Raw genomic sequence first — 144,179 nt, forward strand, 5'->3', positions numbered from 1 at the left:
GGGGCACTGTCTACGCCACCCCGAGCTACCTGCCAGCCTAGTCATCATATGGGAGCCCAAGCATGGGAGGATGAACCCTGGGTGCCCTCCCAAGACTATGGTCAACACACTCCTAGAAGACAGCAGCATGGCTAATGTAGATGAACTGAACACACTGATGAGGGAGAGGGAGAAGTGGAGAGTCTGTCATCGTGCCCGACGCCGGCTCTCTAGGCCTGAGTCTACGTAGCAGCAGCAGCCAAATCTGTGTCAAGATGGGCTTTATGGTCAAACTTGATATGATAAAGGTTCCCCCACCAACCTATGGCAGGATGTGTCTATGGTCAATATCCATGTGACAAGGGTCCCCCACCAGCATCAGAATTAGAATCAGGTTTATTATCACCAGCATGTGATGTGAAATTTGTTAACTGAACAGCAACAGTTCAATGAAATACATAATCTAGAAGAGAAAAAAACCAAGTAAATCAATTGCAGTATACATATTCTGAATAGATTTAAAGAAGTGCCATAAACAGAAATACTGTATATTAAAAAAAGTGAGGTAGTGTCCAAGGGTTCAATGTCCGTTTAGGAATCGGATGGCAGAGGTGAAGAAGCTGTTCCTGAATCGCTGAGTGTGTGTCTTCGGGCTTCTGTATCTCCTACCTGATGGTAACAGTGAGAAAAGTGCATGCCCTGGGTGCTGGAGGTCCTTAATAATAGACGCTGCCTTTTTGAGACACTGCTCCCTGAAGATGTCCTGAGTACTTTGTAGGCTAGTACCCAAGATGGAGCTGACTAAATTTACGACCCTCTGCAGCTTCTTTCAGTCCTGTGCAGTAGCCCCTCCATACCAGACAGTGATGCAGCCTGTCAGAATGCTCTCCACGGTACAACTATAGAAGTTTTTGAGGGTATTTGTTGACATGCCAAATCGTTTCAAACTCTTGATGAAGTATAGCCACTGTCTTGCCTCCTTCATAACTGCATCGATATGTTCGTACCAGGTTAGATCCTCAGAGACTTTGACACCCAGGAACACGAAACTGCTCACTCTCTCCACTTCTGATCCATCTATGAGGATTGGTATGTGTTCCTTCATCTTATCCTTCCTGAAGTCCACAGTCAGCTCTTTCATCTTACTGAAGTTTAGTGCCAGTTTGTTGCTGTGGCACCACTCCACTAGTTGGCATATCTCACTCCTGCATGCCCTCTTGTCACCACCTGAGATTCTACCAACAATCAACACACATCAAAGTTACTGGTGGATGCAGCAGACCAGGCAGCATCTCTAGGAAGAAGTATAGTCGACATTTCGGGCCGAGACCCTTCTTCAGGACTGATGAAGGGTCTCGGCCTGAAACATCGACTGTACCTCTTCCTAGAGATGCTGCCTGGCCTGCTGCATTCACCAGCCAACTTTGATGTGTGTTGCTTGAATTTCCAGCATCTGCAGAATTCCTCATGTTTGCGTTCTACCAACAATGGTTGTATCATCAGGAAATGTATAGATGATATTTGAGCTATGCCTAGCCACACAGTCATGTGAGAGTAGAGCAGTGTGCAAAGTACATACCCTTGAAGTGCACCAGTGTTGATTGTCAGCGAGGAGGAGATATCAGCACCAATCTGCACAGATTGTGGTCTTCCAGTTAGGAAGTCTAGGATCCAATTGCAGAGGGAGGTACAGAGGACCTGGTTCTGCAACTTCTCAATCAGGCTCCTGGGAATGATGGTATTAGATGCTGAGCTACAGTCCATGAACAGCATCCTGACATAGGTGTTTGTACTGTCCAGGTGGTCTAAAGCCGTGTGGAAAGCCATTGAGATCGTGTCTGCCGTTGACTTATTGTGGCAATAGGCAAATTGTCACCAACCTGTGACAAGATGGGTTTTATGGTCAATATCCATGTGATAAGGGTCCCCCACCAACCTGTCCTTATCTACTGTACTTACTAACAACAAACATCCATATACGTTCTTTGGAAACCTCTTGGTTAAAGCAGACATCAGTAATGAAGTTTACCATTGCCTGCCTCCAAAAAAATTCTATGAATATTGGCTCTCCCTTTTATTGAGTAACATAAATCAAGATCTTAAATCAAGCACACAGCTAACAAATTACAAGGCATCTGTAATCTCGGACCTTCCCTATGCTTTGCAGAACCAAACCATTTGCAGCAGGCATCTCAAAACTTCGGCAAGATGCCACCAGTACAGTAACTGTGACATTCTCCAAATCTACCCGGAATGCCTGAAATGAAACAGTAAGTATCATTCACTCCCACAGTGTTTCTGGTGGTTTGTTTATTTTTTTTACTTCAAGTTCCCATCAACTGCAACAGCATATTTCATTAGCTTGGTGGTGGCGGGGGCACAAATCAACTGACCTTTTTGATGGTCGCATCACGGGAATCTGGCTTTAATTAAACCCATTTCAATTACCCAGGCCCTGAGTGAAGATTTATACTCATCACTGATGAATGGCCAATCAACCTGAGAATCGGAATCTGAAGCAGATATATTATCACTGACATACAGAATTTGTTACTTTGTGGCAGCAATACAAAGTCATAAAAAAGATCCTTCCATTGTGAGACCATAAGACATAAGAGAAGAATTAGGCCCATCGAGTCTGTTCCATCATTCAATCATGGCTGATCTTTCTTTCTCCTCCTCAGCCCCAGTCTCAGCTTTCCCCTGGTAACCTTTGATGCCATGTCCAATCAAGAACCTATCAAGCTCTGCCTTCAATTCACTGAAAGACCTGACCTCCACAGCTGTTTGTGGTAATAAATTCCACAAATTCACCACTCCTGGCTGCACATGATCCTCACTGGGGCTAAGCAGGTGCTGCACCTTGCCCAAGGGTGACTTGCAAACCAGCAGAGTGAAGGAGTGCTTTACTCCTTTGGTGGAGACATATAGTGAAGAGGTGCTTGTGGATACATCGACCCTTCAGAAGGGAAGAAACTGTGTAGGTCTTCCGGTTCCTGTACCCCCTCCTGACTGTATTACAGTAATGAGAATATAGCATTTTATTTATTTAATGAGCCTCATCAATCCCTTGATTTAATCCCAGCCACAGGACAATATACAATGGCCAATTAACCTACCAAACAGTAAGTCTTTGTAATGTGGGAGGAAACCATTGCACTTCGAGGAAACCCCGTTAGTCACGGGGTACAAAGTCATTGGATACAAACTCCTTACAGGCAGCACCGGGAATTGTACCTGGGTCACCTGTACTGTAGAGAGTGTGCTACCCAATACGCTATTGTGTTATCCAGTCATGTCCTGTATTGTGAAAGTCCTTAATGCTACCATTTCTTATTTGTTGATACTTGCCATTATCACTTTCCTTAATGTGGTAAATTGGATCAGCAAATTTGCTGATGTACAAAGATTGGAGGTGTAGTAGACAGTGAGGAAGGTTTTCAGAGCCTGCAGAGGGACTTGGACCAGCTGGAAAAATGGGCTGAAAAATGGCAGATGGAGTTTAATACAGACAAGTGTGAGGTATTGCACATTGGAAGGACAAACCAAGGTAGAACATACAGGGTTAATGGTAAGGCACTGAGGAGTGCAGTAGAACAGAGGGATCTGGGAATACAGATACAAAATTCCCTAAAAGTGGCATCACAAGTAGATAGGGTCGTAAAGAGAGTTTTTGGTACATTGGCCTTTATTAATCAAAGTATTGAGTATAAGAGCTGGAATGTTATGATGAGGTTGTACAAGGCATTGGTGAGGCCGAATCTGGAGTATTGTGTTCAGTTTTGGTCTCCAAATTACAGGAAGGATATAAATAAGGTTGAAAGAGTGCAGAGAAGGTTTACAAGGATGTTGCCAGGACTTGAGGAACTCAGTTACAGAGAAAGGTTGAATAGGTTAGGACTTTATTCTCTGGAGCGTAGAAGAATGAGGGGAGATTTGATAGAGGTATATAAAATTATGATGGGTATAGATAGAGTGAATGCAAGCAGGCTTTTTCCACTGAGGCAAGGGGAGAAAAAAACAGAGGACATAGGTTAAGGATGAGGGGGGAAAAGTTTAAAGGGAACATTAGTGGGGGGTTTCTTCACACAGAGAGTGGTGGGAGTATGGAATGAGCTGCCAGATGAGGTGGTAAATGCGGGTTCTTTTTTAACATTTAAGAATAAATTGGACAGATACATGGATGGGAGGTGTATGGAGGGATATGGTCCGTGTGCAGGTCAGTGGGACTAGGCAGAAAATGGTTCTGCACAGCCAAGAAGGGCCTAAAGGCCTGTTTCTGTGCTGTAGTTTTCTATGGTTCTATATCAAATTTCCAGCAATGGCTTCTTTTGTGTTTTCTCTTAACACGCTGCAAGCAGATGTCTCCACCTTTACCCTACTTTCCTCCACCCCTGCAGGTCTCCATTTGACTCTTCTTTTTCCTTGACTATTTTCACATATCATTCATCTGCCTGTGTCTTCCAACACCACCCCACCCCCTCCCTCTCTCACACCCATCCCACACACCCTACCAAACACTTGGCTCCACCTACCTATCATCCCTCAGCTTTCCACCTATCACCTACCAGCCCGTGTCTCAGCAACCCCTCACCTCTATATCAACTCCATTTCCCTCTTATTTTAATATGTGCAAATTTGATTCAATGACTACAATATTACAGCAAAACAAAATACAGTATTCAAAAAGGTGGTGTCCAGCTTTAAGGAACCTGTCACGCACGACATGCCCTCCTCTCATTGCTATCATCAGGGATGAGATACAGGAGCCTGAAGACACACACTCAATGCTTTAAGAGCAGCTTCTTCTCTTCCACCATCAAATTTCTGAATGGACGATGTGCCTCGCTATTTTTTTTCTTTCTTTGCTCTAGTTTTGTATTTATTATTTAATATGTATAGATATTTATATATTTAAATTATAAAATTAAAAGTAAAAGATGTTTTTCTTATTGTAATTTTTAGTTTTTAATTATGTACTGCAATATATTGCTGCTGCAAAATAACAAATTTAACGGCATATGCCAGTGATGTTAAACCTGATTCTGCGATTACATACATATTAACAGTTTCAAATTAATTTCAACAATCAAGTCCAGGCCCTGTGGAGCCACGATTCTTGGAAGTCCCCCCATTACACCTGCCTCCTTCCCTCTCTGCATTCAGTCCTGCTCCAGAGTATCAACCTGGTACGCTGACAGTTCCTTTGTCTCGCTCCCCCCCCCCACAATGTCTGCCCAAGCTGCTGAGTTCCTCCCGCAGTTCATTTCTCACTACCATTTCCTGTACATGGCCCCTCTTGCATCTACTCAGTTCAGCAAGTTTGCCTGCAACGTTAAAAAAAAACTGACAAAAAGATTTTATGTTGTAAGTTTTACATTGACCTGATTTATTTTGCACTAATCAGAAACCATTATAGAATTAACGAGTATAAAACAGACATAGGGATGTGATGGAAATTCATGCTTAACTTTGCAGTGAAATTTTATACATCTTCAGTGCATGGGCATTGTCCATGAGAAGCTGTTGGCTCACCTTAAACTTGACTATCAAAATCCTGAAAATGCACATTACCAGGCTCATGAACAGCTTCTACTTTGCTGTTAGAAATCTAATCAATCTATTGCATGACAAAATGGACTCGATTTTACCATCTACTTTATCATACGCTTGTACGTTGGCTGCCTGCGCTGCACGCTCTGTAATATCATTGCACACTCTGCATTTAGTTATTACTTTTCTGAATAATTCCTGAGAGGACACAGGAGCCCTGGTTTACCAGCACACTTCAAAGACAATGCCGATATCTTTTGGCAAGACTCTCTCAGTACTTCGACAAGGTGTCTGTCTAGATAGTCCTATTGCCTATTATGTATTTTTACTCAAGGCTTTGGGCAGCCCATCCCTAAGTGCCCTTGGTGAATTGTGGTGAGATGTCTTCCTGAACAGCTGCAAATGATTGGGAAAGAATTCCGGGGTTTTGACCCAGCAAAGGTGAAGGAAAAGCAATATTTTTCCCGCAAGTCAGGATGCTGTGTGGCTTGGAGGGCAAATTCGAGGGGGTGGTACTGCCCGTACTTCTGCTGTCCTTGCCCTTCTAGCCAGTAGGGGGCGTGGTCTTGGAAGGTTACTGCCCGAGGAGTCCATGCGAATGGGATTTCGATCCGATTTAAACTTGTGCTTTTGTGATTTTAAAGGGGAGGGACTAAATCGAGCTAGAAAAAAGTCGAACCAAAACTGGCTCGTGTTCTGCCTCGCTGCCTCCAAGGACCTTGGCTTCACAGATTAAGGCATATCAGATGATCAGGAAGTTTTGTTTATTGGAGCAGTGACCACAACAGAAGAGCAGAGAGGGACTTTCCAATATATTAGCAGTCTTCACATACTGAGCCGCAAAAGCAGAACACACTAAGCGACCCAACAAGTCGGTGCCGACGAAGAAGCATCTGCCTTGTACTTGGAGACAATCTCAAGAAAGGAAGGTAAGGTTCGATTCCATCTTACAACTCAAGCTTTTTCATCGGGTATTTCAATTCAAATAACTATTTGTTTTAAAGAAACAAGCACGTGATCGTTAAGACAACTTTTCAACTAACTGCTCTGGCACTCTAGTTCCCATCGCCCTGCAACTCTAGTTTAAACCCCACCGTGCAGCATTAACAAACCTTCCCACTGGGATAATAGTCCCCGTCCAGTTCAAATGCAAACCGATCCTCCTATACAGTCCCCACCTTCCCTGGAAGAGAGATCAATGATCCAACAATCTTACGCTCTTCCTCCTACACCAATCCTTGGCACGTATTGAACTGTATAATCTTCCTAGTTCCGTCCTCATTAGCACGTGGCATGGGTAGCAATCCTGACAGCGCACTCCTGGAGGTCCTGCCCATTAATTTAGCACCCAATTCCGTACGCAGAACCTCGTCACTCGTACCACCCATTGATACCTACATGGACCACAACTTCTGGCTGTTCACCCTCCCACTTAAGAATGCTGAGGATTCGATCCGATATATATATCCGGGAGGCAACATACCTCCTGGGAATCTCGTTCTCGCTCACAGAACCTCCTGTCCGTTCCCCTAACTAACGATTCCCCTATCACTATAGCATGCCCCTTCTCCCCCATTCCCTTCTGATTCACAGAGGCAGACTCGGTGCCCGAGACCCGACCAATGTGACTTTCCTCTTTTAGGTCATCTTCCCGCCCCCCACCCCCGAACCCCGACAGTATCTAAAGCCTGTTGTTGAGGGGGATGGCCGCAGGGGTAGTCTGCACTGGCCCCTTATCCTCCTTACCGTGTCCTGCACCTCAGGCGCAACTACCTCTCTATGTCCTATCACCCCCTCAAGCTTCCCGAATGATCCAGATTTCATCCAGTTCCAGCTCCAACTCCTTGATGCAGATTTGTTAGAAGCTGGAAGCGCTTCTCACAGTCGTAGTTGTCAGGGATACTGGAGGTTTCCCTTCCTTCCCACATCCCGCAAGAGGAGCATTTCACTATCCTACCTGGCATCTCTACTATTCTAGCTGACCAGAAGGGAGAGGGAGAGGGAAAAAAAACTTAACCTAGGGCTTTTCTCTTTTTTTTTTGCCTTCTCTGGATGAAGTCTCTGGCTGAAACCTCGAAGAGCTAAAGCCTGAAGATCACTACTCAGACGACAGCCGCTGTGCTTGTGTTTGCTTTAATTTGCTCTTGCTAATCAATCCCAAATGTCGAATGGGCGCTGGTCAAAGCTCTTTTTCACTGACCCGACTCGCTGCTGCCTTGTACTCGGGCAGTGGAGCTGACTGTAGTCCCCTTCTCTTAGACTTCTGATGTTCGGATTGGCCTCTGGTCAAAGCTCTTTTTCGTTCTAGGGACTCGTTGCGAAGTTACAGGAAGCCAATGGCAGAGTAACTGGGCTCTCATCCTGGTTTTAATTAAAATCCATCAGCGGTGTTCTGAATGAGTTGAGTTTGTCAATAGATTGCTTTGGAAGGCCAGTAAAAAGTGTCTTGCTGGAATCTAGTCTATTCGATATAAAGGCATACGTTAGTTTTGTAGCATCATCACGTGACTGACACGAGTGCACATTTGCGATGCTTCTTAAGTGTCGACATGCTCCCTGGTCACTTTCTTTACGTGGGAGTTAAACTTCAGATCCAAATCAGGGGTTACACCCTGATTTTTACAAGGGGAGCCAAGATTGCATGTTTCTTAAGAACTTTATTTCTTTTGGCTTTGGGGCCCTGCCAAAATCATTCCATTTTCATCTTCATTTAGTTGTTGGAAATTGTTGTTCATCCACTTGTTTATTGTTGCCAAGCCAGAAGGAGAGAGAGTATTACAGACATCGCACCCTGCAAACACTCATTTCAGGGAGGTCTCAACCTCATAGCAGTCTGTGTCAATGAATTTGTTAATTTTGCAAGACGTCAGATTCACAAGTGTTTTGTGAGACAGCTGACTTCTGAATTCTGTCTTAATGTGACGCACCATGCTGAATGCCCTTTCTACATCACAATTAGAATTTGGCGGCACCAAAAGCAGCTTCATCAACTGGCAGAGCTCTTTGAATCTCAACTGCCCTGTGCTCACAGATTTTACTTTGGACAGCTTCCCCCAGAACTCATCAACTGGCAAACTTTTGTAGTTTGGCATCAGTCCTTCAAGGTTAGTTGAGACATAATCTAGGACTCACCTCAACATGTCTTTTACAGTCATTTAACCCACCATGGGCAATAGAAAAGTCATTGTTGCAAACAGTGCAGTGAGCAACACTGTCATTATTTTTGACCCTTATTAGGCAGGGGTACACTTTAGTGTAGTCTGGGGTGACGTACGTTTTATATTTTTTTTGGAACACTCTGCCATGGTGCTGTAGGACACTAAACTGAACTGATGGACAATGAAAGAGAGAGAGAGGTCGACTGTAAAACCCGCCCACAGAGAAAACTGATAGGTCTTCTTAGCACAAAGAGAGACCAATCAGGATGCTCTCCCCTCTCCCCTCTGGGAGCCACTATCAATATGTGGGAGACTCCCGGAACTTCCAGGAGAGGTGGGATGTCTGGTATTATCATCATCAGACTCAAGCTAGATATGCAATTGTGTTATCTGCATAACTGTGGACATCAAGTTTATGCTGTCAGATTATGTCTCCTAAGGGGAGCAGGTATAAGGAGAAGAGTTTGGTAACAAGACAACTTTCCTGAGGAACACCAGAAGGTCTAACTCTGCTCCTATGCTCTCTCAGTGCCAGTTGACAAATGGAGTGCAATCATATACAAATACTTCTTCTTGTCATTGGTATAGTGGAAGAGTATCCGCAATCTTGTACCCATTAACACCAAGAATACAATACAGGGAAGCCCAACCCTGTCTCTAGTTGCTTGTTCATTCACAGAATGTTTGAGCTGTTTTCTTTTTTGCTTCTTGCCCTGGTCCAGTGCATTTCAGTTTAGAGACAAAGACTCAGGAAACAAGTGCCCGGTCAAATATATACCAGGATGGGTAAAGATGGTAGATATCCATCCCTGCAAGACATTCATGTGCCATTTTTAAATGAACAGTACAGCACAGTAACAAGCTCTTTGGCCCATGAAGTTGCTCTGAACATTTTAACCTACACCGCAATCAATCTCCTCCTGCCTTCCCACATAGTCCTCCATTTTTCTTCCATCCATGTGCTTATCTAAAAGCTTTTTAAAGTCCCTAATGTATCTGTCTCTGCCACCACCCCTGGCAGGATGACCTATGCTATCACTACTCACTTTGTAAAAACCCTACCTCTGACATTATATATTATTCGAATCAATTTAAAATGATCTCCTTCCATACTAGCCATTTCCACCCCGGGGGTAAAAGCTCTTCAGCATGAGGGTAAACTTCACTTAGAGGGTCATGATAATGTGGAACGAGTTGCCGGTGCAAGTGGTGCATGTGAGCTTGATTTGAACGTTTAAGAGAAGTTTGGACAGGTACATGGATGGTGGGGTATGGAGGCATATGGTCTGGGTGCAGCTGATGGGACTAGGCAGTTTAAATGGTTCAGCATGGACTAGATGGGCCGAAGCACCTGTTTCTGTGTTGTACTTCCCCAAGACTCTAGTTGTGTACTTGATCTATACCTCTTACTGTCTTGTACACCTCTATCAAGACACCTCTCATCCTCCTTCACTCTAAGAAAAGCCCTAACTTGCTCAAACTTTCTTCATGCTCTCTAATCCAGGCAGAATCCTGGTAAACCTCTTCTGCACCCTCATTCCTGTTGGTTGGAGACACAAGAGAGACTGCAGATGCTGGAAATCCATTTTAAAAGACAATTTAAGAAATTCATTTTTATTTTGTTGAGTTGAATTTGACTTACCAATGATAATGGTTCAAGCCCTGACAAAATGATTCTACAACACTATGAAAAGCTCTTGTGTCTCTGGAGCGTAAGTCCAAATTTCCACATGCCAGTAACAGTCACAACAATACCATAATTAGCCAAACTTACTGAGCCGTTGATAGCTTAGAATTAAGGTTAAGTGTCCTTCAGTACTTTTCTGGTCAGAGGGTGCAAACCTGGTTCTGCATTGCTTGTAGATTCAAGGCTACTGGTATCAATGTGCTTTGAATCTATTTTACAATTGGGATGTCACAAAAAAGAGAAAGTAGAAATATGTTAAATGTCCCTCAAGCCCTGTTATGCTACCCAACAGGAACACTGCTGGGTCAGTGCCTTAGGACAGTATTGGAATTCAAATGGAAAGAAGCCTTAATAATACTTAACAGAAATTTTACAACAGTGGGGCCTTATTCACTGAATCACTATTCAGACATTTTGCCAGGTTAAGAATAAGCAATTTACTGATTTCAGTTGGGATCCTGAGGCTAAATATCAAGCAATACAGTGTCTCTTAAAAAGTATTCACCCCCCCCGCCCCCCAGAAGTTTTCATGTTTTATTGTTTTACAACATTGAGTCACAGTGGATTTAATTTGGCTTTTTTGACACTGATCAACAGGAAATACTCTTTTGTGTCAAAGTGAAAACAAGTTTCTACAAATTGGTCTAAATTTATTACAATTATTGAACAAAAACAATTGACTTCATAATTACTCACCCTTTCAAGTCAGTACATAGTAGATGTACCTTTGGCAGCAATTATAGCCTTGAGTCTGTGTGGATAGGTCTCTCCAGGCTTTGCATATCTGGACACTGCAATATTTCCCCATTCTTCGTTACAAAACTGCTCAAGCTCTGTCAGATTGTACAGGGATTGTGAGTAAACAGCTCTTTTCAAGTCCAGCCATAAATTCTCAATTAGATTGAGGTCTAGACTCTGACTTGGCCTCTCCAGAGCATTAACTTTGCTGTTTTTAAGCCATTCCTGTGTAGTTTTGGCTGTATGCTTGGAGTCATTGTCTTGATGGAAAACAATCTCCCAAGTCGCAGTTCTCTTGCAGACTGCATCTTACGGACTCCCTGTATTTTGCTGCATTCATTTTACTTTCTACCTTCACAAGCCTTCTGGGGCCTGCTGCAGTGAAGCATCCTCACAGCATGATGCAGCCACCACCATGCTTCATGGTAGGGATCACACAAGAAATTCTGGAGGAACTCAGCAGACCAGGCAGCATCTATGGAAAAAAGTACAGTCAACATTTCGGGCCAAAAAGAGATACAGGGCTGGAGAAGATGGAGTCCAATAGGACAGAACAGAAGGCCATGGTAGGAAGAAAAGGGAGATGGGTACCAGAGGGAGGCGATGGGCAAGCAAGGAGATAAGATGAGAAAGGGGATGGGGAGAAGGCATTACCAGAATTTTGAGAAATCAGTGTTCATGCCATCAGGTTGGAGACTACCCAGATGGAATATAAGGTATTGTTCCTCCAACGTGAATGTGGCCTCATTGCAACAGTAGAGGAGGCCGTGGATCCTCATCTTTTTTTTTTCTCCAGTCTGGCTGAAGGGTCTCAGTTTGAAGCATCGACTGTACTCTTTCCATAGATGCTGCCTGGCCTGCTGAGTTCCTCCTGCATTTTGAGTGTGTTGCTTGGATTTCCAGCATCTGCACATTTTCTCCTTTTCACGGTAGGGATGGTGTGTGTGTGTGTGATGATATTGCGGTGTTTGGCTTACACCAAACATAGTGTTTAGTCAGATGGCCAAAATTTCAATTTCAGTTTTATCAGACCATAGAACCTCCTTCCAGCTGATTTCAGAGTCTCCCATATGCCTTCTGGCAAACTCTAGCTGAGATTTCATGTGAGATTTTTTTTACAACAGTGGTTTTCTCTTTGCCACTCTCCTATAAGTCTGTGACAGGTGAAGCACCCAGGCAGCAGTTGTTCTCTGCCTTTTTTGCCACTGAAGTTTGTAACTTCTCCAGAGTTGTCATCGGTCACTTGGTGACTTCCCTCACTAGTCCCCTTCTTGCACAGTCACTCTATTTTTGAGGACAGCCTGCTCTAGGCAGATATACAGCTATTCTTTCCATTTCTTGATGGTTGACTTTATGTATGTGGTCTCCGTCGGTTGTGGTCGACCATGGGTACTGTGCCTCTGGTAGTCACTGGTTAACTGATATTCAGTGACGGAGATTTTCTTATATCCATCTCCTGACTTGTGCTTTTCAATAACCTTCTCATGGAGTTGCTTGGAGTGTTCTTTTGTCTTCATGGCAATGGGCAGGAAAGGAGATAAGGTGAGAGAGGGAAAAGGGGATGGGGAATGGTGAAGGGGTGGGGGACATTACCGATGTAGTTTTTGCCAGGATACTGACTCGCCAGCAGTTGGACCTTCCAGGTACAGGTGTATTTGTACTATAATCAATTGAAACACCTTTACTGATCTCCATTTCACTAATTATGTGACTTCTAAAACCAATTGGCTGCATCAGTCATTATATATCAGTGTGTCATATTAAAAGGGGTGAATACCAATACAATCAATTATTTTGTGTTTTATATTTGTAATTAATTTAGATCACTGTGGAGTTCTGTTTTCAGTTTGTGATGAAAGACTCTTTTTTTCTGTTAAGCAGTATCAAACAAAGCCAAATTAACTCCACTGTGATTCAATGTTGTGAAACAATAAAACATGAAAATTTCCAAGGGGTGGGGGTGAATACCTTTTGTAGGCACTATATAACCAGAGAGCTGAGTTACTTCCAGAAATTATTTTGATTTTGTTTATTGTATACAACTACTTTTGTGTTTTGAATTAATTTGATGTTTTATTCATAAGGTCTGAATAATTTTAAATTTCTTCAGTGACTTGTGGTAAAGACTTGGATAGGGAAGGATGGATTTAAATATGAGGGGAGATCTAAATTTATGGCATTGAAACAATGGAAGCTAATGTAGTTCACTGACAACATGAGCAAGTCTTTGTAGATGACAGACTTCTGGAAAAGTAAGTTTGCAGTGGGAGACAGGCAATTTTAAAATTTGAGATATAGCGTGGAATAAGCCATTCTGGCCCTTCGAGTCGTGCCGCCCAGCAATCCTATGTCTTTGGACTGTGAGAGAAAACCAGAGCACCCGGAGGAAACCCACAGTCACGGGGAGAACGTATAAACTACTTGCAGGCAGTGGCGGAAATTGAGCCCTGGTCGCCTGTACTGTAAAGCATTGTGCTAACCACTACGCTAAATGGTGAAGAATATATGATATGTGTCAGAGCATGATAGGAAGATGTGAATACTAAGATAGAGTCCAAGCCAAAGATTAAATGGTATTTATAATAGAGGTACTAAGAGTTTGAGGAAAAGCTTGGGGTGGATGGGAGAACAGTAGTCAAATAAATGATTACAAATGAATACATATTTGAAAGCCAAACAACTTAGAAACTGGGACGTGAGCCAAGAAAAGAAAGAAAGCTTTTCTATGAAGTGTGTAGTTAACATTTGGAAAATCTTCAACCGTTCCCAGAATGTGAATTACATTTCAGATGATTCAGTCTGATTCGTAAGTCATCAGGGACCCCCACCATACAGGTCTCTACTCGCTCTCACCATCAGAAAAGAGGTACAGGAGCCTCAGGGCTCTCACCACCAGGTTCAGGAACAGTTACTACCCTTCAACCATTTTGCTCTTGAACCAAAGCGGTTAACTTCACTCAGCTTCACTTGAACTGTTCCCACAACCAAGGACTCTTCACCTCATGTTCTCAATACTTACTACTTATTTATTTATCATTATTAATACTTCTTTCTTTTTCTATTTTCAGTTTTTTGCGTTTTGCACATTGCTTGTCCACCTTGTTGGTGCAGTCCTTCACTGAGTTTATTATGGTTAATAGATTTATAGGGTATGCCCAGAAGAAAAAGAATCTTGGGATAGTATATGGTGACATATACTATGTCACCATAAAGTCATAGTCATACTTTATTGATCCCGAGGGAAATTGGGTTTCATTACAGTTGCACCAACCAAGAATAGAGTATAAATATAACAATATAAAACCATAAATAATTAAATAATATTATGTAAATTATGCCAGGAAATAAGTCCAGGACCAGCCTATTGGCTCAGGGTGTCTGACCCTCCAAGGGAGGAGTTGTAAAGTTTGATGGCCACAGGCAGGAATGACTTCCTATGACGCTCTGTGTTGCTTCAAAGTTCAAAGCAAATATAATAATACATTTGCTTTGAACTTTTATTTGTTCGTGATTTGAACATATGCAAGGGGAATTTGATTAGCAAAAGTAATTTACATTTTCATTTGCCCACTATCAGTGTAAACCCAGACTAGAGAAACACAATAACTTCTGAAGTTCTAAGGGATGAGGTGAGCTAAACAAATTAAATGTGAGGTACGAAACAAAGGTCAACTGAGGCAAATTTCTCTCATTTCTTCAAATGCTGTCCTCTCACTTTCCCTTTTCAAACCTTGTCAAACTTCTATAGATCACAGTGCAAAGGGACTTGGAAGTCCTTGTGCAGGATTCCCTAAAGTTTCATTTTCAGGTTGAGTCGGTGGTGAGGGAGGCAAATGCAATGTTAGTATTCATTTCGGAAGGACTGTAAAATCAAAACAAGAGAGTAATACTGAGGCTGTATAAAGTACTAATGAGGCCTCACATGGAGTATTGTGAGTAGTTTAGAGCCCCTTATCTAAGAATAGATGTCCTGATGTTAGAAAGAGTTGAAAGGAAGTTTATGAAAATGATTGCAGGAATGAAAAGCTTATTAGATAAGAAATGTTTGATGGCTCTGGGCCTGTATTCACTGAAATTCAGAAGAATGAGTTGATATCTTATTGAAACCTATTGAATGTTAAAGGTCTTGATAGAGTGGATGTAGAGTGGATGTGGAGAGGATGTTTCCTGTGGTTGGGGAGTCTAAGACCAGAGGACATTGAGGGATATCCATATAGACAGAGATGAGGAGGAATTTCTTTAGTCAGAGAGTGATGAGGTCTATGGAAGGCAGAAGTTGATGGATTCTTGATCAGTAAGGGGTTCTGGAAAAGGCAGAAGACTGGGGATGAGAGGGAAATAGATCAGTTATGCTGAAATGGCAGAGCAAGCTTGAGGGCCATATAGCCTAATTCTGCTCCTACATAGTTTTCTACTTGTGCTATCCTGACTGGTTGTTGTTAGGCTTGTCTGGACGTGAACCCAGGTCTCTAGTGTGGCAGTCCGGAGCTCTACCACTGTTCGGAAGGGACCGACTGAGAAATGATCCAAGGTGCAGATGAATATTTAGACAGGTAATTTATTGGATATTTTGCCTTTCCAGCACAGGTCCAAAACAAAGGCAATAATCCAAATCAGAAACACAGGCTGTGGTTCAATATAACAAAAACAGGAGTCCAAAAGGAGCAGACAAGCAATTCCAAAAAAGAACACACCAGACTGAATACACAGTTCTAAAGTAAAACAGGTCCAAAATGCAAAGTGCAAAAATAGCAAGGCAAGAACAAAAAAAAACACCCAAAGGGAATACTGCAGCGGAGTTACAAGACTATCAAGTGTTGGATCAAAGACTGAGCAAAGACTCAGCCCATTTCACACAGCTTAAGTACTCAAAACAAGTATTCACGGGTGTGGTCAATTATTATACAAAATAAAAATGATTTTTTTAAAATCTTACATCCGTCCCACAACATAAGGGAGTAAAAATATTTCGATATGAGGTGTCACAATGTGCAAACATGTGAATTTATAAGTTTAGTGGCTTGTAGAAAGAGTCTGTCCTGTAGCCTGTTGGTGCTGGCATTAATGCTGTGGTACCGTTTGCAGGCAGAAGCAGCTGAAACTGTTTATGATTGGGGTGATTGGTTTTTCTAATGATCTCCCAGGCCTTCTTTCTGCACCTGCTGCTATAAATGTCCCCAGTGGAGGGGAGTTCACATCCACAGATGCGCTGGGCTGTCCATACCACTCTCTGCAGCGCCCAGCAATCAAGGTTGGTGCAGTTCCCATACCAGGTGGTGATGCAGCCAGTCAGGATGCTCTCAATGGTGCCCCTGTAGAAGGTCTTGAGGATTTGGGGGCTCATGCTGAACTTCTTCAGTTGCCTGAGGTAGAAGAGGTGCTGTTGTGCTTTTCTTGTCACACAGCCGGTGTGTACAGTCCAGGTGAGATTATCGGTCATGAGTGTACTGAGGAACTTGAAACTACTCACCCTTTCAACTGCTGACCCGTTGGTGTTGATTGGGGTGAGCCCTTTTCCATTCCTCCTGCAATCCACAATCAGCTCTTTTGTTTTTTGGACATTGAGGGACAGGTTGTTATCCTAGCACCACTTTGTCAGGGTGTCAACCTCTCCTCTGTAGGCTGTCTCATTACCACTAGAAATAAGGCCCATCAGAGTCATGTCATCTGCAAACTTGAGCAGAAGATTGGAGCTGTGTGTGGCAGCACAGTGATGGGTGTAACGGGAGTAGAGAAGGGGGCTTGGGACACAACCCTGGGGGGGCACCTGTGTTGAGGGTCAGAGGGGCAGAGGTCAGGAAGCCCATCCTTACCACCTGTTGGCTATCTGATAGGAAGTCCAGGATCCAGCTGCACAAGGCAGGGTGCAGGCTGAGGTCTCTGAGCTTCCTGTCAAGTCTGGATTGAATTATGGTGTTGAATGCTGAACTGTAGTCCAGAAACAGCATTCTAACATTGGCATTCCTCTTCTCCAGGTGAGTGAGGATGGTGTGTAGTGCCGTGGCTATGGCATCATCAGTAGACTGGTTCCTTCGGTAGGCGGATTGTAGGGGTCCAGTGTGGGTGGTAGCAAGCTGCAGATGTAGTCCTTAACCAGCCTCTCAAAGCATTTGCTTATTATTGAGGTGAGAGGGTGCCAATCATTCAGGCATGGAAGCTTGATTTTCTTAGGTACAGGGACAATGATGGACAATTTGAAACAGGAGAGCACTACACACCAGAAAAGGAAGAGATTAAAAATATCCATAAACACGCCAGCTAGCTGTTCTGCACACACATTGAGGACCCGCCCTGGGATGCCATCCCAAACGAGTAACACTGAAAGGCTAGAATGCTCAGAAACCAGACACCCACTAAGAGCTTCTGGTGCAAACACAAGGAATTCTGCAGATGCTGGAAATTCAAGCAACATACGTCAACGTTGCTGGTGAACGCAGCAGGCCAGGCAGCATCTCTAGGAAGAGGTACAGTCGACGTGTCGGGCCGAGACCCTTCGTTAGGACGGCCTGAATTGTCAACTGTACCTCTTCCTAGAGATGCTGCCTGGCCTGCTGCGTTCACCAGCAACTTTGATGTGTGTTGCAAGAGCTTCTGGTGGACAACTGTGGGATGGACCCAAAAGTCCTGACAGTTGGATCATGGCATGGGATAGAACCATTAATGCCCACAAATGGAAAAGCTGGTCAAAAGTAGTGAATACAGCCCAGTCCATCTCAGGCAAAGCCCTCCCCTCCATTGAGCACATCTACACGAGAGAATAGAGCAGTGGGCTAAGCATGTATACTTGAGTTGCATCATTGTTGATCGTCCGTGAGGAAGAGATGCTACTTCCGTTCCACAGAGACTATCGTTTCCTGGTGAAGAAGACATTTGCAGAGGGAGGCACAGGGGCCCAGGTTTTAGAGCTTGTTGGTTAGAACTAATGGTATGATTGTGTTGAACACTGAGTTGTAGTCAATAAACAGCAGCTTGACATATTGTCCAGATGATTCAAGGCCGAGCGGAGAGTTATTGAGATTGCACCCACTGCAGACAGATTGTGGTGATGGGCAAATTGTTCCAGGCCCAGATCCTTGCCTAGGCAGACTGCAGCTGTGCCTAGCCACAAGATTGCCGATAAGACAACCATTGTTGGCAGATTATCAGATGGTGATGAGGAGGCATACAGAAGTGAGACAGATCAACTGGTTGAGTGGTGTTGCGACAACAATCTCGCATCCAACGTCATTTACACCAAGGAATTGATTGTGGACTTCAGGAATAGGAAGTTGAAGTAACACAAATCAATCCTCATTGAGGGATCAGAGTGGAAAGGGTGAGCAGTTTCAAGTTCCTGGGTGCCAGAATCTCTGAAGATCTTTCCTGGGCCCAACCTATTGATGCAATTACAAGGAAGGCTATATTTCATTAGGCATTTGAGGAGAATTGGTATATCATAAAGATACCTGCAAATTTCTACACACATACCATGGACAGCAATCAAACTGGTTGCGCCACCATCTGGCATGGAGTGGCCACTGCACAGGATCAGAAAGAAGGGCAGCATCCAGAATGCCTTTAAAAGGGGCAGAGGTCCTCAAAAAGATGGCATACATCAACAAGGAACCTATCACCAGGTCTTGCCTTCTTCTCATTGTTACTATCAAAGAGATACAGGATACACACGCCACTGGTATTAACCTGGTTCTGATTCTGATACAAGGAGTGTGGTCACAACATCCATCGTCAAGGACCTCCAGCATCCATTTTCTCTTCTCACTGCTGACATCAAAAAGGAGGTATAGGAGCCTTCACTCCCACGCCAGCGGGTTCAGAAACAGTTATTACTCCTGGATAAGTTCACTCATTACAACACTGAACTGATTGCACAACCTATGGACTCACTTTGAAGGACTCTACAACTCCTGTTCTCACTATTATTTATTTACTTACTTATTGTTTGATTAATTGTATTTGCAGAGTTGAGTCCTTTTGCATGTTGATTGTTTGTCACACCTTGTGTGTAGGTTTTCGTTAATTCTGTTGTATTTCTTCAAAGTAAATTTATTATCAAAGTACATATACGTCTTCATATACTACCCTGAGATTGATTTGCTTGTGGGCATTCACAGAAAACAAAAAGAAACACAATGAAAACTGCACACGAAGACATAGACACCAAAATCCTAATGGAAAGACAAGCAATCTGAAGGGCTAACTCTGCTTCTGTTTTATAATTGCTGCCAGACTGGCTGTTTCCAGCACTTCCTGACTTTAATTTCAGATTTTCAGGATCCACAGCTCTTTTTCCTGTTGTGTAAGAATCTTACCCTGACCGACTTTTTAGTAATGCCAGTAAAGCAAAAATCTATCTGAAACCTTCCAAAATTCCAGATGAGCAATTGCTTTGCAGAACCTTTTAGGAAAGATTGAATTCTTGTAATAGACCAGAATAGCCTTTGTGATTGAGTTAGAATGTACTGGTGTTTTGCTGTAAAGGGGGGAACTTCCGAAATGATCTACTAATTCGTGGAAGATGCTCTATATATTTGCAACACTTCATTTTTTTTGCTTATTCTGGTTTGATCAGTTGGATCCCAACAGAAAATGGAACTAGAATGTTTTACTAATATGCCTTTAGCTTTAACATTTCTTCATAACACCTTTATAATTCTTCCCGTCTTGTGTTTAAGGCATGTTTTACACCCAGCAGCCACTTTTTTTTGGTCCCTTCTGGTACTTGTGTGTCAGTGACCAGAATATTTCTTTCCAGTTTGCTTATCACTCAAATCGATCCACGAACTGTGCAATAGCCTCTGCCCTCCACTTTCTCCCATCCCACCTGGAAAATCAAGTCTTACACGCCAGACTACTGTTTATAGACTTCAGTTCAGCGATCAACACCATCTTACCCTAGAAACCGGTGAGGAAACTGCCCTCGCTGGGTCTCAACACCTCTCTCCGCAATTGAGTATGGGACTTCTTAACAGTAAGGCCGCAATCAGTCCGTGTGGGCAGCAACATTTCTCGTCCCATTACGCTGAGCACTGATGCTCCCCTAGGCTGTGTGCTCAGCCCGCGACTATAACTGTTTCACAGGACCAACCTCAAGTTTGCAGATGACACAACAGTTGTTGGCCTTTTCAAGAATGCTGACGAGATGGAGTATAGAGAGGAAGTGGAGCAACCAGTAGATTGGTGTGAGAAGAACAACCTAAGCCTGAATGTGAAGACAAAGGAAATCATTGTGGACTTCAGGAAGGTTCAGACAAACCATTCCCCTCTGCGAATACATACCTGTTCCATAGAGAGAGTTAAGTGCACCAAGTTCTTGGGAGATCACATCATGGATGACCTCACCTGGTTCCTTAATATTATCTCCCTGAACTAGAAGGCACAGCAGTGCCTCAACTTCCTAAGACAGTTGAAGCAAGCAAGGCTCCCACCCCTCTTCTTAACTGCATTTTACAGGAGCACCATTGAAAGCGTCCTGACCAGTTGCATCTCCATCTGGTATGGGAGCAGTCAAGCTTCGTACCTGAAGTCCCTACAGAGGACTGTGAGAACAGCTGAGAGGATCATAGGGGTCTCCTTACCATTCTTTGGGTCAGTTATCAGGAACATTTAGTATTATTAAGGATCCCACCCACCCATCCATCCAGCATCCTCTGACTTTCTACCATCAGACAAGAGACTACGATGCATAAAAACAAGAATGGTTAGAGTGAGGAACAGTTTCTTACCTCAGGCCATTAGGCTTCTGAATTCCTTGCCGCATCGTATTCAAAGCGTCACTGGTTAATCTGTTCTGTACCTGACAATATTTAATATTAATCCACTTCAATTTGTTATTTATGTGTGATTCATCTGTAGATTTTCCTTACCTTCGTAAGTTATCATGTGCTGTGTCTGTAATGTGTACTACTTTGCTTGACGCCCTGGTTTGAAGAAACATCTTGTTTCTATATATGTTATATGGTTATATATGTTCTGTACATATATAGTTAAATGACAATAGACTTGACTTCTGTACCTAATAAGGAGGCTGTTGAGTGTATGCTTGTGGCCTTCTGATACTGTAACTCATCCTCTTCAAGGTTCAACATATTGTGCATTCAGAGATGCTGTTCTGCACACCACTGTTGTAATGCGTGGTTATTTCAGTTATTGCGGCCTTCCTGTCAGCTTGAAACAGTCTGGCTTTTCTTCTCTGACCTCTGAAGATCTATCGTGGGCCGAACATATTGATGCAAATACAAAGAATTTCATTAGGAATTATAGAAAACTCTCAGATTTCTATAGATGTTAGAATGCTGTCCAAAGTACATTTTGCATCAACGTCTGGTATGGAGTGACCAGTGTACAGGATTGGAAAAAGCTGCAAAAAGCTGTAAACTCAGTCAGCTCTATCACGCGCCTCCCCAGCATCCAGGACATCTTCAAAAGGCGATGCCTCAAAAAGGCAGAATTAAGAACCTTGATTCCGCAATGGTGCCAGTGAACCATGTTGATGATCTGCAGACTACGTGCAATACTTCTAAATTTATCTCTTTTGAATTACTCTCACCATAACCTGCAGCATGGAATTTCCCTTTAAGCAATTCACTTTTAAATTGACTTAATGCAGTACACCAATGCCCTTGAATGGAAAATCCTACAAAAAGTAATGGATATGGTGTAGACTATCATGGGTAAAGTCCTCCCCACCATTGAGCACATCTACATGGAGCATTGTTACTGGAAACAGCATCCTTCATCAGGGAACCCCTCCACCCAAGTTATGTTCTCTTTTCACTGCTGCAATCAGGAAGAAGATGCAATAGCCTTGGAACTCACTCCGAGGTCAAGAACAGTCAACCATCAGGCTTTGAAACCAAAGGGGTAACTTAACATGCCCCTCACTGAACTGTTCCCACAACTTATGGACTCACTTTCAAGGACTCTTCATCTCATGTTCTCAATATTTATTGTTTATTTATCTACCTATCTCTTTGAAGGTTCAAAGTTTTATTTTATTATCAAAGTACACAACTCTGAAATTCTTCTATTCTCCAGGTAGCCATGAGAGCAAGAAAGAAAAGAAAGGCAAAACAATGGTCAACCCTCAATCCCACCACCCTGCCAAAAAAAAACTCACAAAAGCAGATCAGGAACATCAACCCCCAAATCTGTCCTCCTGCATAAAACCGAGCAAAAACGATCAAGGCACATTGACCCCCAGATTCCTCTTCCCGTACAAAATAAATGAACAAATCTGATCAGGCACATCGAACCCCTCCCAAATCTCTCCCCCACATAAAAACCGTGGAATAGATCAGGGACTTCGGCCCCCAAATCCTTCCCCCGCAAACGGAAATTCTCTTTATCTATCTCTTTCTTTCTTCTTATTTGCATAGTTTGTCGTCTTTTACACACTGGTTGCCCTGTCGGGTGTGGTCTTTCATTAATTCTATTCTGGCCATTGGATTTCATATATGTGCTTCGACTGGATTTTATATATTGGTCACATATATACACCGATAATAAATTTATGTTGAACTTTAAGGACCTGCATTACCAGGACATGACCTCTTCTTATTGCTACTGTACCATCAAGGAGGAGACAAAGGAACCTGAAGACACACTCAATGACTCAGGAATAGTTTCTTCCTCTTCATCAGATTTCTGAATGGACAATGTACCCATGAACACTACCTCACTAGCTTTTCCCTCTCTTTTTGCACTGCTTGTTTAACTTAATTTTAAATCTATACTTGTTGGAATTTATAGTTTTCATTATTATGTTTTGCATTGTGCTACTGCTGCAAAGCAACAAATTTCACCACATATGCTGGTGATAGTATATCTGATTCTGAACTGTAAATGATATGACAACCAAAATTTGCCCTTATATCTTGAATCTTATTTAATTTTGAATCTAGAACATTTGAGTCGAAGTGCTATATAACTCCGTAAGGCAAGGTCACTTAACCCATGTAAATAAGAAAGGCACTTATGAAAAGTTTTTGCTGGCAAAATTATGCAGCATCATTATTAATTAAATGTCGTGGTTTAGTGCTGGAAATCTGACCTATTCGTTACAGTAAATATTAAAAGAAAATCTGAGTTTGAAATATTTACAGCCAGTGTTTTTGCAAGCTTTGGAATTGTACTTCCTTAAAATTATTGCTTTTTCAGCAAGATTCTTACATCTGAAAGCGAGATAGGCTTAAAAGGAAATTGCACTTCATTACAGAGTTGGCATGAGGGCATCACTTCTCAACCTTCACCGTTCCTTACTCTGAGTCAGATTAATTCTTCCCATTAAAATTCTGCATTTGTTAGAGGCAAAAATTGTCATTTTAAATACTTGAATTAGTTCCCCCAAACATTAGCTTGGTCTTTACTGACTGACTTTCCAAACGCTCTCATGAAAATGGCTTCCAGCTCCCACCCTGCTTTTAAATTAGAAGTTTGTTTTTTGAGCAAACAGTTAATTTGGAAGTCAGTAGCTCGAGGCCCATTGGCGGGAGCCCTGGGTCTGCGAATTTCCACACGTCTGCTAGGGCAGTTCAAGGCCCAATGCCTGCAAGTCTGAGTCTGAGACCGTTGGAGGCTGGAAGCTGAATAAGATGGACTATCCTGGGTTTAGAGGACTGTGTATGTATGCGGGTGGGAGGGAAGGTGCTTGTTTTACTGTTGTTTTGTTACCTGTGTTCTGTGTCATTATGCTGAGCACTGTGGGTATGCTATGTTGGCCTTCAAGTGTGAGGCAACGTTCACGGGCTGCACCCAGCATACCCTTGGGTGTACTAGTTGTTAATGTAAACAATGCATTTCACTGTAGTTTCTGATATATATGTGATAAATAAACTTGTGCCTTGAATTCCCCTTTTTTTGGTTACTGGCATTGAGAATCTTGTTATTGTTACGTCAGCTAAGAGAAATATTTTAACACGCACTGCGTTAGCATCAGCTTGTTGCTTTCGAACCTTCAAGATTGGAATATACTTCTAAACAAAATAAATATTCCAGCGAAGAGGCTGACGCAATGTGCTGAAAGACATTCCTTTTGTCATGGGATCAGCAAAAATGCAGGCTCTTCAGCCCATTGTGTATCTGCTAACCACTTATACTCATCCAATCTATGCATCTGGCCTTTATCCTGCCTGTTATTCAGCTTCTACTGTTCATTCTTCCCAAATCTTGTGATGGTCGGGAACATTTAGAATCAATTAAAAAACATAGAATTTTTTTTAAAAATTGCTTTTATTTAAAAACATGAACCTATTACTAGTTAATTTGTTAATTAACAGTATAGGCATGCATAGAAACAAATTATTTTTTTCTAAAAAGAGCTTACTCTTAAATGAATGGGTCACTCTAGAGGCATCAGCTAAAGCTAATATTGTGTTGTCATTGGGAAGGGTCTAGAGGGGGTTCACAAGAATGATCTAAAGAATGAAAGGGTTAACAAATGAGGAGCTTTTGATGGCTCTGGGCCTGTACTCACTGGAGTTTAGGAGCATGAGGGGGGATCCCATTGAAACCTATCGAATATTTAAAAAGCTAGAGTGGGCAACTCTAGGACCAGAGGGCACAGCCTCCGTGTACAAGGATGTCACTTTAGAACAGAGATTAGGCTAATTTATTTAGTCAAAGGGTGGTGAATCTGTGGAATTCATTGCCACAAATGGCTGTGGAGGTCAAGGCATTTTTTTTAAAGTGGAGGCTGATAGGTTCATGATTAGTAGGAGTGTTAAAGATTATGGGGAGAAGCCAGGAGAATAGGGTTGAGAGAGATAGTAAATCAGTCATGACAGGATGGCAGCAAAGACTTGATCGGCCAAATGGCCCAATTTTGCCCCTATGTCTTATGGTTTTATGGTCTAACAAATAGGAGAGCTGTAAGTATGAAGTATATCCAGGTTCTTAGATTAGCAAATTATCGAATGCCCCAGGACTCAGTGACTCATCTGAAGCAGTAAGACATTGGAAATGTACACCTGACCTCCAATTTATTCCCAATTTCAGACAATAGCAGAAAGCTATTGTAGATTCCTTCAGCTGATCTCAGAGGGTGGTTTCAATACTTCCAGAAACAATGTACTTGGGGAGAGTCAACATGGTTATTGTTTGACAAATCTGGTAGATCTTTTAGAAGATGGAACTGCTGGGTGGCTAAGTGGGAATTAGTAAATGTATTGTGCATTCAGTGACCACTTTATTAGGTACCTCCTGTACTTAATAAATTGACCACTGAGCATATGTTCATGGTCTTCTGCTGCTGTAGCCCATCCACTTCAAGGTTCAATGTGTTCAGAGATGCTCTTTTGTACACCACCGTTACAACACATTATTTGAGTTACTCTCGCCTTCTTGTCAGCTTGAACCAGTCTGGCCATTCTCTTCTGACCTCTCTCATTAACAAGACATTTTCACCCACAGAAATGCTGCTCACTAGGTGTTTTTTTTTTGTTTTTTGCACCATTCTCTGTAAACTCAAGACTGTTGTGTGTGAAAATCATATGAGATTGGCAGTTTCTGAGATACTCAAGCCACTTAGATCACATTTATTCCTCATTCTGATGTTAGGTCTGAACAACAACTGAACCTCTTGACCAGGTCTGGATTTTTTTTAATGGATTAAGATGATGCCACATGATTGGCTGATTAGATATTTGCATAAACGAGCAGGAGTACAAGTGAACCTAATAAAGTGGCCACATCAATGAGTGTATTTGTAGTTTCAAACAGCAGTTTATATTTGGCGTTTCAAAAGGGTGTAATGTAAAATAAGAGCTAAGGTAATTGTTGGCTGTACATACTTGGAGGGGTTGTTATAGCGCAGATATACGTCGTGAACCTGTTGGAATGAGGTAGCGGTACATTTGAATATGTAATAACTATAAATTACAGTAAGAAAGCAGGCATGTGGCCAAGTGATTAAGGCATTCGACTAGCGCTCTGAAGGTCGTGAGTTCGAGCCCCAGCCAAGGCAGCGTGTTGTGTCCTTGAGCAAGGCACTTAACCACACATTGCTCTGCGACGACACCGGTGCCAAGCTGTATGGGTCCTAATGCCCTTCACTTGGACAACATCGGTGTCGTGGAGAGGGGAGACTTGCAGCATGGGCAACTGCCGGTCTTCCATACAACCTTGCCCAGGCCTGCACCCTGGAGAGTGAAGACTTTCCAGGTGCAGATCCATGGTCTCATGCGTTTACTTTACTTTACAGTAAGAAATCAAGTTTATTTTCACCGGTACGTGATGTGAAATTTGTTAACTTAGCAGCGGTTCAATGCAATACATAGTATAGAGGAAATCAATCAATCAATCAATTATAGTATATGTATATTGAATACATCAAAAATCATACAAAAACAAATAATATATATTTAAAAAAGTGAAGTAGTCTTCAAGGGTTGAATGTCCATTTAGGAATTGGATGGCAGAGGGGAAGAAGCTGTTTAATAATATTTTTAACATAAAAACAGAACTTATTTTGGAAGGTTCCTATCCGTGGATTCCATAAGGAGTAGTGCTGGGTTTTCACATTCACAGCCCTAAATGTTGGTTCCAAGTGATCTGTGAAAATGTCCCCAGAGGAGACGCAAAGAGACATAGCCGGGTTTAGATGAGTGGCAAGAATAGAGTGGATGGAATACCGTGAGAAAATGTTAGGTTATCAAGTTTAATTATCATTGGACTGTTCATGAACGCAGCCAAACAGAACAGTGTTCCTCTGGGGCCAAGGTACAAAACACAGTACCAGCACTCATACGCAGATCAAGGTGCATATAAGATAGCTGTAAACGTACAGTCGCATGAAAGAAATACATACTTTATAGCCCAAGTTCCTGGGTGGCATGGTGCACAGGTGTTGACAGCAAGAACGATAAAATAAAAGGGTGATGATTGTGCAGAATATTGAACAGCAGATACTTGTACAATAACTTGGACTGTTTTTATGCTCCCTGGGAGAAGATGGCTGTTGCCTGGCCAGTATACAATTCAGATGCCATTATCCCCTAAACAAGGTTTCTTGAGCCAACGGACACTGGGACTTGGAGCTGCCAATGATCAAGCTTGGCAGAAGGCCACTAAAAGATAAGAATAATTTAAGTAATTGGTTTATTATTGTCACATGTTGCTGAGATGTAGGAAAATATCTGGCAAATGGAGTATGACGTGGGAAAATGTGAAATTGAGCAAAAAAATGGATCTCATGCTTTCCCTGGGTATCTGGCAAATAAACTCTTTTCTCGGGCTTCCAGTCAGGTAACGATTATAACGACATTTCAATGACAAACTCAGCCACCGTCATCAGGGACGATGCCTAGGCATGTCTATTTCACTGGTATATATACCCCTGTCACCCATCCCTCCTGATTGATTGATCTTCATCCAGTCAGGTTTCTGCTGTCACAATATGCTTACAATAAAATTCCAGTGCTTACTTGGAGGGAGACTTTCGACTTTGTTAAAATCCGATTGTAAACAAGGTGTGACAGCGGAAACCTGATTGGTTGAGGACTAACCAATCAGGAGGGATGGACGATGGGGTTGTAAATACCACCGAACTAGCCATGCCTGTGTATCATTCCTGATGGAGCTGGCAGAGTGTGTCATCGAAACATCGGTTAAAATCAATGACTGTACTCCGATGTGTGAACACGTGACCAAGTGGTTAAGGCATTGGACTAGCTACCTGAAGGTTGTGAGTTCGAGTCCCAGCCGAGGGAACGTGTTGTGTCCTTGAGCAAGGCACTTAATCACACATTGCTCTGCGACGACACTGGTGCCAAGCTGTGTGGATCCTAATGCCCTTCCCTTGGACAGCATTGGTGTCATGGAGAGAGGAGACTTGCAGCATGGGCAACTTCTGGTCTTCCATACAACCTTGGCCAGGCCTGCGCCCTGGAGAATGAATGCCTTAAAACCCCGATGGAAGCCTGAGAAGAGTTTACTCATGAAATTGAGCATTTTGGCAAGCAAAATGTGAGTAAGGATGAGAGATTGCAGAGATCTGGGACACGTAACTCTGCGGTCTCTGGTGCATTGTAGATAAATTAGATAAGTGGATAGTTATAATTAAATAAGTAGAATGAAAAGAGAGTAAAGATAACCATATAAACAGGATTTATTGCAGGTTACCATTTTTTGATATATTGAATTGCACTACTGCCTCAAAACACCAAACTTCATGACACATGTCAGTGATATTAAACCTGATTCTGATTTAGTTCATTGCACAGAGCACTGAGATAAGACAAGGTAGAACAGCTGCAGGGAAAGTGCAGTGCAGGTAGACTATAAGGAGAGAAGAGAATAGAGAATTTCTGGTGTAGGTGGGATCTTTGATTATACTTTACTGAAGTAGTGAAAATATGGACTAGTCTAAGGACAGGGAGACGGTTTTCATGCTGTGCTGAGCTATGTACTCAACTCTCTGCAGTTTGTTGAAGTGGGCAGAACAGCTGCCATACCAAGCTGTGGTGCATCTAGGTAGCAAGCTTTCTATGTCACAATAGGGGCGCTGGGAGCAAGGGTGGACCCAAATGCAAGACACAAAAACACTATGCTCGTTGCAAGGAGAGCAAAGCAGAAGCAGGAATAGCGTACTGGACAAGGACTCAGGCCTTGAACTAAACTGGGTCTAAGGGTCTGGGCTAGGATTCGGAATCATGAGCCGCCAGGGACAGGACTTGAGACTTGGAGCCTCCGGAGCCAGGACTTGAGAGTTGGAGCCTCCGGAGCCAGGACTTGAGACTTGGAGCCTCTGGAGCCAGGAACTCTTCTTATTCACGGGACGGACTCAGACACAGGACATAAAACACTGAGCCGGGAGTCCTCCTTAGACACAGGATGGAGACGGCACTCTTCTTGACACAGGGTCAGGACCCTTCCAGGGTACAGGGCCGGGACCCCTTTTAGACGCACGCCATGGATACGGAGACCACACAACAATGGACAGAACTATAACTGGGCTCAAGTACGCTCCAAGCCACGGTGAGCTCTTGACTCACCACAGCGGGTTAACTTTGACTGACCGGTACTGACAAGGGAAGGCGGCTTGCTGGCACTTGCTTCGGGAGGAGACTAGGCTTGCTCCGGCCAGATGACATTGGCTCGCAGTACCTTCGGTGACTTCGTTAACACTCTCCCACCGAATGGCTGAAAGCCAGAGACTTATAAACTGCCAGTTCAGCCGAGAGTAAATTGCCTCCAATCACCAAGCTCGAGGGATATGGGAAAACAGGGAACCAAAGGGAAGCAGGGAGTCAACGGTCTGGATCGTAGCACAAACAAAGTAAATTTAAAGGGAACCCAATCCGGACCATGACATCCTGTGGTGTAGTGATTGGTGGATGGGATATGAAGGGTAACCAGGACACAAGTGAATTTTCAGTCGTTTTTCAATTAGTGAGATGGAATCAATCTTGACAAATCCTTCCAACAGATATGGCTGGTTTAATTTAAGTCTCCAAATATTGTGCCTCTGACATTGCCACGCTCCTGTAGTGCTGTACAGAAAATAACAATGTAGGTATACTGATGAAGGTCAAATTTCGAAGTAAATTTGTTATCAAAGTCACCATATACTACTCTGGAATTCATTTTGTTGCAGACATACAAAGAAATACAATAGAATCAATGAAAGTTCTTCAAAAATAAATAGTTTTAAAATTAGTGGTTTAGTGTGGACTAGATGGGCTGAGCTGCACTCTTCTGTGACTCTAAAAATTACACACAAACAAAACAAACCAAAAGTACAAAACCAAAGTACAAAAGAAGATGTACTGTGCAAATATAATAAACAAGTAAATGATATCAATAACATGAGTTGTAGAGTTCTGAAAAGTGAGTCTGTAGGTTGTGGAGTTAGTTCAGAGCTGGGGTGAGTGAAGTTATCCACACTGGTTCAGGAGCCTGATGATTGAAGAGTAATAACTGTATCTGAACCTGGTGGTGTGGGACCCAAAGCTCCTTTAGCTCCTTCCCAGAGGAAGCAGAGATCTGATTGCAGATTTGGGAATATAAACAGTGATCAATGTTCTTGAAACATAAACTTTATCAGTCAGTCCTCTTGATTTGAGAATAACTTCTGTTGGTTTCAATTCACGTTCTGACTACATGTACTCCTTTCATCAAAGACAATGTCAGAGAATCGCTGTCTTTGTTTCAGGCACATTGCTTGTTTAAAGAATGCAAAAGTGCAACTTCCAGCAGCATTTTGGTGGGTTGTTTAAGCAGGCTGTTTCCTTTAATTGTTTCATCAAACATGCTCTGGTGGGGATTACAACTACTGCGGAAACGAAGGGTCGGTCAAGCTCAGGCTGGATGTAAAGGGTCCAGCAAGGAACTAAGACTGGCCGCCTCTCGTGTACATCTTGTGATTGGAGAGATTTATTATGACTGGGCAAGGCTCACAGACAGGACCAAGAAAAAGAATTTTCATAGTGAATCTTGATCTGGTCTTCACAGCTTATTCGATTAGTGGAAGTAAGTTCAATTGTCACTTCACAAAGGATTGAATAAATCTTTGAGGGGGAAATTGCTGGAAACAGATGAAAAATGAGATCAATTATGTTGGTTTTCCAGAAGTTTGGAATGGGCTGGTCAAGCCTCCTTCCACTTTGTGACAGTTTTGTGATTTTGCTATCTTATATGCATGGCAAAATAGTGATAAAGAAGCATTGATCTTTATCAATATCAAATTCTTAAATTTAGTCAGGTGCTAATGCAAGCACTCTGCAGTTATGAGACAAACTCCCCAAAGAACAGTTTGAATTATTAAACTTCAATAAATACCTCATATTTTGTCTCATCAGTATTTTACATGGTGGTCACAATATCGGAAATGGACACATAGTGATACTTCTGGAAACAGCTATTAAACTAAACAGTTTTGATTAGATGCACCAGAAGTTGTTAAAGCATAGAATTGTTAAGCAAAGAAGTAGGACCTTCAACCCACTGAGAATATGACAACCATCATGCCTTTCTATATCATTATCATCAACAGCATCATGTACCATGTCCTATCCCAGGCAATCATGGTCCCGCAACCATGATTGTTTTTGGCAGATTTTTCTCCAGAAGTACTTTGCCATTGCTTTCTTCTGGGCAGTGTCTTTACAAGACACATGACCTCAGCCATTATCAATACTCTTCAGAGATTGTCTGCTGGCATCACTAGTATGTCGTTCACCATTCAGCTAGGTCTTCTAATATACAGTAGCAAACTACAACAAATTTAGAGTGGGTCAAATTATAAGTATGTTTATTACTTGTAAGAAAAGGTCTAGCGCCATTCATTAAGTTGGTTGTGAGTTTCAATCTTACAACCCAAAATAAACTATTTTTCTACATTTACAAAGTCTAGTAATTAATCAATTTCACGCCTTCGAGGTTATCCACCCCATTATGCAATTCTTTCCTTATCTGCATCTATGGCATGTGTGTTTAATCAGGCCATTGTCTTTAATGGCTTCTTCCCCACCCATGGCACAAGCTGTGTCCTGTTTTTCTGTGATATCAAAACATTCCTTATCGTAAACACACTCCTCACTATCAAACACACACAGACTTCTTGTAAGCCTCCCATCCAAACAAACCAGCAAAGCACCCTGGGATCACACAGGTTCCATTTTGTCACATTAAATTTTACAAAACTTATATATTCATAAAGACTTAGGGTTGCAGATGTATTTCCACAGGTCACATAACCAGCACTTGTGATGTGCACCAGCTGCTCATATGACCATCCCCCACCTGCTCCCATGGCTTTATGTGACGCAGATCAGGGGGTTAAGCAGGCACTACACCTTGCCTAAGGGCAACCTGCAGGCTAGCGGACGGAAGGAGAAGTGCCTTTGGGAGAGACATATCTCCACTCTGCCACCCAAAAAACCCTCCTTTACCACTCTTTGCCTTTTCCTACCAAGCCAATTGACTAGCTCACTTTGGATCACCTGTGTTCTAACCTTCTGGACTAACCCTTCATGTGGGATTTTATCAAAGGCCCTGCTAACGTCAAGTAAACCAGAATTTGGCAACTCTTCAAATTTTTAATATATTTCCCATGAACAAAGTCATGCTGACTTTTCCTGGTTAGTCGTTGCCATTAAACAGCCGGTTCCAACAATTTTCCAACCACTGGTATGTACTGTAACTGATTCATTGCAAGAATGTGACAAGTGTGTGTGCAGCTGTTTGATAGCAAGGTGATCAATGGGTTGTCCTACATGCGGAAGCCCCCTCTCTTTCAGTGTGGGCTTTCGAATGTGCATGTTTTTTGTCTGGGCAGTACGACTGCATTGTTCCCGCACTGCAAGTTTCCTGGCATGTATCATGACTAATATGAGTCATTAAAACATTTAATCTTACTTTTCTCATTGTAGTTCTTTCTCCCCACATGCATAACGCTGCCCTTAAATCCACGCTTACCCTCCAGTCTTCCAGTCCCTCACATTCAAACAAGAGGACATGAGTTGAGAGTTAAAGGACAAAAGTTCAGGGGTAACATGAGGGGGAACTTCTTTACTCAGAGAGTGGTATCTGTGTGGAACGAGCTTCCAGCAGAAGTGGTTGAGGCAGGTTCGATGTTGTCGTTTAAAGTTAAATTGGATAGATATATGGACAGGAAAGGAATGGAGAGTTATGGGCTGAGTGCAGGTCGGTGGGACTAGGTGAGAGTAAGAGTTCGGCACAGACTAGAAGGGCCGAGATGGCCTGTTCCTGTGCTGTACTTGTTATATGGTTATATGTGGCTAATGAAGATACCAATCTCTCTGAAGGCAACTTGGTGCTATTTGTAATTAAACTTTACCTTTTAAACAGTTTTGGATAATTTAACTGAGATGTTTCAAATAATCAAGGATAGTTTAGTAAAAAAAATTTGAATTCATCCAGTTTTGGCCATGACCTGCTCAGCTACCTTGACAAAGAGCTTCACAAAATTGTTACCAGATAAAAATTTGATACTGGGCCACCCAAAGAGGAGCCTGGACAAAGTGTATGAGATTTAAGTAGTGTCTTAAACGAGCAGGCAGGGCCAAAGAAGCCGAAAGAGTTAGGCATTGACTAACAAGGGTAAAAATTGGGATGTGTGAGACCCCAAAATTGGAAGGAATTCAGTTGCATGCTCCCTTTATTTAGTCGCAGAATACGATATCACTGGCAATGGCAGCACTATTCCTAATTACCCTGAACTAAGTGTTTGTTGGGCCATTTTAAAGTTAATCTCTCTGGTGTGCATCTGGTTTCTTGAATCTCATCGAGTCTTAGAATTATATGGCATGGAATCAGGCTTTTAGACAGTTGAGTCTGTACTGACCATCAAACACCACGTTATTCAGAATCAGATTTAATATCACTGACATTAGTAATCAAATTTGTTGTTTTGCTGTAGCAGTACAGTGCAATACATGAAATAAATATAAATTACAAACCATAAATTTCATATACTTGAAATAAGTCGCACAGAAAGAGAGTAAAAGTAGTGAGGTCGTGTTCATAGGTTGTTGGATTGTCCGTTCAAAATCTGGTGGCAGAGGGAAAGAAACTGTTCCTAAAATGTTGAGTGTGTGCCTTCAGACTCCTGTACCTCCTCCTTGATGGTAGCAATGAGAATAGGGCAGGAGGGTCCTTAACGATAGATGCTACCTTTTTGAGGTACGAAATGTCCTGGATGCTGGGGAGGCTAGTGGCCAAAATGGAGCTGGCCAAGTTTGCAACTCTCTGCAGCTTTTTACGATCCTGTGCGGTGGCCTCTCCATACCAGACAGTGATGCAACCAGTTGGAATGTTTATATTTATTGAGATACAGCGTGGAATAGGCCTTTCCGGCCTTTCAAGCTGCGCTGCACAGCAATCTCCAGATTTAATCCTAGCCTAATCACAGGAAAACTTACAGCAACTAATTAACCTACCAACCGGAACATCTTTGGACTATGGGAGGAAACAGGAGCACCTGGAGGAAAACCACGTGGTCACAGGAAGAACATATATACATCTTACAGGCAGTGGTGGGACCAGTTATTCAAATTTGCTTTTAATTCTCCACATTCCTATAAATTCCACACAGATTTCACCATTCATTACATATCAAGTCAAGTGAAGTTTATTATCATTTCATTACATAGAACATAGAATAGTACAGCACATCACAGGCCCTTCGGCCCACAATGTTGTGCCGACCCTCAAACCCTGCCTCCCATATAACCCCCCACCTTAAATTCCTCCATATACCTGTCTAGTAGTCTCTTAAACTTCACTAGTGTATCTGCCTCCACCACTGACTCAGGCAGTGCATTCCACGCACCAACCACTCTCTGAGTAAAAAACCTTCCTATAATATCCCCCTAGAACTTCCCACCCCTTACCTTAAAGCCATGTCCCCTTGTATTGAGCAGTGGTGCCCTGGGGAAGAGGTGCTAGCTATCCACTCTATCTATTCCTCTTTATATCTTGTACAGCTCTATCATGTCTCCTCTCATCCTCCTTCTCTCCGAAGAGTAAAGCCCTAGCTCCCTTAATCTCTGATCATAATCCCACGAGGATCAGTTCTGGGACCTCTGCTTTTCCTGATTTTTATTAACGACCTGGATGTGGGGGTAGAAGAGTGGGTTGGCAAGTTTGCAGACGACACAAAGGTTGGTGGTGTTGTGGATAGTGTAGAGGATTGTCAAAGATTGCAGAGAGACATTGATAGGATGCAGAAGTGGGCTGAGAAGTGGCAGATGGAGTTCAACCTGGAGAAGTGTGAGGTGGTACACTTTGGAATGACAAACTCCAAGGCAGAGTACAAAGTAAATGGCAGTAAATGGTTGGAAAATGTATGTATTACATACATGTATATAATATATATAACCATATAGTGTACATAGAAACATGTCGTTTCTCCAAACCAGGGCGTAAAGCGTAGTATTGCACATAACACACATCGCATGTAATAACTTATGAAGGTAATGATGAAATGTTCAGATGAATCACAGATAAATAACAAACTAAAGTGCATTATTATTAAATACTGTAAGGTACAGAACTTATTAACCAGAGGCACTTTGAATGCAAAGCAGCAGGGCATTCAGAAGCCTAATGGTCTGGGAAAGAAACAGTTGTCCATCCTGACCATTCTTGTTTTACGCATCAGAGTCTCCTGCCTGATGGTAGGAAGTCAAAGAGGATGCTGGATAGATGGGTGGGTTCCTTGATAATACTAAAGGCCCTGCGTTTACAGCACGCCTGATAAATGTCCCCAGTGGATGGCAGGGAGACCCCTATGATCCTCTCAGCTGTTCTCACAGTCCGTTGTAGGAGCTTCTGGTCCAATGCTTGGCTGCACCCAGACCGGGTGGAAATGCAACCTGCCAGGACGCTGGCAATGGTGCTCCTGTTATTAGGGGAAATTTGCGTTGGCCAACTAACTTACTTACTTGCATGTCGCTGTGATGTGGGAGGAAATTAGAGCAACCGGGGTGGGATTGGGGTGGAACCACATGCTCAAAGGGAGGGTGTGCAGACTCCACCCAGACAGTACTTGAGGTCAGGATTGAAGCACTGTGGTGCCGGGAGGCAATGCTGCTACTAGTTTCACCTCTGTTCTGGATAACATTATTGAGATAGAGAGACAATAGAGGGATAGTATCAGAGGCTCGTACAAATCAAATACAGTGCAGGTGTAGCAGCGAACGAGGCAAATTTTAGGCTGAATGCTTCTGCCTGCTGCAAAAGGTTCTTAAAAGGAAGGTTCTCTTTTGATATCCAATGCCATTTCAAAGGTGTGAAACAATATAAACTGGGAATTTCAAAGCCAAATTTGCAATGACTGTGTTAGCACACAGTTGGATTACTAACAAAAGTACAGTTCACATGGCACTGAAGAGCCACACATTATTTGCCCTTAACAGCTTCACTGTCAATCTTGTGGGTTTTCTAAATTCTTAACACTATTTTTTTCCAACAACTACAAGACCATAAGGCATAGGAGCAGAATTAGGCTATTTAGCCCATTGAGTCTGCACCCCTATTATCCATCTCAACCCTATTCTCCTGTCACCTCCCTGTAACCTTTGACGCTCTTACTAATCAAGAACTTATCTACCTCTGCTTTAAATACAAGCAATAATTTGGCTTCCACAGTCATCACTGGCAATGAATTCTATAGATTCACCACCCTCTGGTTAAAGAAATTCCTCCTCATCTCTGATCTAAAGGGATATCCTTCTATTCTGAACTTGTGCCCTCTGATCGTAGACTCTCTCCAATAAAGAAAACATCCTCTCTACATCCACTCTGTCTAGGACTTTCAATACTTGAGAGGTTTCAGTGGGATCGCCCCTCATTCTTCTGAACTCTAGCCATTACAGTCCCAGAGCCACCAAACACTCCTCATACTCTGTGCCAACCCTTTCATTCCTGGGATCATTCTCATGAACCTCCTCTAAACCCTCTCCAATGCCAACACATCCTTTCTTAGATAAGGAGTCTAAAACTGTTCACAATACTCAATGTGAGGCCTCACCAGTTCTTTATAAAGCCTCAGCATCACATCCTCGCTCTTGTATTCCAGACCTCTTAAAATGAATACTAACATTGCATTTGCCTTCCTCACCACCGAATCTACCTACAAGTTAACTTTTAGGGTGTTCTGCACAAGGACTCCCAAGTCTCTTTGCATCTCAGATTTTTGGATTTTCTCCCTGTTTAGAAAATTATCCGCACATTTATTTCTACTACAAAAGTGCATGAACATGCACTTTCTAACATTGTATTTCATTTGCCACTTTCTTGCCCATTCTCCTAATCTGCCTGAGTCCTTCTGCATCTTACCTGTTTCCTCGACACTACCTACCCCTCCACCATTGCGACATATCTCCTCCATTTTTTCAAGCATCGACATTCGCCCCATCTTCCTGCCACCTTAATAGTGATAGAGGTCCTCATGTCGTTAACTACCGCTCCATGAGCCTCCAGTCCAAAACATCATCCTCTATACTAACCCTTTCATTCCTGCGATCATTCTCGTAAAACTCCAATGGTAGCACATCTTTTCTTAGGTAACGGGCCCCATCTCCAAGTGTGGTCTGACCAATGCCTTATAAAGCCTCAGCACTGCATCTTTACTCTTACATTCTAGAGACAACGCAGTATCAAAGAACAGGATCTTGATCTTAATGTCACCAGCTGAAAGTTAGTTATCTGAGTCATGATCAGAATTGGACAATTCTGCTATTGGTCATCCATTTGTACTGTTGGCTTCTGTTTTTTTTTAGCTCCATTCGCATGACTTGATCTGAGGCCTGGGGTCATATTGTACAACTCTTCATTACTCAGACATAAAGCTCTTTTATTCATTAAATTCTACAGAGCTTTTTTTTCAGAATTGGGTTTTTTTTTGCCACTGACTTAAATAGTGAAATTTGTTCTCTTGTGGGTTGGAGGTTCTATTCTTCAGTTGAGGTGGTGAACAGCTAATCAACTTTTTCTCTCAGGAGGATGGAATAGATCCCACCTCAGTATTTGAAAGAAGAGCAGATGAGATATTTCAGGAGTTCAGGCCACCCCAGTGTCAAGTCACATCAGATCATCCAATTATCATTGCTTAGAGTCACAGTCAAATCAGAATCAGGTTTAATATCACTGACGTGTTGTGGAATGTGTTGTTTTGTGGCAGCAGTACAGTGCAATACATTAAAAATTACTTTAAGTTGCAATAAGAATATGTGTTTTCATAATCTAAATTATATAGCGTCAGTTGTCGGTGTCTATGTTCAAAAAGCACATTGATTTTTGTCACTGATTACTGGTGAGTAATAAACAGTAAGACAATTCAGAGCTGTTTCGCTCACTGCGGTTTCAAGCATTCAGGCTTGGAGATGCCAGAAACAGTCGGGGGTGGAAATGAAATGATTTCATTACTTCAACAAAGTTAAGAACTAGGAACAATTTGAAGATATTGACAAGCATCTTGAATGTTACAGTTAGTCTGAAGATTTGGAGGATGCAATTGTTGAAAGCACTGTTTGAAGGCAGTCCACTTTTTGCACTAGGGGTCTGTCCTGATTTTGTTCATTTAGTCAATCAAAAGAACACAGCAGTGTTTAGTGAATGAATTCCTCCCTCGATAAGCTGTTAGGTTTTAGAGTAATGTAGCAGTTTTGCTAGTGTCCTACTTTATTCAGTTAAACAGTAGTTAGTCTTTTTCATATCTTTTTAACTATTTCCATGAAACTTTGGCTAATTGGGCCAAAATATATGGGTCCCAGTTAATAGGAATCCATTGTATTTACATGTAAAAATAATTAGTGCAAAAAGAGAGCATAACAGTGAGGTACTGTTCTTGAGGTCATAGCCCGTTCAGGAACCTGATAACAGAGGGGAACAAGTTGTTCCAAAAATAATTGAGTCTGCACCTCCAAGTTCCTGTAACTCCTGCCTGAAGGTGTTAATGAGAAGAGGGTATGTCTAGGTTGGTGAGGGTCCTTAATATGCAAATTGCCATCTTGAGGAACTGGCTGAGTCGACAGCCTCTTTCCATCCTGTGCATTGGAGTCTCCACACCAGGCAATGATGCAACTAGTCAGAATGCTCTCCATGATACATGTATTGAAATTTATACCAAATCTCCTCTAACTCTTAATGAATTATAGCCACTGGCATGCATATTTTTGTGATTACATCAATGTGTTGGGCCCAGGATAGATCCTCTTCGTGTTTGCAGGATCTTGCTGCACCACACTATCCCCGTAAGTGACCGCACTTTCTCACAGACCATGAAGCAGCTTGCATTTACGTAAAGTTGTAAAGGCTGCAGCACATATTGGAGTATTTCCTTCCTCAGGGACCGGTGGGAAGTGTAGGACAGGACTAAATAAGCATCAAGGAAAGGACCAGTTACATGAATAATAATACTAGCTTGGCCATATCATGCAATCTTTTGTCTGTTTTTACAGGATGCAGGCATCGCTGGCAATTCCTGATTGCATTGGGACAGGAGAAGTGGCTCAGGTTAACCAGGATCACATTTAATCAGACCAGAAGAGTACAACAGATTTTGTTCCTGAAGGACTTCAGTGAACCATGTAAGTGATTACGCAGGCCAGTAAGTATATGGCTTGTTGTAGAACAGTGGTTTTATGCTCTATCTTCTGTTGCAAGCCATTTTCCATAAATATCTCTGAATAAAAGGTCCAACATTCTTCTAGTTGTCTCAGTTTCTCTGAGGATCATCACCTTGTCAGAGCAGAGAAACTTGTGAGTTCCTGAGATTTCAAGAACAATGCTCTGTGGAGTTTAACCATCTAGTGCTTAGCTCCTGATAACAGTTAAGGTCAGTGGGGAGTTCTACACAAAGAGCAACCCAACCAAAACCCCACCACTGGAGGTGGTGGAAGGTGATGACTCTTCACAAAAGCATTGAATGAGGAGGAAGGCTACAACAGTGAAGGGCCCCCCGGTCAACTTGTATTCCATACCACTGGACCCTGATACCTGATCTGTCAAGGGTCGTGTGGTGGCTGTCCAGGTTAAACAAAGTCCTGCACAGGTGTTCTCCATTAAGAGAATCCAGAGACAGCCCTTTAGGAGAAGATCGTACTCGACTTGAGTGATCACACTCGTGGTTGTCTAATGCAATGCATACGAAATGCTGGGGACTTTAGTTGGTCAGGCTGCGTCTATGGGGGGTACTGAACAGTCAATGTTTTGGGTCAAGACCCTTCATCAGGAAATCTAACTCTCTTAAATCAGTGGTCCAACACTCTGACTGCTAACTTAATCACTAAAGATCATCAGTACATGGTGGCTCCCTCGCTGATCAGACACGCAGGGTTCAGTCCTTGCTGCTGTCTATGCGGAGCTTGCATGCTCTCACATCGACCGCACGAGTTTCCTCTGGGCACTCGTTTCCCTCCACATCCCAGCAACTTATGGGTTGATGGGCCACTAGTATGTAGGTGAGTAGCAGTTTTTTACAGGGTTGTTGATGGGAATGTGGAGAGACCATGATGAGTTAGGGTAGCATTGGTATATCATACTGTCATGCAGCAGGCAGTGTGCTCTCAGTTACATATCTGTGAACGTTTACCAGCAGCTTTTGGGGCAGATTTGCTCTGTTTAAACTCCTGAGCCTTCCCTACTCTCAAGGAGGTGTTGGTGGTCCAAGCGAGCTCCCCTGTGATGTTCACTCCCAAGAACTTAAAGCTGGAGACCCTTTCCACTGTTTAACCATTTGAGTACTGGAGCCTGTTCATAGCTTCTTGATTTCCTGAAGTCAATAATCATTTCTTCATTCTTTTTGAAGTTGAGTGAAAAATTATGGTTGCCGCACCATTCAGACAGTTTCTGCACCTCCCCTCTGTATGCTGTCTTGATGTTATTTGTAATTAATCCAGTCACTGTGGTGTCATCTGCAAGTTTGATTATGGAGCTGGTGACAGAGACAGAGGCAGAGTCATGGGTGAAAAGAGTGTAAATGAGTGGGCTCAGTTTTCATCCCTTCAGTGCACTGGTGTTAAGGGTCAGGGAGGTTGTTGTGCAAACAACAGGAATTCTGCAATGCTGGAAGTTCAAGCAACACACATCAAAGTTGCTGGTGAACACAGCAGGCCAGGCAGCATCTCTGGGAAGGGGTACAGTCGACGTTTCAGGCCGGCAAACAACAGGAATTCTGCAGGTGCTGGAAGGGTCTCGGCCTGAAACGTCGACTGTACCTCTTCCTAGAGATGCTGCCTGGCCTGCTGTGTTCACCAGCAACTTCGATGGAGGTTGTTGTGTACTTGGGTACAATTGGTAAGAAAGTTCAGAATCCAGTTGCAAATTGAAGGAGTGAGTCCCAGACTGTGTTGTTTAACAGTCAACTGTTTGGGGAGTATGATCCTTAAGACTGACCAAAAAACACTTCAACGAGTGATCAGGACTGTATAAAATGTCATTGGGACACAACTACCAGATATGGAAGTCATCGACAACTATAAATGTCTACATGGGTTCATTAGATCGTGATGGGCTCGTCCCACCCCAGTAATCACCTGTTCAATCTACTACCATTGGCAGGAGATACAGAAACATCTCTGTGTGCATTTCCAGAGTGAAAAACAGCTTTTTCCTCAGTGCTGTCATACAACTGAACAATGCCCCCTCCCCACCCACCCATGGTTCATAGGCACAATGGGAAATCTCTAACTGCAATACATGGGTATAATTCTTGATGCAGTTTTAGATTTAAGTATTGTATTTTATTGCATGGACATGTGTAACACATGAATGGGATAGCTGCCGTTTCTTTGAATTTTGGAATTCGGTTTTAACTTGGATGTCATTCTAAACTCAGACATTATTTTTAAATTTATTTATTGTGTTTTTAGTAATTGAATTGCCAGTATGCTGGTTGGCCCTGCAATCTTGTTGTCCTCAGCAATGACAATAAGACTCTAACTTAGTGTAATAATATGGTCAGAGAAGACTTGATGGGCTGAAGCTCCTATCTCTAGGCAGGACCTTCTATGACTTTATGTCTAGAGAAGGCAACTGACATATACAGTGCATTTCTAAGTTCATTGTTTGGAGATATTTGGTGATCACTCCTCACTGTAGGTGTGAAATTATTTTTTATAAATACTTAGTGGCTTCTTTGCTTTCTGAAACATACCAAACTACCCCATCAATATCAAGTTAGTAGATACCCCAGAAGTCAATACTGAGAATTCACACACAGTTTTCACAGCAACCACTTGTGAAGATAAGAAAGATGGTAAGAAATCTACTACAACTGGTGCTTTCTGCGGAATATGTTCTAGGGCCGTTCCACAAACTGTCAGAAACAACAAGAAACCGCTCTAAACTTCAACCATGGTCTTCGCTCCTTCACTAGACCTTCCCACTCCTGTGGCTGCTAAGCGATTTTCACAGTTAGTCCAACATCGTTAGTTTTCCCTGTGGACTTTTACATGCATGACATGCAGATAGAATTAGATATCTACACCATGAGAGGCACAGCAGGGTGAGTGTTCAAGATCTTTATACCCCAGGAAAAGGGAATCGAAAAGTGGAAGGCATTGTTTTAAGGTGAATTAGAAAAGATTTAAAGGAACTTGTGGGGCAACTTGTATCACATAGAGGAAGGAGATTGAAAGTCTAGCTGAGTGGTGCCATAACAATAACTGCTTACTCAAAGTCAGCAAGAGCAAGGAGCTGATTATTGACCTGAGGAGGAGAAAACCAGAGGTCCATGAGCCAGTCCTCGTTGGAAGATCCGAAGCGAAGAGGGTCCGCAACTTTAAATTCCATAGTACGGTTATTTTCAAGGACTTGTCCATGGCCCAGCACGTAATTGCAATTATGAAGAGAACACAGCAACACCTCTATTTTCGTAGGAGTTTGCGGAGATTCAGCATGATATCTAAAACATTGGCAAACTTCGATAGATGTGTAGTGGAGAGTACATTAACTGGCTGCATTACAGGCTGGTATGGAAACACCAATGCCCTTGAACAGAAAATTGAATTGAATTGACTTTATTACTTACATCTTTCATATACACGAGGAATCAAAATCTTTACGTTACGTCTGTCTAAATGTGCGATGTGCAATTTATAGTAATTTATAATAAAAAGTGTGTATAACAGGATAGTCAATATAACATAGAAATTCAGTTGTATCAGCATGAATTAATCAGTCTGATGGCCTGGTGGAAGAAGCTGTCCCGGAGCTTGTTGGTCCTGGCTTTTATGCTGCGGTACCATTTCCCAGATGGTAGCAGCTGGAACAGTTTCTGATTGGGGTGACTTGGGTCCCTAATGATCTTTCAGGCCATTTATACATACCTGTCTTTGTAAATGTCCTGAATAGTGGGAAGTTGACATCTACAGATGTGCTGGGCTGTCCGCACCACTCTCTGCAGAGTCCTGTGATTGAGGGAAGTACAGTTCCCATACCAGGCAGTGATGCAGCCAGTCAGGATGCTCTCAATTATGCTATGGTAGAAAGTTCTTACAATTTGGGGGCCCATACCAAACTTCTTCAACCGCCTGAGGTGAAAGAGGCACTATTGTGCTTTTTTCATCACGCAGACCACGTGAGACCCGCAGTGATGCATATCCTGAGGAACTTAAAGCTGTTCACCCTCTCAACCACAGATCCATTGTTGTCAATAGGGGTTAGTCTGTCTCCATTCCTCCTGTAGTCCACAACCAGCTCCTTTGTTTTTGCAACATTGAGGGAGAGATTGTTTTCTTGACACCACTGTGTCAGGGTGATGACTTCTTCTCTGTAGACTGCCTCGTTATTATTTGAGATTAGGCCAATGAATGTAGTATCGTCAGCAAATTTAATTAGCAGATTGGAGCTGTGGGTGGCGACACAGTCATGGGTATACAGAGAGTAAAGGAGGGGGCTTAGTACACAGCCCTGAGGGGCATCTGTGTTGAGGGTCACAGGGGCAGAGATGAGGGAGTCCACTCTTAACACCTGCCAGCGATCTGACAGGAAGTCCAGGATCCAGCTACGCAAGGCAGGATGAAGGCTGTGGTCTCTGAGCTTCTTGTCGAGCCTGGAGGGAATTATGGTGTTAAGTGCTGAATTGTCGTCCAAGAACAGCATTCTCACATAATTACTCATCTTCTCCAGATGTGTAGAGCTGTGATTATTGCGTCATCTGTCAATTGGTTGTGTCAGAAGGCGATTTGTAGGGGGTCCAGTGTGGGTGGTAGCAAGCTGCAGATGTAGTCCTTGACCAGCCTCTCAAAGCATTTGCTTATTGTGGCAATGAGTGCGACAGGATGCCAGTCATTTAGACATGTTACCTTGGTCTTTTTAGGTACAGGAACAATGGTGGATGTTTTGAAACAGGAGGGCACTCTGCACTGGGAGAGGAAGAGGTTAAAAATGTCTGTAAACACACTTGCCAGTTGTACTGCACACACTCTGAATACCCGCCCTGGGATGCTGTCCGGTCCCGCAGCCTTGAGCCTGTCCACTCTTTGGAAACACCTCCGTACTTCAGCTCCAGAGATGACCAAGGTGACCAAGGTGCAAAATCCTACAAAAAGTCATAAAGATGACCAATCCATCATGGGTAAAGCCTTCCCCACCATTGAGCAGAATATCAGCATCCAGCATCAGGGACCCCACTACCCAGATCATGTTCTCTTCTCACTTCTGCCATCAGGAAGAAGGTACAGGAGCCTCAAGACTTACACCACCATGTCAGGAACAGTTATTAGCCCACAACCATCAGGCTGTTGAATTAAAAGGGATAACTTCCCTCGCCCGATCAGTGATCTGTTCCCACAACCTATGGACTCTCTTTCAAGGATTCTTCATCTCATGTTCTCAGTATTTGTTGCTTATTTATTTACCATTATTTCTTTCTTTTCATATTTTCATATTGTATTTTCTTCTCCATGCTGGTTGAACGCCAAAGTTGGTGCCATATTTTATTATGGATTTATTGAGTATATCAGCAAGAAAATGAATCTCAGGGTTGTATATGGTGACATATATGTACTTTGAAAATAAATTTACTTTGAACTTTGAGCCTGAACTTCTTCACACAGAGGGTGACGCATAGGTGGAATGTGCTGTTGGAGGAAGTGGTTGAGGCAGGTGTAATGACAAACACAGGTACATGGTTAGGAAGGGTTTTAGAGGGATATGGGCCAAATACAGGCAACTGCTTCAATGGTCATGGACTAGTTTGGACTGAAGGGCCTTTTTCTGTGTTACAGTGTCAATTATTGTCACACCTGTGCTATGGTATCACTGTAATTTCCTTTGGGATCAATGAAGTATCTATCTATTTCTATCTTTAGAATATTCAACATTTCACAAGGTAAATTCCCATTGAGGTCAAGTATTTTCTATTGGTAATGTCGGATGCTGTACCCATTTAATTGAAATCTTCCATCAGCTGAAGTCACTATAAGCAGTCAGTGAAAACTCTTTCAGAGTAAGCATTGGCCATTCATGAAATGTATAGTATTTACTTTCTGCCCATTACACCACTGGAGTTCAGGTTAGCAATGAAGGTACCACATCTTTGCACACAGATACAAAGGTTTCTTCCTTGCTGCATTGCTTCTTACTGTTTACTTGCCCCATTTCTGAGCACAAAGTAGTTTCTTTACTCAGAAGTCATTTGTCTTACAGCTCTACCACAGAAATAGTTAAAAATACTCTAGAAACAGGAAATGATCAACACAGTCATTAGAACAAAAAAACAGATCACTGGAAAAACTCAGCAGGTCAAGCAGCATATTGTAGCAAGAGGTGTAAGCCAAAGTTTTATATTGAGACCCATGACATGGGGAACAGAGAATGTTGTCATAAATATAGATGGTCGGGTAGAAACTGGTACATGTTAGGTGGAACCGGATGGGGAGGAGATGATGGGTAAATGGATCTGGGTGAGGGTAGAAGATGGGACGGAAGAGCAAAGGGAGAAGAAATCTAGAGAAATGCACACAAAATACTCAAGTAAGTCAGTGTCTGTAGAGAGTGGTCAACATTATGGACCAAGACCTTCATCATGACCAGAAAGGAGTGGGGGGAAAGGGGGAAGAAACCAGGATAAGAAGCTGGTGGTGGCGGGGGAGGGGAAGGAGTACAAGCTGGCGCGTAATAGGTGAGACAACGAGGGGGAAGGTAGATGAGATAGTGGGGACGAAGTAAACTGGCAGGCGATATGTGAAAGAGGTAAAAGGCTGAAGTAGGAGGAAGCTGACAGGAAAGGAAAGTGGACCATGGGAGAAAGGGAAGAAAGGAGGGTGATAGGCTAGTAAGAAGAGAAGAGTAAGGCAGGAGCCAAAATGAGGAATATAAAAAGACAGAAGGAAGAGAAATTATTGGAGGTTAGAGAAACTGATCTAAGTAGACAGGTGAGATGTCAGAGAAGAGCACCTGGAATTGGAATATTCATTATTCATCGTGTTGGGGTGTCAGCTACCCAAGGAAAACATGAAATATCCTTCTACTTTGTGTTTGGCCTCTCTGTAGGAATGAAAAAGGCCAGGAACAGACAGGTTGGTGTGCAAGTGGGAAGAAGAGCTAAAATAACATGAAACCAGAACCCCAAGATTGTGGTTATGGACAGAGTAGAGGTGCTCTGCAAAATGGTCACCTAGTTTATATGTATTTGGTTTTACCAATATAAAGGAGCCTACATCATAAGCACTACATACATTAGGTCAGGTTTGTGATGAACCTTTGCCTTACCTCAAAGTAGTCTTTGGAAGCTTGGATGGTGAGGAAGAGAAGGTGAAAGAAAAGTATCTTCCATCGCTGGTTAAAGAACCCTCAACACACAGCAGGACAGGTGGAAAGGAAGAGTGTGTTAACAATCCCAAGCTCTGCGGAAGCAAACCATGAACAGGGAACTGCTTAATACTTCACAGTTCAAAGGTCAAAGTAAATTTATTATCAAAGTACATACAGATATGTTACCATATACTACCTTGATATTTAGTTCCTTGCAAGCATTTATGAGAAGATAAGAAATACAATAGCGTTTATGAAAATCTGCAAAGACTGACAGACAGCCAGTGTCCAAAAGACGATAAACTGTGCAAATAAAACTAATATTGAAAGCATGAGTTGTAAAGAGTCTTTGAAAGTTAATCTGTAGGTTGTAGGATCAGTTCAAGAATAGTTGTGACTGACATTATCCATGCTGATTCAGGTGCCTGATGGTTGTAGGGTAATGTCTGTTCAGAAACCTAGTGATGTGGAACATACGACTTCTGTACCTTCTGCCCGATGGGAGTGGTGAGAAGGGTGCATGGCCTGGTTTGTGGATTTATTTGTCTTTCGCAGAAAAGATGATAGGTTTTTAAAAAAAAATAACTCTCTCCAGTTTCAGCACATCCTTTCTAAGATAAGGGCACAAACCTGCTCACAATACTCTAAGTGCCTGATAAGGTTTCAAAATTACATTGTTGCTTTTGTATTCTAGTTCTCCTGGAATGAATGCTAATATTGCATTTGACTTCCCCACCATAGATTAGGGAATCCTCAAAAGCACTCCCAAGTCCCTTTCCACCGGCTTTTTGTATTTTCTTTCCATTTAGAAAATGGTCAACCCTTTCATTTCTTCTACCAAAGTGCATGACCATACACTTCCCGACACTGTATCCTATCTACCATTTCTTTGCTCATTCTCCTAATCTTTCGAAGTCCTTCTGTAGCCTCTCTACTTCCTCAAAGCAACCTGACCCTCCACCTGTCTTCATATTGTCTGCAAACTTTGCAACAAAGCCATCAATTCCATCATCCAAATCATTGACATATAACATAAAAAGAATCTGTTCCAACACAGACCCATGTGGAACACCACCAGTCACCAGCAGCCAACTAAAAAATGCTCCCTTTATTCCCACTCTTTGCCTCTTGCCAATCAGACACTGCTTTATCCAAGCTAGAATCCTTCTTGTAATACCATGAGTTCATAACTTGTTAAGCAGCCTCATGTGTGGCAACTTGTCAAAGGCCTCCTGAAAATCCAAGTACACAACATCAACTGATTCTCCTTTGTCCATCCTGCTTGTTATTCCTTCAAAGCATTCCAACAGATTTGTCAGGCAAGAATTTTCCTTAAGAAACCATGTTGACTGCGGCCTATTTTATTATGTGCCTCCAAATACCCTGAGACCTCATCCTTAATAATCGACCCCAACATCTTCACACCTCCGAGAACAGACTAACTGGCCTATAATTTCCATTTTCTGCCTCTCTCTCTCTTCTTGAAGAATGGACTGACATTTGCAAATATCCAGTCTTCTGGAACTATTCCGGAATATAGTGATTCTTGAAAGATCATTATTAATACCTCCACAATCTCTTCAGCCACCTCTTTCAGAACTTTGGAGTCTACTCATCTAATGCAGGTGACATTTTCTACCTTATGACTTTTCAGTTTCTCAAGAACTTTCTCTTTAGTTATTGTAACTGCACACATTTCATGCCCCCTGATATTTGGAACTTCCACCATTTTGCTAGTGTCTTCCACAATGAAGACTGATGCAATATACTTATTCAGTTCATCTGCTATTTTGTAGTCCCTCATTACTACCTCTCCAGCATTGTTTTCCAGCTGCCCAATATCCATTCTCACCTCTGTCTTACACTTTATGTACCTGAAGAAACTCTCGTTATTCTCTTTAATATTATCGGCTAGCTTACTTTTGTATTCCATCTTTATCTTAATGACTTCTTAGTTGTCTTCTGTTGATTTTTAAAAGCTTCCCAATCCTCCAACTTCCTACTAATTTTTGCTCTATTATATGCCCTCTCTTTGGCTTCTCTTGTTAGCCAACATTGTGTCATCTTTCCTTTAGAATACTTCTTCCTCTTTGAGATGTGTATGTATATCCCAAGCCATCTAAATGGCTTCCATAAATTCTAACAATTGTTGCTGTTCCATCATCCCTGCCAGCTTCTCTCTCATGCCTCTGTAATTCCCTTTACTCCACTGTAATACTGATATAACTGACTTTAGCTTCTCCTTCTCAAATTTCAGAGTGAATTCGATCATATTGTTAACACTCTCCCCTAAGGGTTCTTTTACCTTAAGCTCTCTAATCAATTCTGGTTCCTTACACAACACCCAATGAAGAATAAGTTCCCACACCTTGCACTTCCCGTTTCTACCTCCTACCCAAGATCCACAAACCTGCCTGTCCCGGCCGACCTATTGTCTCAGCTTGCTCCTGCCCCACCGAACTTGTTTCTGCATACCTCGACACGGTTTTATCCCCCCTTGTTCAATCCCTTCCTACCTATGTTCGTGACACTTCTCACGCTCTTAAACTTTTCGATAATTTTAAGTTCCCTGGCCCCCACCGCTTTATTTTCACCATGGATATCCAGTCCCTATATACTTCCATCCCCCATCAGGAAGGTCTCAAAGCTCTACGCTTCTTTTTGGATTCGGACCTAATCAGTTCCCCTTTACCACCACTCTGCTCCGACTAGCGGAATTAGTCCTTACTCTTAATAATTTCTCCTTTGGCTCATCCCACTTCCTCCAAACTAAAGGTGTAGCTATGGGCACCCGTATGGGTCCTAGCTATGCCTGCCTTTTTGTTGGCTTTGTGGAACAATCTATGTTCCGTGCCTATTCTGGTATCTGTCCCCCACTTTTCCTTCACTACATCGACAACTGCATTGGTGCTGCTTCCTGCACACATGCAGAGCTCGTTGACTTTATTAACTTTGTCTCCAACTTTCACCCTGCCCTCAAGTTTACCTGGTCCATTTCCGACACCTCCCTCCCCTTTCTAGATCTTTCTGTCTCTGTCTCTGGAGACAGCTTATCCACTGATGTCTACTATAAGCCTACTGACTCTCACAGCTACCTGGACTATTCCTCTTCTCACCCTGTCTCTTGCAAAAACGCCATCCCCTTCTCGTAATTCCTCCGTCTCTGCCGCATCTGCTCTCAGGATGAGGCTTTTCATTCTAGGACGAGGGAGATATCTTCCTTTTTTAAAGAAAGGGGCTTCCCTTCCTCCACTATCAACTCTGCTCTTAAACACATCTCCCCCATTTCACATACATCTGCTCTCACTCCATCCTTCCACCACCCCACTAGGAATAGGGTTACCCTGGTCCTCACCTACCACCCCACCAGCCTCCGGGTCCAACATATTATTCTCCGTAACTTCCGCCACCTCCAACGGGATCCCACCACTAAGCACATCTTTCCCTCCCCCCCTCTCTCTGCATTCCACAGAGATCGCTCCCTACGCGACTCCCTTGTCCATTCGTCCCCCCCGTCCCTCCCCACTGATCTCCCTCCTGGCACTTATCTGTGTAAGCAGAACAAGTGCTACACATGCCCTTACACTTCCTCCCCTACCACCATTCAGGGCCCCAAACAGTCCTTCCAGGTGAGGCAACACTTCACCTGTGAGTCGGCTGGGGTGATATACTGCGTCCGGTGCTCCCGATGTGGCCTTTTATATATTGGCGAGACCCGACACAGACTGAGAGACCGCTTTGCTGAACACCTACGCTCTGTCCACCAGAGAAAGCAGGATCTCCCAGTGGCACACATTTTAATTCCACATCCCATTCCCATTCTGACATGTCTATCCACGACCTCCTCTACTGTAAAGATGAAGCCACACTCAGGTTGGAGGAACAACACCTTATATTCTGTCTGGGTAGCCTCCAACCTGATGGCATGAACATCGACTTCTCTAACTTCTGCTAGGCCCCACCTCCCCCTCGTACCCCATCTGTTACTTATTTTTATACACACATTCTTTCTCTCACTCTCCTTTTTCTCCCTCTGTTCCTTTGAATATACCCCTTGCCCATCCTCTGGGTCCCCTCCCCCCCTTGTCTTTCTTCCCGGACCTCCTGTCCCATGATCCTCTGGTATCCCTTTTGCCAATCACCTGTCCAGCTCTTGGCTCCATCCCTCCCCCTCCTGTCTTCTCCTATCATTTTGGATCTCCCCCTCCCCCTCCAACTTTCAAATCCCGTACTCACTCTTCCTTCAGTTAGTCCTGACGAAGGGTCTGGGCCTGAAACGTCGACTGCACCTCTTCCTACAGATGCTGCCTGGCCTGCTGCGTTCACCAGCAACTTTCATGTGTGTTGCTTGAATTTCCAGCATCTGCAGAGTTCCTGTTGTTCAAGAATAGCTCATCGTCTGTGGGCTCAACTACAAGCTGCTCTAAAAAGCCATTTTATAAGCCCTCAGGAAATTTCCCTTCCTGTAATCCAGCACCAAACTGAATTTCCCAATCTACCTGCACATTGAAGTCCCCCACGACTGTAGTAACACTGCCCTATTGGAATGCATTTTCTATGTTCCATTGTGATTTGTAGCCCACATCCTTACTACTGTATTTAGAACGGGGATGAGGAGGAATTTCTTTAGGCAGAGGGTGGTGAATCTGTGGAATTCATTGCCACGGGCAGCAGTAGAGGCCGAGTCTTTGGGTATCTTTAAGATAGATTCTTGATTAGTCAGGACATGGAGGGATATGGGGAGAAGGCAGGAGACTGGGGTGTAGGGTCAGCCATGATGATAAGCCATGATGGAGCAGATTCAATAAGCAAAATGGCCTAATTCTGCTCCTACATCTCAGCCTTGAACCATTTGAAACCTGCATCTGAAAAGGAGCACAATATGAATTGTAACCACCCATGCATGTCTAGAAATTTTCTAATGACATATAGCAGATTTTGTTATGAGTGAGGAGATTCAGTATCTAGAAATGATACACTATCATTGAAAGTCATAACAATACCCTTCTTCTTAGGCACAGCGTCATCGAGTCATACAATACAGAAACGAGCCCTTCAGACCAACTGATTCTGTGACAACTAAGCTGTCTATCTAAGTCAGTCCCATTTGTCAACATTTAGCATGAACTTCTAAACCGTTCCAATGCATGCTCTTGCCTGAAGCTCTGGAAACACACTTTTGGAAAGATATAAAGACTCAGAGAGGATGTAGAAGATACCCCTAAAATTATTGCAAGAACAGGGGAACTGAGTTCTGCCAAAAGACTAGAGGAGCTGCGACCATTCTGCCAAGGATAGAGAAGCTTTTAGAGAGATCTGGTGGAATCACAGACACAGTTTATGACAAAAGGGCTAAGAGCTAGGAAACAAAAGCAGAAGTGATATGAGGAAAGCCCCTTTCACTCTGCAAATGCAAGCGCCGGAAATGCACTGCTTGGGGTAAATTAAGTTGTATTGTTCAAAGGAGAGCAGGAAATGTGTCTGAAAGGAAACAGGTTGCAGAATTGAGGGTGTAGAGTTGGACTTGTTGAATTATTTTTCTAAAGACCTTTTAACTAAGGAGCCAAAAAGACATTATTTAGTGTTTCTTTTTTCCATTTGCTGCTCATATTTTCCCTGTTTTTCTGCATATTCACCTCATTATGTTTCTATCATTATCTTGTCACTTTTAATCCCCACATTTTCTAATTTTGGATATAGAAAACTCCAATGAACAATGGCCATGTAATCTGTTTTGGATTGACTATCGAAGTATTGACTAGTGTACATGATTTAATGCTTCTGCTCTTCTGCAGGAACTGTTAAATCCATCCATAGGATTAGGTAAAGATTCAGTTTAATATTTGATTAAGATTCTAACAGAGAACCTCTCAATCACACCCCCTCAACTGAATCTAGATTTTCCAAAGGAAAATTACTGCACACATCGGGCATTTGCAATAAAATGGAACTTATAAAAATACATACTCGAAATTCTATGGAGAATAGAAGGTTCAAGGTTCAAGGTACATTTATTATCAATGTAAGTACGCAGTATACAACTCTGAGATTTGTCTTCTCCAGACAGCCATGAAACAAAAAGAGCCATGGAACCTGTTCAAAGGAAAGCAGCAACCCCCCACAAGCGAAAAAGAAAGTGCAAATGACAACAAGAAAATCAAACTTGTTTGATTCTGTGTTTGGTGCCTTTTGCTGAGCAAGATATTTTCAGAATTTCTTGGCCTACAATCTTTATTATTTGTCAGCAAACAAAAGGGGCTTGTTTTGCTATTTTTGTTTTTGTTTTGTGGCAGTTGTGTAGTTGTTGTTGCTTGTGTTGTTCTGCAATATGTTGTCCTGGCTGCAGCACTTTTGGGTTCTACCCAGCACATTCTTGGGTGGTTACTAGGGTGATGCATTTCACTAAATGGTTTGATGTATGTGCGATAAATAAGTTAATCTGAATCTAAATCAAGTGACTATATTCTACTATGAGCTAGTGTGCGTATTGGTAAGAAAGTGTCTGATATAATCAGTACAGTACAATCTGTAATGTTCGCGATACAACCATCCCAGTAAGAAATGTGAGTCACTTTCACCTCTGTGTGCAGAAAATACCTTTGGATTCCATTCTGATTTAATTGATAGTGTCATAACATGAGTAGAAAGTCTAGTTTTTTTTTGCATGTCTGTCTTGTAGAACTGGTGATTATCACACAATCAGAACAGTCATACCTTGAAAAACGCTTTTTGACCCATTGCGTTCATTCTAGCTCCATGTCAAAATAATTCAGCTAGCTCATCTCGAATATCTGTAATCTGTGAATTATTTCCTCAAGCAATGGATGCTGCAGTTATTTACGACATTGGCAGAAAACTGCTGGTCTAGAGTTTTTGCTTCATGTTGGTAAATTGGCTTATTATTGTCACATCTAATGAAGCTCGGTGAGGAAATACTTTTTTTTGGAATGCCATCCATATAGATCATTTCATTAGAACAGTGCATTGAGATAGTACAAGGCCAAATTAAGAGTTACAGTTACAGAGAAAGTGTAGTGCAGACAGACAACAATGTGCAAGGCTACAGCAAGGTAGATTGTGAGGTCAGGAGTCCATCTTGTCAGTCTTTGTAGTTTTTCATCAGTTTTATTGCAGTTCTTTGTTCTATTGTGAATGCCTGCAAGAAAATGAATCTCAGGCTAGTATTTGGTGACATATATGTACATTGAAAATAAATTTACTTTGAACTTTGATCTTTAGACCATTAGATATAGGAGCAAAATTAGGCCATTTGGCCCATTGAATCTGCTCTGCCATTTCATAATGGCTAATCCAATTTTCCACAATCTCATGCCTTCTCTCTGTATCCCTTGATGCCCTGACCAGTCAAGAATCTATCAACCTTTGCCTTAAATATACATAAAGACTTGGTTCCCACAGCAGTCCGTGGCAAAGAATTTTGCAGATTCACCACCCTCTGGCTAAAGAAAGTCCTCCTCATCTCCATTCTAAAAAGATGCCTCTCTATTCTGAGGCTGTGTCTTCTGGTCTTAGACTCTCCCACCATAGGAAATATCCTTTCCATATCCACTCTATCAAGGCCTTTCACTATTCAATAGGTTTCAATGAGGTCATCCCTCATTCTTCTGAATTCTAGTGAATACAGGCCCAGGGCCATTAAACGCCCTTCATATAATCGTATTGTTCTAGGGGACAGTTCAAGAGTATAGAAGGGCAGTACAGTACATAGCGGTTAGCGTATAAATATTACAGCGCTAGTGATCGACAATTGGGACTCAATTCTTACTGCTGTCTGTAAGGAGATTGTATGTTTTCCCTGTGACCGTGTGGGTTTCCTCCATGCATTCCAACTTCCTGCCATGTTTTAAAGCTGTGCAGTTAGGCTTAGTGAGTCGTGGGCATGTTATCTTGGCATCACAAGTGTGTTGACCCTTGTGGGCTGCCTCCTGCACAATCCTCGCTGATTTGATTTGAGACAAATAATGCATTGCAGTGTATGTTGCACTGTTCACGTGACAGATAAAGCTAATATTTACCTTTACTCTGCAAGAGTCCTATAACTGCAAGATAGTGGCTAACCTTGACCCTGGTGATAATGGAGAAGGATTCACTGGTGAAATAAGGCCCAAGTTTTAATTTTTCACCCCAAAGAAAAAAACTGATAATAAAAACTACACATTTTAATCAACACACATAAAAGTTGCTGATGAACACAGCAGGCCAGGCAGCATCTCTAGGAAGAGGTGCAGTTGACGTTTCAGGCCGAGACCCTTCGTCAGGACACATTTTAATGTTTTTTATGATGGCAGGACTTACAAGGATGCCTTCAGTAACTGTAAAGATCACCTTTAAAGTCAAAATATAGTTTCCATTTCAAAGTTTCAAGGAAAGAATCAAGGATCAACTTTATCCACCATATATATTTACATTTATTAGGAATTTACTGTGGTGTGTTGGTCAGGGTGCAACATGCAACAAAGTACAACAACTTTGATCAATTATAAAGAATCAAGAATTATATAAAAATAAAGTTGGAGATTAAAGAATGGATCTGGAATAAAATGTGCATAAATACATAAATTCCAGTATGTATTTACATTGTAAGCATTATAAAAAGTGGTTTAAAATGTTCATAGTCCAGTGACAAGGGTAAGAGAGGAAGTGGGGGAGTGCTAACTACAGTGGTTGATCATATTAGCTGTCTGAAGAAATAAACTTTTAAGATGGTGTGAGATTTTTTGTTTTCATAACCCTGTTGCACTTTCCAAGAGGTAGCTTTCGGAGTAGTGAATTTGTAGGGTGGGTAATGTTTGCAAAGAGCAATTGAAAACTTCCTTTTCCTTTTATTTGAAAAGTCACTTGCTTATCTGATTCAGTGAATGGCATTCTTAACTATTGAGCCAGGTACCTAAGTACAGAAACAACCTCACACTCTGGTGTAGCACAACCAGAAATATCACCTTTCAGGTAAGATTTTATAGTAAGTGTCCCATATACTAATTAAGAATGAGGTTAACAAGTCCATTCTTTCAAAATTATGCTTACAACTTCATAATATAATATTACTTTCCTTCATTTTCAGAATTTTTTATTACCTGAATTGGCATTTTAGAGCTGGTAAACTTGCAATCGAAGATCTCCATCATGTTCCTTCTACCTGCTTATCTTGCAATCCATCTTGCGTTATCATTTGGATCGAGTAGTAAGATCCTAGACCTCCAGGTAAATCTGAGTAAGTATTGAACATTCATTTAATACAATGCTTGAAAGACTTGCTGAGAGCATTCATCCAAATGTGTTTTGAAGGATGGTTGAAGGGATATACAAATCCATTCTGTGACATCCAAAACTGAGAACCATTCTTGCTTGTAAAATAAAAATTGGCTGTACTGTATAAACCCTGAAAATCTGAACTATACTGAAATATACCTTTTCTGTTTTATATTCTGTATTTTTCGATGTTTTTTTTGTTGCTGTTTGCATGTTCTTTTAGTGCTGGGTTATGTTTTTATTCGAACGGGTTGTTTCCATGGTTCATCTTTGTTTTGTGACTGTCTGTCAGGAAGACAAATTTCAGCATTGTATACTGTATACATACTCAGATAATGTTTGCTTTGAACCTTGAATCCAACAGCCCTCAATTCCTTGATCAATCAAAAGTGTAACGGCTGCCTCCTTAGCTACCACATAACACTCTGGGGTAGAAAATTCTAGTGATTCACCGCCCTCCATAAAATGAATTTCCCAAGCATAGATTCATTGAATAGTGAAAATTTACAGCACAGAAGCAGAGCTTGATGTCCCACTTCACCCATGCCAACCATGATACGTGTCTCACAGTTCCCCCTCATGTTACCCCTAAACTTTTGCCCTTTAACTCTCAAGTCATGTCCTCTTGTTTGAATCTTACCAATTCTCAATGGAAAAAGCCTATCCATGTCAACTCTATCAATCCCCCTTATAATTTTAAACAACTCTATCAAGTCCCCCCTCAACCTTCTATACTCCAAAGAATAAAGACCTAACTTATTCAACCTTTCTTTGTAACTCAGGAGATGAAACCCATGCAACATTTTAGTAAATCTCCTCTGTACTCTCTCAATTTTATTGACATCTTTCCTATAATTTGGTGACCAGAACTGTACACAATACTCCAAATTTGGCCTTACCAATGCCTTATACAATTTCAACATTACATCCCAACTTCTATACTCAGTGCTCTGATTAATAAAGGCCAACATACCAAAAGCTTTCTTCACCACCCTATCCGCATGAGATTCCACCTTCAGGGAACTATGCACCATTATTCCTAGATCCCTCTGCTCTATTGCATTCTTCAATGCCCTACCATTTACCATGTATGTCCTATTTTGATTAGTCCTACCAAAATGTAGCACCTCACATTTTTCAGCATTGAACTCCATCTGCCATCTTTCAGCCCACTCTTCTAACTGGCCTAAATTTCTCTGCAAGCTTTGAAAACCTACTTCATTATCCACGTCTCCTACCTTAGTATCATCTGCAACATGACATCCCATCTCTTGCACTTGAATCTCTACAAAAACCTCAGTCCTGTTCTAAAGCAAACTTAGTGTATTTTCTTGTCAAAAGTAGTGTATGATTTGTTTCACTTGTTTTTCAATGCTTGTATGATACCATGTTCCTGAGATGCTGCTGGAAGATAAGTTTTTCAGTGCACCTGTGCATACATGTACTTGTGCAAATGACAATAAACTTGATGGATGGATGATGAGCTTGTTATTGTGTGCTCATGGATATGTGCCATGTCCCCTTCAGATAAAGATTATAAGGATACATGATTGGAATCTATATGGTAAAGAGTATTTGGAGGTGTTGGGTGGAAACCAGTTGTTAATAGAACCATTGAACCATTCATTTGTTGGTGTTGATGTTATGGTTGACTACATTAGTTTGCAAGCAAAACCAACTTGGCTGCAGTAGTTAATGCCAAAGCCTAAAAGGGAGTAAACAATACAAACGGGTAATCGAATAAAAGACAAATAAATTCAACAACAATGTATAACATTTACAGGATAGAGAAAGATTGTCAGTGTGTTATTTCCTGTTGTGCTTGATATAATCAGAAAGACTATTTTAAGAAAAATGAAGCAGAATGGCTCTCCAACCATTCAGTCAGGTCACATCAGATCCTGTGCCAGTCAATCACTTTTTCAACAAATTCCTACATCTCCTAATACCTTTACTGACCAAAAATTTAGTTCTGTCTTCATCATACTGAAATGTTTGGGACTTCGTTTCAATGCTTTATTCTTGTTTCTATATTAAAGAAAAGAAATATAATTACTAAAAAGAGTGCAGAACACTGGTATGAGTAATTTTCCTTGAGAGGATGAATTCAGAAGCTGGCTTGTACTCTTTACTGGAAATGAACAGAGAGAGGGGCATGAAAGGACTTCAGAGATATTCAGATCTCAGAAAAGTTAGATTGTGACCACAGAATTTACATATCAGCTTGAAGTGAAGTAAAGAATAAAATACACTTCTCTTCTTTGGAATATCAAGTCAAGTCAAGTCAATTTTCATTTAACTATATACATGTCATGCGAGACAACTTTTCTCTAAACCAGGGTTTAAAGCACCTTAGCATGCATAACACAAAATAACTTATGAAATTAAGGATAAAATCTACAGATGGATTACATATAAATAAATGAACCAAAGTGCATAAATTAAATATTGTAAGGTACAGAACAGATTAACCAGTGAAGCTTTGAATGCGATGCAGCAGGGAGTTGGGAAGCCTGATGGCCTGGAGGAAGAAACTGTTTCCCATCCTGACCATTCTTGTCTACGGATCGGAGTCTCCTGCCTGATTTCATAAAGTCAAAAATGGTACTGGATGGATCGGTGGGATCCTTAATACTACTAAGGCAATGCATACGCAGAGCTCCCGATAAGTGACCCTGACAGATGGTGAGGAAGCCCCAAAATCCTCGCGATGTTCTCACAGTCCTTTGTAGAGACTTCCGATCCAATGCTTGGCTGCTCCCATACCAGATGGGGATACAACTTGACAGGATGCTCTTGGTGGTGCTCCTATAAGATGCAGTTAAGAAGGGCGTGGGGGGAAGCCCTCATTTGGAATATGGAAGAAAGATGTAGTAAAATAAAGAAAGGACTTGAAATATAAGTAGAAAATACTGGAGACACTCAGGACATCGGGCAACATCAGTAGAAAGAAAAACAGTTTTAGTCAGGTCTGAGATTATTGATTCTATGATGAGAGCTACCGAAAGAACCTTACCCAACATATCACTTCTAGATCCCACGTCATCAAATATCAAGAGTTAATCTATGGGCTACTTCTGAGACAAACATCATTTGCTGCTGTATAACCATCAGTTTGGTGAAGGACGCTCTTTGGTCTGCCTCAAACTTGTTTGTCTTCTGGTGTCTGTCAGCAAATGCTGCTAATGGCACAATCTAGAGCGCAGGAGGATGCACTGAGACTTGGAGCAGCCGACACAAAAGCTGCACGTGGAAGGAACACAGTCTAGGATTGTGGCAGTTCTTGTCACTGTATGGCATGTAACAGCCTCTCTAACATGAGAGGCACTGTAAAAGAATATATAGATTTGATGGCACCATGAATGTAAAGAAATGCATACCAATATTATTTCTGTATATACCTTTATAAATGTGTATTTTTTAAGAAAAATTCCACCTTTTAAAACTTTCTGTTACACTCTTTACTGAAGTCTAAAAATAATCTTGTATATCCCCTTGCCTTATGGGAATTCATCTATCCCCATTTTCAAAGTTGCTAGTATTTTACATTCCTAAATGTCTTTTGGTAGGAAATTCAGAATGAATCAGATTTAATTTGCTTATTTGGTTCTTGTTTCTGTATTACAGAAAAGAAATATAATTACTAGGAAGAGTGTGGGAGGAATGGTGTGAGTCAATTTCCTTGACGGGATGAATTTAGTAGTCAGTTTGTACTCTTTACTGGAAATGGACAGAAGGAAGGTCATGAGAGAGATTTTGAGACCTTCAGACTTCAGAAAGGTTAAATCTTGACCACAGAATTTACTAAACTGCTTGAAGTGAAGGGAAGTAAAGGACAAAAGCCACTTATTGTCCTTGGCATGTGAATGAAAGACATAGCAAAATAAAGACTTGAAATACAAACAGAACTCTCAGCACGTCAGTGGAAAGTAAAACAGATTCTGTTTCGGGTCTGGGACCTTCCTCAAAATGGACTTTGAAATCTGCCAAACGACTTAGTAGGAATCAGGTTCAAGTTTATCATCATCTGACTGTACACAAGTATAACCTTTGGACCACAGTGCACCCACACTACATATATCACACACAACACGCAAGACAAAATATTACCACAAATAAGTTAATAAATATAGTTCAAAATACATGTAGTGTGCTGCACAGATAAGCAGTAAACAGTTCACTATCTTCATGATGAGACCTTGATGGTAGCAGGATTTTCATTAGTCTCACAGCCCGAGAAAATGCTGTTACTGAGACTGGCAGTCCTAATCCTAGTCTTATTTCTGATAATGTAAAACTGTAACAATTTTGAAAATGGGGATAGATGAATTCCCTTAAGGCAAGGGGATATACAAGATTAGTATTACAGACTTCATTTATGAGTGCAACAGAAAGTTTAGAAAGGTGGAATTTTTGTAAAACTTATACACATTTTTTACACTCTATACAGGAATACATTTGGTATACGTTTCTCTACAATAATTGTGCCATCAAATCTATATATTTTACAACGCTTTGCATGTTGGAGAGCTTGTTACTTGACATCTCGTCAAGATGGCATCAGTTTACAATGCTCCCATGGTCGACATCTTCCACATAGCTCACAAAAATATCTTTTTTTTACTTCTCTTACATCAGTTTTTAACCCTAGATGTGTTTCTGGGCCTGTTGGAGCTTGTGATTTATGTTTTGAAGATCATTTGAATGACCCAGCGCTTTGCTGTCTCCCAGAAGATTCCGGGAAGTGAGCGCATTCTTAGACGGTCTTGATGCGAAGAAACTTTGAGATGGGGCGCAAGCCGATGTTCAACTCCATTTTGTCGATTAGTGTGTCCGGGTAGATTGACACTTCGTGGCGAATGAGGAAGGCAAGCGAGAATTCAGCACCAACTCCCTGCCTTTTGATGGCTGCCGGAGAAGGACTCTGTGAGCAACCTGTTGCTGTGTGGCTTGCTGTGGCAGGCGGGTAGGCCTTTCTACCGTGTGTGGTGTCCCTCTGTTTTGATGAATATCAGTGATAGCAGGGGACGGTATCATGATTCTGCACTTATGGATGTTGGACTATTGCGTTTATGGACTGTGGACTTTTTCAAACTCATGGCTTTAATATTCAGTGTTTTTTTAATCACCTGTTCCTTTTCCAGTTTGTTGTGCAAGGGGAGGGTGATGGAGGTGTGATGTTCTGTTGTGTTCTGTTGGGTTTTTTTGCACAGGGGAGCAGTTGTTTTTGGGGGGTCAATGTTCTTGTTGAGTTTTGTGCAGGGGAGGAGGATTTGGTGATTGGTGATAGCGATGCGTGTTTTTTTGTGCACAGGGATTAGGTTTGATGTTTCTCTCTGAATGACTTTCATATTCTCCCTTTGTTTCGTGGCTAACTGGAGAAGACAAATTTCAGAGTTGTATGTGGATACGCCCTTTGATAACAAATGAATCTTCGAACATGCCCCTCATGACGAGAGCTGGCATAATACTAGATCATACTCCTTCCATATGCAGCTTTTGTGTTGGCTACTCCAAGTCTCAGTGCACCCTCAGCACATTCTCCTGCATCTTAGATTGTGCCATTGTGCCACTTAGCAGCATTCCCTAACACTGGAAGGCCGACAAGTTTCAGACAGACCAAAGCGCGCCCTTCACCAAACTGATGGTCATACGGCAGCAGCCGATCCTTGTCTCAGGTTTTCCAATGCTGCACCATTGAGCTCATCTTCAAAAAGCACAGCCAGAAGAAAGCAGCATCCATCATCAAGGACCCCTGCCATCCAGACCATGCTCCCTTCTCACTGCTGCCATGTGGCGGGAGGTATAGGAGCCTTAGGTCCCACACCGCCAGGTTCAGGAACAGTTACTACCCTTCAACCATCAGGCTTCTGAACCAGTGTGGTAACTTCATTCATCTCAACTCTGAGCTGACTCCACAATTTATGGTCTCACTTTAAAGGACACTACAACTCATGTTCTCAATGTTATTAATATCTTATTTATTTATTAATTATTATTTTTTAATATATTTGCACAGTTTACCTTCTTTTCCACCTTGGTTGTTTGTTCGTCTTTGTCTGCATTCTTTCCATTGATTCTATAGAACCAAGAAATCTACAGCACATTACAGCTCTTCAGCCCAGGATGTTGTGCTGACCATGTAACCTACTCTAGAAATGCCTAAAGTTTCCCTACTGCGCAGCCCTCTATTTTTCTAAGCTCAAAGTACCTATCTAACAGTCTCTTAAAAGACCCTATTGTATCTGCCTCTACCACTGTCACTGGCAGTGCATTCCACACACCCACCACTGTCTTTGTGAAAAACTTACCTCTGACATCCCCCTTGTACTTACTTCCAAGCATCTTAAAACTATGCCCTCTCGTGTTAGCTATTTCAGCCCTGGGAGAAAGCCTCTGGCTATCCACACGATCAATGACTCTCATCAACTTGTACACCTCTATCAGGTCACATCTCATTATCCTTTGCTCCAAGGAGAAAAGGCCAACTTGACTCAACCTATTCTCCAATCCAGGCAACATCCTTGTAAATCTCTTCTGCACTCTCTCTTTCATATCCATATCCTTCCTGTATTGAAGTGGGATCTAACTAAGGTCTTTTATAGCTGTAACATTACCTCACGGCTCTTGAGCTCAATCCCATGGTTGATGAATGCCGTTACTCCATACGCCTTCTTAACACTGTCAACCTGCGCATCAGCTTTGAGTATCCTATGGACACGGATCCCAAGATCTCTCATATCCTCCACACTGCCAAGAGTCTTAGCGTTAATATTATATTCTGTCTTCAAATTTGACCTACCAAAGCGAACCATTTCATGCTTATCTGGGTTGAACTCCATCTGCCACTTCTCAGCCCAGTCTATCGCTATCCCACCGTAACCTATGACAACCTGCCAGACTTTCCACAATACCACCAACTTTTCTATTGTGTTTCTTTGTGTCTACTATGAATACCCACAAGAAAATGAATCTCAGGGAAGTACATGGTGACAAAGATGTACTTTGATAATAAATTTACATTGAACTTTCCCTATAAACAGCCAAGAGACCAACTCTTGTTATAAAGTGATACTGTGCCTTTAAGTGATGTTTTTGTGAAGGACCATTTGGTACCTTCCTTGTCATACAATCAGAAGGTTGTGGATTCAACTCTAAAATATTCCAGTGAAGCTCTTTCCAGTGGTGCATTGCTGGATGTAATTTCCAATTCAGGGCCTATTTAAAAAAAATAAGATTCAAGATTGTTTATTGTCATACTTCAGTAACCAAGTGCAGAAGAGAACTAAATAAATGTAAATTTGGATCTGATATTGGGGGGAAAAAAAAAACAAAATAAGTATAAAAATCACAAGAAGTATAAAGCAACACAGACAAAGTGCTGCAGGATCTCATCAGTTTGGGCAACATCAATGGAAATGAATGAACAGTCGACATTTTGGGCCAAGACACGTCTTCGAGACTGGAAAGGAAGGGGGAAGACACCAGAATAAAATGGTGGTGGAAAGGAGAGGAGAACAGCCAGGTGAGATGTGAAGCCAAGTGGGTTGGAAAGATAAAAGGATGGAGAGGAGAATGGATCATAGGAAACAAGTGAAGGACGACAGAGGGAGGTGCTATGCAGGTGAGGAGAAGTAAGAGGGCGGAGTGTGGAATAGAAGAAGAGGGAAGGGGAAGTGGAAAATTTTCTACCGGAAGGAGAAATCTATATTCATGCCATCAAATTGGAGGCTACCCAGTTGGAATATGAGGCGTTGCTCCTCCACCCTGAGGGTGGCTTCATCGTGGCAAAAGAGGAGGTCATGGATCAACATATCGAAATGGGAATTGGAATAGGAATTAAAATGGATAGCCACCAGGGATTTCCACTTTTGGCAGATGGAGCAGAGGTGCTCTGTTGAGTCCCCCAAATTATGATGGGTCAGTTATGCCGGTGACTGTGTCAGTGTAGAAATGAGGTGTGGACTGTAAGCATATAGTGGCAGTGCATGAAGGGGAATGAAGGGTGCTGGGGGGATGTAGAGAGGAGTGGTTGATGTGGATGTAGTGGCAGTGGGGTTAGATTGGGTGGGTTAATGGGTGGAGGGTGTTGATCAGCTTTGGTGTTCTGGTTTATATTTGCCTGATAATTCATGAATCGCCTCTTGTGTCTCCACTTATCACCTCCTAGCCTCTGCCTTTATCTCCACTCTTTCCTCTCTTCTCAGCTGATTCCATCTGCCTTTGCCATTCGCTCTCCATATCTGTCTATAGATATCACCAATCACTGTTGACTTCTAATACCACTCTCTTGCTCACTCCCATCTGGCTCGAGCTGTCAATCAATCCCCTTCACTTGGCTCAACCTACCAGTTTCCAGACCCCGCCTCACTCCCAACCTCCCCCTCAGTTTACATCTTTAGACGGACCTTCTCCCCTCTGCATACTCAGTTCTAGTGTATTGACCTGAAATATCATCTCACCTACAGTACTGTATGAAAGTCTTAGGCACATATACAGTGACATGCAAAAATTTGGGCAACCCGTTCAAAATTTCTGTTACTGTGAATAGTTAAGTGAGTAGAAGATGAACTGATCTCCAAAAATCATAAAGTTAAAGATGAAACATTCTTTTCAACATTTTAAGCAAGATTAGTGTATTATTTTTGTTTTATACAATTTTAGAGTGAAAAAAAAGGAAAGAAACACCGTGCAAAAGTTTGGGCACGTCAAGAGATTTGGGCTCTCATAACTTTTACTAAGGTCTAAGACATTAATTAGCTTGTTAGGGCTATGGCTTGTTCACAGTCGTCGTTCGGAAAGGCCAGGTGATGCAAATTTCAAAACTTTATAAATACCCTGACTCCACAAACCTTGTCCCAACAATCAGCAGCCATGCACTCCTCTAAGCAGCTGCCGAGCACTCTGAAAATTAAAATAAATGATGCCCACAAAGCAGGAGAAGGCTATAAGAAGATAGCAAAGTGTTTTCAGGTAACTGTTTCCTCAGTTCGTAATGTAATTATGACTTACGTGGGTAATATAAAACGTGATTCTGATATGAGTCTCTATCGTGGACTGAGATTGGGAAGGGGGCAAAGAGAGGAGAATCATGGTTGGGAAAAGGGGAATGGAGATTAGAGGAAGGGGGAACCACCAGAGAGACATTCTGTAATGCTCAATAAACCAATTGTTTGGAATCAAATGTCCTTGCCTGGTGTCTGAGGGCTGGGTGTGTCTGCGCCAGCACCACCCCTGCACCAGCATTTCTTCTCTGGCTTGTGTCCCTCCCGCCTCCCATGGTGCTTCACTCTTGCCATTCCCAACGTCCTTTGCTCCTGCTAGATTTACTGGTGGCTTACTCTCCACTACATGTTGACATATATATCTCGTGAATGTTGTCTCTAATATGATATGCCAGTGACGCTGCTGCTGGTAAGTTTATCTTTTTTTTTCATTTTGACGTACTTGTGCAGATGACAACAAAGTCAACTTTAAGTTTCAACCTGAGTCTCTGGAACTGTGAGGCAGCAGCTCAACTACGCTGGTCTTCCTACCCAGGGAAACACATATTGGTGAGGGAGGCAGTGAAGGAGAGCTTTACCAAACTGAAAGCAACACAATATTAGGCTCCTGAACCAGCATGGATAACCTCACTCACCTCAATGCTGAAGTGATTCCACAACCTATAGACTCACTTTCAAAGACTCTACAAGTCACGTTCTCAGTATTTACTGTTTGCATGATTTATCCTACTTTGCACATAGGATGTTTGTGAGTCTTTGTTTATGTATAGTTTTCCATATATTCTATTATATTCCTTTATTTTCCTGTAAATGCGCACAATAAAATGAATCTCAGGGTTGTGTTTGGTGACATATAGAGTGGCATGCAAAGGTTTGGGCACCCCTGGTCAAAATTTCTGTTACTGTGAATAGTTAAGTGAGTAAAAGTTGAACTGATCTCCTAAAGTCATAAAGTTAAAGATGAAATATTCTTTTCAACATCTTAAGCAAGATTAGTGTATTGTTATTGTTTTGTACAATTTTAGAGTGAAGAAAAGGAAAAGAACACCATGCAAATGGTTGGGGACCCCCAAGAGATTTGGGCTGTCATAACTTTTACCAAGGTCTCAGACATTAATTAGCTTGTTAGGGCTATGGCTTGTTCACAGTCACCGTTAGGAAAGGCCAGGTGATGCAAATTTCAAAGCTTTATAAAAACCCTGACCCCTCAAACTTTGTCCAAACAATCAGTAGCCATGGGATCCTCTAAGCAGCTACCTAGCACTCTGAAAATTAAAATAATTGATGCCCACAAAGCAGGAGAAGGCTATAAGAAGATAGCAAAGCATTTTCAGGTAGCCGTTTCCTCAGTTAATAATGTAGTTAAGAAATGGCAGATAACAGGAATGGTGGAGGTCAAGTTGAGGTCTGGAAGACCAAGAAAACTTTCTGAGAGAACTGCTTGTAGGATTGCTGGAAAGGCAAATCAAAACCCCCGTTTGACCGTAAAAGACCTTCAGGAAGATTTAACAGACTCTGGAGTGGTGATGCTCTGTTCCACTGTGCAGCGATACCTGCACAAATATGACCTTCATGGAAGTGTCATCAGAAGAAAACCTTTCCTGCATCCTCACCACAAAATTCAGCGTCAGAAGTTTGCAAAGGAACATCTAAACAAGCCTGATGCATTTTGGAAACAAGTTCTGTGGACTGATGAAGTTAAAATAGAACTTTTTGGCCGCAATGAGCAAAGGTATGTTTGGAGAAAAAGGGGTGCAGTATTTCATAAAAAGAACACCTCTCCAACTGTTAAGCATTGGGGTGGATCAATCATGCTTTGGGCTTGTGTTGCAGCCAGTGGCATGGGGAACATTTTACTGGTAGAGGGAAGCATGAATTCAATTAAATACCAGCAAATTCTGGAAGCAAACATCACACCATCTGTAAAAAAAAAAGCTGAAGATGAAAAGAGGATGGCTTCTACATCAGAATAATGATCCTAAACACACCTCAAAATCTACAATGGACTACTTCAAGAGGAGCAAGCTGAAGGTTTTGCCATGGCCCTCACAAGTCCCCCGACCTAAACGTCATCGAAAATCTGTAGATAGACTTCAAAAGAGCAGTGCATGCAAGACAGCCCAAGAATCTCACAGAACTAGCAACACACATAAAAGTTGCTGGTGAACGCAGCAGGCCAGGCTAACGAAGTCCTGACGAAGGGTCTCGGCCTGAAAGGTCGACTGCACCTCTTCCTAGAGATGCTGCCTGGCCTGCTGCGTTCACCAGCAACTTTTATGTGTGTTGCTTGAATTTCCAGCATCTGCAGAATTCTGTTGTTTATCTCACAGAACTAGAAGCCTTTTGCAAGGAAGAATGGGTGGAAATTCCACAAACAATAACTGAAAGACTCTTAGCTGGCTATGGAAAGCGTTTACAAGCTGTGATACTTGCCAAAGGGGGTGTTACTAGGTACTGACCATGCAGGGTGCCCAAACTTTTGCTTCGTGCCCTTTTCCTTTTCTGTTATTTTGAAACTGTAAAAGACGGAAATAAAAAAGTAATCTTACTCAATCTAAAAGCCACCCTGGAGCAGACTGTGGAAGCGATCACATACCAGTCATTTGCAAAATGAAAATAATGTGAAAATTAAAGAAATCAAAAAGATCAGAACCACTGGATTACCAACAACTACAAAACAACCCTCATCTGAAAACAGAATACACAATCGACGTGAAAAACCATTTTCAATTGCTGCAGGATGAAGGAGGCAAATCTTCCTGGGACATCCTGAAGGAATCCATGGTTAAAGCTGCAAAAGAAACCATCCCACGAAAAGAACGTAAAGGTAAGAAGAAATGGATAACTGAAGATATAATACAGTTGATGCAACAAAAACAGACCATCAAACCAAGAGACAGCGAAAAATACAATCAACTTTATAAGACAATAAAAATAAAATGCAGAGAAGCTAAAGACAGATGGCTAAATGAGAAATGCTCAGAGACAGAAATGCTATAAACCCATAACTCTAGAACAAAGTTGATGCACAGTAAGATTAAAGAACTAACGGGGAAATTACCTGGCTCAGCAAGTGGGTGCACCAAGATAAAAGACGGCAAATTATGAGCAAAGAGGAAATCCTAAACAGATGGACAGAATATATAAAAGAACTTTTTTAAAACCAAAGAGGAGAAAAACCAAACATAAAGAAGAATCTTGAAGGACCTAGCATTCTAAATTCAGAAATTCGAGCCGCTATAAATAAAACAAAACATAACAGAGCAACTGGTCCAGACAACATCGCTGTTGAAATGATACTGGCCTTAGAAGATTTTGGAATAGAGAAAATAACAGAAATAGCAAATGAAATCTATGATCATGGGGAGATACCTGATGATTTAAGTAAATCAGTGTTCATCACACTTCCAAAGAAAGAGGGAGCAACAGAATGTGAGTTACATCGTGCAATAAGCCTGATGAGCCACGTGGCAAAAATTATTCTCAGAGTAATCATGATGAGAGCAAGATGCTGTATAAAACCAGAAATCAGTAAAGAACAATGCGGCTTTGTGGAAAACACTGGAACCAGAAATGCAATTTTCATGCTACGGATGATCTGTTAACGAGCCATCCAGGTACAAAAAGACATCTACTTATGTTTCATTGACTATACAAAAGCTTTTGACACTGTCAGACAGCAAGATCTCCTGGAAATGCTTCAAGATCTTGACATAGATGGGAAAGATGTACAAGAAGCTTATACTGGGACCAGACAACATCCATCAGAATAGAAGGAGAAGTGAGTGAGTATGTGAATATCATGAGAGGAGTCAGGCAAGGTTGTGTCTTTTCGCCAGACTTATTCAACTTGCACAGTGAAAATATCTTGAGAAGTATCAAAGACATCAAAGGATTCACAATTGGAGGCCATAATATAAATAACATGAGATATGCTGATGACATCGTACTAAAAGCGGAATCAAAGGTTATGGGGATAAGGCAGGAACTGGATACTGATTGTGGATGATCAGCCATGATCACAGTGAATGGCGGTGCTGGCTCGAAGGGCTGAATGGCCTACTCCTGCACCTACTCCTGCAGCTATTGTCTATTGTCTAAAAGCTGACGCAGAAACAAAACTTCAAGAACTACTCACTATGGTGGCAACGGAAAGTAATCACAGAGGCCTCTCTATCAAGACCAAGAAGACAGAGAGCATGGTCATCTCCAGAAAGACAAACATCCGACAATGTGTGATCAAGATCGGAAAGGCAAACATCAAACAAGTCAACAAATTCAGATATCTTGGCAGCCTAATAACAAGTGATGGCAGGTGCGACACAGATATGAAATACAGAATAGCAAAGGCGAAAGAAGCTTTCCAAAAAATGAAGACCATATTAACAGACAGAAAGATGAGCACGTACACTAAAAACAGAATACTGCAGCGCTACATTTATTCTATCCTGACTTATGGAAGTGAATGCTGGACCATTTCCCCAGCAATGGAAAAGAGAATAGAGGCAGCTGAATTATGATTCCACAGGAGAATGTTAAAAATATCATGGACCACACACACATCAAATGAAGAGGTTCTCAGAAGAGCCCAAGCAGTTCGATCACTCATACCAACAATAAGAGAAAGAGAGCTCAGATTCCGCTTGAACATTGACTTCTCAAACTTCTGCTAATGCCCCACCTCCCCCTCGTACCCCATCTGTTATTTATTTATTTACATACACACTTACTATTTCTCTCTCTCCTTTTTCTCCCTCTGTCCCCCTCACTATACCCTTTGCCCATTCTCTGGGCTCTCCCCACTTGCCCTTTTCTTTCTCCCTAGGCCTCCTGTCCCATGATCCTCTCACATCCCTTTTGCCAATCAACTATCCAGCTCTTGGCTCCATCCCTCCCCCTCCTGTCTTCTCCTATCAATTTGGATCTTCCCCTCCCCCTCCCACTTTCAAATCTCTTACTAGCTCTTCTTTCAGTTAGTCCTGATGAAGGGTCTCAGCCCGAAACGTCGACTGTACCTCTTCCTAGAGATGCTGCCTGGCCTGCTGCGTTCACCAGCAACTTTTACGTGTGTTGTTCAGATTCCTAGGACATGTCATGCGGAAAGATGAACTGGAAAAACTCATACTCTCTGGAAAGATCGAGGGGAGCAAACCTAGAGGAAGACCTTGGCTTATGTACATCAAAAGCATAGCCAGGTGGCTACACATCAAGGAAATGGAAGTCATCCAAAGAACGAGGGATAGATCTACATGGAAAACCATGGTCACCAACGTCTGCATCGGACATGGTACCTAGACAGACAGACGGAATCTTGCTTAAAATATTAAAGAAATGTTTCACCTTTAACTTTATGCCTTTTGGAAATTAGGTCATCTTTTACTCGCTATTCACAATAACAGAAATTTTGACCGGGGTGCCCAAACTTTTGCATGCCACTGTGTATAGCTAGGGTGCCTTAGACTTTTGCATAGTACTGTATTCTGTCAACGTGAAGCAGAAAGCGAGTTGGTAAATCTGGCAGGAACAAAGGATGTTGGAAAAGATGAGGGTGGAGTGCTGCAGGAGGGGTGTGGGACAGATGTCAGAGAAGGCGTGCCAGAGACAGTGGGGGGCGGGGGGCGTGGGTTCAAACACAGCCAGTCTTGACACACCAGTCAAGGTCACTTGATTCCAAACAATTGGTTTATTGCTCATTACAGAATGTCTCTCTGTCGCTTCCCACTCCTTCCCCTCTTTCTTCCTCTATTCCCAACCATGGTTCCCCTCTCCCTGCCCCCTTCCCACTCTCAATCCACAATAGAGACACATATCAAAATATGGTTTATCATCACTCACATATGTCATGAAGTTTGTTTTTTCTTTTCGGCAGAAATATAGTGCAATACGCGAAATTACTACAGTACTGTGCAAAAGTCTTAGGCAGCCTTGCTATATATATGTGCCTAAGACTTTTGCACAGTTCTGTATAGCCTCCACAGCTGCTGCCTGACCTGCTGGGTTCTTCCAGCAGTTTGAGTTTTTTGATGAATAAAATGCATTAGTTGATTGCATTGGCTTTGGTGCTTGTGGAACATTATGTGGAAAATGGCTGCCGCAGAGAAGACGCATGAAGAATGCTCTCAGTTTGAGTAAAACTCTTAGACATCTATTAAGACTTCCTTGAAGTGTTCTTAGTATTTTTAATATATGTTCATGTCAAAGTGTATAATAAATTGAGTTCTGCTGGCTTCTTCAACCTTCCTTTCCAGTCATGATGAAGGGTAGCAGCCCGAAATGTTTACTATTTATTCCTCTACATGGGTACTGCCTGACTTCTGAATTCCTCCACCATTTTGTGTGTGTTACTCTGGATTTCCAGCATCTGCAGAATCTCTTGTGTTTGTGAACTGTATTGACACAGTTGTTAAGGCATAAGTATCAGACAGAAAAGTGAATGTTGGGATCAGATTAGGAAGTATTATGAAGAACGAGGAACCAGATTTAGAGTGGCATGAATTTTATGTAATCTATAGCCTTTGGCATTGTAACAAATTTTAGTAACTTTGTCACTTATCTTGAAATAGCTCATCTAAATCCACCGACAGACCTTAAGATTGTAGATGGCCAGTTTGGAGACTTCAATTTCTCCTGGAATAGCAACCTCACTGAAAACCTACTGAATGGTTATAAAGTTAAATATGTATTTGAGTATAGATACCACGACAAGGACTACTGGGAAAATGTAAGTTTAATTCCAATTTCTACTATTATTTATGTGGATTTGTCAATTTCTATGATTCTTTGTGCTGTAAATTCAAAGAACTATTTCAAGGCACAGAAGAAAGATTCAGCCCATTCTCCAGATGCTAGCTGGAGAAAGAATTACTTAGACTATTCAATCATCCTAGCTCTAGGTCTATAACATTTAACTTCAGGAAGTTCAAGGCTCCCCTAGGGGACAGTTAAATTATAGGGATTTGAATCTCAGACTTATTCAGATTATTTGATATGTGAACCTTTAGTTTAGTGGAAAAAGCTGTGAACCAATCAAATCAAATTTAATCAGTATTCAACCACACAGCTGAACAAGACAATGTTCCTTTCCGGCCAAGGTGTAACAACATACATGCACATTTAAAAATAGTGAAAAGAAAAAAAATGTATGTAAGAAAACATTTCCAGTCCAAAACCCTGAATAACAAGTACCACAAATTGATGGTTCCTGGCAATCCAGCCTGTTATTCCACAGAATGAACACTGGAAGACAGCATGACGAGTGAGGCTACCCCCAACTGAGCACAAACACCATGTGACTCCACCTCTGGCATCTCATCACTTGGACTGCAGCAGGAAGCAAGCTTGCAGCTTAAGGCCTAGTCCTTGCTACAACAGAGGCTACGCTGCTGCCACACCGCCTGTCTCCCCACCAAACAAGGGAAACAGGCCTCCACCTGTCTTCAGATGGTCTGTAAACTTCCAACAAAGCCATCACTTCCATCATCTAAATCATTGATATATATTGACAAAAGAATCGGTACCCACACAGACCCCTGAAGAACACCACTAGTCATTGGCAGCTAACCTGAAAAGGCTCCCATTATTCCCACACTTTGCCTCCTGCCATTCAGATACTGCTTTATTCATGCTAGATTCCATGAACTTGTAGCATGTTAAGCAGCCTCATGTATGGTAACTTGTCAAAGGCCTTCTGAAAATCCAAGTACACAACATCAACCAATTCTCCTTTGACTATCCTGCTTGCTATTTCTTCAAAGATTTCCAACAGATTTGTCAGGCAAGATTTTCCCTTGAGGAAACCATGCTGACTACAGCTTATTTTATCATGTGCCTCCAAGCACCCCAAAACCACATCTTTAATAATTGACTCCAACTGATAACCCACAGTCTCTTCAGCCTCCTCTTTCAGAACTCTGCGGTGTATGCCATCTGGTCTAGGTGACCTATCTACCTTCAAGCATTCCAGTTTCCCCAAGAACCTTTTCTCTAGTAATGGTAACATTACACACTTCATGACCGTTGACACCTGGAACTTCCACCATACTGCTAGTGTCTTCTACAGTGAAGACTAATACAAAATACTTATTCAGTTCATCTGCCATTTCCTTCTCCCCCAATACTACATCTCCAGCATCATTTTCCAGCAGTCCAATATCCAGTCTTGCCTCTCTTTTACTCTTTATGTATCTTAAGAAACTTTTGGTATCCTATTTAATATTATTTGCTAGCTTACTTTGGTATTTTATCTTTACCTTTTTAATGACATTTTTCGTGTCCTTCTGTTGGTACTTAAAAGCTCTCCTGTCCCCACTAATTTTTGCTCTATTATTTAGATGGGGAAAGAATTCAAAGTTCTGAGATGCAACGGGACTTGGGAGTCCTCGTACAGGATACCCTTAAGGTTAACCTCCAGGTTGAGTCGGTGGTGAAGAAGGCGAATGCAATGTTGGCATTCATTTCCAGAGGAATAGAGTATAGGAGCAGGGATGTGATGTTGAGGCTCTATAAGGCGCTGGTGAGACCCCACTTGGAGTACTGTGGGCAGTTTTGGTCTCCTTATTTAAGAAAGGATGTGCTGAAGTTGGAGAGGGTACAGAGAAGATTCACTGGAATGATTCCGGGAATGAGAGGGTTAACATATGAGGAACGTTTGTCCACTCTTGGACAGTATTCCTTGGAGTTTAGAAGAATGAGGGGACACCTCATAGAAACATTTCGAATGTTGAAAGGCTTGGACAGAGTTGATGTGGCAAAGTTGTTTCCCATGGTGGGGGAGTCTAGTACGAGAGGGCATGACTTAAGGATTGAAGGGCGCCCATTCAGAACACAAATGCGAAGAAATTTTTTTAGCCAGAGGGTGGTGAATCTATGGAATTTGTTGCCACAGGCAGCAGTGGAGGCCAAGTCATTGGGTGTATTTAAGGCAGAGATTGATATGTATCTGAGTAGCCAGGGCATCAAAGGTTATGGTGAGAAGGCGGGGGAGTGGGACTAAGTAGGAGAATGGATCAGCTCATGATAAAATGACGGAACAGACTCGATGGGCCGAATGGCTGACTTCTGCTCCTTTGTCTTATGGTCTTATTATATGCTCTCTCTTTGGCTTTGACTTCTCTTGTTAGCCATGGTTGTGTCATCTTACCTTTCGAGTACTTCTTCCTCTTTGGGATGTATATATCGTGTGCCTTTCAAACTGCTTCCAGAAATTTCAGCCATTGCTGCTCCGCTGTCATCCCTGCCAGTGTTCTTTTCCAATCAATTCTGGACAACAACTCTCTCTCATGCCTCTAATTTCCTTTACTCCACTGTAATACAGGTACATCTGACTTCTCCTTCTCTAAATTTCAAGGTGAATTCGATCATATTATGATCAATGGCCTCTAAAGGTTATTTTACTTTAAGCTCTCTAATCAATTTCATTTCATTGCACAACACCTAGTTAAAGATAGCCGATACCCTAATGGGCTCAAGCACCAGCTTCTCTGTAAAGCCGTCTCATAAATGTTCTAGAAACTCTCCCTCTTGGAATCCTGCGCTAACCTGATCTTCGAAATCTACCTGCATAGTGAAATCTTCCATGACTATTTTCTCATTGCCTTTTTGGCATAAATTTTGTCTCCCGTTGTAACTTGTAGACCACATCCTTACTACTGTTTTAGGGGCCTGTATGAAACAAGTTAAAATGGCAAAGTTGAATCTTGCAGGACTATTCTGATTGTGCGATTCAAATCTGCCATCAAGAACACACTGAGGGAATGATTGTGACCACACAGTTCCTTTTACTGGCTCCATGTTACCTAGGAACCATTTGCCTATGATTCTACTCCTCCACAGAGGGTAAACTTATCCATTTTCTCTTTGCTCCTTCATTCTATCGTTAAGGAAACACCCACCCCCCACCAGTGCTCTCATCTCCTTTGCTGCTAATGCCGCATTTCCTCACACTGAAGGAAGACATTTGATGGATCTTGAGCCTAGTGCTACAGGACCTTTCTCACCATTTATTAATCCATGCGATATCTACACCATTAGAAACATCAACAATGTTTGTCCATCATTCACTTCTAGAGGACTAGAATATAAAAGCAAGGTTTTATAACCTTGAGGTTTTATACCTGGTTTTAAACTTGAGGTTTTAAACTGCTGAGGTTTTATAAGGCATTGGTCAGCCCACATTTGGAGTATTGTGAGCAGTTTTGGGACACTTATCTTAAAAAAAAAGGTGTGCAGGCATCGGAAAGCATCCAAAAGAAGTTTGTGAGATTGATTCTGGAAATAAAAGGGCTAGCAGATGGAGAGTGATGGCTCTGGGCCTCTATTCGCTGGAGTTTGGAAAAATGGTGGGGAGGGGCGTTGCGTGTGTGGATGATGTCCTTGAAACCTGTTGAATATTGAAAAGCCTATACAGAGTGGATGGGGAGGGTGTTTTCATTATTGGTAGAGTCTTGCACCAGAGGACGCAGCCTCAGAGTAGAAGGATATTCCTTTCAAACTGCGATGAGGAGGAAACTCTTCAGCAAGAGAGTGGTAAATCTGTAGAATTCATTACTGTAAATAGCTGTGGGGGCCATATCATTGGATATATTTAAAGTGGAGGTTGATAGATTCTTGATTAGTAAGGGTGTCAAAGGTTGTAGGGAGAAGGCAGGAGAATGGGGTTAAGATGGAAAATAACTCAGCCATGATCAGATGGCGGAGCAAACTCTAAGGACTGAATGACCTCATTCTCCTCCTATGTCTTATGACCCAAATCGTTCTTTGAACTGATAATATGGCTAACTGTCAACCTCATTGGTGGTTTGGAGGCATATTTGACAAGGATGAGTAATATCTTCTGTGTAGAAAGGTATTGATAAACTAATTGCATTTTTTACTGACAATGTAATAGTTTCATGGTTACTTTTACCAAGCAACCTTTATCAGAAAAGATCTTTAATCTTTTTAAGTTGACTCATTACCATGATTAGGTTCAACCCAATTTTTTGGGATTAAATTTTGGTTGCTGGGCCCATGAGTTAGCCACAACTCCTTCATATAAGTACATTTAGTGGCCACTTTGAGGTGCACCCGTGCACCGGCTCGTTAATGCTAATATCTGATCAGCCAATCATGTAGCAGCAATTCAATACATAAAAGCATGCAGACATGGTCAAGAGGTTTAGTTGCTGTTCAAATCAAACATCAGAAGGGGGCTGAAATGTGATCCCAGTGACTTTGACTGTGGAATGATTTTTGGTGCCAGGAGTGGTTTGAGTATCTCGGAAATTGCTGATCTCCTGGGGTTTTCACACACTGGTGTTCTCGGGGAGTGGTGCAAAACCAAAAAAAAAAGTCCAGTGAGCATCAGTTCTGTGGGCAATAAAATTATACCTTGTTAATGAGAAAGGTCATAGGAGAATGGCCAGACTGGTTCAAATTGACAGGAATGCGACAGTAACTCAAATAATGTTACAACAGTGTTGTGTTACAACAGTGATGTGCAGAAGAACATCTCCGAACGCACAACACATTACACCTTAAAGTGGAATGGGCTACGCCAGGTTCCACTCCTATGCCTAATTAAGTGGCTACTGAGTGTTGTTATTTATTACTATTATTTAATTTTTTCAATTATAATTTGCACAGTTTGTCTTTTTTGGTTCAATCTTTGTATATCTTTGTTCTGCTGTGAGTGCCTGCAAGAAATGAATCTCACAGTACTTGAAGTGGATGGGCTACAGGAACAGGAGGCCCTGAAGGTGCACTCAGCGGCCACTTTATTAGGTACAGGAGTACCTTGGGTTTCAGCCTCCAGGCCAACCCTGGTTTCAAATTCCCTGTTTCTCCAATTTCAGACACTCGTGGCACTCTTGCAACCACCCTTGGCCCTTGGTTTTAAAAATAAATGCAAAATTAATGTTTGTTTCTCATCTGCAAAGAAAAAGAGGGCAATCACACTTTGTAATTGTCACTGAACAGACTCTGTTGAAAGGGGACCTTCAGACTAATTGCCCAACCTTGTATCATAGGACGGCAGACTACCAACAGAAGAACATGAAAGCAAGTTTGAGTTACATAGGGGTGTTTCTATAAGAATTAGAAATGTGCTCCTAAGTGAAGAAACTGTGCTCAGGGAAAGCAACTGGACTGAAAAGATGGTACGGTCACCAGGTATGATATTTTGTTTAGTTATTTAGAGATATAGAATGGCAGCAGGCTTCTCTGATCCAATGAGCCCATGCCACTCAATTGCAAAATGTGACCTATTAACCCGTACATCGTTTCTGGAATGTAGGAGGAATCTGGAACACGGGGACCAAACCGTGGTACAATTTCCTTACAGGCAGCGACGGAACTGAAGCTGTATCACTGGCTATGTAATACTGTTATGGTAACAGCTATGCTACTGTGACACCGTATTATGCATGTTTATGTATCCGTCTGCAGAACTAAGTAAAAAGCACATGTTCTGTTTGCGTATTCATGTCGTAAATAGATGAGCAAACAGGAAACAAACTTTGAACTTGTGCATTGAGTTGCTCTCAAGTTTACTGGCAATGATGGTGAGGCCTGGATGCCTTGCAATGCAGACTGCAGGCCATTGACTCTCGGAATGCCAAGCTGCACCATCTCATTGCAGAGCTGTTGCAGTGATGGGGCGTATGGGACAAGTTCCATGTGTGAACAGTACAGCCTCAGTGCCAGCATCTGCAGATTGTCCTTTGCGTGTTGGAGACGTGAAGAAAATTGGAGGCGGCACAGTAACGGAGTGGTTAGCGTAACACTTTACAGCATAGACAATTCCCCACTGTCTGTATGGACAGTCTCTCCGTGACTGGGTGGGTTTCTGGCCCCTCCGACCCCACTGTCCAAAGATACATGGGTTGGTCATTGTCAATTGTCCTGCGATTAGGCGATGATTAAATCGAGGGATTGCTGGGTGGCGAAGGTTTAAGGGCTGAAGTTTGGACTGGATTTTCACATGTGAGAACATGCTTTTGCACCATAATAACTTCAATAAAAAGAGTATGGTTTAAAACTATTTTTAAATCAAAAATGAATAATGCTTAATCAGTCTGCTGCTTATATTGTTGATACAGGTAATCGAGAAACATTAGCATCCAACTTTTCATGTGTTTTATATAATCACTCATTCATGAATTGCACATGGCGTCCTGGCAACAACCTCCCGACTGGCTCACAATACAGAATGTATTACAAGTAAGTATGTAATATCAGTACACAATAATTTAGAATACCCCAAAACCTTATGATGAATTCTTTATGTTAATATTCAACTCACTCCTCTTAAGATATCTTGGCAACGCCATGGAATGTGCTCACTACTTTACAGACTTGCAAGGGGGACAAGGCTGCCATATTGGTAAAATGGTCATCGAACAAGATGACCTAGAAGAGCCTTTACTAATATGTGTCAACGGATCGAATAATTCTACATCAATATCGCCGTATTATGTGCAAATTAATCCACAAGAGTTTGGTATGAGAGAAAGTCATTTTTTCCTAATGAAACATCCATCTTTGAGTTGCTGATTGCAAAATATGTGGAAGTGATTAGAAATTTGTTTTTGTGTTGTTGATTTTCAGAGAAGTACAATCCACCGTGCAATGTTAAGATCTTTCCAAATCTGACTGTAACGTGGGACAAGCCTGCAGGCTATAATATCAATGATGATTGCTTCGGATATCAACTGCAACTCACAGAATTGGATGGGAATAACATTAAGGTAAGGTAAATGTAAGCACAAATCAGGAGCAGGAGTAGGCCATTCAGCCCTTCAGGTCTTCTCAAATATTGAATAAAGTCAAGGATGATCTGACTGTAACATCAGCTCCACCTTCTTTAGCCAGAGGGTGGTAAATCTGTGGAATTACCATGGATGGCTAAGTGGGTCAAGTCATTGAATACAGTGGTATGCAAAAGTTTGGGCACCCCGGTCAAAATTTCTGTTACTCTGAATAGCTAAGCGAGTAAAAGATGACCTGATTTTCAAAAGACAAAGTTAAAGATGAAACATTTCTTTAATATTTTAACAAAGATTACCTTTTTTTTATTTCCATCTTTTACAGTTTCAAAATAATAAAAAAAGAGAAGGGCCCGAAGCAAACGTTTGGGCACCCTGCACAGTCAGTACTTAGTAACACCCCCTTTGGCAAGTATCACAGCTTGTAAGTGCTTTTTGTAGCCAGCTAAGAGTCTTTCAATTCTTGTTTGGGGGATTTTCGCCTATTTGTCCTTGCAAAAGGCTTCTAGTTCTGTGGGATTCTAGGGCCATCTTGCATGCATTGCTCTTTTGATTTTCGATGATGTTTAGGTCGGGGGACTGTGAGGGCCATGGCAAAACCTTCAGCCTGCGCCTCTTGAGGTAGTCCATTGTGGATTTTGAGGTGTGTTTAGTATCATTATCCTGTTGTAGAAGCCATCCTCTTTTCAGCTTCAGCTTTTTTTTTCCACAGACTATGTGATGTCTGCTTCTAGAATTTGCTGGTATTTAATTGAAGTCATTCTTCCCTCTACCAGTGAAATGTTCCCTGTGCCACTGACTACAACATAAGCCCAAAGCATGTTCGATCCATCCCCGTGCTTAACAGTTGGAGAGGGGTTCTTTTGAAATTCTGCACCCTTTTTTCTCCAAACATACCATTGCTCATCGCGGCCAAAAAGTTCTATTTTAACTTATCAGTCCACAGGACTTATTTCCAATATGCATCAGACTTGTTTAGATGTTCCTTTGCAAACTTCTGACGCTGAATTTTGGTCGCAATGAGCAAAGGTATGTTTGGAGAAAAAAGGGTGCAAAATTTCATGAAAAGAACCCCTCTCCAACTGTTAAGCATGGGGGTGGATTGATTATGCTTTGGGCTTGTGTTGCAGCCAGTAGCACAGGGTTTCTGTGGTAGAGGGAAGAATGAATTCAATTAAATACCAACAAATTCTGGAAGCAAACAACACACCATCTGTAAAAAAGCTGAAGATGAAAAGAGGATGGCTTCCACAACAGGATAATGATCCCAAACACACCTCAAAATCCACAATGGACTACCTCAAGAGGCACAAGCTGAAGGTTTTGCCATGGCCCTCACAGTCCCCCGACCTAAACATCATCGAGAATCTGTGCATAGACCTCAAAAGAGCAGTGCATGCAAGACAGCCCAAGAGTCTCACAGAACTAGAAGCCTTTTGAAAGGAAGAATGAGCAAAAATCCCCCAAACAAGAATTGAAATACTCCTAGCTGGCTACAAAAAGCATTTTCAAGCTGTGATACTTGCCAAAGCGGGTGTTACTAAGTACTGACCATGCAGGGTGCCCAAACTTTTGCTTTGGGCCCTTTTCCTTTTTTGTTATTTTGAAACTTTAAAAGATAGAAATAAAAAAGTAATCTTGCTTAAAATATTAAAGAACTGTGTCATCTTTAACTTTATGCCTTTTGGAAATCAGGTCATCTTTTACTCGCTTAGCTATTCACAGTTACAGAAATTTTGACCGGGGTGCCCAAACTTTTGCATGCCACTGTATATTTAAAGCTGAGGTTGATACATTATTGATTAGTGAGGGCGTCAAAGATTATGGGGAGAAGGTAGGATAATGATGATATATCAGCCTTGATTTAACAGGGATAATGAATCAGCCATGATCAAATGGCAGAGCAGACTTAATGAGCTGAATGGCCTAATTCTGCTCCCGTGTCTTTTAGTCTTGTGGTCTTCCCAACTATCCACAATACCACTTCAACCTTTTGTTATGAAGTGTCTATCTACCTTATTGGAAAAGAAACCATATTTCACAATTAAGAATATGAAACATTAAATTAAAAGGCAGAAAAACATGAGCTTGCAAACTCTAAGGAATACTTTGCTTTGTTCTTGATATTCCACCTTAGTTTCAATCTTAAACAGTGATTAGTAGAGAACTGAGGTTTGCAGTAGAACAAAAGGACCTGTGAATGCAGGTCCATAGGTCCATGAAAGTGGCAACGCAGGTATATAGGGTCATAAAGAGAGCTTCCGGCACATTGCCCTTCATAAATCAAGGCACAGAGTACAGAAGTTGGGATGTTGTACAACTTCAACATAAGATGTTGGCGCGGCTGAATTTGGAGTAATGTTTGATGGTCTACCTATAGGAAAAATATCAATAAGATTAAAAGAGTGCAGAGAAACATTTATAAGGAAAGATTGAATAGGTTAGAAATTTATTCCCTGTAGCACAGAGAATGGGGAGAGCTCTTAGAGGGATACAGAATTATGGGGGGTATAGCTAGCGTGAATGTATGCAGGCTTTCTTCCACTGAGGTTGGGTGAGACTGGAAATAAAAGTTGAAGTCATAATATTAGAGAGGTAGGGCTATAAGAGAAGCTTGGATAGGTACATGGATGAGAAGATATGGTCAAGGTGCATGTAGACATGTCTAGATGGGCTGGAGAGCCTGTTTCTGTGCTGTAGTTTTCTATGTATCTATAGTACCAAATTTTTACATTCCAGACAATCTAGAGCCTGGAGGTAAAGAAACCATCCATTAGACACAATTGGTCAACACTGATCTCTCTATCCATTTCCAAGGCTCCTCTCTCCTTATTTCATACCATTCTCAATATATCAGCAATGTATTCTTTTATACATAAAGCATAGGTCCATAAGAAAAATGAATATCAGTCAAGAATATGGCCTATGATTCGACATAGAACATAGAATAGTACAGCACAGTACAGGCCCTTCGGCCCACAATATTGTGCCGACCCTTAAACCTCCCACCTTAAATTCCTCCATATACCTGTCTAGTAGTCTCTTAAATTTCACTATTGTATCTGCCTCCACCACTGACTCAGGCAGTGCATTCCACGCACCAACCACTCTCTGAGTGAAAAACCTTCCTCTAATATCCCCCTTGAAATTCCCACCCCTTACCTTAAAGCCATGTCCTCTTGTACTGAGCAGTGGTGCCCTGGGGAAGAGGCACTGGCTGTCCACTCTACCTATTCCTCTTAATATCTTGTACACCTCTATCATGTCTCCTCTCATCCTCCTGCTCTCCAAAGAGTAAAGCCCTAGCTCCCTTAATCTCTGATCATAATGCATACTCTCTAAACCAGGCAGCATCCTGGTAAATCTCCTCTGCACCCTTTCCAATGCTTCCACATCCTTTCTATAGTGAGGCAACCAGAACTGGACACAGTACTCCAAGTGTGGCCTAACCAGAGTTTTATAGAGCTGCATTGTTACATTGCAACTCTCAAACTCTATCCCTCGACTTATGAAAGCTAACACCCCATAAGCCTTCTTGACTACCCTATCTACCTGTGAGGCAACTTTCAGGGATCCGTGGACATATACCCCCAGTTCCCTCTGCTCCTCCACACTACCAAGTATCCTGCCATTTACTTTGTACTCTGCCTTGGAGTTTGTCCTTCCAAATTGTACCACCTCACACTTCTCCGGGTTGAACTACACCTGCCACTTCTCAGTCCACTTCTGCATCCTATCAATGTCTCTCTGCAATCTTTGACAATCCTCTACACCATCCACAACACCACCAACCTTTGTGTCGTCTGCAAACTTGCCAACCCACCCTTCTACCCCCACATCCAGGTCGTCAATAAAAATCACGACCTCACAATCTGCCTCACAAAATCTAGTCATCTTCTGCTGATTAGGCCTTAGTTAGCATAGACTGGTTGGGCTGAATAGACTTTATTTTTGCTGTATTGCTCTGTGGCTCCGTGATTCAAATAAGTATACCTTTGTTCTAAAATTATTCTCCCAGCTCTAGATTTCCTCAATAGGATAAATAAAAACAATTTCAACATCTACCCCTTCGAGACCTCCAAAATATTTGTATCAATAAGATTGCCTCTTATTCTAAAGTCCAAGAAATATTGAATCATTTTACTTTAACTTTCCTAAAAGACAAAATTCCTCCTCTTTACAAACTGTTTAGTAAACTTTCTTTACAGTGCCTTTTTCAAGTAGAGAGGACAAAATTATATGCTTATTGATGCTCTATAGTCGTGGCAGAATCTTTCTCCTTTAACATACCATCCAAGTTCAATCGAGGGTGACTTTCCATTTATTATCCTAAATAATTTTTTTTATTATTGCATGTTAGCTTTTGTTTCTTGTATACCCAGATCTCCCTGACCACTAACATACAATAGACTCTCTCCGTTCCAGTAGGGTCTTGGCCCGAAACGTCAGCTATCTATTCATTTCCACAGATGCTGTCTTACCTGCTAAGTTCTTCCAGCATTTTATGTGTGTTGCTTTGGATTTTTAGCATCTGCAGACTTTCTCACATTCAGGATAAACCTGCTTTCTGTATTCATTCTATAACAGTGGATAACCTCAAACTCAAGTCCACCTACTAGTTTCTGTCATGCCTCAGTCTGACCACCTGGCCCTCCAGGCTGCCCTGATTATTAGTTAATTGGTTCAGCTGCATTTTGTTTTAGTTATCAGTGCACTTATGCTTTTTGTTTGTTGAATTAAGGTCCCACTGTTCTGTTTGTCTTTGTTCACCCTTGAGTTTACTTCCCTATGTGTACTGATTCTTAAGTCCTAGCCTGTTATAATGGGCTGTTTTGATCAGACCCAATATTATGAATGTCCAGGAGATATAGTAATAAGCACACAAGTACAACAAAGTAACTTAAGCTTTCTTTATCATAAAATAGAGAGCACAAATAAACTACACACAATACTAAGGAGCAAGTCACAAAGATTTCAGGGCTCACGATTCTTAGTCGCCACTTAATTGTTGCTGTTGTCAGGGGAACTCCAAATTCTGACTCAGTAGTGAATTTACCCTGAGTCCGAAACATTGGTCGCGATTTCTGGTCTAAGTGAAGTCCAAAGAACTGAGCAAAAGGTATCCCAATTAGTATGAGTTCCACAAGTTAGAGAGACACTCACACAGACACTTTGATCTTTTGTTCTCATACCATTAACTCAAACAGCTCATGTGTTCATTAGCAGTGTTCAACGTACCCTTATAAATCAATTAGACACTTTAATGTTCACTCTTTATCCACCAATCCACTGATGTTTTTGAACCTACTATTCTTTTAGTTACAAAAGAATATTAATATTATATAGAAGTGACAAGCTGGAATCCAAAAAGACTCCATCAAGCCAATTTGACATACTCAGACCGAATCCATCAACCTCGCTCTCAAAGTGACCAGCAGACATTTTGTCATTAACAGACATCCTCATGTTAATGGGGCCTGAGGCTAAGAAAGAATCCAGCTGCTGTCAACAAACATTAGACATTAACAGACCTACAGTGTTTACTTTGTACAGGCATGGCACATGCTGTGAGTTCACAATGAGTTAAACTGTCATTTTGAACTTTTCAGACATTTATCGAATATTTAAAAAAAATTAATAGAACACAATTGTGATCTCTACAAACCAATCGCCAAGTAGAGATTCTTTCAATTGCATGCTTATTTCTGGTCTCCTTTTAGTTGGATCCATTTGGTCAAAGTCTGTCCTGGTAGTCCACTGGTTAAGGATACAGAACTTCACCATAACAACCCCAGATCAAATCCAGCCTGGCAACCTCTCCTGTTGCAAGGTTAAATGCTCACCTATGCTGTCTGACTCAACTACCCATTCCCATTCTGACATGTCTATCCATGGCCTCCTTTGAGGCCACATTCAGGTTGGAGGAACAACACCTTATATTCTGTCTGGGTAGCCTCCAACCTGATAGCATGAACATTGACTTCTCTAACTTCTGTTAATGCCCCTCTTCCCCTTCTTACCCCATCACTTATTTATTTATTATTTTTTCCTTTCTCTCTCTCTCTTTTCTCTCTCTGTCCCTCTCACAATAACTCCTTGCCTGTGTCACGTGTCCAGTAACAATGAATACAGAATTGAGTCAGGTTTTATAAACAAACATAAACATTTATTAAACTCTGCTCAACAATAGCGAAAAATATTCAAACAACTAACTTAACCGAAAGTTATCTGCTATACGGCAACTTTGGAACAGTTCTTAAACTGGTAAATTCGAACACAGTCTTAAAGTGGTAAATTCCTAAGTCCAAGTGAATTATACAGTCAGTAAGGAGAGGCTTCTCTGGAAATGGATTTCTTCAAAGATGTAACGTTACTGCTGATCCCGTCCAAAGGATTCACGATGAAAGAAATAAAACGGCTTAAAGGAACTGACCTTTTTCTAGCGAGTGAACACCGCACAAACCTTCCTGATCTTGCAGGGGTTATTTCGGATGCAGGCCACTATTCCTGAATGAAGATTCAATAAGGTCGATCCTTTATAAAACCGCCAAACAACACTAACTTTACTCAATCCTTCGGGTTCCCGTACTTTGGTAAGGTCTTCATTCTCCAATACTAGACTGTAAAGGTAAATCAAAGGTGCAACGCACAAAAACTGGCAGCGATTGGTGAAACTGCTGGCACAACAAATTTTACCTTACAAGTAAAACTCCACTTTAAGACGAAACTGCGTCATGAGACGAATACGCAGCATAACGGAGTAACTGATGAATTAAGCAACAAATTAACTGTGTGACAACAGGAATTTCCCCTTTAAATACCTGTTGGGAAGATGTCATCACGTGACCTCACACTGGCAGAAAAATTACATCACCCCACCATCACAAGACCATTATATCATGCTCACAAGATACTCAATTCCATCATGGTCATAGACAGTTGCAAGATACCCACGAGGTATGTAACACCTCCCTCCAAAAACAGAAAATTTTGCTCTTTTAGGAGGCAAAATTTTAACAGCTAACTATTACAAAAAAAATACAAATGTATAAAATCTACAACATACACAATATGCACAGTGTTCTCATACAGCACCTTAGAAGCTAATATACAGTAGGAGTGTTACAAATGTTAAAATAACACTCCATAAAAAAATTACATTGTACATTCAACATCTAGATAGACAGTCAGCAATCACATTATCTTTACCTTTAATAGGAGTTATCAAAATATTATACTCCTGTAATATCAAACTCCAATTGAGTAACCTTCTATTTTTGTTTCTCATCTTACTCAGAAACACTAACGAATTATGATCGGTGTAAACTATGAGTGGTTTCTGAGTTGTACCAACATACACATCAAGATGTTATAAAGCCAAAACAAGAGATAATAATTCCTTTTCTATGGTTGAATAATTTCGTTGATGCTCATTAAATTTTTTAGAAAAGTAAGCTACTGGACGATCAACCTCATTACCATCATCCCTTTGGAGTAACACTGCTCCTGCAGCCTCATCACCAGCATCTACAGCTAATGAAAATGATTTTTCAAAGTCAGGTGACCTGAGCACAGGTTTGTGACATGGCATAGTTTTCAATTTATCAAATGCCTCCTGAGAAGGCTCTGTACAAACAAACTTTTCACTTTTCTTCAAGAGATTAGTTAATGGAAGGGCAATGTTAGCAAAATTCATACAAAATTTACGGTAATATCCCACCATTCCCAAAAATCTTCTGAGAGTCTTTTTACTAGTTGGAATGGGTACCTCTAAAGTTGCCCGAATTTTTGCCTGAACAGGAGCTAACTTACCTTGACCCACAACATAACCGAGGTAAGTCACAATGGCATGACCAAGTACACTTCTAGCTAAGTTAATGGTTAAGTTAGGTTTTGAAAGCCTTTCAAATAGATTCTCCACTGCAGTAATATGTGCTTCCCAAGTATCATTTCCTGTAACTAAATCATCAATATAGGCATCTGTATCTTTTAACCCATGAATCACAGAATTAAACATCTGCTGAAAAGTACCTGGGGCATTCTTCATCCCAAAGGGAAGAACATTATATTCATATATACCCAGATAGAGTTACAAATGCAGAAATCTTTCTCCCTCTATCCGTCAATGGAACACACCAATAACCTTTTAACAAATCAATCTTTGCAAGGAACTTTGATTTTCCAACTTTATCCACACAATCATCCACCCTAGGGATTGGATATGCATCAGATTTTGTCACAGCATTCACCTTCCTATAATCAGTACAAAAGTGAATACTTTTGTCTGGCTTAGGCACCATAACACAAGTGAACTGAAATTCAAATTAGAAGGTCTAATAATATTATTCTCTAACATATACTTAATTTCTTGTTCAGCAAGTTCACATTCCTCCATGTTCATCCGATATGGATGCTGCTTTATGGGTTTGGCATCTCCAACATCTACATCATGTGAAGATACTATGGTTCTTTTAGGAACGTCTGGAAATAAAGCCCAATATTTAAAAATTAACTGCTTCATCTGCTGCCTCTGCCCTGGCTGTAAATGAGCTAATTTCTCATCAATATTTTCCAGAATTGTTGAGTTTGGTAATCTGGCAGAAATAATGTTGGGTTTAAAAAGAGTTTCAGATGAATCATCCATTAAGTTCCTAGTGGGATCAGACTCATTATTATTGACCACAACAGTCATAGTAGCGGAATGTTTCTCATAATATGGTTTTATCATATTTATATGACAAAGCTGTGTTGGCTTTCTTTGATCTGGTGTTTTTATCACATAATCCCCATCATTATCTTTAGATATAATCTCATAAGGACAATGAAATTTAGCTTGAAAAGGGATCGCTTGCCCCGGGAAAAGAACCAACACCTTATCTCCAGGCTTAAATGACCTCATCCTAGTTTCTTTATCATACCAAGTTTTCCTTTCCTCCTGAGCCAATTTTAAATTTTCCCTAGTTAAGCTACAAGCTTTATGTAATCTTTCTTTAAACTTTAAAACATAATCCAACAAATTTGTATGTATCTCTTTATTAATCTACTGTTCTTTTAACAAAGCTAAAGGTCCTCTAACTCTATGCCCAAATACAAGTTCAAAAGGACTAAAACCTAAGGATTCCTTCACTGACTCCCGTACTGCAAATAGAAGTAAATGTATGTCCTCATCCCAATCATTTTCATTTTCCACGCAATACGTCCTAATCATGGTCTTGAGGGTAGAATGGAACCTTACCAAGGCTCCTTGTGATCCTGGATGGTATGCAGACGAGATAATCTGTTTAGCTCCCAGCTTATAAACTATCTGCTGGAACAATCCAGACATAAAGTTACTACCTTGATCAGATTGTATTTCCTTAGGCAACCCAAAGTAAATAAAAAATTTTATAAGAGGCTTTATGACAGTTTTAGCCATTATATTCCTGAGTGGTATTGCCTCTGGAAACCTAGATGCTGTGCACATGATGGTCAGCAAATATTGATGGCCGGCTTTGGTTTTTGGCAATGGGCCTGCACAATCTACAATAATTTTGGAAAACGGTTCACCAAATGTGGGAATATGTTGTAGTGGGGTCACTGGAGGAACTTGATTAGGTTTATCCACAATTTGACAAGTATGACACATTCGGCAAAATATCGCCACATCTGTTCTTAAACCAGGCCAGTAAAAATGCTTAAAAACCTTGTTCACAGTTTTCTTCACACCTTGATGGCCACCCGAGGGCATAGTATGAGCCAAAGTTAAAATCTCATTCTGATAAACTTTAGGAACTACTACCCGGTGAAGAACCTCCCATTCCTCACTTGCAGGAATTTTAGGTGATCTCCACTTCCTCTTAATCCTCCCTTCTCAAAATAATATCCTACTGGCACCTTCTCAATTTCACTATCTGGAAGAGCTTGTTCCTTTAATTTGACTATCTCAGGGTCTCGACTCTGCTCTGCTATCATCTCCTTCCAAGATAGAGAAAAATCTTCATGGTCAGACTTACTACAAGAATTTTGGTCAAACAATGAAGGTAAGAAAGTTTCTGACACATCCTCAAAATTCAAATCCCAAGTTGAACAGTCATGGGTAACAGACCCATCCTGCACGTCAATCTTTTTAGCCATAGCTCTGGTTACCACACAGGAGGAATCTGTGTTAGACTCCATCTTTGGTTCCTCAGAGATGGGCTTTATTGTCAAATGCACTTCAGGAAATCTTGTCCATCTGCTAAGTCATTCCCTAACAATAGAGAAACATCATTCACGGGTAAACTGGGTTGTAGTCCTACTTTAACAGGTCCTGTAACTAACCCTGACCTTAAATTTACTCTATGCAAATGTACAGGCATAAGGGCACTCCCAACACCTTGTATATAGTTTACCTCACTAGTGTCAGAGTGTCAGACTCATCACTAAACTTTAGAACACTGTCTAACATAAGTGACTGAGAAGCTCCAGTGACCTTAAGGATTTTTATTGCCACTGGAATGGATCCCTCTTTCAAGGATACATATCCTTCAATTATAAAATGATCATATCCCCTCTTAACTTGGTCAGCCTCTAACAAAGCTTCAGTTGTATTTATCGAGCCTCATGGATTTACAGGTGTTTCAATATGTTGCACACAGGCTTTAAATTTTCTGATTTAATTTCTGGTTTACCTTGACTCTCTGTGCTACTTTTCCTTTTAAGAGGAAACTTACTCTTACGGATTAAAGCATACCCATCTGCTAATTTAGCGGACTCCTGCAATGTAGCAGTGTCCCTCTCATTTAAGTATGTCCTTACTTCAACAGGGATGCTCCTTTTAAACTCCTCCATTAAAATCAACTCTTTTAAGTTATTATACTCCCCATTCACATTTTTAGAGGAAACCCATCTCTCAAAACACACAGGTTTATCATAGGCAAATCCCACGTGTTTTTTCCACGGATTTCTTCAAATTTATGAATCTTTCTCTATAGGCTTCTGGAACCAGTTCATACACTTTCAGTATATGCTGCTTCACGATATCATAATCAAGTGCTTACTCAGCAGTTAAAGCTGTATAAACTTGTTTCACATTACCTTTAATTACACTTTGTAACATCACTGGCTATTTATTTTTTGGCCACTCTGAAATCAGAGCTACAATTTCAAAATGTTAAAAATATTTGTCCACTTCTGTCTCATTAAATGGAGCAGCCAATATAACTTCCCGACTAGCAACAAACTGTTTCCTAGAACCAGAAGCCTGAGTCTCGGACCTTAACTGCTCTATCGCTAGCTCAAATTGCCTCTGTTTATTTGCAGCTTCTAAACGACGTCGTTCCAAGTCAGCTCCTAATTGTTTCTGTTTTAACTCAGCTTCTACTCTAAGCTTTTCTAACGCTACCTGTTCCAGGTGTAACTAGATCGCTGCTTTACTTACAAGGGAACCTACCTAACTCCGCTTCATCAAAAACTCCCGAATTTATGTAGTTTTCCGTGATTTTCCTCTGAATTACCAGCTTAGTTGGAGCCATTGATATTCCTTTAAGGTCTAACCTTCTAGCAATCTCTACTACATCACCCTTTTTTGCTTTCGCTAATCCCGCCAGGTCAGCCAATGCCATAAAGTCTTCAATATTCATTGCTGCTGAACACCACCCACAGACCAATCAAACAAAAGAATTGGGTATTTGCCTTTTCCAAATCAGATTGATAATTAAACAAGCACTTAATCTCAAAATCAGAACATATTGCAGACAAACCCCCAATTTTGTCACGTGTCTAGAAACAATGAATATAGAATTGAGTCAGGTTTTATAAACAAACATAGACATTTATTAAACTCTGCTCAACAATAGCAAAAAGTATTCAAACATCTAATTTAACCAGAAGTTAACTGCTATACGGCAACTCTGGAACAGTTCTTAAAGTGGTAAATTCGAACACAGTCTTAAAGTGGTAAATTTGAAAGTCCAAGTGATTTATACAGTCAGTAAGGAGAGACTTCTCTGGAAACGGATTTCTTCGAAGACGTGACGTTACTGCTGATCCTGTCCAAAGGATTCATGACGAAGGAAATAAAACTGTTTAAAGGAACTGACCTTTTTCTGGCAAGTGAACACTGCACAAACCTTCCTGATCTTGCAGGGGTTATCTCAGATGCAGGCCACTATTCCTGAATGAAGATTCAATAAGGTCGATTCTTCGGTTTCCCATACTTTGGTGAGGTCTTCACTCTCCAATACTAAACTGTAAAGGTAAATCAAAGGTGCAACACACAAAAACTGGCAGCGATTGGTGAAACTGCCGGCACAACAATTTTTACCTTACAATAGAAAGTAAAACAACACTTTAAAACAAAAGTGCGTCATGAGACGAATATGCAGCATAACGGAGTAACTGACGAATTAAACAATGAATCAACTGTGTGACAACAGGGGTTTCCCCTTCAAATACCTGTTGGGAAGATGTCATCACGTGACCTCACTCTGGCAGGAAAATTGCATCACCCCACCATCACAAGACCATTACAACATGCTCACAAGATACTCAATTCCATCATGGTCATAAGACAGTCGCAAGATACCCACGAGGTATGTAACACCTGCTCTCCATCTTCCTCTGGTGCTCCCCTCCCCCTTTCTTTCTCCCCAGGCCTCCTGTCCCATGATCCTTTCCCTTCTCCAGCCTTGTATCCCTTTTGCCAATCAACTTCCCAGCTCTTAGCTTTACCTCTCCCCCTCCTGTCTTCTCCTATCATTTCGGATCTCCCCCTCCCCCTCCCCCTCCCACTTTCAAATCTCTTACTATCTCTTCTTTCAGTTAGTCCTGACGAAGGGTCTCGACCTGAAACGTGGACTGTGCTTCTTCCTATGGATGCCGTCTGGCCTGCTGCATTCCACCAGCATTTTTTGTGTGTTACTTGAATTTCCAGCATCTGCAGATTTCCTCTTGTTTACAAATTCATATGTTGGCACATCTTGTCTGGTAGGGATATCGTATCTTGTATGTTTCAGTACTCAAAATCATGCAAATAATTATTTTCTTTTCTTTTCAGGTGCTCCATGTGAAAGGTGAAACCAAACGTATTCTAGATACCAATTTATCAAAACGTTACTCAGTGAAAGTGCGAACAAAGATGGAGGTCTGCTTGGAGACCAAGTATTGGAGTGAATGGAGTGTTGAAGCATTTATTGGTAAGGCTTCTAAGTGTTGTCTTCAACTACTGCCCATCATGATTTCCAATTCAAAATCAAGTTTATCATTACTGTTATGTGTCATGATATATGTTGTTTTGCAGCAGTACAAAATAATACATAAAATATACCATAAATAAAAAATGTACATTAAGAAAAACAAAATGAAGAAGTGACCTTTCTTCACTTCTTCATTCAGTAACTATCATTTGGTGATACTGAATTCCCACCAATAAAGCCAAAGAGTTTGTGGAGTAATCTTTAATGATTCATGTTTCAGATAGCTAGTAAAACAAACTGAAAAAGGAGCTTGCCCAAATTACAAGAATCATTGTTGCTCTGCTTAGAAAACAAAGGTTGCAGACTGAATCCTTCTATGTTTTGGTGTCATCAGATGCTGCATCATCTCATTGGGGAGCAGTAACTGTGATAGGGCATAAGGGACCAGTTCTAAATGTGAACAGTACAGTCTCAGTGACAACAGCTGCAAATTATCCTTTGTGTGTGTGTTGGAGACATGAGGAAAATCAGGATGGCATGGTAGAGTAGTGGTTAGCACAATGCTTAACAATACAGACAATCCAGGTTCAGTTTCCACCGCTGCTTCTCCCCGTGACCACATGGTTGTCCTCCAGGTGCTCTGGTTTCGTCCCACAGTCTAAAGATGTACCTGTCGGGAGGTTAATTGCTCTTTGTCAATTATCCCGTGGTTAGGCTAGGGTTAAATCGGGTTTCTGGGTGGCATGCCTCAAAGAGCCGAAAGAGCTTATTCCATGCTGTATCTCAATAAATAAAGAGAAAACTACAGATTCAGCTGTCTGGCAGAAGGTTGGAAAGGGGAGATAATAGCATCTTGACAAAACAGAGAACCATTCAGCTTATTCTTCTGGGACGTTCTATGAAAGAGCTGTTCATTTAGTCGTACACCTCCATCATCAGCAGTTTTTAATTTTAACTGACATCGGTGAGACTTGTTTGGCAGAATGGATACAAGGATGTTGCCGGGACTTGAGAACCTGAGTTATAGGGAAAGATTGAACAGGTTTGGACTTTGTTTCCTGGAGGGTAGGAGAATGAGGGAATATCTCCTAGTTAGAAGGGACTGGTGTTGGTGATAGGCAGGTGGGTGAAGGGAGAGTTGGACTAGCATCAGAAGCTAGAAGCTGATAGGTGAAAATGACAATGACTTCAAGATGATGGAATCCAATAGAAGAGGAAATGGAGCTTTGAGTTAAGGAAGGGGGAAGAGTGGGGTGGGAACCACTGGGAGGACTGTGTGGGTGATGACCTAAATTTTGGCTAACAGTCTTGAAGGAGGTTCAAAAGCAAGAGAAAGTCTTATTTTTTTAAAAAAGATTATGTTTATTTTGGAATCAGAATCAGAATCACATGTCACACAGAGATCAAACCATACAGTGAATTTACCATTTGCATCAAATCAAATCAGTGTGGACTGAACTGGGCAGCCCACAAGTGTCGCCATGCTTCTGGTGGTGCTAACATTGCATGCTCACAACTCACTAACCCTAACCATATGTCTTTGGAATGTGGAGGAAACCGGATCACCCGAGAGGAAACCCACGCAGTCATGGGGAGAGCATACAAACTCCTTGCAGACAGTCATGGGAATTAAATCCTGATCTTATAGCCAGTGCTGTAAAGTGATCACTGTGCTACCATGCACACCTAGGTTTTGGTATTCAGAAAAGAGAATCAAGTAATGATAATCAAATGAACCTCAGGGTAGTATCTGGTTATATATACAGCACGTACTTGGACAATAAATTTACTTGAACTTTGAATGTAAGTCCAGTTGGCTTTTATGTGCCAAATAATGAGATCTAGTTGCAGTATGCATCCCTCTTCCTGAACGCACAATAAATTAAGCCCACATGAAATTTCTCTCTTGAAATTTTTCTCGAAGACTCAATGTGCTCCAAAAGAAATCAAACAGGGCCATGCTTGGTTTAGATATTCATTGTCCAACCAAACAAAAATTGCACTGTTGTGGCAACGGATTTAGAACAAGTTTGAGACCTACAAAAGAATCTTAACCAATTTGGCATTTTTTGTAAAATTCGTGAATATTCGCTGCTTATGATATTGGTCTTTTTGTCACTTATTAAACCATTGGATTGGCTGAGAGTAATGCAATTGAGTCTCAGTTATTTGAGAATTCTCTGCAAGAGTGCTGTTAGCATTGTACTTGGCTCTTTGTGGCAACTTTTTTCTGAACTTTCTTTTGCACATTGGTTGTTTGTCCATCTTTGTGTGTAGTTTTCCATTTGATTCTATCATGTTTCTTTACACCTACTGTGAACATCTGCAAGAAAATTAATGTCAGGGTAGTATTTGGTGACATTTACATAATTTGATAATAAGTTTACTTTGAACTTAGTCAAGAAAGATTCTTCATGACTTAAAATCATTTGTTTCTTTGCAGAACCCAAGGAGTTACTTAATGGACGGGTTGTGGCAATTGTATTGCTTATGACTGCTGTAATGACAATACTGCTTATGAGCTTAATTTTCCGAAGGTAATTTCATGACCAAAATATTTATTGCGAGTACTTCCTGGTGTATGGACCCATGCCCATCATGACAAATTCTCACTGTGATTCCTTTCCTGAGATTCTGGCACAAATTCAATACAAAGCTGGCAAGATACAATCTGCACCCAAGAATCATCTTGCCAATCTTCCTTCAAAATTGTGCCAGCAGATACAAACTTAGTGGCCACTTTATTAGGTGCAGGAGGTGGGTAATAACGTGGCCATTGAGAGTAATTTCATGATTTTAGAGACATTCATGCAGAGGAGAATAAGGCAGGCACACAAGGATAAGGGTCCCAATGCAGGAACGTGGGATTAGTGTAGAGTGGCTCAAAAATCAGCATGAACTTGGTGGGCTGAGGGGACTGTTTCTGTGCTGTACAATGAAAAAGGATTACCAGCCCTCCAAGTTCAACAGGGAAGCTCAAAGAATTAGGTGAACCTGCATAATTGGCAAAATAAACTTATAAGATTATTTAGCCTCTAAATAACTTGTACAGCCCCACTTATTTTTTGGGCTTAGGAGGTTATTGAGAGAAAATAGTTTTTGAGGAATGTCTGACCCCAAAGGCAATTACTAACAGATTAAACTTTCACCATTGCTTAAAATTTCAGGATACTGAAATCACCAAGTCTTTTAAAATTGTGGCTCCCTGAAAGCTTCCAGGATTAAGAAGCAATTTAGATATTGTAAACACTACCAAAGACATGAAGTGCCCTACCTAGTAACAGATTGTTTAATATCCTCATGAACTGGACCTGAAAAATGACTTGATGGGAATTAGGGAATTCAATTTTGTGTTGCTTAATAAATCTGGCATAAAAAGCCAGTCTCAGTAACAGTAAACAGCAAACGACATTGCAATCAGAGAAATTCATTGAATTACGTCCTTTAAAAAAAAATCCGCATTCCTTGTCTGGTCTCATGTTGTTGACTCCAAACCCCTTCTTTGTTAAACAACAGTCTTTATTGAATCATGATTAAATTTAAAAAAACAAATGAATCAAATTCTTCCTCCTTGCCTCTGTTGTCCAGATCTAATTTTGTCTCATCTATTCACCTTTGCCAATTTTCTCCCATAACCTTGTATTCAGAAGGTATAGAACCTTTGTAGCGTAGAATTCTCCGGCTGCCTGTCTTTCTCTAATCCTTTGAAACAATGGCTATGAACTGGCCTGAGGTCTCAGGGACACAAGAGATTCTACAGATGCTGGAGCAACTCATGAGATGAAGGGTCTCAGCCCGAAACATTGCCTCTTTATGCCTTTCCATAGATGTTGCCTGGCCTGCTGTGTTTCTCCAGCATTTTGTCTAAATTCCCATAGGCTTCAGCATCTTCCTTCACCACAAGGTATCATCTTCTTCATCTGGACTGTTGCAGAAAGGATTACTGCAAGACAATTAAGTGTGATTGTCTCGTTGGTAATCTCATCTTAACTCCGGAGAACTGAGATCAATATGGTGGCAATGTGGGAAAGTGTGAGCCAGACTCTCCACACTCTCCACACTCTGAAAGTAATTGTCGCTGCCCAGAAGAATGCGGTAGAAAAAGATACTGAACCATATGCAAGTTACATATTCATGGAAAAGGGTGGAAATTCCTTTAATTGAATATAGAATTCTCAAGAAAAGGGTGATCTTGACTTTACAAGATTGTATTACAAGTATGTTGGCAAGTATGGAGCTATTGTATATCTGTCCTCTAGGTTAAAAAAGAAACTGAAGGAGGACAATTTCTGTTGGACTGCCAATTAACTACTACACCATCTTGCAAACTCAAGATCTTCTATCTAGTGGTAGACAGATACATTAGGGACATTTAAGAGATGCTGAGATAGGCACATAAATGATAGAAGAATTGAAGACTACATGGAAGGGAAGGGTTAGATTGATCTTAGAAAAGGTTGGAAGTTCGGCACAACATTGTAGGCCAAAGGGCCTGTACTGTGCTGTAATGTTCTTTGTTAGATCTCACTTTTGTAAAATAGTATATGCAAAGTAGTTTAAAATGTTGAGCAACAAACAAGATGCTAGAAGAACAGGCTGCATCTGTAGAGTGAAATAGACAGTCAACATTTCAGGTTGAGACTCCTTGTCCAGACTGAACGATAGAGGACAGATAGCCGATATAATAGGGTGAGAAGAGAGAACGAAGGAAGATCTGGTGGTAATAGATGGATCCAGGTGAAGAGGAGTGATAGACAAGTGGAGGAGGAGAAATTAGAAATGGAGCTGGGCAGTCATAAACTGAGTTCCATCAGCATCTCACGAGGAATTCTGCAGATGCTGGAAATTCAAGCAACACACATCAAAGTTGCTGGTGAACGCAGCAGGCTAGGCAGCATCTCTACGAAGAGGTACAGTGGACGTTTCAGGCCAAGATCCTTCATCAGCATCTCGTTTGTTGCTCCAGATGCCAGCATATGCAGTCTTTTCTACCTTCAGTTGAAAATGTGAATTGATTGATATATCTATAATTGCTTAGGTACAAAGACTTCATATTCAGACAAGTTCCTGATCCTCAGAAGAATTTCAAAGAATTGTTTGAAGAATACAATGGTGATTTTCAGGTCGGTGGACATTAATAAAATGCTTTCTATTTCTCTATTTTTTAAGAACAGGACTATCTATCTGTTAAGGACATGTTACAGCCATATAACACATTGGTATGAAAACATTTGGTGTATTGGATAACCCTGCTGACAGGAAGGATGAAATTGAACTGGAGAGGGTCCAGTGGAGGTTCATGAGAATGACCCCAGGAATGAAAGGGTTAACATATGAGGAACGTTTGATGGTTCTGGGCCTGTATTCAGTGGAGCTTAGAAGAACGGGTGGGGGCTATCTTGTTGAAACCCACCAAATATTGAAAGGCTCAGATAGAGTGGATGCAGAGAGGCTGTTTCCTATACTGGGTGAGTCTTAAGCCAGAGGGCACATCTTAAGAAAATTCAAGGACATCTCTTTAGTACAGAGAGGAGGAGGAATTCCTATAGCCTGAGGATGGAGAATCTGTGGAATTTCTTCCGCGGACGTCTGTGGAGCCCAAATTATTGGTGTTGTATATTCCATATTTCAGTAGTATTTGTGTAATATTGTAAATATATTGTTTAAGGATTCTTGTTTGTTTAAATAATTAATTGCAGGTTATATATAAAAATAAGTGAATTGCATACATTATGATGATAGCACATGTGTGCAGCTTGTTTAAAGTAAACACTAAGTTTGACTCACATTTTAGACTAATGTCTTTTAATTAGTTTGATGTTTGGTAGTTACTAAACATACCAATTGAGTATATTTAAAGTGAAGGTCAATAGGTTCTTGATTATTAAAGGTGTCAAACGTTACATGAAGAAGACAGGAGAATAAGGTTCAGAGGGATAATAAATGAAAGGGCAGAGCAGACGCAATGCACGGAATGGCCTAATTATGCTGATTTCTTATGGTCTTCAAAAGAGATTTATTAGAATGTTACCAGGGCTGAAGGGATTAGTTATAAGAGAAGGTTGGACAGGATATGACTTTTTTCCTTGGACCATAGGAGACTGAGAGGTGATCTCATAGAGGGGTATAAAATCATGAGAGGCATACAGTACTCTCTCAAATTCTTATGCACATACAGTGCTATAAAAAGTATTCACCCCACTTGGAATTTTTCAAGATCTACAACTTTGAATCACAATGGATTAAATTTGACTTTATTGGTACCGATCAACAGAAGACTCTTTTGTGTCATAATGGAAATAAATTTCTCCAAATTGGTCTGAATGTTTACAATTTTTTTTTAAAAAAGTGATTGCATAGTTAATCGTCCCTTCAAGTCTGTATTTAATAGATGCACTTTGGCAGCAATTTGTAGCCTTAAGTTTGTGTGGAAAGATCTCTATCAGCTTTGTACATCTGGACACTGCAATTATTTCTCATTCTTCTTTACAAAATTGCTCAAGCTCTGTCAGATTGCATTGGGATCGTGAATGATCAGCTCTTTTCGAGTCCAGCCACAAATTCACAGTTCGATTGAGGTCTAGACTCTGACTTGGCCACTCCAGGACATTAATTTTGTCATTTTTAATCCAATCTGGTGTAGCTTTGGCATTATACTTAGGGTCATTGTCTTGCTGGAAAACTAAGTCGCACTCTCCTGCTAAGTCACAGTTCTCTGATGGACTGCATCAGGTTTTCCTCCAGGATTTCCCTGTATTTTGCTGCATTCATTTTACCCTCTACCTTCACAACCTTCCAAGGCCTGCTTACGCCAAACATTGATTTTAGTCTGATAGCCAAAAAACTCAATTTTGGTCTCATCAGACCATAGAACCTTTTCACATGCCTTCTGGCAAACTCTAGCTAAGATTTAAGGTGCTTGGAAGTAGGTATCGAGGAGATGTCAGGGGTAAGTTTTTTTACACAGAGAGTGGTGAGTGCATGGAATAGGCTGCTGGCGACGGTGGTGGAGGCAGATGCAATAGGGTCTTTTAAGAGGCTCCTGGATAGGAGCTTAGAAAAATAGAGGGCTATGGGTAAACCGAGGTAATTTCTAAAGTAAGTACATGTTTGGCACAGCCTTGTGGGCTGAAGGGCCTGCATTGTGCTGTAGGTTTTCCATGTTTCTATTTCATGTAAGTTTTTTTTCAACAGTGGCTTTCTCTTTGCCATTCACCCATAGAGCTGGTGAAGCAGCCAGGCAACAGTTGTTGTATGTGCAGTCTCTCCCATCTCAGCCACTGAAGCTTGTAACACCCCCAGAGTTGTCAAGGTTCTCTTGGTGCCCTCCCTCACTAGTCACCTTCTTGCACAATCACTCAGTTTTTGAGGACAGTCTGCTGTAGTCAGATTTACATGTGTGCCATATTCTTTCCATTTCTTGATGATTGTCTTAACTGTACTCAAAGGGATATTCAGTGACTTTGAAATTTTCTTTTATCCATCCCTTGACTTGTGCTTTTCAATAACCTTTTCACGGAGTTGCTGGGAGTGTTCTTTTGTCTTCATGTGTAGTTTTTGCCAGCATTCTGACTAACCAACAGTTGGACCTTCCAATCAATTGAAACACACAGGTGAACTCCATTTAATTGATTGTGACTTTGAAAACCAGTTGGCTACAGAAGTGATGATTTGGTGTGTCATATTAAAAGGGATATTTATGCAATCAATTATTTTGTGGTTTATATTTGTAATTAATTTAGATCACTTTGTAGAGATCTGTTTTCACTTTGAGATAAAAGTCTTCTTCTGTTGATCGGTGTCAAAAAAAGGCAAATTAAATCCACTGCAATTCAATGTTGTAAGACAATAAAACATGAAAACTTTCGGGGGGGGGAATAATTTTATAGGCACTGTATATAGAGCTAGGGTGCCTATGGTTTTTAGTCAGTAATGTTGTAATTTATTGTATTACACTGTACTGTTGCTGCAAAAAGAAAACAAATTTCATGATATCTAAGTGATGAGAAACCCAATTCTGATATGGGTCTCTATTGTGGACTGAGAGTGGGAAGGGGGCAGGGAGAGGGGAATCATGGTGGGAAAAGGGGAAGGGAGAGGGGAGAGAGATATTCTGTAATGATCAATAAACCAATTGTTTGAAATCAAATAACCTTGCCTGCTGTGTTACGCCTGGGTCTGTCTGCACCCACGTCACCTCTTGCCCTGCACTCCTTCTCTGCCACTTGTCCCACACCCCTCCCGTGACACTCTACCTTTACAATTCCCAAAATCCTTTACTCCTGCTAGATCTACAAACTTGCTCTCTGCTCCAAGTTGACAAATGTAGTACCATGCAAAAGTCTTAGGCACCCTAGCTATTTATATGTGCCTAAGATTTTTGCACAGTGGTGTAGATTGGACGAATGCACACAGTCTTTTCCCCAGGGCTGGCAAATCAAGAACTAGAGGACAGTAGTCTGTGGGAAAAGATTTAATAGTAACCTGAGGGCTAACTTTTAAAAAAAAATCAGAGAGTGTTAGTTACAAGGAATGAGCTTCCAGAGGAAGAAGTTGAGGCAGGTGCAAAAACAACTTCCAAAAGTCAGTTGGACAGATACATAGATTGGAAAGTTTTAGAAAGGTATGGGACAAACAAAGGCAAATGGGATTAGTTTGGGTCAGCATGTTAGTTGGTACGGAACAGTTGGGCCAGAGGGTGTCTTTCTGTTCTGCATAACTCTATGACTAAGTGGCAACACAAGCGTCTGATTGGTCTATTCCTGGTAGCCTCCTTCATCTCATCTTTTTTGGAGCTGCCATTCCAACAACCCCTGTCGGAGTAATGTGACCAGAAGAACTACAGTGGTTGAAGTAGACAGCTCATTCCCGCCTTCTCAAGGACGGTCAGGAATTGACAAATAAATATCATCCCCACCTCCGATGCCCTTATCTTGTTATTAAATAATTAAAAGAAAGGTCTATTTTTGAGTGCCAAGCTCCCTGGCCACTAGAATGAACTGAAGAAGATATTAATACAATTTTTCCTTGCTCAACAGAAATGGCTTGGCTATCAGATACCAACTTCTAAATATGAAGAATGTTCAACGGTTGTCATTGAAGAACGCACAAGACCTGAAGCACAAGTTAAGAAATGTTCTTTTTCCATCACAGCAGACCTATTCACAGCTGAAGATTATCGTCATTCCACGTGTAAAGCAGTGGACCAGATTTCTTAATTACCAACTTCTCTTGCTTAATATAACCCTGAAGCAGGGTCTTAACCAGAAGTATCAACAATTCCTTTCTCCCCATAAACGCTACTTGACCACTGAGTTCCTCCAGTAGATTTTTTGTTTCTTCATCAATATCATCTTTATTTATTTGTACTACATACATTGAAACATGCAGTGAAGTGCATCATTTGCATCACATCAAGTCAGGGAAGATTGTACTGGACTTTAAGCAGCAACATAGAAAATATAGAATGCCCACAACTCACTAACCCTAATCTATGCATCTTTGGAATGTGGGAGGAATCATGCAACAACTGGGGGAAACCCACATGGTCACAGGGATAATATACAAACTCTTGAAAGACAGTGGCGGGATTTGAACACCAATCGGTGATTGCTTGTGCTACAACGCGATTCGCTGATGGCAACGTTACCATGCCAATTGTCATTGTCAGTAAAGATTCCTCATGACCAAGGTTGCTGAGCTGAAACGTTAACATAGATTGCTGAGTAATTTCAGTATCACTGATTTTATTACAAATGATTCTATTTAGGTTTCTTCTCTGAGAGCAATAAAAATGAACGAAGATATTTCAAATTTCATCAGCTGCATCTGTCGAAACTCAGCCTCATTCCTTCAGATAAGACGTTTCTACTTGCTCCCTTTGTGATATAACCACAGACAGATAATGACTGATCAACAATGTGTCATACCAAATAATTTTTGTTCTATATACAGTGCATGCATTGCTTCACAACTGTGAAAATAGATAAGGAAATATTGAAAAAAAAGAAATAATAAGCATATAGTTCTAACTATTTTTATATTTCTTTACTGATAGTTTTATCTGTTTTTATATAGTATGAAATGTATGATTTTATTGAAGAAAAATAAAAGAGATGTCCATTTAAAACAGACGCAGAGAAAGCTATTTAGCCAGAGGGTGGTGAATTTGTGGAATTTATTACCACAGGCAGCTTCGGAGGCCAGGTTGTTAGGTGTATTTAAAGCAGAGATTGATTGACCACAGTATCAAAGGTTATGGGGAGCAGGCCGGGGATTGGGACTTGGCGGGGTGGGGGGGGGGGAAGAAAAAGGATCAGCCATGATTGAATGGTGGAGCAGACTCGATGGGCAAAAGTTATGAATGTTATGGAGTGTTATGATGAGGTTGTATAAGGCATTGGTGAGGCCGAATCTGGAGTATTGTGTTCAGTTTTGGTCACCAAATTACAGGAAGGATATAAATAAGGTTGAAAGAGTGCAAAGAAGGTTTACAAGGATTTTGCCGGGACTTGAGAAACTCAGTTACAGAGAAAGGTTGAATAGGTTAGGACTTTATTCCCTGGAGCGTAGAAGAATGAGGGGAGGTTTGATAGAGGTATATAAAATTATGATGGGTATAGATAGAGTGAATGCAAGCAGGCTTTTTCCACTGAGGCAAGGGGAGAAAAAAACCAGAGGACATGGGTTAAGGGTGAGGGGGAAAAAGTTTAAAGGGAACATTAGTGGTGGCTTCTTCACACAGAAAGTGGTGGGAGTATGGAATGAGCTGCCAGACGAGGTGGTAAATGCAGGTTCTTTTTTAACATTTAAGAATAAATTGGACAGATACATGGATGGGAGGTGTATGGAGGGATATGGTCCGTGTGCAGGTCAGTGGGACTAGGCAGAAAATGGTTTGGCACAGCCAAGAAGGGCCAAAGGGCCTGTTTCTGTGCTGTACTTTCCATGGTTCTATGGTATGGCAAATGACCTAATTCTGCTTCTGTGTCTTACGGTCTTATAAAGACAAGTGTAAAGGGAAACATTAATTTTGCTCATTGCTTAGAATAAACCTTATTACCTTATATTCCATCTGGGTAGCCTCCAACCTGATGGCATGAACATTGACTTCTCTAACTTCCACTAATGCCCCACCTCCCCATCGTACCCCATCCATTATTTATTTATATACACACATTCTTTCTCTCACTCTCCATTTTCTCCCTCTGTCCCTCTCACTATACCCCTTGCCCATCCTCTGGGGTTTTTCCCCCTTCCCCCTTTTCCTTCTCCCTGGGCCTCCTGTCCCATGATCCTCTCATATCCCTTTTGCCAATCACCTGTCCAGCTCTTGGCTCCATCCCTCCCCCTCCTGTCTTCTCCTATCATTTTGGATCTCCCCCTCCCCCTCCCACCTTCAAATCTCTTACTAGCTCTTCCTTCAGTTAGTCCTGACGAAGGTTCTCGGCCTGAAACGTCGACTGCACCTCTTCCTAGAGATGCTGCCTGGCCTGCTGCGTTCACCAGCAACTTTGATGTGTGTTGGTTAGAATAAAGGATGGTTTGTATTCATCCCACGTGCATAGGTTTTGAAGTAAGACAGGTGCTTCCATGGGCTGTTGACATTGAGACACAGGGATCTCCATTCATTTTCGTATTGAGTTTCTGGAATTCTCTGCCCTTGAGTTTGGTGAAGGCATGACCGTTGGATATATTTATGATGGAGATATATACATATTTGAAAGATTGAGGAATTGAGAGTTATAGGTACAGAAGGGGTGTTGAGGCCAGCATAGAAGAGCTATGATCATAGTGAATGGCAAAACAGGCTTCAGCGGCCTGGTAGCCTTCTGCTGCTGCTTTTTTCTTCTGCTTTGTGTGCCCCTGCTCTGTTGATCAATAACAGTCCAATCATTGCCAAGAATTGGTGAGAATGTCATTTTACTTCTCCAAGGAGATCTCAGAATATCCTCAAATCATTCTTTTTATCCTCTTGCTAATGTCTGACTGTGTCAGGGTTCAGAGGACAATCCTTATGTCAGGATTTTGGTATTACCAATGTAGACAATATAGCTCATCCTCTGGAGGTGACTGAGCACAAGGAACAATGCTGGGAATGCTGGCCTGGAAGAGAGAACGTTGCCTTTGGTTTACCAATCCTGACAATAGATTTGGAAAATGTTATTTTGACAGCATTGGGTGCATTTCCGCAGGTGCTTGCTCAGGATTATCCATGGATATCTGAAGGTCAGAGATTACTACAGATCCATACACTGTAAAGTCACTGCAGGGTTATGTAGCCTTCGACTTTTGAAACCATTCTCCTCAGTTGGATGAACGGTAAACTGGCCTGATGAAACCTGTCAAATATTGATAGGCCTCAATAGAGTGGATAGGGAGAAGATGTTTCCTATTATGGGAAAGTCTAAGACCAGAGGGCACAGCCTCAGATTAGAGGGGCGTCCTTTTAGAATAGAGGTGAAGAGAAATTTCTTTAGGCAAAGAGTGGAGAATCTGTGGAATTTGTTGCCGCAGATGGCTGTGGAGGCCAAGTCTTTACATATATTTAAGGCAGATAGATACTTGGATTCCTGATTAATCAGGGCATGAAGGGATATGGGGAGAAGGCAGGAGATTGGGACTGAAAAGGAAAATGGATCATCCATGATGAAATGGTGAAGCAGGCTCAATCGACCAAATGGCCTAATTCTGCTCCTAATTCTTCTCTTATGGTCTTATGGCGACAGTGGTGGCATGAAGGTGATATTTTGCAAGGTCATAAATTGAGTACTGAATGTCATGAGATAGGTAAGCTGGCAACATGGACATTTAGGAGTAGAAATAAAGTAATTATATTCAGATAGGTAGATGGGTAGATCATCAAAAATCATGGGCAGATACATACTGATGGAAATCTAATCATCATTGCACATCAAGGAGTAGTTGCTTGTTCATTAGCAGTTCTTCAAAGCTGTGGTGTACTTTACTTAATTCCAGCAATACCACTTAAGACTATTAGACATAGAAGAAGAATTAGGCCATTCAGTCCACCAAGTTAACTCTACCATTCCATCATAGGTGATTTAATATTCCCTTAAAAATGATGTGCAGCCGTTGAAAGAAGTGGAGCATGGATTGGTCCAAATTGTTCTTGTATTCTAAGGGGTAATTGAGAGGAGAGATTCAACAAACCAGGGATCTGTTATTTTTAATGAGACAACCAAGTGTCAGTTTGATTGAAGTCTTCAATTTGGTAAGCAGAAAGAGAGAAAAATATTTCCAATGATTGGGGAATGAAGTGAATGGGTGACCATTTTAAAAATAAGAGAGCTTTCAGAAGTGTCAATGGGAAGCAGTTGGACACAATAAGGAGGATGAATTGTCTTCCACAAATAGCTTGATATTTAATTTTAATTCTGAGATTAATAAATTTGTTGACTTAAAGTATTAAGTGCAGCAAGCACAAAATGCTGGAGAAACTCAGCTGGTCAGGCTGAAAGGAATAAACTGTCGACGTTTCAGTCCAAGACCCTTCATTGGGTCTCTTTATTTCCCCTTTCCATAGGTGCTGGCTGACCTGCTGAGCTCCTCCAGCATTCTGTGTGTGTTGCTCTGGATTTTCAGCATCTGCAGAATCTCTGTGCTCAAAAGTATTTAGTACTCTGGATAGAATCACTGACAAGCCTGGATCTCTTGACTGGCAGGACAGATTCTTAGAGCTAAAAGCTCTCCTCCTGCCACAATATATATGACTGGAATTATTGTCCAGTCATTTATTGATTATATCACCAGTTTGATCACCAATCAGAGAATAGTAGCACAGAATTGACCAATGGGTGAATCAGGTGTACCTCAAAATCATAAACAGAAACAGTATGGTGTATTGAGTTGGGGTGGGGTCACTGGTATAAACCAGGTTCACTAGATGAAAGAACCCTCTGTTCCTTCCATTTCAGCAGGTCGTGAGTGAGGTGAATTTGAAAGCATAGAGACATTTCTCTTCATATTTGTGAATATGACATCATTTGATACCAATGCACTTTGGCCTTACCACGTAGAAGCTCTATATTAATCTGTAGTCAAATTTATTATTAGCTTTTCATTTCAGAAAGAGAGTTTACTTGTAAAAAATGACAATGTGTATCCTTAATAAGATGGACTTGAATTGCCTTATATTCTCTGTAATTTTCTAATAGCTATCTTTGATATGAAATGTACTGTTAAATTTACTACACAGTGTTTAAATTTTTTTCTACAATGTGCAATTATTTATTTTTTAAAGCAAATTGTACCATCATAGCTTTCTTAAACATTGTACTTGATTTTTTTTCCTATGGTAACATATTCATTAAGATAGTGGACTAGCTAGTTAGCCTATCATGTGGCAGCAACTCAATGCATAAAAGCATGCAGGCATGGTCAAGAGGTTTGGTTTTTGTTCAGACCAAACTTGAGAATGGGGAAGAAATGTGATCTACGTCACCTTGACCATGGAATGATTGCTGTTGCCAGCTAGGTTATCTCAGAAACAGCCGATCTGCTGGGATTTTCACACACAACAGTCTCTACAGTTTACAGAGAGTGATACAAGAAACAAAAAGCACCCACTGAGCAGCAGTTCTGTGGGCAAAACCCCCTAGTTAATGAGAAAGGTCAGTGGTGAATGGCCAGACTGGTTCAAGATGACAGAAAAGTGACAGTAACTCAAATAACCACGCCTTACAGCAGTGGTGTGCAGAACAGCATCTCTGAATGTACAACACCTCAATCCTTGAGGTGGATGGGCTACAGCAGCCATAGAAAGAATACCTTGTGCATCTAATAAAGTGGTCACTGAGTGTACGTTAAGATTATTACACAAATTTGGAATGAGGAGCTCAAGTCAGTAAGATTAGAAAGTCACTGATGTTCTTCACAGACGGACAACTTCTAACTTTACCTATTGTGATCCATTTGAAAATCCAGATCTAGCAGATATGATTGCTTTTAAATACTGCTTAAATTTAAAGGCAACTAGAATTAAACTATAAACCAGGTATTTTAAATGATTAAAATCAAATCAACTGAAATTCTTTAGTGATTAGCATTCACCTAGGCACCAGCAAAGGATTGCAGGTAGGCAATGGGGAGTTTTCCACTGCATTAAAAAATTATTGTCACTTTGCTTTCTTTGTTTTTCATTAAATGCCTTTGGGATCTGCAAATGAAGATGTATGAAAACTGCAAAACCATGGATGATTTGGAAAGAAGAAATTCTCAATGATTTGTGAAAATGTCATAATGCATTAAATAAATGTTTTCTCAAAAGCTGAGAGAATGTGCGTGTAATTTTGTTAAATACTTGAGGCAAATAATTATTGCCAAGATTAGTTTGCTTTCATAAAGGATAAATGACGAGGCTCATCAATCATTTGCCTTTATTTCTACAAGAACACAAAACGAGGTATAGAACAGGATAGGCCGAAAGGTTCTTTAGGCTCCCTCAGCCTATCTAAAACAGGGGTTCCCAACCTGAGGACCACGAACACCTCAGTTAATGGTAGGGGTCCATAGCATAAAAATGGCTGGGAACCCCTTATCTAAAAAGGCTGTGGCTGATCTGCCCTTGCTAGCTCCAACTTCAAGCCCAACCCATTTTACTCTTGATCCCTCAACAGTCTAAAATTCCATTTCAACCTTGAACGGAAGGGTTAACATAGGAACATTTGGGGGTTCCGGGCCTGTAGTCACTGGAATTTAGAAGAATGAAGAGGAAGCTCATTGAAACCTATCGAGTATTGAAAGGCCTAGATAGTGTGGATGTGGAGAGCATGTTTCCTATAATGGGAGAATTGAGGAGCAGAGCGCACAGCCTCAGAATAGAAGAATGACCCTTTAGAACAGAAATGAGGATGAATTTCTTTAGTCGGGGTGATGAATCTGTGAAATCTGTTGCTGCAGGCAGGTGTGAAGGCCAAATCACTGGGTATACTTGTATACTGGGTATAAGTGGAGGCTGATAGATTCCTGATTAGTAAGGGTGTTAAAGGTTATGTAGAGAAGGTTTGAGAGGGAAAGTAAATCAGCCATAATCGATTGGTGGAACAGACTCAATGGGTCGAATGGTCTAATTCTGCCTCTATAACTTACATATTTAGTGACTCTACCTTCACAGCTCTTCAGAACAGAGACTTTCAAAGATTCTTATTTTTAAGGAAGGGAATTCCTCCTCATCTCTATCTTAAGTTCCTCATCCCTTATCCTGAGACTTTGCTTTCCTAGCTTCTATCTCCCAAACTTATGTGCATTTCATTAAAAGTTTCCCATCATAGTATAATCTTCTTATTGCCATCTCCCCAGGTTCTAGGGCAGCAATTTTCAGTGATTTCTAGAAAAGAAGATTCTTTCAGTATAACTAAACAGCAACTTGTACATCCCCAGCATGTTACCTCTATTAAACGGAGATGTGCAATCTTCTTTACTTAATACCTGTTTAAGGTGATGGACTGATCAACAAAGTGCTGGCCAGTGATGTAGTGGCATCCCTACTGGACATCGAGGCGAGTGGTCCTGGGTTTGAATGCGTCCAGCTCCTTGCACGCTTTCCGTCTGTGCTGGGTTGAGCGTCGAACTAGCAACTCACAGACAAATGCTAAGGAAACGACAAAATGTTCCTACCTGATGTGCTACAAGACATGGAGAGGTAAAACAACTGATCAATAAAACCTATTTTATTTGATGATTTTCACTAGTCAGCTGGTTCCCAGTTCACCCTTACTTTTTTTTTAGATTATGAAGACACGTAGTCCTCTTTTATTGTCATTTAGTAATGCATGCATTAAGAAATGATACAATATTTCCTCCGGTGTGATATCACAAAACATAGGACAGACCAAGACTGAAAAAAACTGACAAAGCCACATAATTATAGCAGATAGTTACAACAGTGCAACAATACCATAACTTGATGAAGAAGTCCATGAGCACAGTAATGTTCAAAGTCTCTCAAATGTCCCACATCTCACGCAGACGGAAGAAAAACTCACCCTGCCACGCCGACCACAATCTGAGTCTGAGTCATCCAAAAACTTCGAGTTCTGATCAGCTCTCCGACACCGAGTATTGAGTGTCATCTCTGTCCGAACGATTCAACCTCCTTCTCGGTCGCCAAAAGCAGGCAAGGCTGGGGATTTTGAGGCCTACCCTCGGAAAGATTCCCGACCACACAGTAACGAGAGCAGCGAATGAGCGTTTCAGAAATGTCTCCAGCTGTTCCTCTGTGCTTTCATGTCCATTCTCCATCAAATCAGAATTGTCCATGGCCCCTATTTAACAGATACGATATCATTTTTCACCGGAGGGCTGCACATGCACAGGCGTGCCGCCATCTTCTCCTCCCCCACAGAAGGCTTCAGACCTGGAACGTTAAATGTTTTATCCTTTCACAGATGCTCTCTGACCTGAGATTTTCCAGCATTTCCAGCTCTCATTTTGCTCACTAATAATGCTAAAGACATTATATTGGCACATGTTGGATTGTCAATTTCAACTGGAATGCTGCTCAAACCTGGGTTGCTCTTCTGTCTCGTGATGCTGATGTTTAGGCAGCCATGGACTGGGCATAGACAGAAAATGGAGTAGGACTGTTTAAGCAAAGCACCACACTGTCAAAATGCTCTTGAGTCTGTAGATTGGTCTAGCTAGTGGGATGCCTGTGGCTCTATCCTCCCTGATGAGCTTCCAGGCTACATTCTGGCACAGATAGTCAATGAGCAACACAGTGCAGAAACAGGCCCTTTGGCCCATCTAGTCCAGGCTGAACCATTATTTTGCCTAGTCACCACAGAACCACACCATAGACCTCCCATCCATGTAATTATCCAAATTTCTCTTAAATGTTGAAATCACATTCCCACACTCTTAACACCCTCTGACTGAAGATGCTCATCCTCAGTTTCCCTTTAAATATTTTATCTTTCACCCTAGCCCTATGACTTTTCGCTCTAATCTCATCAAGCCTCAGTGGAAAAACACTTTTTTCGTTTACCCTATCTATACGCCTCATAATTTTGTACAGTCTTCCCTCATTCTCCTGCACATGAGGGAATAAAGTCCTAAGATATTCAACCTTTCCCTATAACTCAGGTCCTCAAGTCCCAGCAACATCCTTGTAAATTTTCTCTGCACTCTTTCAACCTTATTGTTCTCTTTCCTGTAGGCAGGTGACCAATACTGCACACAATATTCTACATTAAGCTTCACCAACATCTTATACAACTTCCCTGGTGGCTGTATATAGTAAGATATAATACCCTAGAGACACCGAAATGGATACTCCAGATTTTCATGAGATTTCGGAGCAAAACAGAAAATCTTCTGTAAAACCTGTATAAAAAAAACACTTCAGTTTTGTTATTATATTCAAGAGATTCTACAGATTCTGGAAATCCACACACAAAATGCTAAAGGAACTCAAAAGATCACGCAGCATCTATGGAAAGGAATTAAAAAGTCAGTGTTTCGGGCTGAGACCCTTTATCAGGACACTTTCTATATTGACTTTCAGGACTGCCGCAAAGTGGTTTGCAGTCATTAATGTGTGGTCACTACTATGATTTAGGAAATAAGAAGCCCCAGTTGTACACTGCAAGAATCTGTAAATAATTTGCAGTAAAATGTTGATAACTTCTTCTCTCGTTCCTCCCTGTGCCTCATTTGGCACATCGGGCGGCAACTGTGCCATTTCTTCAGCGTTTCTTTTTTTTAACAAGGACAAGTTGCTAGCTGGACACTCAAACCAGTACGAATGGAAAGTGTTCAATTTGCTGGTTGGATTCCATCCCCAAAGAAGTGATATGCCACAGATAACTTGCTATCTACTTGTTTGATAATCACAATGACTCAGCCTCTGACACTCCAACTTTCTCCCTTCCCTTTCAACATTGTTGTTGAGTGCCGTCGAGTCATTGTCGACTCATGGTGAACCTATGAATAGTGTAGGGTTTTCATGGCTAGGTGCGGAAGTAGTTTGCCAGACCTTTCTCCCCTGCAGATACTGTTGCTGCCCAGGTTGGTACCCGGCCGGATTCGAACTCAGGACCGTCCACCTCGAAGTCCAGTGCTGATTTCCATTTCCCAGGGTCCCATTAGACTGACTGGGTCCATCTTTTGTGTGATTTTTAAATTGTGCTCTTTATGCTTATCATGTGTTTTTTTTTAACTGTAGCGTATCTGGAGTAACAATTGTTTTATTCTCCTTTACACTTACGTACTGAAGAATGACAATAAACAATTTTGAATCTTGAATCTTTCCTGCATCACCTAGAAAACCAAGGGGGGTGGTCATACTCATGTCATGCTTAGCAGAATGCTATTACAGCTTGGACTTTGAAATTCTACATTCAATTCTGTTGCCACCTAGAAGAAGTTTGTTTGTCCTACCCGTGAACACGTGCATTTCCTCCAGGTGCTCTGGTTTCTTCCCAGATTTCAAAGAAGTACCGATGAGTAGGATCGCAACACGCTGGAGGAACTCAGCAAGTCGGGCAGCATCCGTGGAAACGATGAGTCAACGTTTCGGGCCGTTGTGTTGTGAGTGTTGTTTTTGACCCCAGCATCTGCAGATTATTTTGTGTTTCCGATGAGTAGGTTGATTGATCTTTGTGAATTGTCCTGTGATTAGGCTAGGGTCAAATGGAAGGATTGCTGGATGGTGTTGTCATTGGGCCAGAAGGCCTATTCTGCGCTGTATTTCTAAATAAAAATAAAAATAAAAACTAACTGGGTCCCCATTCTAGGTGCTCTTTTTCATCTCACTAGGACCCAGTTCTGGGTTCTCTGGAAAATTGATTACACTGCTGTGTAACAGCTGAAAAGGACAATTGTGTTAACTTATTAAATAACTGACATAGCGCATTGAATTATGGTCTTACGGTCTTATAAGGCATAATAGTCGAGAAAGTCTGCCAATTGAATACGTCCCACATCCTAAAGACATGCAGATGAGTAGCATTATAGTCATACAACATGGCAGCACTGTAGACTGTGGTCCCTCTCCACCATGCTTATCTGGTGACTGTACCAAGCTTTAATGCACTCTTTATTACAAATTCCTGCACCTTATCTCATGCATTCATATCTTGCTAGTTTTGGACTGAACATAAGCAAAAGGTTTTTATTGCTGACCTAAAAACCTATTTCATCATTTCAACAACTCTCAGGTCTTCTGCTTCAAGCCGATAAGAACTCAAGCTCGCTTCCCTCCCTTTTTTGACACTTGCCCCATTTCAGTTGCATGCCACCAAATTCTGAAGCATACTGGGATTATCAGAGTCTCACTGTGCACTCAGTGGCCAATTTATAAGATACCTCCTGTACCTAATAAAGTGGTCACTGAGTGTATGTTTGTGGTCTTCTGCTGCTGTAGCCCATCCACTTCAAAGTCAGTGTGTTGTGCATTCAGAAGTGCCCTTCTGCACAACTCTTCCTGTCAGCTTGAACCAGTCTAGCCATTCTCCTCTGGTCTCTTTCATTAACAAGACGTTTTTGCCCACAGAACTGCTGCTCAGTGGATGGTTTTTGAATCATTTTTCACACCATTCCCTGTAAACTCTAGAGACTGTTGTATGTGAACATTCCAGGAAGTCGGCAATTTCCGTGATGTTCAAACCACCCCATTCAGCACTGAAAATCATTCCGCAGTCAAAGGCACTTAGGTCACATTTCTTCCCCATTCTACTGGTTGGTCTGAACTTCTGAACAATGTCTGCAGGCTTTTGTGCATTGAGTTGCTGCCACATGGTTGGCTGAATAGATATTTGTATTAACTAGCGGGTGTACAAGTGTACCTAATGAAGTGGCCACTGATTATGTATCGAGCTAGTTTTTAATGCCGTAAAAACGTTATGGATAATTTCCCACTTCTTTTTAAAATAACCCAGGAGCTTTAATGCTCAGCAAAGGAAACATGTCTCATTCAGAAGATGTAGATTCTGACAGTGTGGCACTACCTCAGTGATGCACTGGAATATCAGCTTTCATTTTTGTGCTGAGGTCTCTGGGGTCAGAATTGAATTTAGATTTCAAAGCAAGTGTACTTCCAAATGAGTCGAACTGCACCATGAATTTCACCACTAGATTCAAAAACATGAAATAAAGATGGAAAATACAACACTTAAAAACAGGTTCAGGTGTAAACTAATTTTTAGAGATACAGTAAGTTATCAGGTCCTCCAATGGGCCTACGCTACCCAATTACACCTATGTAACTTCTTCCTATCATTGTGAAGCAGAATTCACCAAGCACTGGATTGTTCACCCACTAATAAGGAACATGAGGTGAGTTTAGATCATCACAAGACAGGTTAGTTTTACCCTACTGATGACACTGGAAAACAATCTTTTTCAGAAGTATTGCTTTCTCAGAGTTTATTTTTTGTTTATAATAGACTGCTTGAAGCTGAACACAAATATAATTTCAGACTATTTGTATCACGTAGAAATTTGGAGAAACAAGATATTAACTTTTGTTGAATATAATGCATTTAATTACATAGCGGTGTAGATGCTTTGCTAAAAATGGTTTGTCGATTTTCATTTGTACTCAGTGTCTGAGGCTTCTCGCTTAAGTGTCCAACAATAATCAGCCAGCATTGATGGCTTCCAATTGCTTTGATACCGTTAATCCATGACGGCAATGTCCTGGTGAAACCTTTCACCATGCTTGTCACTGACAGTGCCAAGACTTGCAGGGAAGAAGTCTAAATGGGAATGCAGAAAATGATCTTTAGTGACATGTTGCACTTCATGGTTTTGTATGCTTGAGCATTTTTGTCAACCAGCTGCACATATTTCAGTCCTCTGTAGTTGCCCAGAAAATTTGCAGCAACATCCCTGAGTGCCTTCCATGTGATTTTCTCCGGTCCCACTAGAAGTTCTTTGAATTGCCCGTAATTGACGACCTGTTTGATTTATGGACCAACAAAAAGCCTTCCCTAATCTTGGCATCAGTTATTCTGACTTGAATTATGAATTGAAATAAAAACTAGGTGTTTTCAAAAAAATGGGGCATGACAGGAAAACGTCACGGCGATTTTCATGATCAGCGCCCCAAAATCCATAAGGTACTTCCAAAAGTATTCAGGAAGCAAAATCTTTGTTGCCTAGTGTAATGTATTAATGTAACAGTAAACCTGCTCAGTGCGAGAGGAACCACAGGTTCAGGCACTTGGTGTATATTGGAACACTAATACGGTCATACAGCGGCAAAAATTGAACCCGGGGTTGCTGGCGCTGTAATAGCGTTATGCTAACAGCTATGCTACTATGCCACCCCTCAATCCTGGTTCCTTCTCCTCCATTCGATCTGTTTCTGCGGAACGAAAATGAATATTGTAGTATCAACCTATTCACTATCTCATTGCATTTTGTGAAATAGGTGTGTGGAGATCTCAAACAAGAGAAAATCTGCATATGCTGGAAATCCAGGCAACACACATAAAAGGAGTCTCGGCCCGAAACAATGGCTGTACTTTCTTCCCATAGGTGCTGACTGGCCTGCTGAATTCCTTCAGCATTTTGTGTGTATTGCATGTACAGATCTTTCTGTTTCTTCATGCAAGCATGGAATGAGCTGCCGGCAGAAATAGTGGATTGGGGTTCAATTGCAAAACATTTAAGAGAACTTTGGATTGGTGAATGGATGAGAGGAGAATGGATGTATATAGTTCGAATATGTGTCGATGGCACTAGGCAGAAAATCAGACTGGAAGTGATGAAAGTCCTGTTTCTGTGCTGTGACTCATCTGCATTTTACTGAGAAAATAACTTCACACAGTTTGTCATGCAACCCATTTTTGGTGTCTTTTTTTAAAATCTTACTGTCTCAGTTCCTCTACAAGAACAGAGCAACACTAATTTTAACATCCAAGGTATTTGCAGTACATGTATGCACAATTACTGTACATGAGGTTAGTTTTATTATACAATGGCCTTCTTAGTATTGTCACAATAATAGGCGTTCACTTCCCAAATGCTCAATGCATGCATTAAGTTGAATATAGGAATTGCATTAATTTAATGTGATTAAATTGTTGCAGTGCATAAGGAAGTAATTCAGCCCGTCGATGTCAACACTGTCTTCCTGCGGTGTAATTCCATCCAATAAGCCTTTCTCAAGGGTCTATCTAGCTTCCCCCGAAGACCTACAAGCAGTAAGTTCCAGATTATCATCAAGTTTGAACATAAGAAGATATTTTGCGTTGCATCCCTCCCCCATTTACAACCTTTTTGTAACATTTTAAAACAATGCCTCCTTTGGTCTTGTATCATCTGCTTTTGAGATCATGTTCTTGCATCTTATTTTAGCAATGCACCCCAACCTCAATCGTACCCTCAGCCCCAGCAACTGGTTTTGTTGTAGAGATCACTCTTCCCTCTAAGCTGCACTGGTGTGCAATCATACACTAACTGAATTGCTCCCGGGATCATAACCGTTGTTTCCATGCAGCTGAAAGGTTATTTTATATACTGTTAATATAATTTTAAAGTTATTTTAATATAATTTTGAAACCTATGTTAATATATGTTAGATCCATATGGAAAACCATGGTCACCAAAGTCCGCATCAGATATGGTACCTCGACAGACAGACAGACATGTTAATATAATTGTGAAGTAGCCTGTAATTAGTCACGTTAATAAATATAATCCATAGATTTTCAAAATAGTAGACGTACCACAACCTGTACATTTAATCATTTTAGAGTTTCAACATATTTACATTATCAGTGTTTCAAGTCACAACACTGTTACAAATTGTAACGATAAACACAGAATGAAAGCCCATAGCTCATTGTTAATAAACTGCTGGCCAATGTCATCTAGTCCAGCGGTCCCCAACCACCGGGCCACAGAGCATGCGCTACCGGGCCGCGAGGAAGCGATATGATTTGGTCAGCTGCACCTTTCCTCATTCCCTGTTATGGCCACTGATCAGCCATTACACATGCGAGGTCATGACCCACGCGTCATCCGTGTCAGGGCGGGAAGGCGATCAACTCCTCGAGCTTGCAAATGCGAAGGGGTGAAGAGTTTGGTTGACATACCATCTCTGTCAGCATTTTGGATCAAAGTCAAGGCTAAATATCATGAAAACAACAGGAACTCTGCAGATGCTGGAAATTCAAGCAACACACATCAAAGTTGCTGGTGAACGCAGCAGGCCAGGCAGTATCTCTAGGAAGAGGTGCAGTCGACGTTTCAGGCCGAGACCCTTCGTCAGGACTAACTGAAGGAAGAGTGAGTAAGGGATTTGAAAGTTGCAGGGGGAGGGGGAGATCCAAAATGATAGGAGAAGACAGGAGGTGGAGGGATGGAGCCAAGAGCTAGACAGGTGATTGGCAAAAGGGATACGAGAGGATCATGGGACAGGAGGTCCGGGAAGAAAGACAAGTTGGGGAGGGACCCAGAGGATGGGCAAGAGGTATATTCACAGGGACAGAGGGAGAAAAAGGAGAGTGAGAGAAAGAATGTGTGCATAAAAGTAAGTAACAGATGGGATACGAGGGGGAGGTGGGGCCTTAGCGGAAGTTAGAGAAGTCGATGTTCATGCCATCAGGTTGGAGGCTACCCAGACGGAATATAAGGTGTTGTTCCTCCAACCTGAGTGTGGCTTCATCTTTACAGTAGAGGAGGCCGTGGATAGACTCCCCCATTTCACATACAATTCCTCCATCTCCGCCGCATCTGCTCTCAGGATGAGGCTTTTCATTCTAGGATGAGGGAGATGTCTTCCTTTTTTAAAGAAAGGGGCTTCCCTTCTTCCACTATCAACTCTGCTCTTAAACGCATCTCCCTCATTTCACGTACATCTGCTCTCACTCCATCCTCCCGCCACCCCTCTAGGAATAGGGTTCCCCTGGTCCTCACCTACCACCCCACCAGCCTCCGGGTCCAACATATTATTCTCCGTAACTTCCGCCACCTCCAACGGGATCCCACCACTAAGCACATCTTTCCCTCCCCCCCCCCCCCGCATTCCGCAGGGATCGCTCCCTACGCGACTCCCTTGTCCATTCGTCCCCCCCATCCCTCCCCACTGATCTCCCTCCTGGCACTTATCCGTGTAAGCAGAACAAGTGCTACACATGCCCTTACACTTCCTCCCCTACCACCATTCCGGGCCCCAAACAGTCCTTCCAGGTGAGGCAACACTTCACCTGTGAGTCGGCTGGGGTGATATACTGCGTCCGGTGCTCCCGATGTGGCCTTTTATATATTGGCGAGACCCGACGCAGACTGGGAGACCGCTTTGCTGAACATCTACGCTCTGTCCGCCAGAGAAAGCAGGATCTCCCAGTGGCCACACATGTTAATTCCACATCCCATTCCCATTCTGACATGTCTATCCACGGCCTCCTGTACTGTAAAGATGAAGCCACACTCAGGTTGGAGGAACAACGCCTTATATTCCGTCTGGGTAGCCTCCAACTTGATGGCATGAACATTGACTTCTCAAACTTCCGCTAATGCCCCACCTCCCCCTCGTACCCCATCTGTTACTCATTTTTATGCACACATTCTTTCTCTCACTCTCCTTTTTCTCCCTCTGTCCCTCTGAATATACCCCTTGCCCATCCTCTGGGTCCCCCCCCTTGTCTTTCTTCCCGGACCTCCTGTCCCATGATCCTCTCGTATCCCCTTTTGCCTATCACCTGTCCAGCTCTTGGCTCCATCCCTCCCCCTCCTGTCTTCTCCCATCATTTTGGATCTCCCCCTCCAACTTTCAAATCCCTTACTCACTCTTCCTTCAGTTAATCCTGACGGAGGGTCTCGGCCTGAAACGTCGACTGCACCTCTTCCTAGAGATGCTGCTTGGCCCGCTGCGTTCACCTGCAACTTTGATGTGTGTTGCTAAATATCATGAGATAGCCACGAAAGCACTGAAAACGTTGCTTTCATTTCCAACATTTTTCTGCAATGAATGCAATGAAAACTAAACTGCGGAATAGACTGGACATAAGGAACCCCTTCGAGTATCGCTGTCTCCCATCACCCCTCGATAGGACCGTATTGTTGCAGGAAAACAAGCCCAGGGCTCCCACTGATTCAGCGATATTGGTGTGTTGCAATGATTTTATATATTCATACAGGGAAAACGTGCTGTGCGTTTAATATCCAAATATTACTTAAAATGTTATAATGCTATTTTCTTATAAGTGACCTATACAACCATATAACAATTACAGCACGGAAACAGGCCATCTCGGCCCTTCTAGTCCGTGCCGAATGCTACTCTCACCTAGTCCCACCGACCTGCAGTCAGGCCATAACCTTCAATTCCTTTCCTGTCTAACCTATACCTATCTAATTTTTCTTTAGATTATAATATCGAACCTGCTTCTGCCACTTCTACTGGAAGTTCGTTCAACACTTCAAGCTCCCCTGATAATTATATCCATGCGAGGAAAATATGCGTTGTGTGTTTAATATTAAATTCGTTAGATAAACCCTTTTAGAAACAAAATTGAGTGTATTATCCACTTATCACCTATATTCCGGTAGTGATTAACACCCACCCCCACGAACAGAATCGCCAAAAAGGATTTGCTTTGGGGAGGGGAGGGGAAAATCGCTAGGTCACGACGCGCATGCGCATTGGTGCCAGCGCAAGGCTTCATGGTCATTGTAGTCTTTTGAGTCTACAAAACGTCGACTGCACCTCTTCCTACAGATGCTGCCTGGCCTGCTGCGTTCACCAGCAACTTTGATGTGTGTTGCTTTAACTACTACTCTTGTTCGTTGGCAACCCTACCACCCCCCCCCCCCCCCCACCCGTCGGCCGGTCCGCAAGAATATTGTCAATATTAAACCGGTCCGCAGTGCAAAAAAGGTTGGGGACCCCTGATCTATGCTAAACACTTTACTTCTATCATTGTGCCTGTTAGTTGGTTTGACTGCCTCATGTTGTTTACTTGTGTTATCAGTTGTAGCGTGTTTATTTGATTTGCATATTAAAAACAATATTTAAAGTGCTGTACAGTTTTCAGTTATGTAAAAGTTTCCTGCACAGAGCAGCGGTTGGTCGGCGCAGCTGTAAAAATAATTCGAGGTGCTGTGTATCAATGGATGAATAATTTACTCATGCACCTAAGGGTGAATAATTTATGCTGCATTATGGTTTATACATGAAGCTTCTTCTTAGACAGCTCCTTAAGATTTGCTTCCTTGCATTCTAATTTTGTACATTCTCTCTACACTATGCAGGTTTCTTCTGACTGTTCTGGTTTCCTCCCATCTGTGAAAAACGTGCAGTTAGGTAGCGTCATAGGTTCATACAGCATTGAAATAGACCCTTCAGCTGTGATCCTCCAGGCCGACCAACATTCCCACCAAACTAGTCCCATTTGCCCATGTTTGGCATATATCTCTCTAAACTAGAGGTTTCCAACCTTTCTTATGCCATGGACCTCTCTTATTAATTGAGTAGACTGTGGACCCCAGGCAGAGAATAGAATCTCTGCTCCAAACATATCCAAAGTCTTTTAACTGTTGATATCAGTAAGTTAACTTGTCACTGCACATTGCACCCAGTATGTGGGTGAATGCAAGCTGAAGGGAATCTGGGGAGAGTAAACATGGGATTGCTGTAGGAGAAGTGTAGATAGGCAGTGAACAGCATGGACTTGATGGGCCAAAAGGCCTGCTTTTTGCTAGATGACTCTATTACTCTTGATATGAAGTGGTATTATTGTCACAGTATATCCACCCACCCTCTCATCATCACTAGTATATGCAGCTACTCAGAGATTTTCAAAGGATTTTCCATACAGCAGCATAGGAATGGATTGTTTGTTTCAGCTGGTTCATGTTCCACATAATCTTTCTCCCACCGTCTTACCAAATCACTTTGTCCTCCAATTCCCTTCTTCCTTATTTCATTGATGTAAAGCAGCTCAACTATTTCCCGTTGTACCACATTCTCACCACTTGCTAACCAAACATTTTCTTTCAAAGTTATGCTTTATTCATATACAGTAAATAAAACTGGGACATTCCTTTCTCTATGATCACTCTTCCAGTTAACTTTTGCGGGTTAAGCCACATGTCCTTAAGCAATGCATTGTGAAATGGTAGAGAAGCTGTTACACAAAATTCAGTCCCTCGTGATCGGACCCTAGCTGCGGTCACTCTAACAGTGCTTTTATAGTAGCTGCAGAAAGCTTCAATTCATTCTTCATAACAAGCTTCTGCACCTTAGCAAGTCCTGTTTCTTCTCAGTCCTGAGGAAGTGACTTTACCCAAACCAGCGATGGTTTATTCATTTCCATAGATGCTGCCTATCCTGCAGAGCTCTTCCAGCATTTTATGTGTTTTGCTTTGGATTTCCAGCATTTGCAAACTTTTTCGTGAATATATTCATAACATTGTTGGTTTTGGACTGAGCATAAGCAAGAGAATCTCTTGGCTGACCTCAAACCATTTCATTATTTCATCAACTTTCAGGAAATCTCTCCAGTCTTCTACCTCCTGCTGAAAAGCACTCAAGCCTCATAAGCTCCCATCCACATTTTGTTTTGATACTTGAATGTCTGCAGTTCCAACAATCTATTTGTAATCCTTGTTCACATTTGCTTCTTTCTTGTGACAGTTAAAGAAATGGAAACCAGAGCACTCTGAACAACACCCCAAATATGGTCAAACTAAATGTATCTTCTCTGCTCCTGCATTGCATGGCTTTAGTAATACATTCCTACACTTCCACAAGACCCTGGGTTTTCTAATCTGCACTGTTATGCTTTATGCCGTACTTAGGTAATTATTTCAAGGAATATACAAGGAGAGGAATGTATAAGAGCAAACACTGTGGGCAAAGACAGGGCTGATAGTCAAAGTCATTTCCTGGGGGTGGAGGGAGTCTAAAACAGGTTTAAGGTGAGAGAAGGGAAGTTTAAAGAAGATCTGAGGGAGAGGTTTCGAAGGTAGAGTGTAGCGGTTGTATAGATGAGCTGCTGGAGGAAAAGCTCGAGGTAAATACAATACAAACTTTTGGAGGACATTAGGCGATCATCTATGAAACAAAGAAATGGTCATCATTTTGATTTGGGGCCTTATGTCTGTCTTGATGCAGGGTCCTGACCCAAAACATTCAGATTCATTTTGCTTCCATAGAGGCTGTTTAACCTACTGTTTCTCCCACGGTTTGTAATTGACTTTCCTTATACCACTTCCTCCAGCAGCTCATTCCATCTAACCACTGACTTCTGTGTTCAAAACCTAACCCTCAGATCCAGTATCGACAGTCTCCTGTGCCTCTGAGGCTTTATAAGACATTGGTCAGGTCACATTTGGAGTATTATGGGCAGTTTTAGGCCCCTTATCCAAGGAAGGATATGTTGAAATTGGAGAGAGCCCAGAGGAGGTTTACAAGAATAATCCGAAGAATGAAAGGGTTAATATATGAGGAGCATTTGATGGCTCTGGGTCTGTACTCACTGAAATATCAAAAGATTGTTGGGGGATCTCATTGAAACCTATCAAATATTGAAAACCCTATAGAACGGATGAGGAATCAATGTTTCCAAGTGGGAGAGTGTAGGATCAGAGGAAATGGCCTCATTACACAAGGATATCTATTTAGAACAGAAATAAGGAGAAATTTCTTTAGCAGAAGGTGATGAATCTGTGGTATTCATTGCCACAGATGGCTTTAGGGGCCAAGGCATGGGGGATATATTCAAAGTGGAAGCCAATATGTTTCGAGTTGTAAGAATGTCAATGGCTAAGGAGAGAAGACAGGAGAATGGAGTTGACATGTACATACATTAGCCTTGATTGAATGGCCAAATTCTGTCCTGATATCTTAAGATCGTAAAAAGTCAAGAGGAAGAAAGAAGCTTACTTAATATTGAGGAAGCAAGAATTACAACTGTAGATAGTGTTCTAAAGAGTTACAAAGTAGCCAGGAAAAATCTGAATAATGGACTTAGAAGAACTAGAAGGGGACATGAGAAGGCCTTGGCGAGTGGGATTAAGGAAAACCACAAGGTGTTCTATATTTATGTGAGGGACAGGAGGATGACTAGAATGAGGGTAGGACCTGTCCGTAAGGAGTTTGTACATTATCAATGTGACTACATACGTTTCCTCCAGGGTCTCTGGATCCCTCCACATCTCAAAGATGTACGGGTTAGTAGATTAATTGGTCACATGGGTGTAGTTGGGCAGTGCAGGCTCATTGGGCTGGAAGCACCAGTTACCGTGCTGCATGTCAGAATAACGAAGTAATAAATAAAAGGCATTTTCACGTTCAGTCAGAAACAAAAGGCATAAGGGGATACAGAGTTAAAGTGGGCAAATGTGATTAACATAGATAGCCATTATGGCAGAAATAAGATGGACCAAATGGTGCTTTCCTGTGTATTACTGTGCTATGCTACTGTGCAAAAGTCTTAGGCATATATATATATATATATATATCTATCTCGCTTGGGTGCCTAAGACTTTTAGAGAGCATTGTATTTGTCAATGTGGAGCAGAAAGTGAGTTTGTAAATCTGGAAATCTGCTGGAAGCAAAGGATGTTGGGGGTGGTGAAAATGGAGCACTGTAGGAGGGGTATGGTTTTGGTGACAGAGAGGGAGTGACAGGGGTGGGGGTGGCTCAGGTGCAGACACAATCAGCCCTGAAACACCAGGCAGTGTCATTTGATTGCAAACATTTGGTTTATTGTTCATTACAGAATGCCCCTCTGGTGTGTACTGTTCCTTCCCCTCTCCCCCTTTTCCCAACCACGAATCCCATCTCCCTGCCTCTTTCCCACTCCGTCCACAATAGAGACCCATATCAGAATCAGTTTTATTACCACTCACATGTGTCATGAAATTTGTTTTATTTTTTTGTGACAGCAATACAGTGCAATACATAAAATTACTACTGTGGGGAGGGAAGGGGAGGGGAACATCGACTCAGACCATGAGAGGCCTGCGTCGATCATTTTCATGCCTTACAAGGTGCAGATTGGAAGTCTGTGTGGGGCGCCACTCCTCGCACAGACACTAGAGCAACGTGTGACTAAGCACCTTGCTCAAGGACACAAACACGCTGCCACAGCTGAGGCTCAAACTAGTGACCTTCAAATCACTAGACGAACGCCTTAACCACTTGACCACCGTGCCCAACAGTTACTACTGTACTGTGCAAAAATGTTAGGCACTCTAGGCAATCATTTGATGACCAGATTTTTTGGAGATTTCTGACGTAATTGGCTGAGAGCTAAATATTGCTCTCAATTTCAGGAGGACGCAACATTCCTTCAAAGTAATGCCAATCGACATTTTTCCTTCTTCAAATAAGCTCACAGGGACTCATTTTCACAAAAATAAATAAATAACAGAATTCCAGCTGAGAAGGCCATGAGTGTGGAGGAGGAAACCTTTCAGGCCAGTGACCCTTTCAGTAAAAGTGGGATAGACATCAAATAAGTCTTAAGCAGAAAATGAAGTTGGTGAGGGGTGAGAAAAGAAGGAAGAAGAGTGGATATCAGAGAAGGTCGATGGACACAAGTAATGGTAAAAGTACATATAGAAGAGCTGTAAGTAGTAAGACCAGTCGAATATAATGACAAGAGCATCAGCAACATAGCTTCTAGGGAACATCAGAAGTTGAGTAATGTCTAGGGCAAAGTTCCCTTTCTATTTCCTCAAAGCTAAATTGAAAAGGTCAGAGTGTCAGGGCCCGAGGCGAGGGATGGGCCAGTTTAGATCACCCCTCCACGACTCAGCTGTAAGCTGAACTATGGGACTCCCTTTGTGGACTTTCAGTTCAGAACGTTGTTTGCTTGTGGATATTGTTTGCATGATTTGTTATTTTTCTCTGCATTTTGGGTATTCAATGTTCTTTTTTGATGGGTTCTTTTGTGTTTCTTTGCCTCATGGCTGCCTGTTAGGAGAGAAATCTCAAAGATGTATAATATATACAGTACATACTTTGATAATAAATGTACATTGAACCTTAAACTTTTCTTGAAATTCATTGGATGATCAAGCAACTAGATGTTTGTTAATTGGATGATTACTGATTGGATGGTTGTTGATTAAGCTGTAAGTTCCAGGCCACGGCCATCTCCATTGATTGAACCATTTCTGATATTCACTGGCATTACCATTGGTGTGTCTGCTACTGTCAAATTCTTGAGATTCACTGATCAAAAATTCAACTGAACTAACCAGGTATACATTGTTGGGCAGAGGCTGTGAGTGACTCACCTCCTGACAAATCCTTTGTACAAGTTAGGAGCATCATTGAATGATTTATTTGTGTTTTAATTCCATGAAAGGTACACCAAGTTAATTTCATGCTACCTAGTGCAAGTTGTCCTGAACTTTGGAGGTCGAGACTGGTACTGAGTGGGCAATGACAATGTGAGGTCCACAGGTGGCATAATCCCTGACAATGAAAAGTCATGTTGAGGCTGGTGATGGCATCTGAAGCAAATAGATATGAAATACTGTGGTTTCCTGGTCTATATAAGTCTAGGGAAGACAATCTCTGGCCCCACCAAATGTGTGAGGTTGAGGCGCGAGCCCACCTCAAAACCTCCTGTTTGTGTGGATAGTGTGTAATCCGTTACTCTGTTACAAATGAGTGCCAGGAAATAGCAGACAGTACACTTCATACAATTAAAAGATTCAACTTTATAATTCTTAATTCGACTAAAGAGTAAAGAAAGAACAAAAAAAAAAGAAATGGGCCCATTTTAATGAAACAGTCTAAAGTGCACAAGTTGGAGTTCACAGTTTCCCCTTCGCCGATCCTCCTTCAATCTCCCCGGGCTTCGTCGAATCACGGCCCTGCACCGGGTCAAATCCTACGACCTCTTCTCTCTGGAGTCTTCTCCCTTCATCTCTCTCTTTAACAAGAGCCCCAAGCCCAACTTTAGCGTCCCTCACCAGAGAAACCTCCCAGTAATCCAACCATCCTATCTCTTGTCTTCAACAGTAACCCAACCATAAGATGAAAACAAGCAGCTCGCACAGAACAGCACAAAATGAAATACAGAACATCGTAACAGTAAAAAATATCAACCAGGGCATTACAGGTAGTAACATTTATGTATCGCTATTGGGAGTAATCTAAATACTGTACAGGGGATTAATTATGTATCTTGCTTAAGAACCAAAACAAACAACAAAATATTTGTACATCGCTTTTAATGCATCAAAACAATAAAAAAAACTTTCATCGTCATAGTCATACTTTATTGATCCCGGGGGAAATTGGTTTTTGTTACAGTTGCACCATAAATAATAAATAGTAATAAAACCATAAATAGTTAAATAATAATATGTAAGTTATGCCAGGAAATAAGTCCAGGACCAGCCTATTGGCTCAGGGTGTCTGACCCTCCAAGGGAGGAGTTGTAAAGTTTGATGGCCACAGGCAGGAATGACTTCCTATGACGCTCTGTGTTGCATCTCGGTGGGATGAGTCTCTGGCTGAATGTACTCCTGTGCCCACCCAGTACATTGTGTAGTGGATGGGAGACATTGTCCAAGATGGCATGCAACTTGGACAGCATCCTCTTTTCAGACACCACCGTGAGAGAGTCCAGTTCCATCCCCACAACATCACTGGCCTTACGAATGAGTTTGTTGATTCTGTTGGTGTCTGCTACCCTCAGCCTGCTGCCCCAGCACACAACAGCATACATGATAGCACTGGCCACCACAGACTCATAGAACATCCTTAACATCCCGGCAGATGTTAAAGGACCTCAGTCTCCTCAGGAAATAGAGACGGCTCTGGCCCTTTTTGTAGACAGCCTCAGTGTTCTTTGATCAGTCCAGTTCATCACAGCTTTATTTGAGACTATAAGGACTTTCCTTGGTCATTTTTAAAATGTCTTAATGGAACTTAGAGGTTAGGAAGTTTTAGGAAAGGGATTCCAGAAATTAGTGCCATATCAGATGAAGGCACTGCCATCAAGGATTATACAGTTCAGCGTGGAGCACAGAAGAGGCTGCAGATGCTGGAATATGGAACAACAAGCAAAAATGCAGAAGGTCTCAAACTTGCAGTCAGCATTTGCAGAGGGAAGTGGACTGATGACATTTTGGGTCAAGTCCAGATGAAGGATCTCAATGTTAAACATCTTCATCAACTTTCCTCCACAGATGCTTCCTAACCTTTGAGGGGCTAGATGCAGAGAAATGACCCCTGTGGTTTCCTTTAAGGAAACCATGCTGACTATAGCCTATTTTATCATCTATAATTTTCTTTCTTCTGCCTTTCTCCCTTCTTAGAGTGACACTTGAATGTTTCAGTCTTCTGTAGTCATTCCAGAATCTAGTGATTCTTGAAAGATCATTACTAATGCCTCTACAGTCTTTTCAGCTACTTCCTTTAGAGCCCTGGGGTATACAACATCTGGACTAGATGACTTCTCTACCTGCAGACCTTTCAGTTTCCCAAGAACCTTCTCTCTAGTAATGGTAATTTCACACACTTCATGACCCCTGACACCTGGAATTCCACCATACTGCTAGTATTTTCCACAGCAAAATGCTTATTCAGTTCGTCTGCCATTTTCTTTTCCCCACTCGTACTTCTCCAGCATCTTTTGCCAGTGGTCCAATATCCACTCTAGACTTTCTTTTACACTTCATATATATATGAAGAAACTTTTGGTGTCCTTTTTATTATTGTTGGCTATCTTACTTTCGTGTTTCATCTTTACCTTCTTAATGACTTTTTAGTTGCCTTCTGTTGGTATTTGAAAGCTTCCCGGTCCTTTTATTTTCCAGCAATTTTTGCTCTATTGCGTGCCCTCTCTTTGGCTTTTTTTGTTGCTTTGACTTCTCTTGCTAACTTAACGTATTCTACGCAAGATTCGAACAGAAGAGGAGCATCCCGCTCCCTCTGGATGAACCGAACCTGGTGGCATTGAGATTCATCGTCACCGAGGAGGACGTTAGAAGGGCCTTCCTGAAGATAAATCCAAGGAAGGCGACGGGCCCAGATTGTGTCCCCGGATGGTTTCTCTGGGCCTGTGCAAGCGAGCTAGCTAAAGTGTTTGCTGACATCTTCAACTGCTCCTTGCTTCAATCTAAGATTCCCTCATATTATAAGAAGGCAACAATAATCCCGGTGCCGAAGAAGAGCAAGGTGGGATGCCTGAATGGCTATCGACCTGTGGCTCTGACATCAATTGCTATGAAGTGCTTCGAGAGATTGGTTATGGCACACATCACCACAGCCTACCGGTCAACCTCGACGCTTTGCAATTCGCCTACCTGAGCAACAGGTCAATGGCAGATGCCATCTCTCTGGCCCTACATTCCTCCTTAGAACACCTGGAGAATAAAGACGCATAAGTAAGGCTCCTTTTCATTGAGTACAGCTTTGCCTTTAATACCATCATTCCAAATAAACTGATTCCTAAGCTCCGGAACCTGAGCCTTAGCACTCAGATCTGCTGCTGGATCTTCAACTTCCTCACAGACAGGACCCAGGCTGTAAAAATAGGGGACAAGCTCTCCTCTACAATCACTCTGAGCACAGTGCCCCACAAGGCTGTGTACTCAGCCCCCTGCTGTATGTACTGTACACCCATGATTGTGTAGCCAAGTTTCCATCGAACTCAATATATAAGTTTGCTGATGACACCACAATTGTAGGTCGTATCTCGGGTAATGATGAGTTTGAGTACAGAGAGGAAATTAAGAACCTGGAGGCATGGTGCGAAGACAATAACCTATCCCTCAAGTCAGCAAGACGAAGGAATTGGTTGTTGACTTCAGAAGGAGTAGCGGACTGCACGACCCCATTTACATCGGTGGTGCGCAGGTGGAACAGGTCAGAAGTTTTAAGTTCCTCGGGGTCAATATCGCGAATGACCTGACTTGGTCCAACCAAGAAGGCATACCAGTGACTTTACTTCCTGAGAAAGCTAAAGAAACTTGGCCTGTCCCCTAAAGCCCTCACTAATTTTTATAGATGGACTGTAGAAAGCATTCTTCTAGGGTGCATCACAACCTGGTATGGAAGTTGTCCTGTCCAAGACCAGAAGAAGCTGCAGAAGTTCGTGAACACAGCCCAGCACATCACACAAACCAATCTTCCGTCCTTGGACTCACTTTACACCGCACGCTGTTGGAGCAGTGCTGCCAGGATAATCAAGGACAAGACCCACCCAGCCAACACACTTTTCGTCCCTCTTCCCTCCGGAAGAAGGCTCAGGAGCTTGAAGATTCGTACGGCCAGATTTGGGAACAGCTTCTTTCCAACTGTGATAAGATTGCTGAACGGATCCTGACACGGACTGGGCAGTACCCTCCAAATATCCGGACCTGCCTCTCAGTTTTTTTGTACTACCTTACTTTCCCTTTTCTAGTTTCTATTTATGATTTATAATTTAAATTTTTATTATATTTACTATCAATTTGTACTCCAGGGAGCGCGGAGCATGGAGTCAAATATCGCTGTGATGATTGTACACTCCAGTATCAATTGTTTGGCGACAATAAAGTAATAATAATAATAATAGCTACTGTTGTGTCATCTTGCCTTCGGAATACTTCTTCCTCTTTGGGATGTATATATCCTTGGCCTTCCAAAATGCTTCCTAAATTCCAGCCATTGCTGCTCTGCTGTCATCCCTGCCAGTGTACTTTTTCCAATCAATTTTGGCCAACTCCTCTCTCATGCCTCTGTAATTCTTCTTACTCTACCGTAATGCTGACACATCTGACTTTAGCTTCTCCTCAAAATTCGAAGGGAAAATGCCCAATCCAGAATAGCTGATCCCCTAGTGGACTCAACCACAAGCTGCTCTTAAAAAGCCAACTCTTAGGCATTCTAGAAATTCCCCCTCTTTGGACCCAGCACCAACCTGATTTTCCCAATCTTCCTGCATTTTGAAATCCCCATGACTATTGTAACACTGCACTTTTAGCATGCATTTTCTATCTCTAGTTGTAAATTGTAGGCCACATCCTTGCTACTGTTTGGGGATCCGTATATAACTCCCATTGAGGTCTTTTTACCCTTGTTGTTCCTTTGCTCTCTCCACAATGATTCAACACCTTTTGACCCTGTGTCACCTCTTTCTAATGATTTGATTTCACATTTTACCATCAGAGCCATGCCTCTCTCTCTGCCAATCTGCCTGTCCTTTTGATGCAATGTGCATCCTTGGACATTAAGCTCCCAGCTATAATCTTCCTTCAGCCATGATTCACTGATGCCTACAATATTATACATGCCAATCTGTAACATTTGCTACAAGTTGATTTATCTTGTTCCATATAGGATGTGCATTTAAAAATAATACCTTCAGTCCTGTATTCACTCTTTTCGATTTTTGTCTGCCTTTTATGTTGCAAACATTCCTGTTGACTGCAATTTTGCCCTATCACCAGCCTGTCCTTACTGGGAGCCTTACTACGTATTGCCATCCTGTTTACAGTTACTGTTTTATAGATTTGCTAAGAATGTCCAAAGGAAAAAGAATCTCATTGTTGTGTGTAGTGACATGTATATACTCTGATAATAAATTTTAATTTGAACATTGAACTTCAATTTGAAGATGTTTGAAAGGTCAAAAGGGAGGACCATAGAGATCTCCAAGAACTGCAGTGCTAGTGATTGTTATGGATAAAGTGAAGGAATAGACAGCCAATAGGTCATGGACCTCTGTGTGGAGAGCCTTGAACTGTAAGTCTCATAATTAGTGGTTTTAGTCACTTGAAGCATGGGACAGGGAGAATTTTCCAATTTACTCACAAGGCTGTACATCTCTCGGAACACCACCATAATATAGAATTAGTTGATGGATATATTCAAGACAGAAATTAATAGAACTGCTGTTGTGAAAAGAAGGAAAGCAAGAACCAGATGGAAAAGAGACAAATTTTGTATTTAGCATTAATCTAATAGAATGAAGGTTCAGGTTTGAGGGATCTATGGGCTGTTCCTGTTGCCATTTCTTACGTTTTCAAAAATGAAGTTATTCTATTAAAAATTATGCCTCAAATGCATTTGTATCTTCTACTGATTGAAGCAGTTTAGCCATAATGTCGGCTACAGAATTGTGGGTATAAAAAGAAGCCTGTGGCAGATCAATCCCATCAGTACTTTTCAATAGCGTCCCCTAATTTATTTCTGATCAAGTGCAGATCCAAATTCGTTTGAAGGAACAGATCGCTTCTGTACAGGTAGCACATTCCAAATCTCTTCTTCTCTCTGTGTGGAAACGTTTTCCTCAATTCTTTATTGTATCTTATAGGAGATTCTGCAGATGCTGGAAATCCAGAGCAATACCCACAAAATACTGAAGGGACTCAGCAAGTGTTGTCAGGCAGCATCTACGAAGAGGAATGAACAGTCGACGTCTATGACAAAGACCCTTTTTCAGGATTAGAAAGGAAGGAGGAAGAATCCAGAATCTTCTGCATCTTTTGCTGATATTTTAAGATAGTGTCCATGAATCATCTGCTGATGGGAGCAGCGTCCCTCTACTTGCCTTATAAAAACCCATCAGGAATCTGTACTCTTCTACTAAATCTGCTCTTTATATTCTTCTTAAAGAAGCACATCTCCAGCTTCTCCAGTCTACTCTTGTAACTGAAGCCCTTCGTTCCTGCGTCCATACTAGTGAATCTCTCTTTCATATCCGCTGTAAATGAGATGACCAGTGTAAATCTTCAAATGTGATCTAAGCAGTGATTCAATCCCCCAGTGACTCCTGGCGCATTATTTGAGGAGGAAGTGTGAGAAGTTTTGATGCACTGTAAGAGAATGCAATGAATCATCAAGATCAGGTTTATTCACATTGACGTGTGAAGATTGTTGTTTTGTGGCAGCTGTACAGTACAAGACATAAAAAATGACTTTAAATTACAATTAAAAAATAAATAGTACAAAAGAAGTAGCTGTCCATGGATGCATGTATCTACCAGAAAATTGATGGTGGACGGGAAGAAGATGTTCCTAAAACATTGGGTGTAGGTCTTCAGAATCCTGTACTTCCTCCTGGGAGGTTGTAATGAGAAGAGGGCATGCCGTGGGTGGGGAGGGTTGTTAATTATAGACGCTGCCTTTTTGAGTCACTGCCTATTGAAGCAATTTGCTAGAGTCTTTGGTTGATATACCAAATTTCCTCAAACTCCTAATGAAGTTTAGCCACTGACATGCCTTCTTCATGACGTATAGAGTGCCCGTGATCCGGGTTCATTTCCGCCGCTGTCCGTAGGGAATTTGTACTTCCTTCCTGTGACTTCCTGGGTTTTCTCCAGGTATTACGTTTTCCTCCCACATTCCAAAGATGTACAGGTTAACAAGAATTAGAAAGTTGCTGACATGCTGTGTTGACGCAGGATGCATGGTGGCACTTGCAAGCTGCCACCAGCACTTCCTTGGAATGTGTTGGTCTTTGACACAAATGACACGTTTCACTTTATGCTTCGATGAACATGTGACAAATAAAGCTAATCTCTCTCTGAAGCTTTATGATTGCATCAATATGTTGGGCCCTGGATAGATCCTCTGAGATGTTGATGCTCAGGAACTTGAAGCAGGTTAAAGGTACAATAAATGTCAACAGTGATGCAAGCAAATTGAACTTACTACTTGTATACTCAATTACCGAAAAATTTGTTTTTGAAATCAAAAATTTGGGCGTCATGTCTGCTCAAACTGGAGCTAGAACATTCAGCATAGTGTGCAAGTTTTGTGGATGTGCATTTGAAGTACACGCAGCCCTACTTAAGCAATGGACTACCTCATAAACTACTTTATCCACCACCTGATCCATCAACCATCACTCTGGAATGCAGAGTTCCTCCCGCCACCCCACTAGGAATAGGGTTCCCCTGGTCCTCACCTACCACCCCACCAGCCTCCGGGTCCAACATATTATTCTTCGTAACTTCCGCCACCTCCAATGGGATCCCACCACTAAGCACATCTTTCCCTCCCCCCCCCCGCATTCCGCAGGGATCGCTCCCTACGCGACTCCCTTGTCCATTCGTCCCCCCCATCCCTCCCCACTGATCTCCCTCCTGGCACTTATCCGTGTAAGCGGAACAAGTGCTACACATGCCCTTACACTTCCTCCCTTACCACCATTCAGGGCCCCAAACAGTCCTTCCAGGTGAGGCGACACTTCACCTGTGAGTCGGCTGGGGTGATATACTGCGTCCGGTGCTCCCGATGTGGCCTTTTATATATTGGCGAGACCCGACGCAGACTGGGAGACCGCTTTACTGAACATCTACGCTCTGTCTGCCAGAGAAAGCAGGATCTCCCAGTGGCCACACATTTTAATTCCACATCCCATTCCCATTCTGACATGTCTATCCACGGCCTCCTCTACTGTAAAGATGAAGCCACACTCAGGTTGGAGGAACAACACCTTATATTCCGTCTGGGTAGCCTCCAACCTGATGGCATGAACATCGACTTCTCTAACTTCCGCTAGGTCCCACCTCCCCCTCGTACCCCATCTGTTACTTATTTTTATGCACACATTCTTTCTCTCACTCTCCTTTTTCTCCCTCTGTCCCTCTGAATATACCTCTTGCCCATCCTCTGGGTCCCCCCCCTTTGTCTTTCTTCCCGGACCTCCTGTCCCATGATCCTCTCATATCCCCTTTTGCCAATCACCTGTCCAGCTCTTGGCTCCATCCCTCTCCCTCCTGTCTTCTCCTATCATTTTGGATCTCCTCCTCCCCCTCCAACTTTCAAATCCCTTACTCACTCTTCCTTCAGTAAGCCTGACGAAGGGTCTCGGCCTGAAACGTCGACTGCACCTCTTCCTAGAGATGCTGCCTGGTCTGCTGCGTTCACCAGCAACTTTGATGTGTGTTACCTCATAAACTACTTTATCCACCACCTGATCCATCAACCATCACTCTGGCTTAACTGAGTCCATGGTTGCCAAGTTCATCTAATCTTACTACCTTAACTGGAGCGCCTTTGCCTTTAAACAGCAATGTCTTTGAATGGAAGATCCTACAAAAGGTAATGGATTTGTCCCAGTACATCACAGGTGAAACCCTCACAAGCATTGAGCACATCTGCCCGTCATAGGAAAGCAGCATCCATCATCAGAGATCACCACCACCCAGGTCTTGCTCTTTCCTTACTGCTGCCATCAGGTAAAAAGTACAGAGCCTCAAGACTTGTACCACCAGGTTCAAGAACAGTTACTACCCCTCTACCATTAGGCTCTTGGACAAAAGTGGATAACTACACTCACTTCCCCATCCATTAAGATTTTCCCACAAACAATGATCTCACTTTATCTCATTATCTCATGTTCTTGTTATTTATTGCTATTTATTTATGTTTATGTTTGTATAATTTGTCTTCTGCACCTGTTTGATCTTTCATCGATCCTGTTATAGTTACTATTCTGTAGATTTACTGAGTATGCCCACAGGAAAATGAATCTCAGGGTTGTATATATGAGGGTGATTGATAAGTTTGTGGCCTAGGGTAGAAGGAGTCAATTTTAGAAAGCCTAGCACATTTATTTTTCAACATAGTCCCCTCCTACATTTACGCACTTAGTCCCGTGGTCGTGGAGCATACGGATCTTGGACCTCCAGAAAGTGTCCACAGCAGGAGTGATTGATAAGTTTGTGGCCTAAGGTAGAAGGAGATGAGTTATACGGCTCTCATTACATGCACATGCAGTTCAATGCTTTGAGTGATTATGCAGGAAGTTTGAAGTTAATAACTCCTCAGGGGCGAATGATAAGTTCGTGGCCTGAGGTAGAAACTGATGAGTTATTAACTTCAAACTTTCTGTATTTTATATTATTATTCCTGAATAATAATAGGCCATCTGAGTCAATGGCCACTTCAGAAATATAGATGAAAAAGCCCGCAGAGAAGGTGGTTCAAAACTTCACATATGTAGTCTAAAATAAGTTCTGTAAAGCGAAGTATTGAAAATGTTCACAGTGGGAAGCACAACATCTGTTTAAGCATCAGAAATTAAAGAACTACAACAGGATCTGTGGCTAACCAAGTTCAACCAGCGAGCATCTTCAAACCACATTGTGTACTAGCTGGAAGGGTTGGTAAAGCTTGACAGTTCTGACTCATTTAGTAGCCTGACTACAACATATGGAATAGAGGATGGAGAAACCCACACAATTTTCAAGTGTGCTTTGCTGTTCAACGTCAGTTACCAACTCTTGTTTTAGTCTACTCTCCGGAACAACCCACACATCTCCTCACTTTCCTATAACCCAAAAGTTCTCAGCCTTGAATGTGCTTAAGAATTGTAGAGTCATACTGCATGGAATAGGATCTATGGACTTTTATTCCGAGTTCCATAAGATCGAAAGACATAGGAGCAGGATTAGGCCATTTGGCTCATCAAGTCTTCTACAGTATTCCATCACGTCTTATTTATCATCCCTCTTAACCCCATTTCCCTGCTTTCTCCCTATAACCTTTGACTCACTTACTATTCAAGAAAATATCAACTTCCACTTTAAATATACCCAATGACTTTGCCCCCACCACTGTCTGTGGCAATGAATTTCACAGGCAAGACTTTGTGCCTATTTCTTTGGCAAGGACTTTCCAGCCCATACCAATGATCCCTTTTCCCATCTCTGCCCCTCCTCCCCTTCCTGGACAACCCACTCTGGTCTTCTGCCCGCTCTGGATCTTTTCATTTCTAACTGCCGACGAAACATCAACCATCTCGACTTTACTACACCTCTCTCCAATTCAAAACTCACTCCATACGAATGCACTGCTTTTCACTCTCTCCACATTAATCTTAACCTCACCATCAAACCTGCAGATAAGCAGGGTACTGTAGTGGTCCGGCAGACTATCATCTACCTTGCCGAGGCCGGGTGACAACTCTCAGAGACCTCCTGCTACTTACCCCTTGAACAGGACCCCACTAAGGAGTGCATGGTCATTGCCAAATGCACCATCACTGATCTTATTATCTCTGGAGTTCTCCCAACCACTGCTACTAACCTCATAGGTCCCTTACCCCGTACCTCCCATTTCTACCTCCTTTCCAATATCCATAAACCTGCCTGTCCAGGTAGACCCATAGTTGTGCTTGTTCCTGCCCCACTGAACTTTTATCTGCATACCTTGACTCTGTTTTATCCCCCCATGCTTCAGTCTCTTCCTACCTACATCCATGACCCTTCGCATGCTCTTGATCTTTCCAATTGCTTCAAGTTCCCTGGTCCTGTTTGTCTCATTTTCACTATGGATGTGCAGTCCTTATACACCTCCAACCCTATCAGGAAGGTCTCAAAGCCATTCTCTTCTTTATGGACATTAGACCCAAACAGTTCCCCTCCACCACCACTCTCCTCATCTGGTTCTCATTCTTGATAATTTCACATTTGATGCCTCTAACTTCCTTCAAACAAAAGGTGTACCTACGGGCACTCGCATGGGTCCCAGCTACCTGCCTTTTTGTCGGCTACGTGGAACAGTTGATGTTCCAAGCCTACACCAGTATCAATCTCCATCTCTTCCAACGCGACATCAACAACTGCATTGCTGCTGCTACCTGCACTCATGCTAAGCTCATTGACTTCATCAACTTTGCCTCCACATTCCACCCTGCCCTCAAGTTTACTTGGTCTATTTCCCATACCTCTTTCCCTTTTCTCGATCTCTCTGTCTCTATCTCTAGAGACAGCTTATCAACTGCTATCTTTTATAAGCCCACTGATTCTCACTGCTACCTGGACAACAACTCTTCCCACCCTAACACTTGTAAAAATGCCATTCCCCTCTCTCGATTCCTCTGTCTCCACCACATCTGCTCTCAGGATGAAGCTTTTCTTTCCAGAAATGATGAGATGTCCTCCTTCTTCAAAGAAAGGGGATTTCCTTCCTCCACCATCAATGCTGCTGTCACCCGCATCTCTTCCATTTCACGCACATTTGCCCTCACCTCATCCACCCGCCACCCCACCAGGGATAGGGTTCCTCTAGTCCTCACCTACTACCCCACTAGCCTCCATATCCAGCATATAGTCCTCACCTATGCTCCAACCACCAGAAAAAGCGGTTCTCCTGGTAGCCACTCATTTTAATTTTACACCCCATTCTTATTCCAACATGTCATTCCAGGGCCTCCTCTACTGCTGTGATGAGGCTACACTCAGGACAGAGGAGCAACACCTTATATTCCATCTGGTGAGCTCCCAACCTGATGGCACGAATATCGATTTCTCCAACTTTGGTAATTGTCCCTCCACTTTTCCCATTCCCATTTCCCCCGCGCACATCCTGGTTTCACCTATCATCTACCATCTTGTACTTCTTCCTCCCCTCCCCCCACCTTCTTACTCTGACTCTTTTCCCCAGTCCTGATGAAAGGTCTTAGCCTGTAACGTTGACTGTTTACTCTTTTCTATAGATGCTGCCTGGCCTACTGAGTTCCTCCGGCATTTTGTGTGTATTACAATGAATTCCACAGATTCACCACACTCTAGCTGAAGAAATACCTCTTCAACCCTGTTCTAAAGAGATGTTCTGCATTCTGAGCTGTGCCCACTGGTCCCAGAACTCCCCACAAAAGGCAACACAACACCTCCTTTATCTAGTCCTTTCAATATTCAATAGGTTGTTTGAAGCTTACCCCCCCCCCACCATTCTTCTAAACCCCAGTGAGTACAGGCCCAGAGTCATCAAACGCTCCTCGTCATACCTCCTCAGGACCCTGCTCAATGCCAGCACATAAAGAGCCCAGAAATGCTGACAATACTCCAAGTGCAGTCTAACCAAAGCCTTATAAATCCTCTGCACGTTGAGCACGTTGCTAGCAACTGGTATACCACTTTGGATAATGTTCCTTTTATATTCTAGTGTTCTCAAAATGAATGCTAAGATTGTGCATGCTTTCCTTACCACTGACTCAACCTGCAATCTAACCTTTACAGAATCCTGCATGAAGATTCTCAAGTCCCTTTGCACCTCTTATTTCTGAATTTCCTCCCTTTTTAGAAAATAATCTATGTCTTTATTCCTTCTACCAAAATGCATGACTATGTACTTCGCTACACCATGTTCCATCTTCCTCTGTTTCTTCTGTTTCTCAACTCACTCTAAGCCATTGTACCATTCATGGTGTTTAACCTAACCTCACTAGGGCTCCAAATTTACATCTTTTGACACTTATCTTGATTAAAATCCACCTATCGTTTTTGAGCACGTTGCTAGCAACTGGTATACCACTTTGGATATTGTTGAAGGAGATGACTTAGCAGAGAAAGGACAAAATGGTCAGGTATCTAGCACTGAGTCTGATGCTGGGACTCTAGAGGGAAGTGGGGAGCAGAACTGAGCCATAGTGATAGATGATTCATTGTTTAAGGGAACAGAAAATGTTCTGCGGACTAGAGTGAGATTCCTGGATGGTATGTTGCCTCCCGGATGCCAGGGTCTGGGACATCTCAATTCAAGTCCTCAGCATTCTTAAGTCTGGGAGGTTGATCAGCCAGTCGTCCTGGTCCATGAAGGTATCAATGGCATAGGTAGGAACAGTGACAACATTCTTCAAAGTTCTGGGAGTTAGTTGCTAAGTTAAAGGACAGGACCTCCATGCTTATGATCTCAGGATTTCTGCCACTTCCAAGTGCCAGTGAGGCCAGAAATAGGAAGGTCATGCAGTTGCAGACATGGGAAAGTTGTTGGTGTATGAGAGAGAGCAAAAGATTTTTGGATCATTGGGCTCTCTTCCATGGGTGGTGGGACCTGTACAGAAAAGACGGTTTGCACCTAACTGTAAGGGGACTGATATCCTGGCGAGAAGGTTTGCTAGTGGTGCGCGAGGTGTTGAGGTTTAGACTAGAGCTGCAGGGGGATGAGAACCAGAGTGTCAGAACAGATAGTGGAGAGGTTTTGGAGACAGATGTTGTTAAGACTTCAGACAAAGTCAAGAATCAAATAGCAGAGCATGATGCAGCTAATTTTCGAGCTGCATGTATTTCAATGCAAGTATTATAGGAAAGGCAGATGAGCTCAGAGCATGGATCAACATCTGGAATTATGATATTGTAGCCATTAGTGAGACTTGGTTACAACTGGAGCAGGAACGACCGTACAATATTCTGGGGTTTCATTGCTTAATCGTGACAGAGGGGAGGGACTGAAAGGGGCATTACTAGTCGGGAAAATGTCACAACAGTGTTCAGTCAGGACAGACTGGAGAACTCATCTGGTGAGGCATTATGGTTGGAACTGAGGAATAAGTAAGGTATGACCATGTTAATGGAGCTATATTATAGACCATCCAACAGTCCGAGCAATTAACACATTTGTAGAGAGATCGCAGACAATTGCAAGAAATATAAGGTAGTTATAGCAGGTGATTTTAACTTTTCACATATTGACTGCGACTCCCATACTGTAAAAGGACTAGCAACACACATCAAAGTTGCTGGTGAACGCAGCAGGCCAGGCAGCATCTCTAGGAAGAGGTGCAGTCGACATTTCAAGCCGAGACCCTTCGTCAGGACTAACTGAAGGAAGAGTGAGTAAGGGATTTGAAAGTTGGAGGGGGAGGGGGAGATCCAAAATGATAGGAGAAGACAGGAGGGGGAGGGATGGAGCCAAGAGCTGGACAGGTGATTGGCAAAGGGGATACGAGAGGATCATGGGACAGGAGGTCCGGGGAGAAAGACAAGGTGGGGGGGGAACCCAGAGGATTGGCAAGGGGTATAGTCAGAGGGACAAAGGAGAGTGAGAGAAAGAATGTGTGTATAAAAATAAATAACGGATGGGGTACGAGGGGGAGGTGGGACATTAGCGGAGGTTAGAGAAGTCAATGTTCATCATCAGGTTGGAGGCTACCCAGACGGAATATAAGGTGTTGTTCCTCCAACCTGAGTGTGGCTTCATCTTTACAATTGAGGAGGCCATGGATAGACATATCAGAATGGGAATGGGATGTGGAGTTAAAATGTGTGGCCACTGGGAGATCCTGCTTTCTCTGGCGGACAGACCATAATGCATTAGTTTCAAAGTAAATATGGAAAAGGGAATGATCTGGTCTGTGAGGTGAGATTCTAAGTTGGAGAAAGGCCAATTTTGATGGTACCGGAAAGGATCTGGCAAGTGTGGATTGAGACGGGCTGTTTTCTGGCAAAGGTGTACTTGGCAAGTGGGAGGCCTTCAGAGGTGATATTTTGAGAGTACAAAGCTTGTATATGCCTGTCAGAATAAATGATAAAGGAAACAGATTTAGGGAACCTTGGTTTTCAGGATCTATTGAGACCCTGTTGAAGAACAAAAAGGAGGTGCAGAGCAGAGGTAGGCAGGTAGGAACAAATGAGGTACTTATGGAGTGAAAGAAATGCAAGCAAACACTTAAGAAAGAAATCAGGAAGACTAAAAGAAGCCATAAGGTTACCCTAGCAGACAAGGTGAAGGAGAATCCTAAGGGATTCTACTGATACGTTAAGAGTAAAAGGATTGCAAGGAACAAAATTGGTCCTCTGGAAGATCAGAATGGTAATCTACTGTACGTGTGGAGCCAAAAGAGATGGGGGAGATTTTAAATGGATTTTTTGCACCTGTATTTTCTTGGGAGATAGACACAGAGTTGAAAGAAGTGAGGCAAAGCAGCAGTGAGGTCATGGACCTTATACAGGTCACAGAGGAGGAGGTGCTTGCTATCCTGAGGCAATTAGGGTTCTCAGGGCCTGACAAGGTGTTCCCCTGGACTCTGTGTAGAAATTGCAGGGGCCCTTGCAGAGATATTTAAATCATCCTTAATGACAGGTGAGGACTGCAGGACAGTTAATGTTGTTCCGCTGTTTAAGAAAGGCTCTGAAAATAAACCAGGAAATTATAGGCTGGTGAACCTGACATCAGTTATGGAAAGGTTATTGGAAGGTATTCTAAAGGACTGGATGTATGTGTATTTGGACAGGCAAGGATTGATTAGGGATGGTCAGCATAGCTTTGTGCATGGTAGGTCATGTCTAACCAATCTTATGTTTTTTTGAGGATAGATGTTACCAGCATAGATGATGAAGGCAAGGCTATGGATGTTCTGTACATGGACTTTAGCAAGGCATTTGACAAGGTCCCGCATGGGAAGTTGGTCAGGAAGGTTCAGTGGCTTGGCATTCAAGATGAGGTAGTAAATTGGATTAGATATTGGCTTTGTAGGAGAATCTAGAGAATGGTAGTAGGTGGTTGCATCTCTGACAGTAGGCCTGTGTCTAGTGGAGTGCTGCGGGGATTGAGGTTTTTTCCGCTGAGGTTGGGTGGAGTTGCAACTAGAGGCCATGGATTAAGGGTGAAAGGTGAAAAGTTTAAGGCGAACACGAGGGGAAACTTCTTCACTCAGAGCATTATAAGAGTGTGGAATGAACTGCCAGTGCATGCAAGGTTGATTTCGACATTTAAGAGAAGTTTAGATAGGTGCATGGATAGTAAGGGTATGAATGTCTATGGTCCGGGTACAGATCGATGGGAGGTGACAGTTTTAATGATTCACCATGGACTAGATGGGCTGAAAGGCCCATTTCTGTGCTGCTCTTTTCTATGACTCTCCATGGCATTGTTATTTCTCTGCAATTGAAGGCTACCTTCACATCATCAACAACCTAAGGAATCCTTATGCCATCTGCAGACTTACTGATCTTGCCTCCCATTTTCACATCCAAGTCAGTTATCTGTATTGCAAATAGCAAGAGTTCCACCACCAATCCTTGTTGGACACCACTCGCCACAGGAATCCAATGACAAAAAATACAACCCTCTACTATCACTGTCCTCTGTTTCCAAGCTAATTTTGGATATCGTCTGTAATATTGATCTGGATCCCAAAAGACCCTCACCTGTTGAACCAATCTCCTTTGTGGGACTTTGTCAGAGGCTTCAGTAAAGTCATCGATACTCTTTATTACCTCTTGCAAGGTGATCATTATTCCTCCTCTTTAGAATCTTTTCCAGTATCTTCTTACTACTGATGTTAGACTCACAGGTCAATCATTGCCATGCCCTTACCCACAAGGGCAATCCCAGTTAACACATTCGAGTGTGCTGTCCCTCAGAACAACTCTTCTATTTTTATGATATCTCTTTGATATCGGTTCCTCTTTCTCCTGTAGACAGTTGAAGAAACTTGTAATATAACCCCAGCAAGGTGGCCTTTTAATCTCTACCCATATAGGCTAGTTTAAGGAATCTTCTCTGATGTCTTCACTCAATTGCCCTCTTCTCATTACTACCACCAGAGAGGAGGTGTAGGAGCATGAAGGCACACACTGAATGTTTTAAAAAGAACTTCTTACCCATTGCCATCAAATTCCTGAATGGTCCATGAATACTACCTCACTAATTTTCTATTTTATGCTGCATCTCTGGCGGATGGGGTGGATGAGATCTATAGTGAGATCCAACGGCCAGGAAGGTGGTACTGTAACACGGTGGAGAGCAAAGAGCATAACCAGGCACAGAAGATGTCATGGTCAACCACTGCAACCAATGAAGACCCTAGTTTGTGACTCCTGTTCGTGCCACTAGACTTGGGCTTCTGAGGTCAAGAGATTCCAACTTCCCCAGTGCAATGGCTTTTTCAGAAAAAACTCTCCTGCCCAGGTTTCCTGTCATCATTGGACATAGTGGACAACCACAAACATGGAAGTTAGCAGAATGCTTTACAGTGCCAGTAATCAGCGAGCGGGGTTCAATACCCACCCTGTCTGTAAGCAGTTTGTATGTCTACCCGCAACTGTGTGGGTTTCTTCTAGGTGCACCGGTTTCTTCCCACCTTCCAAAGGCCTGCGTGTTAGAGTTAGTAAGTTGTGGGCACGCTATGTTGGCAGTAGAAATGAAGCAACACCTGCGGGCTGCCCCCAGCACTTATTCAAAGGGTATTGGTCGTTGACACAAAGCATTTCACTATACATTTCGATGTTTTGATGTACATGTGACAATTAAAGCTAATCTTTAAATTTCTAATTTTGCTTTCTCTTTGCACTTTTTATTTATTTTTTTCTATATGTTTTATTGTAACTCGTAATTGTTTTATATATTGCACTGTAGTACTGCGGCTAAGCGACAAACTGTATGTACTTTATACTTTATTGTTGCCAAACAATCGATACTAGAACGTACAATCATCACAGCGATATTTGATTCAGCGCTTCCTGCTCCCTGGATTACAAATCGATAGTAAATATTAAAAATTTAAATTATAAATCATAAATAGAAAATAGAAAAATGGAAAGTAAGGTAGTGCAAAACAAAACTGAGAGGCAGGTCCGGATATTCAGAGGGTACGGCCCAGATCCGGGTCAGGATCCGTTCAGCAGTCTTATCACTGTTGGAAAGAAGCTGTTCCCAAATCTGGCCATACGAATCTTCAAGCTCCTGAGCCTTCTCCCAGAGGGAAGAGGGACGAAAAGTGTGTTGGCTGGGTGAGTCATGTCCTTGATTATCCTGGCAGCACTGCTCCGACAGTGTGTGGTGTAAAGTGAGTCCAAAAATGGAAGATTGGTTTGTGTGATGTGCTGCGCCATGTTCACGATCTTATGCAGCTTCTTCCCGTCTTGGACAGGACAACTTCCATACCAGGTTGTGATGCACCCTAGAAGAATGCTTTCTACGGTGCACCTATAAAAATTAGTGAGGGTTTTAGGGGACAGGCCAAATTTCTTTAGTTTTCTCAGGAAGTAAAGACGCTGGAGGGGCTTCTTGGCAGTGGACTCTGCTTGGTTGGACCAAGTCAGGTCATTTGTGATATTGACTCCGAGGAAATTAAAGCTTTTGACCTGTTTCACTTGCACACCACCAACGTAAATGGGGTTGTGTGGTCTGCTACTCCTTCTGAAGTCAACAACCAATTCCTTCGTCTTGCTGACGTTGAGGGATAGGTTATTGTCTTCGCACCATGTCAGTGATAATAAACTTGAGTCTGATTCAGATTCAATACTAAGGTAAAACTATCTTTGGCTAACTGTACAATGGATCCTTTCCTGTACACTCCTCTCCATCTCACCTGAAAATTCTACACCCTGATTTACTGAGATGGCAGTACTGCCCATCCATCAGTTTTGTTTCAGTCCCAGTTTCAATATTGAGAACCCCTGAATTAATTAAAGGCTCAAGTTCACCTACTTTACTCTGGATTTTTCAGCTACAAGTCTTTGGAATGGAGAAGGACAGCTATGGTTGCCTATTTGAACATGTACTTTTAGTGCTAAGAGTGCACTTCGTGAGAACTATTCCAGTTCCAGATACTCACGTCTGTGGAAGCAGTCATCGGCTCCCGCCCTGTCAGTCCTTCTCAGAATAAAATTAAGGATATCAAAAAGGGATCTTCTCTTGCTTGGTGTAACTTCATTATAGAAGGAAATGTGTGACAAGATTGCTGTGCAATGTTGTGTACAGGTCATGGGGTCATAGAGAGATACGGAACAGAAACAAGATGTTCATCCCACGAAGTTTGTGCTGACCATTAACCACTCATTTGCACTTATCATATACATATCCTAATTTATTCTGCTCACATTCTCACCAACTCCCCAGATTCCACCATCCACTAAGTTGGCAATTTATGGTGGAAAATGAATCTACTGACCTTCGCATCCTTGGGGTGTGGGTGAAAATCAGAATACTGGAGGAAGCCCATGTGGCTATAGGGAGAACATACAAGGTCCATACAGACAGAATTGAAGATTCAACATACTACTGGAGGTTCAGCCTTAAGAAGGCAACGTCCATCATCAAAGACCTCCACCATCCAGGACATGCCATCATAGCTAAAGATTGGGCAGGAGTACAGACGTCTGAAACACCAAGTTCAGAATCCTGAATGAACAATGATCCATGAGCACTACATCAGTATATTTTTCTTCTTTTTTGCACTACCTATTTAATTTAATTCTCTCTTTATATACATACTTCTTATTGTAAGTTATAGATTTTTATCATTGTATTGCAATGTACCGTTGCTGCAAAACAACACATTTCATGATACGAGGAATTCTGCAGATGCTGGAAATTCAAGCAACACACCGAAACGTTGACTGTACCTCTTCCTAGAGATGCTGCCTGGCCTGCTACATTTCATGATATACGCCAATGATTTTAAACCTGATTCTGCTTCTGAATCTGAGTTCAAGAACAGCTGCTTCCCTTCAACCACCCTGCACAACTCTAATCACTACCTCCAGTGCTAAGTGTTTACAGCAACGTTACAAAAACTTAGCAGTAGAATGAACTCTTTGTTATTCTGAATGTGTTCTTCTTGTAAAATTGTGTACAATTTACAAAAACAAAAAAAAAATCATGATTTACGTGGGTAATGTTAAACGTGATTCTGATATGAGTCTCTATCGTGGACTGAGATTGGGAAGGGGGCAAGGAGAGGAGAATCATGGTTGGGAAAAGGGGAATGGAGATTAGAGGAAGGGGGAAACACCAGAGAGACATTCTGTAATGCTCAATAAACCAATTGTTTGGAATCAAATGTCCTTGCCTGGTGTCTGAGGGCTGGGTGTGTCTGCGCCAGCACCACCCCTGCACCAGCATTTCTTCTCTGGCTTGTGTCCCTCCCGCCTCCCATGGTGCTTCACTCTTGCCATTCCCAACGTCCTTTGCTCCTGCTAGATAGATTTACTGGTGGCTTACTCTCCACTCCATGTTGACATATATATATGTGTGTGTGTGTGTGTGTGTGTGTGTGTGTGTGTG

At 41.8% G+C, this 144,179-nt stretch overlaps 1 protein-coding gene across 2 annotated transcripts; it reads left to right on the plus strand.

Annotated features, from left to right (window-relative positions):
• Nucleotides 1-6,180: 6,180 nt before the first annotated feature.
• Nucleotides 6,181-106,793, plus strand: LOC140200035 (interleukin-13 receptor subunit alpha-2-like). 2 transcript variants are annotated; one of them, XM_072262686.1, is made up of 12 exons: nucleotides 6,181-6,461; nucleotides 39,036-39,164; nucleotides 55,418-55,567; nucleotides 71,174-71,331; nucleotides 76,616-76,757; nucleotides 77,687-77,807; nucleotides 77,900-78,087; nucleotides 78,195-78,334; nucleotides 91,368-91,506; nucleotides 93,950-94,043; nucleotides 96,545-96,629; nucleotides 100,545-106,793. In XM_072262686.1, exons 3-12 carry the CDS (start codon nucleotides 55,480-55,482, stop codon nucleotides 100,722-100,724), a joined length of 1,335 nt encoding a protein of 444 aa, XP_072118787.1. In that variant the 5' UTR covers nucleotides 6,181-6,461; nucleotides 39,036-39,164; nucleotides 55,418-55,479; the 3' UTR covers nucleotides 100,725-106,793. The 2 variants fall into 2 exon arrangements, with proteins under 2 accessions (XP_072118787.1, XP_072118786.1); XM_072262685.1 differs by lacking the exons at nucleotides 6,181-6,461; nucleotides 39,036-39,164; nucleotides 55,418-55,567 and adding an exon at nucleotides 60,363-60,567.
• The last annotated feature ends 37,386 nt before the right edge of the window (nucleotides 106,794-144,179 follow it).

The sequence above is a fragment of the Mobula birostris genome, chromosome 7 (assembly GCF_030028105.1).
Source record: "Mobula birostris isolate sMobBir1 chromosome 7, sMobBir1.hap1, whole genome shotgun sequence".
Lineage (NCBI taxonomy): Eukaryota > Metazoa > Chordata > Chondrichthyes > Myliobatiformes > Myliobatidae > Mobula > Mobula birostris.

Coding starts and splice junctions, on each gene's coding strand:
- LOC140200035 (XM_072262685.1), top strand. CDS start 60,465: ATGAGGAAGGCAAGCGAGAATTCAGCACCAACTCCCTGCCTTTTGATG. Junction 91,507..93,949: donor GAGTGTTGAAGCATTTATTG/GTAAGGCTTCTA, acceptor GTTTCTTTGCAG/AACCCAAGGAGTTACTTAAT. Junction 94,044..96,544: donor ATGAGCTTAATTTTCCGAAG/GTAATTTCATGA, acceptor ATAATTGCTTAG/GTACAAAGACTTCATATTCA.